Source organism: Sminthopsis crassicaudata, chromosome 2 (genome assembly GCF_048593235.1).
Source record: "Sminthopsis crassicaudata isolate SCR6 chromosome 2, ASM4859323v1, whole genome shotgun sequence".
Taxonomy (NCBI): Eukaryota; Metazoa; Chordata; class Mammalia; order Dasyuromorphia; family Dasyuridae; genus Sminthopsis; species Sminthopsis crassicaudata.
Window position 1 is genome coordinate 656,719,841 of NC_133618.1, and position 118,865 is coordinate 656,838,705.

Genomic DNA, 118,865 nt, shown 5'->3' on the forward strand with positions numbered 1-118,865 from the left:
CATCAGTTCATGCATGTCTCTCCAAGCCTCTCTGTATTCATCCTGCTGGTCATTTCTTACAGAACAACAATATTCCATAACATTCATATACCATAATTTACCCAACCATTCTCCAGTTGATGGACATCTATTCATTTTCCAGTTTCTAGCCACTACAAAAAGAGCTGCCACAAACATTTTGGCACATACAGGTCCCTTTCTGCATCTTTAGTATTTCTTTGGGATGTAAGCCCAGTAGTAGCACTGCTGGGTCAAAGGGTATGCACAATTTGATAACTTTTTGAGCATAATTCCAGATTGCTCTCCAGAATGGTTGGATTCTTTCACAACTCCACCAACAGTGCATCAGTGTCCCAGTTTTCCTTCATTACCTCCAACATTCATCATTATTTGTTCCTGTCATCTTAGCCAATATGACAGGTGTGTAGTGGTATCTCAGAGTTGTCTTAATTTGCATTTCTCTGATCAGCAGTGGTTTGTAACACTCTTTTATATGAGTGGATATAGTTTTAATTTCATCATCTGAAAATTGTCTGTTCATATCCTTTGACCATTTATCAATTGGAGAATGGTTTGATTTCTTATACATTAGAGTCAATTCTCTGGATATTTTGGAAATGAGGCCTTTATCAGAACCTTTAACTGTAAAAATATTTTCTCAATTTGTTACTTCCCTTTTAATCTTGTTTGCATTAGTTTTGTTTGTACAAAAGCCTTTTAATTTGATGTAATCAAAATCTTCTATTTTGTGATCAATAATGATCTCTAGTTCTCCTTTGGTCATAAATTTACGGAGCTAAATATCACAACTTTTTTTTTCCTCCTCTAAAATAATAAACAGATGTTGTATTATCACTCACTTCCATTTTATAGATTGCTCCACAAAGTCATGATATAGCTAGGTCCAAAATGTACTAAGCCAAACAGAGAGGTCCCAAAAGGCAATCCTGGAAATGGGTTGTTAGATTTAGCTACTTACTGCTAGAGCAAGACTTGGCTTGACTTACCAAATAATACACAAACATAAGAAATGACCCACTATCAATTGCACATACCCAAACTACATATTCCTCTGGAAATGGATTGGTGAAGTTGAACAATGAGTTGCTTACATTATTGGTTGTTAGATCAGAGAATTACATGTCCAGGAGTCCCCTGTAAGAAGTCTGCAAAAGGACTTTGTCTCATGGGAACAAATTCAACCAGCAAGGCTAATTTCTTCATATTGAACAGTGGCCATTCCTCACAAAACCATATTCCACAATTTTCTTGAATTCTGTTGTTTTCCAGGAATTCAAAGCTTTTCCTGATTTCCTTTCCCCTAGTTATGAAATCTTTCCCTCTAGAAATCACTTTCTATTTTTTTATACATATTTGCATACTCCTCATCCCAAAATGAACAAAAATTCCTTCAGGGCAAAGATTCTCTCTCTCTCTCTCTCTCTTTTTTTTTTTCTTTGTATTTTCAATGTCTAGTCTAGTCACCTAGTTAGTCAATAGCCAATGAGCATTTATTAAGCACCAACTGTATGCAAAAGCACTTTGCTAATTTGGTGGGAAAGGCAAAACAGTTCCTACTCTAAAGGAGCTCACATTCTAATATGTCTTGAACTCTATAAATATCTCATTTTGAGGGATTTGGATTGGACTTAGTTATTTTTTAAATAGTTTTTTATTTTTCCAAACAGGCAAATATAATTTTCAATATTCATCTTTGCAAAATCTTGTATTCCAGATTTTTCTCCCTCCCTCCCTTCTTTCTCCTCCCCCAGACAGCAAGCAATCCACTATAGGTTAAACTTGTGCAATTCTTCTAAACATATTTCTATATTTGCCATGCTGCACAAGAAAAATCACATCAGAAGGGGTAAAAAGCATGGAAAGAGAAATACTAACAAGCAAACAAACACCATCAACATACACACACACACAGACACACACACACACATACACACAAAGATAAAAATGCTATCTGTGCTTTGATCTACATTCAGTCCCCATAATTCTTTCTCTTGATATGGATGGCTCTTTCCATCACAAGTCTATTGGAATTACCTTAAATCACCTCATTGTTGAAAGATCCAGAACTTAGGTTTTTTTTTTTTTCCCTAGAGACAGCAGTTAATGATAGTAGTAATTTTCAGAACAGATTTGTTTTTTTTTTCCTCCTCTGAAGCAATTGGGGTTAAATGACTTGCCCAGGGCCACACAGTTAGTATTAAGTGTCTCAAGTTGGATTTGAACTCAAGTTCTTCTGACTTCAGAGCTAGTACTATCTCTAATCCACCATCTAGCAGCCCTTCAAACCAGTTTTAAGCATTAGTTATTTGCATTTCTACATTTTAAAGTGAGCAGAGTACTTTTCTCTCAACCACTCTTCTATTTTTATCTCCATTTTATAAATGAGAAAATTGAGGCATTGAAGACTTAAATGATTTACTTGCTCATAATTATGCTGATAGTTAAGTATATGAGCAGAGATTTGAATTGAGGTCTATATTAGCAATGCTGATGCCTGGGACAAGCACCTCAAGAAGCACCTTGGACAAGCAGCACAAAAGGTACCCCAAAATCTTTTTTTTTTTTTTTTGATTTGATGGGAGGAAGACCCTAAGGTGTCATTGAGAAATTTTCTATTTTCACTAATTATTCTTATTAAACAAAAAAAAAATCAGATGTTTTACCTGCAGGAATATGTCAACACTTTTTCTGTTTCAACACCCTGAGGCAAGGCCCAGATTGTTTTCCTGTAGTTACAATTCTGGTTTCTTCTGATTGCAAGTCTAGCTGTTCATTCTGTTATTATTTTATTTTATCCCCACGACTTAACAAGGTGGGTAAAACAGGTAATAGTAATGCTTTTTGACAGCTGAAGAAATTTAGGGATGGAGGGCTTAAATTATTTGCTCAGTGTCACACCTAGTTATCTGAGGGGCTGGGAAAAACATAAGCCTTTGAATCCTCAGTCAGCACTTTTGCCCTTGACTTTGAGCCAAGAGTCAGGAAGGCAAAATACACTATTCTCCATACAGAACACACCATAATTATTCAACTGAACACACTAGGGATTTCTTCAACTCTCTTCTTAACCAAATAAAGCTTGTGTTTCTGGCATTTTCACTTGGCTGTCTGTGCCCTTGGAAAGCTGATTTGGGTGGAAGAATGCCTGGTCTGACTAGGGTTTGCTTTAAACACTCAAATTGGGTGTTCTTTATTTACAAACAGAAGCATTTTTCTGAAATGCAGCTGATGGTTTTTATTAGAGTGGTATATTTTTAAGCATAGCCCATACTTGGATGGATGGTTGCTGAAGATTTCTCAGAATAACTTTTATATTTCCTGAAAATATTGATTGGAGAATTTTATGGCTAATAGTAAGAAATGCCCTAATGAAGAAACATGCTGAAAGAGATTGGATGTGGGGGAAAAGAGCTATTATCTGTCTTTAGATATGTATTGCTTTCTATATATCAACATCTCACTATCTCTTAAATCAATTTATTTGGACTAAATGAGGTCTTCTGTCCAACAGTGCAGATTTATTACTACCTTTTCATTCATGTGGTTCTGGCCTGTGTCATCTTTTTTGTCTTCCATAGAAGATATTTCATTGGTTTATTGGAAAACTAAGTCTTTCAGTATTACATGGATTCTAATACAGGCAACTTACTTTCAAAATCTTTTAAAAAATACATTTAACAGGTTTTCACCATAATTAGGTTTTCTCTTCTAAAGTCCTTCCTTAAGGTCTCATTGTAGCTCAAAAGTGTCAACTGAGCCAGAACTGTAATTAGCACAGAGACGATCAGGATTTTGTCTGCCTGTTCTTTTCAGCCTCATTCCCTGTAGGATGGGTAGAATATTTTTTTCCTACACTAACCACCATGTTGTATCATATTTCCACTGAGATATGGAAAACCTACTCTCTAATTATATTTGCACCCAATGTTGTACTACATTCTCTTGCACTCAGTTGAATTTGCTCAAAGGCACAACTTTTAAGATTTACTCTGGCAGAATGGGCAGATGAGAACAATTTGTTCCAACACGAAGGACAGCTGAAACAAGTGCTGTGAATGCTTAGATCTTGGTCAGACTTTTGTCCTGACACTGGACTTCGATGGAGAAAGAGAAGTTGATGATTTTGTGCAATTCTGCCTCCCTTAAAACAGGTTCACTCTCAAGTCATCCATCATTCACTATTACATCATGATGTCATTGGTCCTCTTAGGAGACTAAGGATGAGCAAAAGCAAGATATACAGGTTTTGTCCAAAGACCATTCCAAGATGGGAGACCATCAACACCAAGAGGCTTGCCATACCAATTAAATGTGAAGAAGTTTAGGGTTTGTGATTGTCTGTGATGGTGGGAACTTCCAGCCATTGAGGTAAAGGGTCCTGGGTGTGAGTTTCAATAACACTTATTCAGTAAGTGGCAGTTCTTTTCTTACACTCTTGTTTTCTTCCTGCCTTTGGGAATCTATTCAGGTCTATTTGTTTCCTGTGATGTGAACAACAGACATAAATGAATGGAATGTAATTGGGTTGGACCACGGCAGGTGGACCTTTTGATAAAACAATCCCCAGTCTTGGCAACTGAATCCAGACGGATATTATGAGATGAATGACTCATTTACTGAGGTTTCAACTCAACATGTATTGAGCATGTACAAGACTGGGAACTGAGAATGTAAAAACAAAAATGAAACTGTCCTTGAGTACAACCTCCAGGACAACTGGGGGAGTAGGGAGGAGGGAGAACTTCATTTATACAGACAATTATGAACAAGATTGATTGATAAAAATGAAATCAAAGTAGTTTGAGAAAGGAGCCATTTCTAACCAGGAGAGCCAGATTTCTATAGAAGGGGAAGAGGAAATCTTAAAGGTTATCAAGTCCAGTCTTCTCACTGTATGTAGGAATCAAAGCTGAGGATTAAAGTAATCAAGTGACTTGTCTAATGTCAAAGGATTTGTAAGAAAGCAGAGTTCAAATCCTGAAAATGACTCTGCTTTTTCCTAGTCTTCCAAAAACCTGCAGATTTATGGAATAATGGTCAGAGTTGCTGGTTCAAATCTCCCCTTTGGCACTTCTTTAACCACTTAAATTCCTATAAATGTTCCTATGCAAACAGCTTTAGATTTATAATGCTACAGTAATTCTGACCAAAAAGAGAATAAACATATTTTTGAGCACCTATTATGAGCTAAGCTGTTTAAAAAATATTGTCCTATTTGATCCTCAAAATAACTATGGGAGATAGGAGTTATTATTATCCTCATTTTATCGTGGCTGTGTTTCTATTAATCCTGTTCGATTCTTTGTGATCCCATTAGGGGTTTTTTTTGGCAGAGAACTGGAGTGGTTTGGCTTTTTTTTCTCCAGTTCGTTTTACAGGTGAGGTAACCGAGGCAAACAGGGTGGAGTGACTCGACAAGGATCACAGAACTGGTATTTAAGCCCAGATTTGAACTCAGAAAGATGCCCATTTTATAGATGGGGAAACTGAGGAACGCTGGAGTTAAGACTTGCCCTTCTTACAATGAGGAGATGCAACAAGTTATCTGATAAAAATACTAACAATAACATTTGTATTGCCAGGCACCGTCCTGTTATTTCATTTGATCTTCACAACAATCCTTGGGGGTTAAGAGTTAATATTATCTGCATTTTACATTTGGGGAAACTGAGGACGGAGATGAGATCCTTCAGCTAGGGACTGCCACAGATTTCTAATAATAGCTAACACTGGCCCGACTTTACAATTAATATCTCATTTGAACCTCACAACAACCTGTCAAGGGTGGTGCTATGATTATCCCCATTTTGCATTTGGGGAAACTGAGGCAGGCAGCGGGGAAGCGTCTCACTGATGTGACATATTCCGAGATGAGCGGGCAGGAGCGACCCTGAAATCCGTGGGGGAGGGGCTTGCACGCCTCCTCCCCAATCCTGCCTCTCTTCTCCCAAGCATCCTTTCTCTCCAGCTCTTTTCTTCCTATCTCTTCCGTAAAGGGCACCGGCAGGCGTGGCCCGAGGCGGTCAGTGGACCTTCCACTAAGGAAAACCTCGGGCGCTTAAATTGGAAGTAAAGGCGGGGACTTGGGCGAGCCCGAAAATTCAGCCTAACCCACAGGATAGCGGCGGGAGCCGGCGCACGCGCACTTACCTCCTACTCGGGCTCCAGCCCCGCCTCCCTCCTAAAGAGTCTCCTATTCTCCTCCCACTCTCCTCGGTCGGCGGTCTGGGATGGGCCAGCTGGCCACGGCGCCTGCGCACCAAGTTGCTGGTGTGATCTGGCTCACGTAGAGCGGGTCCAGCTTGGAAGCAGGAGTGCGAGTCCCCGCCCCCGCCCTCGCAGGGAAGGGGCGGGGAGGACTCGCGCGCCGCCGGAGGCTATAAAAGGACTTACGGGCTCCCTCTATCGCTCAGTCGAGCCGCTGCCAGCTGGAGAGGAGAGTCCTCTAGTTTACGGGCAAAGCGGGGTGTGCGCAAGAGGTGGGGGCGGGCGGACGGCTTCTACCCCACTGCCTACCCAGGTGAGAGGCGCCTCGCTGAAAGCAGTCTCCAGGGCCTTGTGGAAGCCCGGCACCCCCTCTTCTCTTCGACTCAGCTGGGCTGGGGGTGGGATGTGCAAGTTGGAGGGGGGTCGCCCCTGTTTGTACCATCTCCTCTCTTGTTCCTCCATCCGCAGCCGCTCAGGGGGATTTCGCCCTCTTGGAACCCCTGCTGCTTCCATGGACTCTTCTTGTTCCCTTTTCTTCCTCCTCATATCCACTTTTCTCCTCTCTCCACTTCATCTTTTACTTTTTTCCTTCTCTTCCCTCCCTCTCCCCCTGCATAGCTTAAAGGCTGAATCGCCCCCTCCCTCTTAACAGCTTGGTCCCTCCCCCCTTGCAGCTTGGTCCCTCCCCCATATCTCCCCCACTTCCACTTGAGTAGTGGAGCAGCCTGAATTCTTAAGAGACCTGGACCCACCTTCTTGAATTTTCTTTCTGAGCTTTCAATTTACCAGCCCCTTTTCGTGAGCCCCCTCACATACCTGTCCTGCCCCCTCCCCTGGAGTCTCCCCTACTGAGGCGGGGGTGGGAGCATGGGAAAGGGGGGGTAGGGGGAACTGGGCGTGGAATTCTTGGCCTGCCAAGCAGATGGCAAGCATGAGATGATGGAGTGAAGCTGTCCCAAAGTTCTGAATCGCACTTTCCCCCATCCCCCGCCGAAAGCTGGACGCCCTGCCGCAGGTATGCAATTTCAGGGCTCCTGCCCGGGCATCAGGTCTCTGGAAGTAGAAGTACCAAGTCTGAACGCGAACTCCTCTCTGGCGCGCAGGGGCTGTAGTGAAAATCTCAGCTGCGGAGTTTAAGTTCAGGGCCCAAGGTCTGGGCACTTCGTGCGCACAGAGGAAATAGCCACAAGTTGATACAAGTTAGCCAGAGGAAATCTTCCTCTTTTAAAATGTCCTTTCCTCTTAGTCATCTTCTCTAGAGTGAACTCGATTTGCATTAAGTAAAGCGTTCGGGTAGGATGAAGTGTTGTGTGCATTTTAAAGATTCCCTCAGTTAATTTCAGCCTTTGTTTGGAATATACCTGAAATGGATCATGTGGGCTAAAATGCTGTTGAAGGGAGTACGTTAATAATTGGACCTTGTATTCCTTCTCAAAAAAGTGACTAATTCATTTGTGGAATAGGTAGCCACAGTAATTCATATTTCAAAGAAATCTGGTAACAATGTAATTTTTAAAAAACCACTTTAGCATGTTTAGGTTAGACTTGAGAATATTGTGGTCATTCCAAGTTTGTACTTTTCTTTTTTTAAAGAATGGATTGTGAAATGGAGAATGTACTCTTGAAATTGATTTAAAAAGCCAAAGATGGTGTGCTTTAACTTAACTGTTTCTTGTTTAAGATCCCTGCTTCTTGGAGGAGGAATGAGTGGGGGAAGGGGAAATACGTGGCAGTAACATTCTTTCTACAACCTTATTTGCTTACTTCACAAGAGAAAATCACTTATTTCTCTTTTATTTACATTTATAGTATGGGGCTATGGAATAGGCATTATTAAGATAGCTAGTTAAAAATTCCTCTTAGTAAGCAGGAATGGAAGTAGTTAATGCTTTTTTTGGAGGGATTTTCTAGCCTTAGATTTCTAAAGGCAAAATGGAATTAAAAAAAAACCCATTAATTTACGTTCATAAATATGGAAAGTTTTGAATAATTGCTTTAATTTTTTATGTCTAGATTAATGCTTTTTATGAGCTTTTTAAAGGCATAGGTCCATAAATAGGAATTTTACATTTTAAGATGCATAATAGTCAATCTGAGAAATGTGGATTACAAACTTTTGAAAGAATATTATCAGGTTGGGGTTTGCTGAAGCATGTACTTTTTTTGTGCTTCGTATTTTGTAGGCATTATAAATCACTGAAGTCAAATGCCTGCTATAGATTTGAGACTGGAAATAGACTTTTTAAGTGGTACAGATTTCATGCAGGTGATCTTTTGAACTGAATTGAATCCTTAAAGTTCTGAAAACCAAGGCTTAAGTATTCAAAACAAACTTTTTTGTGTGTTTGTAAGTGGATTATTTCAATAGCTAGGCTGTGTTGTTGGAACTGAAAAGAAAAATTATGAAAATAAATTCTAAATTTTTGAATGCACAAATTATATTGACAAAGCTGAAACAGCAAAGCTTCCCCCCAGCCCCATTGGCTAGAAGAAATAAGAATGTTAGGTTAGCTTTAATATTTGTAACAGCAAGAATCTTTAAAATTCATTTTTTTTAAATTGAAAGCTAACAAAAACCCAGGGACAAGTACCCCACAGTGCAACACCTATCATAAGAGAATTAAATTAACTTCCTGTTATTTTAATCCAGTCCTTTTACCTAAACTAGAAATTCTTATTCAATAAGCATCACCAGACACTGTGCTAACAAGCACTGGGGTTAAAAGGAAAGGAAAAAAAGTTTCTTCTCTCAAGAACTCACTTTTAATGTCATCCATCATGCAAACAACTATTCATACATAAAATATTCATGGTAGAAGATAATCTCACTGGGAAGATACTAGAATCTAGGTAGTTGGGAAAAGGTTCTTGCGGAAAGTTGGATTTAGGAAGTACTAAGGTGGCAGAGGTGAGGAATAAGAGCATTCCAGGCTGTGGGGATGCAACCAGAACTTAGGAGATAAAACTTTAAGTGAAACTTGCTGAGGTGACTATCTTATTGGAGTGAGTGAATGGAAGAGGAAGTTAGGTCTGAGAAGACTGAAAGGTGGACTGTGTTAGGTTTTAAAAGGTTTTAAAATCCCAACAGAGGATTGTGCATTTTATCCTGTTGGTAATAGTGATCCATTGAAGTTGTTTGAGAGAGTGGGGTAGAAGGTAACATGATTTGAAATGAGTATGGAAATTTGAAATGAGGATGAAATGGAGTGTGGAGAGTCTTGAGACAGGGACACCAACTTTTATGAGAGGCTCATTTTATTTAAGAAACAACAACAAAAAAACCCACAGTTAATTATTCATTGGAATGGAAATATGGTTCTGTTATTAAAACAATGCCTTGGGGGATAGAACACTTAGAAAATATTAGAATATTCTTTTGGAATTTCTGTGTATCACATAATTTTCCTTTCTTGAAAACTGAATTGAGTAACTAGTCACCTGTACCATAGTCTGTTTAGAACTTGACGGACAGGGTGAACAAACTTTTAGAAAAAGGACAGAGTCTCAGAATTGGAGGAGACCTAAGAGACCAGCTAATCCAACTCATATTGGAACAGAAATTCTAAGTATACATTTTCAGTAAATTGATCATCTGGACTTTGCTTTAAGGGTATGAACCCAGTAAATACAAGTGCATTTTGTTTCACTTTTGGATGGCTCTAGTGGATGGCAATCATAGTTTTGGATGGCTATTGCAGACTTAAGTTGCTTTTCCAAAACTTCCATGCTAGCTAATATGATCTCCCTAAATCTTTCCTTCTCTGGACCATCTAGCTTCATTTTCATCAATGATCCCACTTAAGAACTCTTACTCTAAGGCTTTTTTCTGTTTTCCAGGCTAAACATTCCTAGTTCCTTTAAATAGGCTTTTATCTTTTCCCTATCTTGTGAGGCTCTTTTATATAAGAATTCAGTCCAACAAACATTTATTAAATGTCTGCTGTATTCCTGGTATTATACCTAGTTTTAGGAATACAAAGATACAAATGAAAACTATTCCTTTCCTGCCAAATAGCTTATGTCCACTTGAGGAAGGAGAAAGAAAGAAAATGTCCACAGATAAAAGTTAGTTCAGCAGAGAAGAGTTTTTGCACTCAAGGAACTGGTAAGAACCTAATTCAGAAGATGATCTTGAAGCTATCTCTAGAAAGCTTTCTAGGCAGAGGTTTCTAGGCAAGAGGGAAAGCCCATGCAGAGACATTAAAGCAGTATATGGAGCATGGACTGTGAGGAGTATCACATTGATTAGCTTGACTGGAACATAGTGGGTGAGATGGGATGTTTCATCATAAGGCACACACATGTAATCTGGAGCTGGGTAGTAAAAATACCAGAGAAGTTTATTGTGTATACTATAGTCAATAGGAAGCCATTGGAACTTCTTGAGTTGGGAAGTGATCTGTGTTTTAGGAATGGTTGTATATATTGGAGAGGGGAGAGGCTAGATGCAGAAAAATGAGTTAGTTTATTGTAGTAGTCCAAATGAGAAGTGCTAAGGGCTTGAATTAGACTGGTGATAAGTGAGAAGGAAATGAATAGGAGGGATAGCATCTTGCCTAAGTAGAATTGATAAGATTTGGCTTTTGATTGAATATAGCATATGTATAAAGAGCTTAGATGACTCCTAGATTAGGAACGTAGATAAAGAATGGTGGGGCTCTTGAGAGAAACAGAGAAATAAGGGTGTTTGTGTATATGTATATGTGTATGGTATTAAACAGAACATAATTTGAGGTAATCTATGGGGTGGGCGGATCTGTCTACCAGCCAAGTTAATGACTTGGAGTTGAAAAGAAAAATGAAGACTAGATAGGTAGATTTGGGAGTTAACTATAGAGAGATGTAGTTGAATCTATGGGAGGTGGTAAGATTACTCAATATAGAGAGAAGAGGACTTAGAACTGTGGTAGGATAGGAGTACAGATAAGGGGTGGAACACTGATGATCCTGAGGAAGAGTTTGAGAAGGATCACTTAGGACATGAATCAGCCAAGAGGGAGAGAGTATTTGGAACATAGTCAACAGTATCAAATGCTACAGAGAAGTCCCAAAAGATGGCTGGGAAAAGATTGTTGGATTTATTGATGAAGAGATCATTAGTGAACTTGGAGAGAGAATTTAATCAGTGGTGGGGTCCCAAGCCAAATAGCAAGGATTGAAAAGTCAGGGGGAGAAGGGAAAGAAGTTTTTCTAGGCAGGGAGAAAAGACATTACTTCAAATGAAGATTTTTAAGGATGGGAGAGATCAGGGTGTGTTTATAGATTATAGGGGAGAAACTGATAGAATAAGGAGAGATTGAAAATTAGGAAGAGAGAGAGGATAAGTAAAGGGTCAAATTTCAAAGAAGAGAAGGGAATGTAAATCAAAATAAATAGAAAAGTTGGCTTTGGCAAGGGAATTTGAGGTGTAAAATTGGAGAGAATTGGGAACTTGTAATAATTGACTTCAGTGTTGTTTTGTTTTCAGGAAAGTGTCAGTCAAGATCCTCTGCTGAGAAGAACATTGTGTATTTAATTTGAAGAGAGATTTGGAGTAGTGAAGGGAGGCAAGGGAATGTGCGTTTATTAAGTGTGAAGAATTTTTCAAATATCTCATTTGCTCCTTACAACAATCCCTGGAATAGGTGCTATTATTCTTTCATTTTATAGTTGACCCAGCTATGCCATTTCAAGGCTTATACCCTCAAAGAAGATATAGAAGGAAGAAAAGGATGTACGAAAGTATTTAAAACAGTTCCTTTTGAAGTAGTTCCAAACTGAAGGCAAAATTTGTGCCTAAGGTCACAAAGCTAGGAAGTGTCTAAGATTGAATTGGAACTTGGGTCTTCCTGAGTCTGGGCCCAGCACTCTACTCTACTCAGCATCTAGCTGCCTTGCTAGAATGGATACTGAGGAATCCACAAAGAAACAAAATAAATGAAGAACAACAACAGGACAGGCAAAGTAGATAACTAGTTTAGCAGACTTAGTCAGCATGCTTTTGTGGCATTTATTAGTGATATTTAGCAGCAGTCAAGTAAAACCAAGTCAGTTCAGGAAAACTTCATCACCAAATAAGGGAAAGAGATTACAGAAGATAGGATGGATAATTTTCATTTTATAAAGCCAAAAAAGCTTTTGTACAAACAAAACTAATGCAACTAAATTTTGTAGAGAAAAGATAACTTGAAAAAATCTTTGCAGCAAATTTTTCTGATAAAAGTTTCATATCCCAGGGCAGCTAGTAATCACAGAGAAATGTAAATTAAAGTAACTCTGAGGGTCCACTGCATATTTGACAGGTTAGTAATTTTAGATGACAAATATTGAGGTCCACAGGAACATGAACTACGAATTGGCCCAACTATTCTGGAAATAAATTTGGTGCTTTTCCTTCCCAAACTCATGTCCTGTGATCCAGCGGTGCCTATACCCTCAAAAGGGTCAAAGAAAAAAGACTATATATATATATATATATATATATATATATATATATATATATATATATATATATATATATATATATATATATATATATATATATAAAACAGTTCTTTTTGAAGTAGCCCCAAATTGAAAATTGATGAATGAATAAAAAGATTATGGCGAATGAATATAATGGAATATTCTATAAGAAATGAAGAAATAATTTGTAGAAGAAACTGGGACATGTGTGAAATGACTAGAATGTGAGCAATTTATAAAATGACAGCAACATTGTCAAGAAAAACAACTTTGAAAGACTTCAGGACTTTGATCAGTACAACGGATGATAAACTATCTTAAGTCCAGAGGAATGAAGATGAAACACAGTGCTCATCTCCTATCAGAAGAGTGATGGACTTAAATTGCATAATGATACATATGTTTTTGGATGTGGTCAGAATGGGAATTTGTTTTGCTAGAATATGCATGTTTTTATGAGGGTTTTCTTTTTTTTTCAGTGGGGATATGTGGGAGGGAGAGAGAATACATGTTTGGAAAAACTTTTTTTTTTTTTTTTTTTTTTTTTTTTAAAGAAAGAGATGAGCTTAAGTAGGATAAGGGACAAATATTCAAGGGACAGTATAAGGTAGAACTAGTTGGAAAATGAATTCAGAGCAAGGGGTGTTGATGTGGGAAAGCCAGGAAGGCTGAAGTGACTGATAGTGTATTCTTTCTTTGTTGTGTAGGAACCCCCTGCAGAGGTACATCACAACTCCCCTTAAAAATAGAGTTACCTGAATTTTAGAGAAGTTGTGGCTTGTACACAGTCATCCAGCCAGTAAGTATCAAAGTTGGGATTTGAACTCTGTTCTTCTTGGCTATTAAGTCTGGGACTCCATCCACTTACTCTCCTGCCTCTTATACTGAATAAATGGTAATTTTGATATGAGTAGTACTGGGAATGAGGTCAGAGATTTGGTTGAATATAGAAATCTATTTTGGGTTGCTGGAAAATTGTATCAAGAGGTGAATTCATTGGAACATGTTAAATTATACTGCCTTTCAATCCAGATTACAGTTTGGCCTCCTCTTTAACAATGCTTTGTAGAAAGAATATTACATCTGGCTTGAGTGGATATGGGATATTGTTTTAATTGTGCTGTGTGACCTTGTAGAAATCACTCAATTTTTCTGATGTTCAGTTTTCTCTTAAGATAGGAATGCTACTTTGAATTGCCTGATAGACATTATGAAGGATAAATAGATAATGCATGTAAAATACATTTAAAATTAACCAAGGGCTACATAAATATGAACTAAATGAATTAAGTTTAATCTTCCCCTCTGCATTGCCCCATACCCTTTAAAGATTACCCCTAGCTCAAGCTTCTCATCTCTTTTCTACTTCATCACCAATACTGGTGATCTTCATTTTTCTTCCCCTGTCCCAATTCATAGTATTTTATTTTTTCCAATTACATATAAAGATACTTTTCAACATCTATTTTTTAAAATAATAATAATAGCTTTTTATTTTTCAAAATACATACAAAGATAGTTTCAATATTCATCCTTGCAAAACCTTGTGGTCCAAATATTTCTTCTTCTCTCTCCACCTCCTCCCTCCCCTAGATAGCAAATAATCCAATATAGATTAAATATGTGCAATTCTTATAAACATATTTCCATATTTGTTATGCTGCACAAGAAAAATCAGATCAAAAAGGGAAAAAATGAGAAAAAATGAGGAAAAAAGATGAAAATACTATGTTGTGATGTACATTCAGTCCCCACAGTCCTCTCTCTAGATGCAGATGGCTCTCTTCATCACAAGTTTATTGGAATTTCCCTGAATCACTTCATTTAATATTCACTTTTGTAAAATTTTGAGTTTCAATTTTTTTTCTCCTTCCCTCTCTTCTCCCCTTCCTAAAGAAGCAAGTAATATGACATAGGTTGTATATGAACAATCATATTAAACATATTTGATCTCCATCTTTCTTCATCTTTGCCAATTTACATAAAGTAAAATTATACTTTCTACTCTTAATTTCAATTTTATTGTTTGAAAACAAGGCATATGCTACATAGTAAGATTCCCCCCCCCACATTGTTACCCTAAAGTTCCTGTTGGTTGTTATTTTACTCTGAAACAATATTGTTTTTATTTGTTTTTGTCTCATCTTTTTTATGTATGGATGGATAGGTGTTTTTTAAGGCTACTTTTATTACTTAGTCAGAAATCGCTGGCAAACTTTTAGCAAATCTTAACAACTTGGGGAAAGGGGGAAGTTACCTAAAATTTAAGGTTCTCTCTCTTTGGGAAAATTAAATGAAATGTGTTAAATCCAATGAAGATTTTGTGAAGATCTTAGATGTAAGGTGTACAGTCGGACCTTGCCTAATAAAAGTATTGGCACATTTTTCTTTTATTGTAGTGAATAAATAGAATCATTTTCTCCTTTTTTAAACTTCCTCTCCACTCTACATTTATTTGGAAATATTACCTGGGTTAGGGGGATCTGATCTCTTTGTTCCTAGTTAAAAAACAGATTTTAAACACTGAGTACAAACAGCTGTTTTATTCCAAATGTGAACCAAAATTCCATCGTGAGTTCTTTTTGAAATAGTTTAACACTATTTTATAAATCCTTTTTGTTGGTTAAAACTAAACATTTGTTAGACCTTTTAGCCGATTAGTTTGAAGTATTTTGAAACAACATTAAAAAAAAAACAACAACACTATTGTGATTTGGAGCTTGGCAGGAGGGAGAACAAAACTGGAATTTGTGCAGTTAATTTTGTTAAAATGTAATAACTTTTTAGTTGTGAGTTTAAAGTCATGGTTCTTCCACAAGGTTGAAAGTGGCAAGGATGGTGGGAAACATTTGCCTAGTGTTGTTGCTTTTTTCCCCTCTTGAGACATTTTCTTTTTTATATATATATATATATATATATATATATATATATATATATGTATGTGTATACATATATATATATGTATATGTATACATATATATATATATATATGTATGTGTATATATATATATATGTATGTGTATACATATATATGTATATGTATACATATATATATATATATGTATACATACATATATATATATATATATATGTATGTTTTTTTTTTTTGCTATCTTTTGTTTGATTTCACCTCAGTGTTCCCTTCTGTCCCCTTCCCTCTCCCAGCTCATTTGGCAGAAAAACTTTTTTAAGAAAAAAAATGAAGCGAACTCTTCCCCCCATAACAAAATCAACAGATTGGAGGGAAAATCTGGCAATCTCTCTCTGTTCTCTCTTCCTCCTCTTCTTCCCTCCCTCCTTCTCTCTCTCCTTCTCTCTGACTCTGCTCTATTTCTCTGTCTATCTGTCTGTCTGTCTCTCTCTCTCTCTCTGTTTCATACCTATAGACGCCTTCCCTTCAACCTTTTTGAGGAAGTTGGAGTAGGGGAGTGTTATCTCATATTTTTTCCTTGTGGCTAAGTTAGTTCTTTTGTAACATTAATTTTCAGTTTTTCTTTCCATTTACTTGTCATAGTCACTGAAACTTTCAAGAGTAAAGACACAGCTTCTGGAGAGTCCTCAAGACATGGACCATTGGGACTTTTGGGATTCCCAAATCTGTTCTTTGGACTCTTGACTAACTGACATTTACAAATGTTATTTGGTGGGATCTACATTCTGTATTTATTGCTTAATAAGAACTTTTACCTCTCTGGTATTTTAGGGTTATAAAGTACTTTCATGTACATGATTTCATTTGATCTTCAAATCAACCCTGTAAGGTACATAGTAGAAGTAGTCATCCTTCTGTAAATAATGAAGTTTGGATCAAAGATGGCAGGTGACTAACCCAAGTTAATAAGAAGCCTAGGTCTTCTGAATCTAATGCTAGTGCTTTTTCAGTGATAGCAAAGCAGTTAGGAAGGAGAAATAAGAAAAAATTGAGTATTTTAAAGTTCAGTGAGAATTTTATTAAATGCCTTTATAGAAAAATAAGTGTAATAGCAAATCTGTTTTCAAGATGTTGGCCATTTAGGGGAGAGGATGTTGGCCCCCTCAAAGTTAGGGAAAATGGCTTTCCCTAGTTGCTGTAGAGAAAAAACCATCTCTCTTAGTTTTGCCTTGGACTTATACCTTGTATTTTTGAAGGAAAGTAAAAAAGCAGGGAACTTGACTAAACAAGAGGGTATTACCAGCTCCATTAGTGTTAATTTCACATTTTGACTTAGAATATGCTTGGATTGTTCTTTGGATTTTTGGAAGATCTCAGAATTCAAGGCTTACGGTGGAGGATAAGATGAGGATATGAAAATCAAATTTAGAAATAGCTATCTAGAAGGTGACTGTTAATGGTGTATTGGGTGAGTAAGAGAGGATAATCTAGAAATTATAGATAATAACTTAATAATAATAAAGATTAATGACTGTCAGAATTTATCATTCCTCATAATTCATATTTACTTTAATTTTGAAGGAGTGGCTGTGGGAGACAATTTAAAATTTTTTTTCTTGTAAGAAATTTATTTTTAAAACAGATTAATATTTACCAAATTCTGTGTTCTAGTAATTCAGTGAATTATCTTGTACGTCTAATTCAATGAATCCTGATAATTCAAAGTTGTAAATATTTACAGTATAGTAGAACTGTTTTGAAATCCATGCGCAGGCTTTATTGATCCTGCTGAACATGTGGAGCAGTGCTTTCCTGGAATATGTGTGGTAGTGAAGCTTTGTGTTTGCATCAATAGTCCTCTTCTCCCCAAGCAGTCCTCTTTTACCTAAGCTTCCCAGAGAGGAAGGGAAATACTGTTGGACTTCCTAAGAATCTTTACTACGATTTAAAGCCAACATTTGGAACTTTAATATCCTAATAGTATTTGTGTGGTCATAATTTACTTATTCCAATATTGATATTTGTTACTTTTTAAGTAAGGCATGGCATTGGGTATGACTTGAGAGACACATCCATATTTTCCATCTTAATATAAAAGCTTGTTTCAATTCTATTTTAATAGTTTAATGGGAATATGGAAGAGACAATATTTGTGCAACAACTGCCCTCTTAAGGATCTGGGGTGCTTGAATCTTAGGTTTTTATAACAAATTATCTGATATAAAATCATTAGTAGAGTGAAACTGAAGACAAATTGAAGTGAAGGATTGTTGGTGATGGTGGTCCTAATAAGAGTTTGCATTGATACAGCAAGCTTTTGAGGAAAGTAATGCTCATTATTATTTTTATAAAATTTTATGTGGTGCTCTAGAGTTTATTAAGTATTTTATATCTTCCTTTGAGCTTCTCAGCCATATGAGGTGTAGGTATTAACTACAGGTGGTGTAATGCCCAGTGTACACATGAGGAATTTAAGGCTCAGATATTGTTATTTTCACATGGTGACAACAGCTTGTGCTGGAACAGAACATGAACTTAAATCAGGTCTTCCTGACTCCACATCTGGCATTCTGATCACAGTGCCCCACTCACAGTAAGTTTCATCCTCAGTTCAGGGATGAGCTCTTTGCCCTTGATCAGCTAGCTAGTGAATGTCAGGTGGGATTTGAATTAATGCTTTAAGCAGGCAACAGGACAAAGATGATAGGGTTGACTAGTCAGTAAACATTAATTTAACAAGTGATAGAATCTCTTAGGCATTCAAAATATTGAAGGAGGACACTTGAAATAAGCTTGTTGTAGGTATTTTTATAGGCTAAATAATTCAGGATTTCATGGGTGTATCAGAGAGGACAGAAAACATGGAAACCTTACATTAACCAATAAATTCTATCTGCATCTCTCAGAACTATGGCTAAAGGAGAATTCAACTAGAAGAGACTACAAAATAGATAATTTCATTTATATCATATCAAAAAGTTTTGCATAAACTGTGACAGCTAGGATGAGGGAAACTGCCAATTTTAAAGTCTTTGGAACTCTGATAAGGGTCTCTAGCTTGTATATAAGAAATTATTACAGCTATATGTCTAAGAGTCATTTCCTAGTGAATAAAAGGTAAAATACACATACACACACAGTCACAAATAGTCTTACAAACTTTTGATCACTTTTGTTCTAAATATGAGAGAAATGCAAATCAGCTCTGGGATTTCACCTTACATTCAGCAAATTGGCAAAAATGACAGAAGGTAGAAATATTATATGTGAGAGGAACTGTGAAAAGATATCGACTATTGGTCCAATGATTTGGGAAAGCAATTTGGAATTATACTGGAAAAAATAGCTTCAATGTTTATAGCCTTTGACCTAGAGATGACTTCTAACCATATGCACCGGGGAGGTAGAAGGGTTCCCCCTATGAATATTTTGAATGCCAATATATTAAATAGAAGCACTTTTTGTTGGAGCAAATACTTAGAAACTAGAGAGGATGCTTATTGATGGCTAAACAAATTTTGGTGCTATGAATACTGTATCACAAGAAACAACAAATATGAAGAATTCAGAAAAACTATGGAAGATTTATGAGCTATTACAGAGCAAAGTAGATTTGGGAACAATAATAAATACAACTAAAACAATGTATATAGAAAAACAATGAAATGAAATTGAATGTTGTATGGTTTAAATTACTAGACTGGGCCTTGTAGAGTTGAGAAAAACTTGCCTCTTCTCCTTTATTGGAAAGGTGGGGCATGATGAATATAGAAAATTTTTTATTATTGCTAGTTATAGTAGTAGATGATTAGTTTGGCAGAATTTTTTTTCTTTCATGATTTTTATCTTTTTTATAAAGAAAGGCTGGGGGGGTTGAGAGGAATGGCTGGAGATATATTGGGAAAAGAATATAATATGAAGACAAAAGATATCAATAAAAAATTTAAGAGCCAAAAGAAAAATTATGGAAGTAAATGTGTGGGATCTTTAAACTTTCTCCTAAAATAATAAAAAAAAGACTTTACTAAATTTTTATAATTAGATTTATTAGAAGGGAAAATTGTTCCTTTATAAATATTATTAAATTAAAAGCAAATAATTGAAGAAGTCCTATTTGAACAATACCAAGAAAATTCTAGACTCTGCAGTCAGTCCAAGACATGAGAAGCCGTGCACTTTGGCAGGATCCCAGGAGAGGAAGTCTGTTCATCTGTTATGTTCTAGAAGTTTTTCCCAAAGAGGCTCTGTTGTCACACAGCCAATAGAACAGTTTTTATTTCACTACTCTGTGTTTTTGGAAATGTGCAGTATACAGTTGGGTGGAGACTTGAATCTTTTTTGGAATATTTAATTATGATTCAAAGGATTGAAGATTTAGAGAAGGAAGAGACCTTCATAATAACTTAGTTTAATACTGTCATTTCACACATGAGGAATCTGAAGCCAAGAGAGATTGTCATTTGCCAAATGTCACATTAGACAGTTAATGACAGAATCAGGGTTTATCCCCAACTCCAAACCCAACATTCTGTCTATTGTGCCAAGTGGTTTATTTTGTTTGAGAGTCATCGTTTTTAAGATATAGTTTGCACATTTTCCTTTGATTTCATTTTTGTAGATGATTTCTTTGGTTATAATAAAGTTATGATGATCTAGTAGAAAGATTATTAGGATTTTATAGCTCCCTTTCAGACTGGGTATGTGTGGCTTTGGGGAAGCTTGTTTCTCCTCTGTAAAAGGAGAGTTTGGATTAGATAGACCCTCAAATTCAAATCTGTCCTATGAGTATGAAAATCCATGCCTTAAAAGATTAGAATTGAAAATTTTTATCTGTTTACCACTTCAATGTATGTTTGGTAGTTGTTGTTTTCATTCTAAATAATGCAAAAAATAGCCTTAATGTTTTTATTCACATTGTTTGACTATTTGATAACTTTTATATTTATTGATTATGTGCTATTATTTCTAATAACTAGTAAATGAATAGATTATATGTTTAAATCTTGTTTAAACAACTTTAAATGTGGACTAAAAAAATGAATCTTTCTTTGGCTTTAAAATCCTGTGATCCTTAAAGACTACTAAAATTGATAAACTCTTAGTTAATTACAAGAAGGAACACATTTCCAAAATGAAAGATAACAATGAATTTAAAATTAAAGAAATTTTTTAGGAAGTGTTATATTTGCATAACTATGTGATGGTAATAGTTTTGTTTACACATTTATGTCATAACAATAGTTGAAAGTGGCAAAAATGATAACACCTAAATTGACTTATAAATTAATTAATTATCAATCAATCAATAGTAGAAGGCTGGTTTATAGAAATAGATAAAATAATAACTGGCTTTATATTGAGGAACAGATGCTTTAGAATATCAAGGAGTGTTTTGATAAAAGTAGATCTAGTACTTGAACTACTAAACTTGGAAATTAATCAAGCAGTGATTATCATTAACTACAGGCACACCTTGGAGAATATTGTAAGTTCATTTAGAGACCAATAAAGTGAATAAATTTAATCACATGAATAAAAAAGAATTCTATGATCCTATGAAAAACCCTATTTAAATGTTAAGAATTCTTCTGAGATGAGTAAGTTTCTTGGGAAAGTTAGGTAGTTGCAAAAGAGAAAGGGAATCTTAAGTGCTGAAGAGCAATAGAAATCACTCTGTGCAGAGTTAAGTTATATATCTTTTGAGTAAGAATAAGAGACAAGTTCTTTATCCTACAGAAAAATTGTGATTGGGAGCCTATTTTTTGTAATAATCTTTGAAATCTTATTTGCCCTAACCTTTTAGTTAGTTGTGAGCAGGCACGAGAAGTGTCTTGTTTGTTCTGTGTTAGAGATGATGCCTTAAGCTTTGGAGAGATCAGTGACTCTGTACTTTGACCATTACCAGATCAAATGTATTTTTTTTCCTTGAAAAGTTCACAAATAATAGAATTTCAGTGAGGGCCCAAAAGTACAAGCTATCATAAAAATGAATCTTTTCTATGCCAGACCCAACAAATGGCTTTCAAGCTATAAGGAACTCATTCTACTTTCAGAATACTCTAATTATTAGGAGTATTTTTCTTTTTCCTTTTTACAGTTTTTACCCATTGCTTTTAATTTTGTCCTCTAAGGTCCAAACAGGACAAAATTAATCCTTCTTTAATAGCTCTTTAAATGTTTGAAACTGCTGTCCTGTTCTCTTGAATTATTCTCTTTGCCTTTTTAAACATCTCCTGATCTTTCAAGTGATCGTATGGCATGGACTTGGGACTTTCCACAATTTGGTTGGCCTTCTCTGGACATACTTTGGTTTATTGGTGCTCTTCTTGAAATGGAATGCCTGGAGTTGAGCACTTTATTCCCTTATTTCTGAGCCTTCTGATAAAGATGGTGCTTGAGTATAATTTTTTAAAAAAGGCTTTATATACAAAGTTTTTAGCATTCATCTTGGCAAAATCTTGTTCCTAATTTTTCTCCTTAACTTTTCTCCTCCCCGCTAGACAGCAAGCAATCCAATATATGTTAAACATGTGTAATTCTTCTACAGAATTATCATGCTACACAAGAAAAATCAGATCAAAAAGGAAAAAAAATGAGAAAGAAACAAAAAGCAAGCCAACAACAACAAAAAAAGGTGAAAATACTGTTATGGTACACACTCAGTCCCCATAGTACTCTCTGGATGCAGTTTGGGAATTGGCCTGAATCACCTCATTGTTGAAAAAATCTACTCTGTCAGAGTTAATTATCACATAATCTTGCTGCTGTGTACTAAGTTCTTTTGGTTCTACTCACTTCTCATAGCATCAGTTCCTGTAAATCTCTCCAGGCCTTTCTGAAATCCTCCTGCTGATTGTTTCATACAGAACAATAATATTCCATAACATTCATATACCATAATTATTTAGCCATTCCCCAATTGATGGGCATCCATTCAGTTTCTAGTTCCTTGCCACTACAAAAAGGGCTGCCACAAACATTTTTGCAAATGTGGGTCCTTTTCCCTTTTTAAGATTTCTTTGGGATACAGACCCAGTAGAAACACTGCTGGATCAAATGTATACCCAGTTTTATAGGCTTTTGGGCATAGTTCCAAATTGCTCTTCAGAATGGTTAGATCAGTTCACAACTCCACCAACAATGTATTGGTATCCCAGTTTTTTGGGTGTAATTCTTAAAGATATAATTTCATTGTGCAGCTATTCACTTGAATTAATTGTAAACCTCATCACCTTTGGTGGGTAGTTTGTATTCTCTCCCAGCTCCTTCGTACCTCTGACCCCCAATTGTCCTTGGTCATGTAAACTTACAATGATAAATCTCTCCATTTAGTTAGACTGGCTCTCGGATAGTGTTAGGTAGGGGCCCCATATTCTTGGGTTTTACAGCCTGATGGGACCTATCAGAAAGTATGCTGTTTTGGCAGCGTTCTCTGTAAGAGCTCTTGGATCACCTCTATGCCCGATACAGCAGTAGAAGAAAAAAAAGTGGTCTACATATTGTTCCTGCTTTCTTGCCTTCTACTTGTCCCTCCCTGAAGAAATATTTCCAAGATTACTTTGGATTCTCAATTGCTAAAGTCCTAGTATACTTTTCTTAATCCACGTCCTTCCTGATTTCTCTGTCATGTGACACTCTTGATGACTCTTTTCCTGCCTGTTTTCACCTCTCAGATGACAGTATTCTAATAATAACTAAAATTTATATAGCACTCCCTTATATGCCAGGCACTGCTTTATAGGTATCATGTCATTTGATCCTCACATTCCTGGGAGGTAGGCACTATTATCATCCCTGTTTTGAAGATAAGGAAACTGAGTCAGAGAGGGTAAGTGACCTGTCACATGGATACCAAATGCCTGAAACTTGATTTAAGTTCAGGTCTTTTTCATTTTGTACTCTGTGGAACTATCTAGTGTTCTATCTTTGTTCTTCCTCTTCCCCTCCTGTTTCCTCCCGAAAAAATAATTCAATGTTCTTCACTCTAACTGCAGCCTGTCTTTCCAGACTGCTCACACATTCCTTGAACTCCACATTTTAGCCAATCTGGCTAACTTGCTGTTCCTATTACTTGGTGTTTTATCTCTCAGTCCATCCTTGGCATGCTCTCCTTCCTTGATTCAGCTTTCTGAGCTACAGAATGGAAGATTTAGACATGGGAGGGACCTCAGAGGCCAAAACCCAACCCTTCTTTTAGATGAGGAGCCCAAGTAATGGAGATATTAAGTAACTTGCTTCCTAACTTGTTTACTGCCCTATCTATTATGAATACCTGCCTTCTTTCAACCTTATGTGCTACTTCCCACAATACTCTTTGAAGGAATTAGACCAGCATAGCAAACTGCAAATTTATAAAGGGATAAGGGATGGTGACAGACTTGTAGTTTCCTTGAATAGCTGAAATAATAATTCAGGGCACTGATTTTGAGAGAGCCGTCAAGAGGCTGTTTTTGTTGATAGATAGGACTTCATCTTATTTAATCTTTCCTAGATTCTCAGCTCTAGAACTAAGAGGGACCTCAGGCCATTTAGTCCAAACTCCTATTGCAGTTAAGGCCCAGGGAAGACAAGGGACTTGCCTAATAGCACACATAGAAAGGAGGGAAGAGACTTTAAAATCAAGGTCCTCTGACTCCAGAGTTAGTGCTCTATCCAGTGAACTTTGCCTAGAAAGATCATGAAGAATAGCAGAGGATTCATACTCAGGATTTCCTGATTCCAAGTCTCTTACTTAGTCTGCTTCATCATCTAGCTCTTTACGATGGCATCAGAACCAGGCTATGACAAACCACCCTCATTGTCTTTTATTGGACAGTTGCTTGTGGACTGTGTTGGGTGGATTTGAGTCAGGAAAGCCTCTTCTGACATTTGCTAGCTTTGAAAGTCTGGCACAAACACTCACTTCACTTCAGTTTTCTCATCTGTAAAAAAGGGGAAGGATAGTGATGATAATAAGACTTCCCGTTTCACAGGTTTTTTTTTTTGGGGGGGGTTTTGTGGTGCTTAAATAACAATATATAGAGAGCCCTTGGCAAACATTGAAGGCTATATAAGTGTTAGATATTATTATGAAGGGAAACACCAAAGATAAAATTTACCTAGATTTTATCATGGTGTTGGGTATGCTATTCTTATAGAAAAGATGATTAGATGCTATTTTATCATAGCATTGGATATCTTGCTATTTTAATGGAAAATATGGTGAGATATAGGCTAGAAATACCATGCAATTAGATGTATTTAGAATTAGTTGAATGGCCCAGAAGTAATTAGTGGTCTAATGTCACCTTGAAAAACTTGTACTGGAAGCCCCAAGGATCTGTGTTTGGTCCTGTACTTTTGGCCTGGAAATCAGGAAGATTCAGTTCAAGGCCTGCATTTGCACTTATTCTCTGTGTGACTCTGGGCATGTCACTTACTGTCTAATTGCTGTTGTGAATTTACTAAGACTGTAAGTGGCAGAGAAGGTGGCTGCCCACATTGATAGAGCTTTCTCACACATAAATATCACTGTAAATAAGCCTAGTGCCTATTCCTTTCACTGGCATGAATAAAGAAGGCATATTTATTAAATGGGTGTGACATAAACCAGGGTGGAAATTACAAGTAGCTGACTAGAAGACAGTCCAATTAGAATTAAGATCTTTCAGGTTAGGGCCGAAGTCTCACTTTTGCATTTATACTCTCAGTGCACATCTAGGTACTTAATGCTTGTTGATTCAGAAAATTCTTGACAGACCATCTCATTGAGCCACATCTGATAAGATTTTTCACATGGACAATTACAGTTGACATTATATATATATATCTCCAAAGTTCACAAAGTGCTTTACTTATATTGTAAATTATCAGGTATGAGCCTCAGCAATTCTGTGAGGTACATGCTGTTCACCCTGTTTTATGAATGAGATAATTGAGGCTTAGGGTATTTGTCCAAATTTATACAGTTAATAAGGGCTTGAAAACTATTTCCAAATCCAAGTATTCTTTATACCAAACCCAGGGTTATGGCCATTATTCTGTACTTGCACTTGAGTTAAGACAGCAATAACAAAAAAGTTTCATAAATATAAGCCGGCTACTGGACACTTGGTGAGCACTTGATAAATGCTTGTTGATTGACTAGATTTGAGGGAAGGTGTGGCTAGTTGTGGCTTCAGAAAGATTTGGGAGGTTTTAGTATGTCAGCCAAGGAAAATAATACAATCTGAAAGAGGCACATTATTGAATAATGAAGTGAAAGTCTTGATGTGCTCAACTCTGAAAAGATCAAGCTGGAAGATTTTAGTTCTGGACACCATGGTTTTGGAAAGACACTGAACTGGACAATGTCCAGAGGAGAGCATCCTGAATCAATTGAAGGAATTTGGGCTTATCTGAGCTTATCTGCTTTCTGGTATCTAAAGAACTGTCACAGAGGTCCCAGGGGAAAATTAGGAAGTCTGGATGGAGTCAAAGAGGTGTTTTGGGGCTTGATATAAGAAAATTGTCTTGAGAGAATTATCTACAAGTTCAATGGGTTACTTTAGGATAAATCTGTTCTCCTTAAGGCTGCTGTTACTTGTTCTTCATTCAAGAGGATCATGATATCTCAGGGTTTTGATGTTATGACTTACAAATGAGTTGGGTCTAAGTGAGGTGCAGTCACCAGCCTCATTTTCTCCTTCAGAGCCATCTAGGCCTAGTGGCCAGATATAGGTCAGGATAATTGGAGATGGCCCTGGATGTCTTTAAGGATAGGTTAGCTGAAAGAAGAAAGGGCATATGTATCATTAAATACCTGCTATGTGCCAGGAACTATGCTAAGTACTTTATAAAAATTTCATTTGAAACACTGAAAGGTAGGTTCTATTGTTATCTCCATTTTCTAGTTGAAGAAACAGAGGCAGACCAAAGTTAGGTAACTTGCCTTGGGTCACAGACCTAGAAATTGTATAAGGTTAGATTTGAATTCAAATCTTTCTGATTCTAGGCCCATTGCTCTGTCTACTGCACTAATCTCTTAAGAGTTCTGTTGTAGAGGGAATTATTTTTCAAGTATAGATTAGATTAGATCACCATTAAAGTTCCTTCCAGCTCAGAAATTCTGATTCTATTCAGAGTAATTGGCACTGATATTCAATTAAGTTGTTGTTACAGGGAATAGATGTCTGAATATTTGATTCTATGTGCATAGAAATTATGCTTTTCAGCAATGTAAAACGCCTATCAAAACATCTTCACTGAGAAACAAGTTGGTTTCTAAAACTGTCACTGTCTCTCAAATATAATATGTGACAGGAACATTTAAGAATTTCATTCACCAAGAAAAGAAAAAAGAAATTCTTCAGAAAGTTAAAACACCAGTTGTGATTTTGTCCTTTTCTAGGTCTTGTGACTTTCTATAAAATTACGCCTTCCAGGATGTTCTGGTGCATATTAATCATAGGACTCCTGCTCCACCATTCTGTGGCCCATACTGACTTCTTCACATCAATTGGTAAGAACTTGTTCTATTTCTATGTAAACAAGTTTGATTGGTGTCTATGTTACCTACTGCTTCTCCCCACCAGCTTCCCTTCCTTACCATCACAGCACTAATTTGGTTCTTTCCTTTCTATCCTAAAAGTTCCTTCTAATATTTAAAAAAATTTAGGTGACTAAATTAGTTATAGATCATCATTGTTTTACATAAAATTTGGCTTTATTGGCTGCCATAATTGCATAACCCAGTAGCTGAAACTTTAACTTGGATAGTACATATTTCTCTGGCCCTCTTCATCATTTGAAGACATGTAATTCTTTTAAAAATGCAATTTTAATTTTTTTGTTATTCCGAATTAATAAATGCCAGTAAACATGATCATTTCCATAGTCAAAGAAAAATAGAAAAAGTGGATTTTATAAGAAACCACAAATCTCCATTAGATACAGCTTGCCTAGTTTGTTTTTTAAACTATGTAATACATTGAGAACATTAGTTCTAAGGTTGCTCTGTTTGTCTCTTTGACCCTGGACCTCCTGCTCTGTGCATTTGCTCATTTTTTTGCAACACTATTGTTCCACTTTGTCCACCCTTATCCTTTGCTTAAAAAAGAAAAAAACCCCAGCTTCTTCCTTTTAAGAGGGAGGGAAGGGAACAAGCCTTTATTGAGGACTAGTCATGTGGCAGGCACTGTGGTAAGTGCTTTATAAATATTACTTAATAGTAACCAGTAAGCATAGTTAATCATACACCAGAGACCTCCCCATCATAACAATTAATTTGGAAAACTATGGAGAGGATGGTTTAATGAAAGGACCAATGACCTTGGAGTTCAGATCTCACCTAAGACCCTTATTGGTTTTATGTCCATTGGCAAGTTACTTGCATCTCTAAGTCTCAGTGTCCTCAGGTGTAAGATGGAAATAATGCCTGAAATATTATCTGATATAGTTGTAAAGAAAGTGCTCTCCAAAACTCAGAATGCTTTACAAATATTTATTTTCATTATTATCCAATGTGAACATTTCTTGAGTAAATCTCTATTATGAAGTATGTAAGTGTATTCTCTTTTGGATTAAAAGATTCAAACCAAAATAAACGTATATTTTTAAAGTTTGAAATTTTGATTCTGAGCAGTGAAATGTGTGAATGTGTTTTTTTTCTTTTAAATTTTCCAGCTGTAAAGACCATTTACTAACACAACTGGAGCTCGGAAAATTGAGTAGCTTAAAAATTAGAAGTTAAACACATGTTCAAGAAAAATTTTGGCTACATCTTTTTGTTTACCAAAAAAACATCTGGTAAAAGAAGATTCTTTCCAGTTCTCAACTCTTTTCCAATTAAATTCTATAATAAATTTTTTCATATGTTGTATTTTTTAAAATTTAAGAGATTAGAGAAAATTGATTATATCACTTTAAAAAATTTCTCTTGTTTAGGTCATATGACAGATCTAATCCACACTGAGAAAGACCTGGTAACATCCCTGAAAGATTATATTAAAGCTGAGGAGCTCAAATTGGAACAAGTGAAAAAGTAAGCATTGGGTTTCATAAATGCTGCTGCTAGGCTGTGTGAGGGATGCAATGAGGATACCTCGATTTTAGGTACTCCTTTGGTAAGGGAAGCCATGTGATAGCCTTCTGAAGGGATAATTTCTAACCAGAGCTGGGGGAAAAGGGGCAACACATAAGGCCACGTTATTTCATGTCTCAATATCCAAAACATCTCTTGAAGAAGTTACAAATGAGTTGCATGAAGGGAATTTTCCCTTAAGTTCCTCTCACAAAAAATCATAAACCTGGACCAAATCAAAAAATGCTATTTATGTAACATCTTCCCAGAATCTCATTTGAACCTGAGAACTCTGTGAAGAACTGTACTACTAAGGTATTCCCATTTTACAGAGGAAAAAAACTAAGGCTCAGAAATAAAGTGGGGTTCAAATCTAGATCTTGACTCCAAGTCAGCCATACTGTATGCTATAGGCTACATTTATAACAAGTCATAAAGTTTAAATTCCAAGTGACTAAGTCATTCTTTTACCTAGTCCTCCTTGGAACCTTTGATAAATTGAGTAAATACAATTTAAGTGTAGCTAAGTGAGTTACAAAGTAAATTTATTGAGCTTAAGCACAAATAATAAAATTTATTTTTAGACACATATTTACATGGATCCTTTCAGAGCAAACTTTTTTTTGAAATAGTATTTTATTTTTTCAGATACATGCAAAGATAGTTTTCACCATTTGCATTTGAAAAACTTTATGTTCCAAAATTTTCTCCCTCTCCCTCTATTCTCCCCTCCCAAACATAGCAAGCAATCCAATATAGATTACACATGTACCGTTCTTCTAAACATATTTCCATATCCACCATAAACTTTGTGAGATACTAAGTCACATTGTATCCACATTGGATCACCCAAACAAAGGATCATAATAGGCAGCTGCATTCTCTCAGAGTTTAGCCATATAGACAAGTTAGGAGATCACATCTACCACTAAATTTTGGGTGATTGAAATCATTAAAACTTGTGTGTGTGTGTGTGTGTAATATTATTGCTAATCCAGTAATTAACATGCTAAGGAATAGATAACTCATAATTTTGCATTTTAAAAGATTTTCCTTTTAATTGATAATATTCCACTCATTTGTTTGGAATATTCAGATGGGCAGAGAAGTTGGATCAGCTGACCAGCACAGCAACAAAGGATCCAGAGGGGTTCCTTGGGCACCCTGTAAATGCATTCAAGCTAATGAAACGGTTGAATACTGAATGGGGTGAACTGGAGAATCTGGTCCTTAAGGACATGTCAGATGGTAAGTCTGAAGAGGTTGTAAGGAAAGCCTCATTCTGTATTGATTGCTAAGAGTAAGGTTGCAGTTATTCCTGAGGCACAGAGTGTTTGTAAGTAACTGAAGTCATATCCAGGTAGGCTTCACCAGTGATCTCCCTTTTTTTTTCTGCTAATAAAACCCTAAAACTTGGCTAACCATGCTGGTGCCATGATCTTGCTGACATAATACTTGAACCGAGATGCTGTCCCCAAAGTTAGATTGTGAGAGGAAGGACTCAACTACTTTTTGGTTGGTTTGATCGGTTAGTTGGTTTCTTTTTTGCTTTGCTCTCTGGAAAAAGAGAGCTTCTTAGCTTTTTTTAAATTTAGAAATTGTATAGGAAAATATATCAGAAAATTAGAACAAATAATAAATCTGAAAATGGAAATAGTTATAAGTTTTAAGTCTTATTTAACTAATCCTAGTTTTGCATGTGAGTTATTAGCAATCTAGACTTTCTTCTTTTTATATTCTCTTTTACCTAACTGGCATTCTTCACAATCTTGTCTAGTTTCAGCTAGCTTGGTCTTGTCTCACTCAGTTGGATGATAATTAATTTTAACTCCAGTCTCTAAGCAGTGAATTTGGTTTGGTAATGCTATCATGTCTCTAGCTCTTGAATCTGCTTCCCTAACCATGACTCTGGGTGGGAGGGAGTCCATTTATAAAATTTCCTTCTTTTTTCCCCATTTGACAGACTAGTTTTCCTGGACTTAAGACCTTGAAGGAACTTAGCTGTCATATTATGGGAGAAGTTTCACCTGAGCATTTAAGTTCTTCTCTGTCTAGACTCCTAAGTGTTTTCCCTTTTCCATAAAATGTTTTGGAGTTGCCTCCATCACCTTGAAGTCAGACTTTGGAAGTATTCTCTTCTCCCCCACTCCCGTCCTGGTTGGTTTGCCTGAAATAAATCCCCTGTTGTTTTGGTGGGTCCTGATTTAGGCTGTGTATGTGTGTGGGTTTTTGTTAGATTTTTTTTTGTGTGTGTGGTGAAGTTGTCTTTTCCAATTTATTTCTCTAGTCTGTCATTTGAATCCATTCTTCATTTGAGGTCATGTGTTGTGTCCTGGGATCATGATACTATACTTCAGTGATTTCTCTCCTTTAGCTTGGTGTCTTCATGCTACTCTCAGACTGGCTTCCTTTTTCACTTTCCCCTTTAGGGTTAATTCTGTACTTTCCAGTGTATCTTCCCTGACTTTTAGTCCTTTAGCAAATCTGAGGTGACAGTCATATATGTAGGGGTAATGAATACTAATAGGTAACTGTCTTGAGTTCAGGAACTCTCCCTTTGAATTGCTGTATTTTTGCTCACTTCTAGAAGAGAGGTTTGCTTGGATTTAGGTTCAAAGTTAAAGAAATTCTTTAACCACTTAACAGTAACAAAACATTTTTTCTTCTGTACCCATTCTCCCCCTCAAAATAGAATTTTGACACATTTGACACAGCTGAGTTTTTTGGTTAAAAAAATACAGTGATTTTTTTTTCTTTGGAAATTTTTTACTCAAAATTAGAAGCAACAACAAAAAAGTTAAGGCCTTGAAAGCTATCCAGTTCCTGTCTTGATTACTTGACAAATAATAATTTGATGGTGATATTTCTAATTAGGTTGCTCTAATTAGGTTAAAGATTAAGGTATTTTATTTTAAATGCAAACATTCTGGCAATGACTTTCTAACCAACTCTTCGACTGGCATAGAGTTGCTAAGCAAATGCTTTGTGAATAAATTAATTTAGATGTTCTTGAATTTATTTTATTATTATGACTTTTCCCTTCTCAAATAATTTTCAAAAAAGTGAGTAACAAAATATTAAAGAACAAAAACAATTAAAGAGAGAATAAAACTGGGAAAAAGTAGCAAATATATTTATAAATTTGAGTTGCCTTGAATGTATTTTGAGTATCAGCTTTCTAAAATATGATGTGCTGTCCTGACTCACTGAGGTACAATGCACTTTTTTCCCTCAATAGTATTTTATTTTTCCAAAGATATAAAATATATTTTTCAACTTTCATTTTTTTAAGACTTTGTGTTTTAAATTTTTCTTCTTCTCTACTTTATCTCTCCCCTCCCAAAGATAGCAAGCAATCTGATATAGAATAAATATGAATGCAATTTTTAATAAGAGCTCCCTACCTCTCCTCTCCCCTAGACAGCAAGTAATCCAATATAAGTTAAACAAATACAATTCTTCTAGACATATTTCTAAATTTGTCACTATTACACAAGAAAAATCAGAACAAAAAGGAAAAAAATGAGAGAAAAACAATCAAGCAAGCAATAACAACAAATGTGAAAGTACTATGTTGTGATCCACATTTAGTCCCCATAGTCCTCTTGTTGGATGCAGATGGCTCTCCATCAGAAGAAGGAATTGTCTTGAATCATTTCATTGTTGAAAAGAGTCAGGTCCATTAGAGTTGATTATCACATAATCTTGTTGCTGTGTACAATATTCTCTTGGTTCTCCTCACTTCACTTAGCATCAGTTATTGTAAGTTCTCTCCAGGCCTCTCTGAAATCATTTTGCCAACTGTTTCTTATGAAGAATAATATTCCATTACATTCACATAACATAATTTATTCAGCCATTCTCCAGCTGATGGGCATCCACTCAGTTTCCAGTTCCTTGCCACTACAAAAGGGCTGCTACAAACATGTGAGTCCTTTTCCCTTTTTTACAATCTCTTTGGGATACAGACTCAGTAGACACACTGCTTGATCAAAGAGCATTATTCCCAGTTTGATAGGCCTTTGGGTGTAATTCCAAATTGCTCTCCAGAATGGTTGGATCAATTCACAACTCTACCAACAATGCATTACTGTCCCAGTTTTCCCACATCCCCTCCCTAATATTTATCATTATCTTTTCCTATCATTTTAGCCAATCTGAGAGGTGTATGGCGGTACCTCAGAATTGTCTTAATTTGCATTTTTTTTAATCAATAGTGATTAGAGCATTTTTTCCTATGACTAGGAAATGGCTTTAATTTCTTTATCTGAAATTTGTCTGTTCATATCCTTTGACCATTTATCAATTGGAGAGTGGCTTATATTCTTTTTTATTGAGTCAGTTTTCTATTTATTTTAGAATTGATATCTTTATCAGAAACCTTGTATGTAAATTCCTCCCCCTCTCCTCCCCAGTTTTCTGTTTTCTTTCTAATCTTGGCTGCATTTCTTTTGTTTGCACAAAACCTTTTTAATTTAATGTAAATAAAATTATCTATTTTGCATTTTGTAATATTCTCTGGTTCTTTTTTAGTCCTAAATTCCTTCTTTTGGGTATACAGATCTTCGAGGTAAACTATCCTTTGTTCTCCTAATTTGTTTATAGTATCACTCTTTATGTTTAAATCATGAATTCATTGGACCTTATTTTGGTATGGGTGTTATCATCACCTAGTTTCTACCATACTATTTTCCAATTTTCCCAGCAATTTTTGTCAAATAGTGAGTTCTTATCCCAAAAGTTGGAGTCTTTGGATTTATTAAGAACTATATTACTATAGTCATTGATTATAGTCTTGGAATGCACCCTTTTTTTTAATTATTGAAATGTTATCACAAGAAATCAAAACGTTGCAAGAAATCAAAACATCACATTTGAAGTTATGCTTTTGTTTCTGTTATAAGCCTCTAAAGAGTTTAGGGTATAATTTTATCAGAAAATAAACTAACCTTTAAAATTAATGTATTCTATCAGTTTGATAGAATCCCCCCCCCCAATTTTTTTTAAAGTATTGTTAGCATCAATCTTCTTAGACTAAAAAAGGGCCAGGATAGAAAATGTAGAAACAAAATTATCTATATGGATAAAAAATGACAAGGACTTAAGTGTTTAACCCCTCAGACACCCCTCCTTGCATTTGCAAGCAGACTCATCATCTTTTGATCATATATTTCTTTGATGAATTCCTTTACTGCTTGCACTGTGACCCCATGATGGAACTGAAGCTTCCCTCTCTAAAGTTACCAATGATCTCTTAACTGCCAAGTTCAGGGGTCTTTTATCAGTTCTCATTTTCTCAGCAGCATCTGAGATTGTGGACCCTCTTTTTCTGAGTTTTTGTGCTTATTCTTTGTTCTCTTTTGAGCTTCTTGATTGCTTATCTTCATCTTTTTTTGTTGTGTCATCAACTAAAATTACATCTCAAATTAGTCTCATTTTTCTTCTCTTTATCTATACTCAGTGACTTCTTTAGTTCCAATGGGTTCAATTATCTCTACATAATAGAGACACCTCTCAGATTATTTATGTAACCTAGTCTGTTTCTGAGTTTTTGTTTTTTCATTATCAAATGCATATTGGATATTTTGAACATGGATGTCCCAAAGGCATTTTTTCTATAGTATTGTTCAGAAAAACTTTTCTTGGGACCTCTTCTCTTTGGGGCATTCAGCTTCCTCTGCAGCCTTCTCACCTGGGAGCATCATTCTCCCTTCTCCCTTCTTCCTTCTCCCTTCTCCCTTCCAGGCCCTTCATTTTAGGGAGAGACCCAGGATAGCTAATTTTAACATTCTCCTTCTTATTCTTTTAACATGTTCCTTCTTGTTTTCTGGCTTTTATCACCAATCTTTAGCTGCTGTCTCTCCTGGTAGGTTTCCTCAGAGGGACCTTCTCACCCTGTAATATTTATGCTGCCATTCTTCTCTCTCTGTGAATTCCTCTGGGGGAAGTCAGCTAATTTACATTTTCCATCTGGCTCTGCATTGAGCTCTTGGGGTGAATCAAGGCTGAAGCTTGATGGGGCACAATTGGAAAAATGGTGAGGGAGCTCAGGATTCAAGAGAGGAGAAGACAGTATAGAGCTGAATTAATTCACCAAAGAGTCAAGATGAGGAGGTGACCTGGGAGAGAATTGAAAAACAAAGGGATTAGAGTGTGAATGAAAAGTTGGATTTGGGAAAAGAAGATAGCAGGACATGTGGAATCTAATAGATAATGGTCAAACCAGAAGATTTCAGAATGCTCAAATGTGGAGATGGTACTTTTGTAAGTGGTAAGATTAACGGTCTGTTTGAGTTACTTAATACCAGAATCATCTAGAAAATGGAGATCAATTCATGATTTAGGAAGGTAAAGACTGAAAAGAGAGCTAAACTTTCTATGAAGTGCTGGTCAGATAATTATAAATGTTTCACGAATAATAAAGAAAACTGTGGAGTATACACTAAGACATTTTTTAAAAGGAAAGGTATCAACATGAAATGATCTATTCCCAAGTTTAAGTAGTTATTTGTGAGATTATTTGATATTGATCTAGAGGAAGTAATACTTAAAATGCTGATAGAAATTTATTTTGGCTTAAGGAATAAGGCTGAATGATTTAGAAGTCCTTTATAATGTTAGTCTTAATGCTTTAAAGTGTAGTCATGCTCTGTAATGCTAATATAAATATACAGCTCATTTCCTTTTTTTTTTTTCCTTAAAGATTGCAGTTCTCATTCTTTGTTATGGAAAAACACATTTTGAGGATTTTTTTCCCTACCTTCCACATGGAAATTTACATGTTTGGGAGTTGGTGTTTCAAAGTGAACATATTTCAATTGACTTTGGACCTCTGAACTACTTACTAGATACTTGCTTTTCATATATTAGAAGAAAACCATTAGAAAGTCCATTAGAAGAAAACCGTCTGTCCCTCTGCTGGCCAAATAAGATTTTTGAAATTTCCCATAGTTTCAAGCAATTTTTGGGAAAAAAATACTATTGTGATCAAATAATATTATCTCAGTATTTATCCTAATACCACTGCCATCACCACCATCTCTCTCTCCTCTTCCTCCTCTCCCTCTTCCTTTTTCTTCTCTTCCACATCCTCCCTCTTCCTTTTTCTATCTGCCACCATCCATCGATGAGTTAGGGGGATGTCTACCTCAAGCATCTAAAGACTTCCCTTGGTGAATTAGGTGGATGAGAACAATTTATTCCAATGTCCATGAAGGCTACTGAAGCAGACACTTAGAGCTTGGTCAGACACTGAAGATGCTGTGGTCAGACACCGCATCCTGGGACATTGCCAGTCTTCTTGACTTTGATAACATTGGAAGAGAGAGTGAGACTGATGACTTTGTGCAACTTTACATCACTTTAACCTAATTCATGAGCAAGTCAAGACATCATTAATGTCATTGGTCCTCTTCAAATGAAAGACAATAATAAGAAGTCATTGCCATATTGAGGAGCATCTACTTTTTCCCCAATTATTTGTTCCCACAAAAAGTGGTACTCTAAATTTTTTGGTGAACTTGAGGTCTGTCTTTTTGTTACTGATCTTTTTGAGATAGGTACTCTATAGTGGAGTCTCCGGGTTGAAAAATGGAAAGGCTTGGCTGTGGGAGCCAAGCTCAGATTCCTTGAGTCCTCCACTGGAGATCTTCAGTCATCTTGACAGAGAACCCTTCATGACTTTTCTTTGAATCTGGCAATTTAAGTCAGTTCTGAATTTCTCAAATTATATTATCATTTGGTCCAAAGTTCTCCATTTTCTTCATAAGAAAATAGTTTCAGATACTTTAATCAAATGCTTTTCTATAGTCTAGGTAAACTATATATTATTTTTCTGATGTTTGAGATTTAATAACTGCTAAAAAAAAGGAAACTAGATTTCCTTGTCTACCTAATTTTTTAGTGTGATATATTTTTGATGACATTGACTTGATGATTTATAATTACTGCTTCCCGTTGTAAATATCCATCTCTTTAACATTCTATTTTAGAATTTTTCCAGGATTAAAAAACAGGCTTATTGTCCTATAGTTTCTATACTCCATTCTTTTCTCATTTTTTTAAAAAATCAGGACAAGAATTGTCCTTTTATAGTCTTGTAGTTCTTCCCATTTCCATGCTGTTTCAGATGTTATTGAAAGTTAGCAGTCATATCTGCCAGTTGTTTCAGGTTATAATTCATCTCGGACATCTGACTTGAATTCATCAAGGACAACCAGGTGCTTGCTTTTTATTGCTTTCCTTATCTTGGGTGTTAATTTCTTGGTAGTAATTTTTGTTCTCTTATTTCCGGTGCAAAGGTCTTCTTGACAGAGAAAAATCAGTTATTAGAGTCCATTTCTTCTCTGGTCTCTGCAAAGGCTCTAACCATCTTCTTTGATATTCTTTTTTCTCCTAATATTTAAAACAAAACAATAAATCAGCAACCTATTGTTTTTGTTGCTGTTAGCTTTAGAGGATTGTACCTTTTTCCTATACCAGCCTTTCTAACTTGTCTTTGCTTCCATTTTCTTTCATTTCTTTTTAAGGTATTAATTAGTTGGTTAAGTTTCCTGTGAATCCATGGTAGTCTCTTCAGTCATTTCTAATTTTTCTTCCTCATTCAAATTGTTTCTGTGACTTCAAAATTTCATTCTTGAGAATTTTTTTATACCTTCTGGACTGACTTTCTCCTGTTGAATTTTAATTTGTGATTCTAATAGTCTTTCCTTTGAAAATCTTTGAAATCTACCTTTTCCAAATCTAGGATAATTGTCAGATAATGACAAGATTTCCTTTCCTCTGTCATTCTCCTTCTTTTCTTTTCTCTCCTCTGTTCTCATCTCATCACTTCTACTTCAGCAATTTTCCCTTATTGGGAAGAATTAGATCCAGAGTAGGATTGTTCCTTGTTGCTTCTCTGCACATTTTGGAGGATGAAAATTGTTATTAAGTCAAGTTAAGAAATCATTAGCTTACTTAAAGAAAGAGCGAGAAGAGCATATGTCTGAATAACTGAATGAGTCTCCAGTCACTACTATTTCATGCCTGTAGGATCTGTTTATGATCTGTTTGTCCAGATGTCTCATTTTTCTTAATTTTTTTTGTCTCTGTGATCTGTAGTCTTGTTTTTTATTCAGTTTTCATTTGTGCCCAGCTCTTTATGGCTTGTTTGGGGTTTTCTTCATAGATAGGAGAGTGGTTTGTCATTTTCTTTTTCAACTCATTTTACAGATGAGGAACTAAGGCATTATATACCTTAATTAAGGCTTGCCCAGAGTTAGGCAGCTTAGTAAGTTGTCTCTGAGACCGGATTTAAATTCAGAAAGATCAGTCTTTGTGACTTCAGTCCTGGCACTATATCCACTCTGGTCTTCTCCGTGACAAAATCATTTCTACGTTTCCTTCTTACCTTCATCCTCTCTACATATATTTTTTCTCCTGTGGTTCCTGGATTTCCTTACATAAACTAAATATACTATCCTAATATATAATTGTATCTTCCATCTCCTACTCCCACAATCCTATTTCTACCCCTTTGCTGTCTTGTTTCTTTTGAATAAAGAATATCTATCTAGGGACAGAGAGGTGGCACAGTGGATAGGGCACCAGCCCTGAAGTCAGGAGGACCTGGGTTCAAATCTGGTCTCAGACACTTAACACTTCCTAGCTGTGTGACTCTGGGCAAGTCACTTAACCCCAATTGTCTCAGAAAAAAAAAAGTAGAATACCTATGTAGAGCCATATTTAATCATGTTTTTCATCCTATGATTAAAGCCTCAGTGATATCATGAGGTCAAATTTTTCAACTTGATTTGATCTTCTATTTCCATTTCTTTATAAATGTTTGAGGTCAAGTATATTACCGCTGTCTTGAATTTTTTTCTTCTTCTTGTGAACCTATAGATATCACAGAATTACTTTTCTTCTCTAAAGCTATATAGGACATAAATAGACAGTTCTCTCCCTCAGTACTTCTTTTTATCTTAAAGTCCTTTCATTTATCAAAATTCATAAATAGGCCAGAGTTTTTAACCTGAAAAATCACAAATTTGTTTATCCTTTGTAAATCCTCTGTTTTGCTTCCTGTTTTATTGCCAAGCAATATAATCATCAATTCTCCAATGCTGAATTTTGAACCTACTTTTATCTCAGTGTAGATGTTGATAGGAAAGAGAGAGACTCAGATTTACATCTACTTTCTATGTTAAACATACTCTAGAGTTTTGATCAGATTGAAATCAACTGCATCATTTTCAGTAACTGAATTTTTAACAAATACAAATCTTTTTTACTCTCTTATTTCCATATACATTAGTTTTGATGGTTTTCGCAAATCTATGTGCAAACTTTGAATTGATGGCCTAAGTAGAATCTGGAGGCTTGATGTCTCTCTTCTGTCTTTTTCCAGGATTCATTTCCAACCTGACCATTCAGAGACAATATTTCCCTAATGATGAAGATCAAACAGGAGCAGCCAAAGCCTTGTTGCGTCTTCAGGACACTTACAATTTGGATACAGACACCATCTCAAAGGGCAATCTGCCAGGTAAGAGGAGCCCATGCGTCTGCCAAACATCTGTCACCTGACTGATCTGCCGAGTCCATTAGGACTCTGACAATGTGAAGAGCTTTTGTACTTTCAGATTTGTAATTGATAGGATGACTGGTAGTCTTGAGGCATGAAACAACCTTCCTTTTTCTATCACTTGATAGGTTGGCTGCATGTTAGAATCTGATCTTGGGAGACAAAATTGGTTTAAAGAAATAAGGGAAAAACCTTTTTCAGAATTTTTTTTCTTCTTAAGAAAACCTATTAGTTTTCCTGCTTTGTATAGAAAAATTCTAGAATGTTGGCTATTACAGTACGTATATACCATGTTTCAAGATAGGGCATGTGGCGGATATACACAATCAGATTTTTTTAAAGTGTTCTGCATTGTGCAGGATATCCTGCTTTTTAATTTATTTCTGGCAAGGACCTCTCTTCCCTTTAGCTGCCAGCTGAGCCTGGGATATGAAGTCTTACTTTGCCACCACTCTGTGCTCAGATTTCCTTGGTTCTATTGCTTAGAGAAATGGGAAATTATATCTGTTGCTGCCTAGATTAATGCTAACGTGACTTTTTGAATTGGTTGATTTTATTTTTTTTATTATAGCTTTTTATTTACAAAACATATACATGGGTAGTTTTTCAACACTGACCCTTGCAAAACCTTATGTTCCAACTTTTCCCCTCCTTTCCCCCCTCCCCTAGATGTCAGGTAGTCCAATATATGTTAAAGTATATGTTAACTAACTACCATACACACACACACACACACACACACACACACACATTTATACAGTTATCTTGCTGCTCAAGAAAGATCGGATCTAGAAAGAAGGTAAAAAAGCTGAGAAGGAAAACAAAAATGCAAGCAAACAATAAAAGAAAGAGTGGAAATGCTATGTTGTGGTCCCAACTCATTTCCCTACTCTCTGGGTGTAGCTGATTCTCTTCATTACTGAACAGTTGGAACTGGTTTGGATCATCTCATTGTTGAAGAGAGCCAGAATTGATCATTGTATAATCTTGTTGTTGAAGTATATAATGATCACCTGGTTCTGCTCAATTCACTTTGCATCATTTCATGTAAGTCTCCCCAGGTCTCTCTGAAATCATCCTGCTGGTCATTTCTTATAGAACAATAATATTCCATAATATTCATATACCACAATTTATTCAGCCATTCTCCAATTGATGGGCATCCATTCACTTTCCAGTTTCTAGCCACTACAAAAAAGGCTGCCACAAACATCTTTGTACAGGTGGGTCTCTTTCCCTCCTTTAAGATCTCTTTGGGTTATAAGTCCAGTAGAAACACTGCTGGATCAAAAGTTTGATAATTTTTTGGCCATACTTCCAAATTGCTCTCCAGAATGGTTGAATCCATTCACAACTCCACCAACCTTGACCTTTTGTTCTTCCAGGTGAATTTTGTTGTTATTTTTTCTAGGTTAGTAAAATAGTTTCTTGGGAGTTTAATTGGTATAGTACTAAATAAATTAATTAGTTTAGGTAGTATTGTCCTCTTTATTATATTCTCTTGACCTATTCAAGAGCACTTAATATTTTTCCAGTTATTTAGATATGTCTTTATTTGTGTGGAAAATGTTTTGTAGTTTTGCTTGTGTAGTTCTTGATTTTTCCTTGGCAAATAGATTCCCAAATATTTTATACTATTGGCAGTTATTTTAAATGGAATTTATCTTTTTATCTCTTGCATTGGATTTTGTTAGTGATGTATAAAAATTCTGATGATTTATGTGGATTTATTTTGTATACAAAATATTGTATTTTGTATTAGCAACTTTGCTAAAGTTGTGGATTATTTCTAATAGGTTTTCAGTTGATTCTCTAAGGTTCTCTAATTATACCATCATATTATCTGCAAAGAGTGATAATTTGCTTTCCTTATTATCTACTCCAATTTCTTTAATCTCTTTTTCATCTCTTATTGCGAAAGCTAGCATTTCTAATACAATATTGAATAGTAATGGTGATAGTGGGCAACCTTGTTTCACTCCTGATCTTACTGGGAATGGTCCCAGTTTATCCCCATATATATGATGCTTACTGATGGTTTTAAATAGATGCTACTATTTTAAGGAAAAGTCCATTTATTCCTATATTCTCTGGTATTATTAGTAGGAATGGGTATTGGATTTTATCGAATGCTTTTTCTGCATCTATTGAGATGATCATATGATTTTTGTTAATTTGGTTATTGATATAGTCAATTATGCTAATAGTTTTCCTAATATTGAACCAATCCTGCATTCCTGGTATAAATCCTACTTCATCATGGTGTATTATCCTAGGTATAATTTTCTGTAATCTTTTTGCTAATATTTTATTTAAGATTTTTGCATCAAGTCCATTAGGGAGATTGGTCTATAGTTTTCTTTCTCTGTTTTTGTCCTATCTGGTTTAGGTTCATTCTCTATTTTTTCAAATAGTTTATATAGCATTGGAGTTAATTGTTCTTTAAATGTTTGGTAGAATTCACATATATAATTTTACATTTTGAAAAGAACAATGGAATAGATTTTCTCCCAGATGAAAAAATTGAGGCCAATTGCTGTGAATTTCCTTTTCTCTATTCTTCCTCATTGCCTATCATTCAAATGACTTTTGCCACTCTCCCCTCTTTCACCCCTGTTTCATGTGATGAAGTGGACTTACTCCCTAACAAGGCTAGCCCTTCTAATTGGTCAAGGGATCCCATTCTATCCCATCTCTTCCAACAGATTCCTTCTAACCCCTGCCCTTTTCTCCCATTCTTTCACTTATTTTCAGTCTCTGTTTCTCTACTGGCTCCTTTCCTACTGCCTACAAACATGTTCATTTCTCCCCACGCAGAAAAACCTCACTTACTCCTTCCATTTCTGCTAATTCTTTTCCTCTATCTCTTCTGTCCTTTGTAGCTAAACTCCTGAATATTATCTACAATGACTGCTTCCACTTTTCCTCCTCTTATTCTCTTCTTAACCCTTTGTATTCTGGCTTCTGACCTTATCATTCTATCAAAATTGTTCTCTCAAGTTACTCTTTTAATTACAAATCCAATGGCCTTTCCCAGTCCTCATTCTCCTCGACTTCTCTGCAACCTGTGAGAATGCTGATCACACTGTTCTCTCTGGGTTTTCAGGACACCACTTTCTCCTGGTTCTCCTTCTCCCTCTTCGATTGTCCCTTCTCTGTCACCCCTGCTGGATCCTCCTGCAGATCATGTTCTGTCCTGTGCCCTCTTCTCTTGTTCCCTTTGGTGGTGTTATCAGCTTCCATGGATATAATGACCATCTCTGTGCTAAAGATTCTTAAATCTATCTTTTCTATCCCAATCTCTGGTGACCTCAAATTTTGCATCTTTATCTACTTTTTAGGCTTCAAGCTGGATGTTCTAAACTCAACCTGTACAAAATGAAACCCATTATATTTCCTCCTAAAATCTCCTTCCCCTGCCTCCTCATCTGTCAGTTCCCTCAGGACCTGAAAAATCATCCTGAATTCCTCTCCATCGCTCTCCTTCCCCTTCCCTGGTATCCAAACTTCTACCAAGGCTTGTTGATTTTACCTTGCAGCATCTTTCACTGTCTCCATCCTGGTACAGGCCCTTATCCCTTCACACCTGGACCACTGCCATGGCCTGCTCATAGGTCTGCCTGCCAAAGTCTCCCCATGCCAGCCTTTTCTCCATCCAGCCATGTTCTCTACTCAGTGACTTTCCTAAGTGCAACTCCCTGCTCAGTAAACTTCAGGGGCTTCTCCTTGCATCCAGGAGCAAGACCAAAATGCTCCTCTTGTCCTTCAGAGGCCTTTTACCTTTCTAGGCTTCTTATATTTTATTTCTCTCCCCATACTCTTTGATCCAATGATACTGCCTCAAGGGTGTTCCACGTATACTCTCTCTCAGCTCTGGGCATTTTCTCTAACTGTTCCATGTATCTGGAATGCTCTCCCTCCTCCATTCTGATTACTGACTTCCCTGGCTTCCTTTAAGTCATAACTAATTCACACCTCCTACAGGAAATCTCTCCTCCCCTCCCCCTTGGTCCCAGTGGCTTCCCTCTGTTAATTATTTCCCCTATCCTGTATATAGATTGCTTTGTATATTTGTTTATATATTGTCCTTCACATTAAATTGTAAACTCTTTGAGAGTTTGCCACTTTTTATATCCCCACTGTGTGGTATGATGTCTGGTACATAATAGCTTATTGTTTATTGAACTAAATTGAATTGAATAAAGGTTACATTTTCTGCTTATCTTCTCATTTCAGAGGAGTGCCAGGTGAAAACATTAAATCCTAGTGTAGTCTGTAAGTTTTCAAAGGTTTGTGACCTTTTAGCAATGAATTTTGCTTCTTTGCTCTGTTAATGTACTGTCATTTTTCTGATGAGAAGAACAACTGCTTGATATAAAAATTAACTTTTGGTTCCTTTGTTTCCTATGAATTTTCTAAGTTTCTTATAGTGAATAACTAAGTTGTGGCATGTGATTTGATGGAATACCACTGTGATATAAAAAATGACGAGTTGTTTGACTTGGGAAAAACATGGAAAGACTTACATGAAACAATGTAGGGTGAAAAGAGCAGACCTCAAGAGAACATTGTATACAGTAACATCAATAATATTTAGAAAAAGAAGGATAAGTAGCAACTCAAAATGTAATAATCTCCACTCCCCTTACAAAAGAAAGAAACATTTGTTATCCATCCAGCTAGGACAAAATCTTGTCCTTATCCACTGATAGCTCACTACGTTATCTTAGTGATATATAACTGGCTTTTTTGACTTAAAGAATTTTGAATCTTATTTTAATTCATGTTGAGAAAGTTGTTTTAATTTGAGAAACATTTTTGAAAAATTTGTACTCAGGATACTTAATTTTCTCTACATTTTTGCATTATAAACTTAATGTACAAAAGAAATATTATTAAGCAGAATGAAATTTCTAAAATTAAAACAATTTAAATTTATACTGAGGGAAAAATATAAATTTGAGCATTGCAACAATAACATTCATCTGCTCTTTGTCCTGTTATGAATTCAATTGTGTACTAGAAAATCTATTGTCTTTCTTTTTAATATGATTACAGACAATAAGTTTTGATTCATTTGACTCTGATTTTGTATCACTTTATATGTTTAATTTATTATGTTTTTATGTTCTTTGTTTCAACTTTTTTTGAATGATACCATTACTATATTTCACTAGATCTGTGATCTTAAAAATATGGGTGCATATTGATATTCAGACTGTTTTGTCTTTGTGGGTGACTCATGTTCATGTATTTTTCCCAGAGATCTGCTCAACATGCTGGGAGCTTCTAGATTTCTTGACATTGAATGGACATGGAGCACATGGGCTGCCCATCAGTTATCCATTGTTTTTGCTATGTCTGGCTATATTCCTTTTCAGGTCATGCATCTCTGCTATTCTTTATGCTCCTTCTTCTGCTTATTTCTTGATTAGTAAGAGGTAGCAAATTTTTTTTGCATCTACCAGTCACCTCTTTACTTACTGTTCTTTGGATGGCTTGTAGTTTCAGAGACAAGTATTCCATATTTTTCAATTGTATAGCCCCATTGAAAAGATTATTCAAATAGATTTAGATCATCTCCACCCACAGTTATTCATCCTGGGTGTCTCTAGTTCATGTCGTTTCAAAAGTTTGCCATAAGGCCTTCCTTGATTTCTCTTGCTATTGAGGGAAAGGGAAGGGACCACCCTGCTTGTCCACCTGTCATCCTTCAGTCCTGCCACATGAGCAACCCATTTTTTTCTAATCTGATGATGTCTTTTCCCATTCTTTGTAGAAATTCATTGTTGATTCTGTGTTTTATTATTCACACCCATCACTTGCTTCTTCCTTGTTTTCTTTGTAATTTTCACTTTTAATTTTTCAGAGGCATTTGTAATCTTTGTCTCATTGCTGTATCACAGAATATTAGCATTGAAAAGGTGGGCCTTCATGGGAAGCTTTGCCCATTTCCTAGGACAACTCAAACTGCTTTCTTTCTATCTATTCTTGGGCCCAATTCATTGTCCAACATCAGAGTCTGTCAGGAATAAAGGTACGGATGAACCAGATCTATGGGTTTATACAATTGAATATATCTGTACAATAGGCTTGCTTTATGCACTTGTTTTTTTTTTTCCTTTGTGAATAGTTAGACAACTTGTGAGAATATAGATCTCATTTAGTTTATTATGTAATGTTCTGGGGCTTCATTTAGTTAATATCATATTAACCACAAATAAGTATCTCTGAAGGAATTCTCCACCCAATATGGAGTCTCTGCTGAGCATTCTACATGATGTCAGACAATTCTGGCAGACAAATGTCTTTTTTTTCCCCCTCCTTTTTTATGCCTTGCTGTGTTTTAATATTCAGAATGTCGTTGAATGATTTTTTCTGCTACCTTTTAAGCAATCTTGACATGTATGGGAGACTAGCTTGTTAGAAGAAGAGAGCTTGTAAAGATGGTAGCATTTGTTGCAGCGAGGCAAATGCTTGTTTATATTCAGCATATATTAAGCATAATGCATACTTGTGTTTTCCATATTTTTCAGTCTGTTGTGTGACTATGAAGTTCTGGTCTGCTATAATAAGCTATCATGAAAGTTTGCCTTTTCCTGCTTCATACCTTATGAAAGATTCACCTAATGTTGTGCAGATTATTATTTTTAAAATTTTATATAAGGTAGTAAAGCCGGCAAATGGATTGATAGCTTTGGTATTTTCTCAGATGCCCTTTTTTGATAACAAGGTCCATGACTTTTTTAAAAAGCCTTTGATATATTCTGCTCTTTGTTTTATTTTGAGAAATAATTTATTAGTGTCCTTAATTTGTGAGCCTCTAGAATGAGTTCCCCCCTCTTTCTTGCCTATTCCAGACCAGCTATTTTTTCCCATCTTTGTTTTCTTTAGAGCTGTTTTTACTTCTCCTGCAATATATCAGGGATGTTAGGATCTGTACGTGGTGTTTCCACTGTTATTGATAGAGAAGTTTGTTGTAGAACTCTCTTGATAGAGTATTCAGTTTATTCTGTGCATCGCTCTTTTCTTTGTTTCGTATTTAAATATCCTTGGGATATATTGTCTTAATTGGGTTTCTTGTCAAGCTTTTGTAGACTTGTTTTTTCTTCCAGATTTAATTTTGAAGTACTAGTGTTCATAATATCTTAGCATTCTATTCTGTAATATTTCACAAACGAATCTCTCTCTTGGTAAGGAGAGAAAGTATATGGCAGGTGATGAATTTTCTAAGCTATTTCTGGTTCACTGTGACAATTGGTATACATCCATTAAACTTCCTTAGGAAATTATGATAGTCCATTTTGATGTCTGTTCTTTTATCCATTTCTTTAAATGGACCAGATTTAGAATTGTCTCAATTGTAAATCATTATTTTATTTATGTTCTTTTAAGTCGGTATTGATATTGAGCTTTTTCTAATTCAGTAATCTATATGAAACTTATTTAGATGATTCCTACAGTTTCCCATTTGCCAAAATAGAATTAAGTTAATTTCCTCATTTGTGATGTTTTATTTGGTACTTATCATGCTCATTGCTCCCTGATAGTCTTCCAGAAGAATGTACTCGTGATATGTGTGTCACATTTCTCGTAGTTTAATCTAATAATCTTATAAGCTTTTTACCTCTTTTGTTTCTTACTCTTGAATTGTGTTTTGAACATTTTGCATAGTTTTCCATTTCATACCTCTTTTGCATGTAAGTCACCAAATTGAAGTTTATGTTGATTTAATTTGGGAAGTCTCAGGGCTTTTTTTTTCCTTTGATACCTTTTGTTTTTATGCCACTTTCATTCTCCAGTATGTTCTTAGTGGGTTTTTTTGAAGAATTTCTCCACCTGCTGATTTCTTTGCAATAGGGATTATAATTAATTTGTAGTGGTCATTTTGCAAATGTATGATGGGGTACAGCAAGATGAGATGACCACATGTCCCATGAAAAGTATCTTCTTGTTTTCAATTGTTTGAAAAAAATAATTTACCCAATTCCTTTATTTTTTCTAAATAAGAAAATGTGAAACATTCTTGTGTTTAACTGCAACTTTCTTTAATCTTCTCATTTTATAGTAGGCATATAAAGACTGATATGAATGAGTTCCTTAATTAGGGAGTTTATGGGGCACTTTCTTATACTTTCCATAATGATTGGATGTGCAGATTGTTTTTCTCCCTACCCCACCTTCATACAGATTAAGTGGCTATTAACTTTTTTTTTTTTATCAGATCCTTTTTCTCTTTCAATAATGTCTTTGGGATCTAATTCTAATAATAGTTGAGTCAGTTTTGTATTATTTTTCGAAATGTTTGTCTGTAGTCTCTGCCTGTTGTAACATCAAAGTGAATTTTCATTATGTTCATATTTTGCTAATTTTATCATTAAAAGGTAGTATAATGTTTCAATTAAAATTTTTTCATCATAATGTAATTACTAGACTATTGAATTCATATGTTGTAGGTAAAGCCTAAATAAATTAAAAAGGCATCACATGAAGGAGCACAGCTTTTCTTTAGAAACCAATAATGTATAGTTAAAAAGCTATTTATAGCTAAAAGATGATAGCTACATTGTAGTTCTTTATTGCCTCTCTGAGGAACATTGATCTATTATGTATCCTCAGGTAACCACCATCAACAATTTACCATTTTAGCCAAATAAGGTTTACCTTTATATCTCATCTTCCCCAATAAGTGCAAATCAGTTTTGCAGTATTTATCTTCAGAAGATACAGAGTTGGGATACTTGAGTTTGTGTCGTATTTGTGACTGATGAAGCTGAGGGGCTGACTGGGGATGTCCAATGGCAGGAATGGGTGAAGTGGGCTGTGCCCCTCTGGTGCATTGCTAAGGAAAGGGCTGAGATGGGTGCTGCATGTGTTGCATTTGCTGCTGCTGCATTTGTTGCAGCTGGATGTGCTGTAGCTCCTGCTGCATTTGACATTGACAGTTTTTCTGGCTATATTGGTGCTGATGCAAATGCTGTTGTACAGTGAGGCTGAAAATGGTGCTGTTGCATTTGTTGTTGGGTTTGCTGATCCAGTCAGTGCTGGTGCATCTGTTGTAGCTGCTGCTGTTGCTACTGTATCTGATGCTTCTGGGTTTGCTCTGTGATGGTGTGGCAACCATGGCTGTTCCCATCTAGCCAGTTAATGAGGCTGAAAAGTTTGTTGGCATGTTGGCTGCCATGGTAACAGTAGCTACAATCTGATTCATTGGGAGTCTCATTAATTAGGGGTTTAGGAACAATTACCCTGGGAAGTGACTGTGGATGAATCTGACACTAGTGCATGTTGAGAAAGAGGAGAAGGGAGAATGAAAAATTAGGAGATGCCCGTGTCTGCTGTACAGAATGAATTGTTTGAGCTTCTGCCATTCTGCAGCAGTCTTGGAAACGAGACTTGCTTAATAAGCAGCAAATGCCTTTAGGTATTCTTTCTTGGCAGCCTCAGTTTTCCTTTCATATCCCTGCTTTTGTCCTTCACCCAGGCTATCCCACATTGTTGCTACTGTTTTTGAAACTTTTCCAAAGGTTGCATTGAGATTTTGACCTTTAATTGCAGCTTGTGTATCTCTGGAGAATAGGGCATATTCTGACACTGGTTTCTGTGCTCATTGGACTATTTCTTTTTCTTTGGAATTTTGGGCTTCTTGCCAGAATCTGGAGTAACTCTTCTTTCTCCAATGGCTCTTTCTCATCTGCATCATCTTCACTGATGAGCTTGATGGAGAAGGAGTTGCCGGTTTGCTTACAGGACGTGAAGGAAATACGTGATGGTACCCCCTAAATTTAATCCCATTTGGTCCGTGAGCTGAGATTGGTTGATGGTTATGAGCTTGGGTCATCTGGACAATATACTTCATGATTAAGAAATTTGATGATATGGCAACTTCTGTGTATGATCATGTTCCATGTGCAATCCGATGCCATGGATTATACCATTCTGTACCACATGGTTTCTTGATATTATAATAGAAAGATCCAAGGTTAGAAAAAAAACTGGTGTAAATCCATTCACTTATGCAGAAAGTGAATTACTGAGGTCTTGAAAGGATAACAGTACATTTGATATTCTTAAGTTGTAGAGGCAGAACAGTTGGTGGGATTTTAAACTCTGTCCCCAAGACTTAGAGTATGGAATATTTCATAGGCAGTAAGAAAGGCATCATTTGTTTTGGCCATATTCAGATTGTTGTTATTGTTTCCAAAATCACGAGTCAGTCAGGACCAAGGTTATGTTTTAAGAGAGAGTTTTGATGTCTTTCATTTAGTGCTCCTTTTTGTCTGATGAGTGTGTATGTGTGTGTGTGTGTGTGAGCCCATAACATTTATTTTAAAAAATCCATCTCTTTCCTATTTTGAGTCAGTTCTTAATGCTGGATTTTTAGATTTCTCACTTGCCATTCAATTTAATAAGCTTTTGTTACCAGCTCTATATTTAGACATTGTGCTAGATTCTGGGGATAAGAAAACAAAAACAAAATCCGTGCCCTCAAGAAGCTTACATTTCATGATACATGGAAACTTGTATACACATAAGTAAATAGAATGTAGGGAAGTGGTGATGTGAACTCAAGAAGACCTTCCTTAGGAGAGGGCCCTTCCCCTTCTCTCTACTCAATTTGGCTCAGGCCTTCATCACCTCTCTCATCCATGACTGCAGAAGTTTCTTGATGAGTCATCTTTCATACAGCCATCCAAGTGATCGTTTTTAAAGTTCTCTTCAGATGAGGTCACTTCCCTACTTAAGAAACTTCAGTGACTGCCTATTGTCACCAGGATAAAATGCATACTCTCCTCTTGGTCCTAGAAAATCTTTCACCATCTGGCTCCAGCTCCCCTTTGTCCAATAGTTGCCTTTGGCTTTCTGTCATGTACTCTTCCACAGTGTGCCTTCCCTCTTACCTGGAATGTACCCATTACTCACCACTGTTTCTTAGCTTCCTTAAGTGCCCAGGTCAAGTGGCAACCTATCCTTATTCCCTTCCACTTTCCAGTGGCCTTTTATGCATAGCTTTTTATTGCAATCATTTTATGCATAGCTTTTGATTGCATATATATGATTCCTCCCAGTAGAAGGGAAGCTGCCTGAGATTTGGTCCCAGGGTTGTTGTTTTTCTTTGTATTCCTAGAGCTGAGCCCAGTGCTTGGCATCTGGGTATTTAATAAAAACTTACTGAATGGATGAAAGAGGCTAGGTATTGTGTGGTGGGGTAGGAGAGGAAGAAAGAGGAGAAAAGAGAAGGGAGAGCATTGCAGGCATGGGAGAACCACCAGTGCAAAGATCTAGAAGTGGAAGGTAGTTAAGAGTTCAGCTAGAATGCCAGGTGACTGGAGTATAGAGAATATGGAGCTTTAGGAAAGACATCTGAAATGGTCAGTGAGAACTACCTTATCGTGCTTTCAGTTCTGTGATGAGGAATTTGCACCTAACTCAGAGATCTCAGGGAGTCGCTGAAGAGTTTAATAGAATGTAAGCTTCTTGAGGTAGCTGGGTGGCACAGTGTATACAGCACTACCCTTGGAGTCAGAGGATCTGACATTTACTAGCTGTGATCCTCGGCAAGTCGTTTAACCATCTTTCTCATCGGTAAAATGAAATAGAGAAGGAAATGGAAAAGCCCTCCATTATTTTTGCCAAGAAAACTTGATGGAGAGGCTTAAATGTGATGAATATAAGCTTCTTGAAGGTAGGGAGCAAGGACCAAGGACCATTTTATCTTTTGTCTTATATATAGTAAGTGCTTACTGGGTTGAACTGAAATTTTCATATCTTTTCTTGGATGAAAGTGACCCATCTTAAAACTAGATGTTTGATAGTTAATATTTTGTTACCATGTTCACTTCAATATCCTATAACCGAAAGATTTTTTTAAAAAGATTTTTAAAATGAGCATAAAAGAAACTATTTTTAGGCTCAGAATACACAATCATTTTCTTAATTTTCTTTTAGAAAAGCCTGAGTTCCCTGTCAGCTCCGGGAGTAGAGAATGATAAATGATAAAAAATTAGCTAAATGAGTTTGGTTCCACTGTAAGATTCCTGCTGGTTCTTGATTTGTTTCTTCCCTGGAAACTGATAATGTAATTGAACTTTATTTCTAGGTTTAAATAAACATGAAAAACTACTGAATAAGTATTTCTTTATAGTATTTTGATAACATTTTCTGAAGGCTTTGTTGAGAGAATTAATTTCTTCCTAGTTCAGTTTCTGTCCCTAACTGGGTAAAGATGAAAATAAAATATACCATCCTCTAGAAATCATGTATTGCTAAATTACAATTCTGAACCAACTCAAAAAGCTTTCTACCTTTTTTTCTCCAAAACAAAATAATAGTAAATCTAGATATAGTAAGTTTCTGATGTATTTTATTTAATCTCAGGTGCTGACTCTTTTTTTTTTTTTTTTTTTTTTTTTAAATTTTTTTTATTATATATATATATATTTTATAATATTATCCCTTGTATTCATTTTTCCAAATTACCCCCCCTTCCTTATTCCCTCCCCCCGACGACAGGCAATACCATACATTTTACATGTGTTACAATATAGTCTAAGTACAATACATGTGTGTGAATATCATTTTCTTGTTGCACAATAAACATTAGAATCCGAAGGTACATGCAACCTGGGCAGACAGATATTAGTGCTAACAATTTACATTCCCCTCCCAGTGTTTCTTCTCTGGGTGTATCTACCTCTGTCCATCATTGATCAACTGGAAGTGAGTTGGATCTTCTTTATGTTGAAGATTTCCACTTCCATCAGAGTACATCCTCATACAGTATTGTTGTTGAAGTGTACAGTGATCTTCTGGTTCTGCTCATTTCACTCAGCATTAGTTGATTTAAGTCTCTCCAACCCTCTCTGTATTCCTCCTGCTGGTCATTTCTTACTGAGCAATAATATTCCATAACCTTCATATACCACAATTTACCCAACCATTCTCCAACTGATGGACATCCATTCATCTTCCAGTTTCTAGCTACAACAAAAAGAGCTGCCACAAACATTTTGGCACATATATGTCTCTTTCCGCTCTTTAGTATTTCTTTGGGATATAATCCCAGTAGTAGCGCTGCTGGGTCAAAGGGTATGCACAGTTTGATAACACAGGTGCTGACTCTTAAACAGATTTTTAAAATAAGTCACAAATTCCTTTTTCTTCTACCTACTTTGTAAAAGTCAGCTTATTTAATAGACACATAATTGCCTATCTTCTCGAGTGATGATTTTTTTTTTTTACTTTCTCTTAGTACAGATATACTTCCCCCCTAAAGTTAGCTGATTCTCAGAATTTCTCTTAGGATAAGATGGTGATGGGGGATACATTATGGTGAATACTTCTCTGTTAAGGCAAAGTACAGACACAGGTTTTGTTTTATTGTTTTCTTTTCCATGTCAGATGTACTTTCTTTGTCAAGATTTTATGCATCTCATTTCTCTCCCAATGGACACCAAATCATAGTAACTGAAAGCAAAAAAAATATAATTTTCTCTGCAGGCCTTTTATTGAGCATTCAGAAATAACTGAACTGTCTTGGTATGTCGAGCCTATTCTCTAGGAGAGGCAGCAGTGGAGAAAATACTGGCAATTAGTCAAAGCATCTGGATTAGACTTTTGGTTTTGTTTTTTGCTACCTGCTTTTCCCTGGAAGAGCCTATGTAGTGTAGTGAGAAGAGGTCTGATCTTGGAATTAATCTCTCTGAGTTTCAGTTTGCTAATCTATGAAACTGGGGTACGAATAGATACCTTTAACATCTAATTCATGGGTTGAGAAGGTGATGTACATAAAGCACTTAGGTGACTTGAAAACATTATTAAATGCTAGCTTTCTTTGTGACTTTGAGCAATTTACATAACTCTTCTGGTCCTCAGTTTCCCCCTTTATGAAGTTTCTCATTTTCTTTCTTTCTTTCTTTTTTTTAAGTTTTTCATTTTTAAAAACTATGTTTTCTTCTGCCTTCAATCTGCTTTGAGCCAACAAGAACTACATAGCTAGTGAATATAACATTTTACATTAATATAAGAACTTCCTATATGAATTAAGAGGAACAAAATGATAGTGGTATGCTAGATAAACAATACATTTTAATTCTTGATATGTCAGTAGCATATTAATTCTGGGAAATCTGTTAAACATCTCAGGAACTTTAGAAAAAATGTTACTTGTACTACCTACTTAATGGATTCTATTTTGAAATTATAAGGACAGACACTTGTGGTAGAAGACTCTTTGTATCTCAAAATGTGATTTGTTATCAAACTATCACTCTTTGCAGATGATATGATGGTATACTTAGAGAACCCCAAAGACTCTGCTAAAAAGCTATTAGAAATAATTCAGAATTTTAGCAAAGTGGCAGGATACAAAATAAATCCATATAAATCCTCAGCATTTTTATATATCACCAACAAAATGCAACAGGAAGAGATACAAAGAGAAATTCCATTCCAAACAAATGTTGAGAGTATAAAGTATTTGGGAATCCATCTACCAAAGAAAAGTCAGGAATTATATGAGAAAAATTACAAAACACTTGCCACAAAAATAAAGTCAGATTTAAATAATTGGAAAGACATTCAGTGCTCTTGGATAGGCCGAGCGAATATAATAAAGATGACAATACTCCCCAAACTAATCTATTTCTTTAGTGCTATACCAATCAGACTCCCAAGAAACTATTTTAATGACCTAGAAAAAAATAACAACAAAATTCATATGGAAGAATAAAAGGTCGAGAATTGCAAGGGAACTAATGAAAAAAAAGTCAGAGGAAGGTGGTCTAAGTGTACCTGATCTAAAGCTATATTATATAGCAGCAGTCACCAAAACCATTTGGTATTGGCTAAGAAATAGACCGGTAGATCAGTGGAACAGATTAGATCCAAAGGACAAAAAAGGGTACATCTATAGCAATCTAATCTTTGACAAACCCAAAAATACCAACATTAGTGATAAAAATTCATTATTTGGAAAAAACTGTTGGGAAAACTGGAAATTAGTATGGCAGAAATTAGATATGGATCCACACTTAACACCATATACCAAGATAAGATCAAAATGGGTCCATGATTTAGGCATAAAGAATGAGATAATAAATAGATTAGAGAAACAGAAAATAGTCTACCTCTCAGACCTGTGGAGGAGGAAGGAATTTATGACCAGAGGAGAACTAGAGATCATTATTGATCACAAAATAAAAGATTTTGATTACATCAAACTAAAAAGTTTCTGTACAAACAATACTAATGCAAACAAGATTAGAAGGGAAGTAACAAATTGGGAAAATATTTTTAAAAGTAAAGGTTCTGACAAAGGTCTCATTTCCAAAATATATAGACAACTGACCCTGATTTATAAGAAATCAAACCATTCTCCAATTGATAAATGGTCAAAGGATATGAACAGACAATTCTCAGATGACGAAATTGAAACTATATCCACTCATATGAAAGAGTGTTCCACATCACTATTGATCAGAGAAATGCAAATTAAGACAACTCTGAGATACCACTACACACCTGTCAGATTGGCTAAGATGACAGGAACAAATAATGATGAATGTTGGAGGGGATGTGGGAAAACTGGGACACTGATACATTGTTGGTGGAGTTGTGAAAGAATCCAGCCATTCTGGAGAGCAATTTGGAACTATGCCCAAAAAGTTATCAAACTGTGCATACCCTTTGACCCAGTATTGCTGTTATTGGGCTTATCTCCCAAAGAAATACTAAAGAGCAGAAAGGGACCTGTATGTGCCAAAATGTTTGTGGCAGCTCTTTTTGTTGTAGCTAGAAACTGGAAGATGAATGGATGCCCATCAATTGGAGAATGGTTGGGTATATGAAGGTTATGGAATATTATTGCTCTGTAAGAAATGACCAGCAGGAGGAATACAGAGAGGCTTGGAGAGACTTACATCAACGGATGCTGAGTGAAATGAGCAGAACCAGAAGATGTATTCTGATGGAAGTGGATATCTTCAACATAAAGAAGATGCAACTCACTTCCAGTTGATCAATGATGGACAGAAATAACTACACCCAGAGAAGGAACACTGGGAAGTGAATGTAAATTGTTAGCACTACTGTCTATCTACTCAGGTTACTTATACCTTCGGAATCTAATACTTAATGTGCAACAAGAAAATGGTATTTACACACATATATTGTATCTAGGTTATATTGTAACACATGTAAAATGTATGGGATTGCCTGTCATCAAGGGGAGGGATTAGAGGGGGGGTAATTTGGAAAAATGAATACAAGGGATAATATTATAAAAAAATTACTCATGCATATATACTGTGGAAAAAAATTCTAAATAAAATTAAAAAAATTAAAAATTAAAAAAAATGTGATTTGTTCTTTTTGTAGGAGTAAAACACAAGTCTTCTCTGACAGCCGAGGATTGCTTTGAATTGGGTAAAATAGCATACACTGAGGCTGATTACTACCATACTGAGCTATGGATGGAACAAGCCTTAAAGCAGCTAGAGGAAGGCGAAGTGTCCACACTTGACAAAGTCTCGGTTCTAGACTATTGGAGTTATGCTGTGTATCAACAAGGGCACTTGGAGAAAGCTCTCCTGCTCACCAAGAAGCTTCTTGAACTGGGTAAGTTAGAACTGATCCTTTCTTGAAGTTATTCCTGAGCTGGCCTATTGAGTTAGGAGAGCTTCTTGCCTTCCCCATTCTTCTCTCTCATATTCTCAAAAATTTCTAGGGATCAGTTTTGACCAGACTAGACAGTGTCACTTTGTTAAAGATGGCCTGAGTTCCTCTACCTATTTCTTAAGGAATTTCATTAATCACATTGTAAAATGGCTTACTCAATCTAAAACTAACGCTCTATTAAATTATAGCCTGCTTCCTAATTTTTATGGGCATAGAGCTTGATATGGGGTTTTTGTTTTATATATTGTACTTTTCTTCAAATTATATTGGCTTAAAATAAATTTTCCTTCTTGTAGATACTTTGAATGTAAAAATAATGATAATAGTGCTAATGATATGGGAGAGAGATAAAATGATTTGATCCTTATGCATTTATCACAATTATTAACATGTCATAATGTACATTATATATGACAATTATACAACTTATGTAATATAAATGCTTAATTCTTGAACATTTTATTAGTTTAAAAATAGGGTTTATACCCTATAGTTTAGCTAAGGTTGTCGGATTTATTTTTACTATCTTTATAAAAGAAGTTTACTTCTCAGAGAACCAGAACTGTAGGATTCTCTTGAAGTTTGTCTTGATGAAAATCTGGTTCACATTTCCTTCCTAATATGTTTGTTATGCGATGCATAACTCTTTCTTGGCAGGGCACATGGCATAATGTAAAAGTAACCCTTGAAATTCAGAAAGTATTTTCACTTTGAACTCTTTCTTAACAGAATAAATTGGAGTCACAAGTATCATGGGTAATATCTGAATGATCAGAAGTCATTTTATAGTCTATATGATAGATAAAGATTTCTAGACTAATTTTTATTTATATGATCTCTTTTTCCCTTCAAAAGTTTCATCCCCCTCAGCCTTGAGAGCAGGCAGCTGTGACTAGCAATTCTGTGGTAGCTCTTGGTTTCTAGTGTAACTGGAAATTATGAATTTAATTTATTTTTCTCTTCCTTCTCAGAATATTAGAATTAAAAGGTCCTAGACTTCAGAGGTAGCCTGATTCTGAGATTACTTTTGTGTCATTGCTTTATTTAATTTAATTTAGCAGTCATTGCTTTTGACCTCTGCCTATTATTTTCTTTATACTTAAATATGATTTCTGATTTTTATATGTATGACACTCCTTTTGTCAATGCAGATTGCAAACCCTCTGTGGCTTAGTTGATTGTCTTTTAAGAATTAGTGGGAAAAAAAAGAATTAGTGAAAAAAATTCATCCCATTATAGCTATTCTGATGATTAGTCTCTCTGAATTTCGCTATGGAGGCATTATGGCATGATAGTAAATATAGTAATGGAAAGTGTGGGAGTGAAGTCAGAAGATCCAACTTTGGCTTGCCTGCCTATGTGACTTTGGACAAGTCACTTTGTAGGATTCACTTTCATCATTTGTAAAATGAGATGGTTGGACTAGATGATCTCTAAGACCCTCTTGACCTCTAAACCTAATAGGCATTGGTGGACCTAAACTTGAAGTTGTATTTCAGTGCAGGACCTACAAAAATCTGTATTCGATTAGCAATGCCTTTTGGGAATCCAGGGTGTGACATAATAAATAATCAGAATGAGATATTAGTAGATATTATTCCACATACTGATAATTTTTTTGGGGGGGTGTCTCAGAAAAATCTCCTTTGTTCTGGGTACAAGTAAAATGAGTAAGACTTTCTTTGCTGATAATCAAAGAAATTGTGGTTGAGTAAATTTCCAAAATGTAAGTATAGTATTTGTTAGCCTGAACTAAATGATTCTCCTTCAGGACTTCTGTGCTATTACTATGGACTGATCCTTAAATATCTATGGTCTGTCTTTCTTACTGTGTCACTAGATCCTGAACATCAAAGAGCCAATGGTAACTTAAAATATTTTGAATATATAATGGCTAAAGAAAAAGATACCAATAAATCTACCACAAAATCTGCTGCTGACCAATCTGAGCAGGAAAGTGCTCCAAAGAGAAAGGGACGTGCCAAGGATTACCTGTCCGAAAGGCGGAAGTATGAAATGCTGTGCCGTGGGAGAGAGAGAGAGAGAGAGAGAGAGAGAGAGAGAGAGAGAGAGAACAGAGAGAGAGAGAAAGAAAAAGAGAAAGAGAGATTTGGAATTCAAAGAAGAGGCACCTGAAAATGCTAGAAATTAACACTCAACATAGGGAAGGTTAAAAGTGCCTTTACACCCAGAGAATAGATACTGAAGTAGTTGTATAGATAGAAATTTTTCTTATGATGATGAACATAACCTCCACAAATTTGTAAACATAATATTTGCATTTTCCCAATCATCCTTACATGACAAAGAGTTTTTAAAGCCATTTCTAGTGTAGGCACACAGAGATTTTAGGCTCCTCTTTATTTCATTTGAGGGCTGTCAGTGAGCATTTGTTGATTATCTACTTGTTGTGGACATGATGGTAGGTGCTGGAATGTAGAGAAAAGTAATATGCCCTTAAGGACCACCTTACTTTCTATTTCAAATACAGATTCAAGTAAGGTTATTTAGGAATGGCAGTCATCATACTATGTAGCATTACTCTTAGTAGCACCATCAATAGAAAGCTCAAATTATGATGTTGGAAGGGATCTTGCTGGTCTTGCCTTTGAGACCTTACCAAATCCTGTCTTACAGTATCCTGGACTGGTAGGGACTTAGGGAGGGAGCCCATTCTGTTTTGGGATAGCTATCATTTCACTGATTCTTGTTCTGCTCTTACCCTCTGGGGGCAGCAGAAGACAAATCCTCAGTTCAATCAATAAGCATCTTTTTTTGGGAAGGTGCTATCTGTACCAAGTAAAGGATGAGAGACGTAGGTTCAAGAAGCTTGCCTTCTACAGGGATGTGATATATGCTTGGATAAGCAATGTGGTGAATTATATAAAGTCATCGGAGAAGAGAGAGCTTTAACTGTGGGTAAAGGGAGAGAGAAAGTAGCAAGGTCTTCCCACAGAGCCGAAATTTGAAGGAAGTTGGGGGATTCTCATGATCAGAGAGGTGAACAGAGAGTACTTTTCAGTCATGAGGCACAGCCTTTGCAAAAGCACAGAATGGAATCCCACAGAAGGGGCCAGTAGAATAAAGAATGTGTGAAGGAGAGTGGTATAAGAAAAAGACTAAAGATAAGTGGGAGCAAGATTGTGGATAACTTTTAAATGCCCAATTGAGAATTTTGTATTTTATCTTAGAGGCAATAGGAAGCTAGTAAAAAGTATTATTATTATTATTTTTTAAAAGCTATATTTTAGGAATAGCATTTTGGTGGCTATATTTTGGAATAGTAGAAGACTTGAGTAAGAAGGTCAATTATGAGGTTGTTGCAGGAAGAAAATAATGAGAGCCTAAACAGGGATGATGGCCATTCCCAGGGTTAGTCTCCTCTTCCTGCTCCAGTCTTTGTGCTATAGAGCTGGATCTTCAGACCCTCCGTGGCAATTCAGAACAGAGTGCTGGTAACCTTGGTGTCCCCTGGACATTGAGAATGTCCCATTCTGAGCTCTGTGCCCCTTTTCTTATTGGTAGCCCTTTGCATCTTCCAATTTCCCCATTGTGGGCTTTCCATTCTTGCTGCCTCCAGACACAGAGCTTTGCAGACCACAGCTGTTTCTGACCCATCAGACTAAGAGGTGGGATTATTTGCCCTGCTGGCTTTGCAGATGGTTTCTTTTTCTATTGCCTAGAAGCTTCTAGATTACTTTTTTGGGTGCTTTTCTGAGGTGGAAGAATCACTGTAGATTCTCATTGGACTTCATGGTCATTATGTAGTTAGAAATGAATGTCAGGTTTTTACTGCAATAGGTATGTAGAAGTTGAGCGGTCTGCTTCCCTTCAGGCAACAACAGTCTTAGCCAGAATGTGGTGCATAGATTTTAAGTGTTAAAAAGAGGTTTTTGAGATTGCTCCCAGAGGTAATAGACACTGGAGTTTATTGAGCAGAGAAGAGATTTGGTTGCGTTTGTGCTTTAGGACTGTCATTTTGGATACTATATGGAGAGAAGATTATAGAGGGGAAAGACATGAGGCAGAAAAACCATTAGGAGACTATTACAATAATCTAGATAAGAGGTAATGAGGGTGTGAAACAGGGGAATGGTTGCATGATTGGAGAATAGGAAAAATATAGGAAAGGTGAAAGTCTTTTTGAAAAACTTGATTCTGCTATTCAGTATGTTAGCTCACCTTTCCAGCTTTGTGACACTTGCAAATTTGAAAACTATTCCATTTATGTCTTATCCAAGTCGCTGATGTTTTGTACTGATCCATGGAGGCAATGCATAAATCTTCTCAGCCTGACATTGAATCATTTAAATGATCATTCTTGGGCCCCAGCCAGTTTTGAGTTGATTTAACTCCACACTTATGAGAGCTCACTTCGAATTATCTTTTTCACAAGAATAGCATGAAAGACTTTATCAGCTGCTTTGCTAAAATCCAAGTGAAAATGTAACTTCAGCATCACAGTGATATACCAGCTTAGTGACCCTATAAAGAAAAACAAACTAAAAAAGGAAATGAGATTAGTTTGACTTGTCTCTTCCTTTTATATTTTGCATAAAACATAACTGTTATGTACAAAATTCTGTGTAGATTCTGTTGCCCTCACTTAAATCTATATCACTTTCTCCATGTTTCAATAAATTTCCTATATTTGAATTTTCTTCAAGCAACATAACATAATATTCTATTCATATGTAATTTTTCCTCCCAGCCATCTTCAATTTTGTTTTTGTTTTTGTTTTTGTTTTCTTTTCTTTTCTTTTTTTCCTTTTTTTTTTTTTTTTGCTTCATAAAAAAAGTGCTGCTATAAATATTTTGACACATGGGAACTTTCTGCCTTGGACTTCCTTGGAGTTGATACCTATGAGGAGAATTTCTAAGACAAATAAGAAGAGAGGTTTTTTTTTTTTTTTGAGTTTTCCAAATTGAAACAACCCTTTCTTGATGTGACCCTTGATGATTCTCTGTAATCATCCCTTCTTTCTCTAAGTCATTCTTTCCCTAATGTAATAGAATTTTGCCAGAAATTAAATAAAACTCAGAAGCTTAGAGTTAGTATGTTTTTTTTTTTAAAAGGAAATGAAGACATTTGGCTTTTTCCATCCCTCCAGCATCTTCCCTGTTCTCTATGATACCTTGAGGATATCTAGAAATTGTTTAGGAGAGTGGGTTGAAAAGGAGTCTTTTTAACCAAAAGAAAGCACTTCTTTATAATAAGGAGGCTGCCCAATTATTATGAAGAATATGGAGAAATCTTTGACTCCTGGATTTTTATTTTGATGAAAAAACATCTATTTCTTCCTTTATTGTCTAGACACAAACACACACACACACACACACACACACACACACACACACACCACCCACCCACCACCACCACCTCCAACAACAACAACAAAATTCATTTTTCATTCTGAAAGTTGGCTTGTTTTTAATGTCAAGAAGAGTATCTGTCAAAGATCTTTGAGATAGTTTTATTATATGAGAAGTAACCTTCTTGCCCATCAAAATAGATTAAATTTACCTGGTTAATTTCTTACTTAGCTCTGTATCCTTTCTAGTGATTGAGTAATTACTGCTAATCACAATACAAAGACTATAGTATTTTCCTGTGACTGCATAGACCAAGCAAATACATTGCAGCTTCTGCTTTTAAGGTACCCAGTTCATTTAAGGATCTGGGGTTTGCCTACAAAGTACTTGGAGAATTTTGAACTATTTTCCCATATCCACAATATTTTCTTATGTTTTCCTGTTTCTTTCCATTTTATTCTCAGACTCCTCAGAGACAGAAGAAACTCTTCTGCCGCTACCACGATGGCAATCGGAACCCCAAGTTTATCTTGGCTCCAGCCAAACAAGAGGATGAGTGGGACAAACCTCGCATTGTTCGTTTTCATGAAATAATTTCTGATGCTGAGATTGAAATTGTTAAAGACCTAGCAAAACCCAGGGTAAAAATTTCATTTTAATTTTTTGGAGTTTTATAGATAATGCCATGTGGAGGAACTTGGTTTGGTTTTTTTGAAGTCTGACATGATTTTATAGTGTTTTTTCCCCTTTTGTAAGACTTTAAGAATGGATTGTACTAGATTGTGACATATCTATCTTAATTTTTCTTGGGTTTATGGCTTACCCTAAGTAGAATGTGTGGCTTTTAATATAAATGTGGCGATCAAATTCTGTTTGTGCCATTTTTTTCCCCATTTACATTCTAACTGTGTTTGAACTAATCTTGGAGAAAAACATATATTTTTTTAAAAAATAATTCTCTTTTGAGCATTATGCTCAGGAACTTTTTATGTTCTGGAGTTTTGTAATCTATTAATCTGGGAAGGTTTCTGCTTTTTCACACCTTCAATAGAAAATGCATTCAGAAAATACAGTTGAAGTATTTAGTTTATTTTAGGTTCCTTGTTACTATATTTTAATTCTTGCTTATATGCTTGTAGTCCCAACAGTATCATGCACCATTGTAGGGGAAAGCATAACCCATCAAATTTTTTTTTGTACAAAAGCTTTTTAATTTGATGTTATAAAAATCCTCTATTTTGCGATCAATAATGATCTCTAGTTCTCCTTTATAACCCATCATTTTGACTGCTACTGTCCGTGACTCTCCTTCCATCCCCTTTTACCTCCTTCTAAGAGCTTAATAGCAAAACATGAGCATGCAAGTGATGAGAAATGAATTTTTATTTTATGAGAGTGTGACAGGAACTAGACTAAAATGTTAGTTCATGGTCCAGGCCCTCTTTTTTCCTCATTAGCTCATTTTAAAAGATGTTTTGTAATTGTAGAATTAAATAATTGCTTTTGATTGTGTTGGAAAGGGAACAAACTGGCACTATTTGAATACAGAATAAACAGTAGAGGAGATTGTTAATTTAATGTGAATAGCTTCCTTCAAAAATGAAAGGTTAAAGTGTCTTGAGCCTCTTAAATGAATTTTTAAAAAATCTGAATTAAGCCGTAACAGCTGTTCAAATTGGTATTCTGTATTTTTTTTTTTAATCAACAGAGGAGTACTTTGTAAATTGAGGAAAAGTGGCTTACCATGTAATGATTCTCTGCTTTAGTCTTCAGTAATGGAACCCTAAACTTGAAGTCTTATAATTTATAATCGTGTGCAAAAAACTCTATTTATATGTGCTATCAATTCTTCTCTGAATTTCTGTCTCAGTGATTCATGTCCTATAACAATCCCTACTAGATAATAATAAATTTTAAATGGTGTAGTATGTATTTCCTTGAGGATATTGAATGCAGAGTACTCAATTAAATCTGTGTCTAGTCATCTGTCCTTGAAGATGAGATCTCATAAAGATGTTGTAGTTAACAAGTCCCTGATTTTAGCAACAAAATTTACTAACCTTATTTGGATCAGCTAGATCCTTCCATTTTGAACTCAAAATTGCTTCATCCAATAATCTTTAGAATTTAAGATGGAATATTTTTTTTATCTGCTTTTTTCCTTCAGCTGAGAGGAAAATAACTCCAAATGTTGCTGATCTATTTTAAATTGCCTCCTTAATGTATTATTTGCTAGATGATCCACAATTTTAGGAGGAGAATTAAAGAAGAAATGTGTTTGAAATATCCATTCTTAAGAGATGTAATTTCCTTGTTTTTAATATATTCTAGCTTAAAAAAAAAAGCTGTTTAGCATGGGATGGAGAACTGATCTTAGAGTCAAGAAGACTGATCAAGTCCTATCCTAATACTTACCAGACCCAGTCAGCTCTCCAAGATCATAAGCTGTAAAATGTTTGTTGATCTGCTTTGAAGAGGTGTTCCTTATATCAATGAACTCACAAGTCTAGATGTTTAAAAAATATCTTTATAATTACATACACACAGAAATTATAACTATTTTCCTACTCCTTACCATAATCCCTTCTTCTCATCTCCCTCCCCCATCCCTCAAAACCTATAGGGGAAAAAGTCAAAAAACTTAAAACTATCTGCTTTGAAAAGCATTATATCTTAATGAGTTTTTCCTTCCCTGCCCCTTCCCCCAACCCTTACCTCGGGATTCTGATTGGTCGGATAAATGTGATGCAAGTTTTGTTTTATAATACAACTATTTTGATGGTTGGCTTCACAGCTGAGGCGAGCCACCATTTCAAATCCAATAACAGGAGTCTTGGAGACGGCCCATTACAGAATTAGCAAAAGGTAAGAGAGACAAACGCGGAATATTTTGCCCTGTAATGAGTGTTGTGTACTTCCCACAGGTATTGTGCTCATTCAGGGAAAGAAGCTTGTTTACTAAACCAATATTTTCATTTTTGAGTCTCCAGCTCAAGTCACCACCATTGTAATACATGTAGAGAAGCCGCTCTTGTGTTTCACAGGTGGAGCCCCTCAGCTAGAAGTGAGGGCTTTAGTTTTTAATTAGTTTCATTCTCATTTTCAGGGAATTAATGTGACATTTTGTAGCTTTCCTCTTGAGATATAAAATATCCCTGGAAGTGGTCTGATGTCTGTTTTTTTTTTCTTTGTCCCTGCCAAGAAAACTAGGCCTGGATGAGTCTGGCAGCCTGAGATGCTTATTAATGTCCATCACATCCAGTGCTACAGAGAATACATATTCTCCCCTGTCACTCTAGGATCAGCCTTCAGAAACATTTGTTCATCAGTTACATAAAATCACTTTGTCCAGAGTTTTAATCTGTTTTTGTCCCATTAAGATTATTTTTTAATTTTACAAATTTGCTAAGATGTGGCATTAAGAAAGAATAGTACTTTTTTCCATCTCTCAAGGCATTTTTCCAAATCCTATAACTTGAACTCAATTGCCTCACTGTTTTCTCCAGGAAAGTGCCAAAAACAAACAACACAACCAAACTTATTTCAATGTATTTTTTTAAAGATGACTTTCTACCAGCTATTAATTAGTGATGATTTTTTTCATGAAAGTCATAACTTGTTATTCTCTCTGTAGATGAAACTTAGATAAAAACAAACTGCATTCACCTTCTAGAGTTTGGGGACAATCCTGTGAAACACAGTGCTAAAAGTTATTTGTAGGAAGCTTCAAATGACTTTTTTTTAAAAAAGTGAAAGGACAACCAATTTGCAATGAAACATGTTTATCCAATTCTCCTTGATTTGGAAGTGGCTCCCTTTGCTGCCACCTTTCTAACTATTTTTGCCAATTGAGAGCATTACATACCATCCAGACCAATCGGAACCTTTCTGATCAGCTATGGCTTGGCAAAACTAAACTAAACCAATCAAACAAACAAAAAACAAAGCCTCCTACAAGAGTAAGTTCTTGTCCTTTCTCTTTTTTATAGCTGAGCCGGGCTACAGTACATGACCCAGAGACTGGAAAATTGACCACAGCACAGTACAGAGTATCTAAGAGGTAAGGGGAAAACAGCCAGTGAAATATGGGTGAAATGAGGAATTCTCCAGCTGATCCCATCTGATTTAATCTTCTGGCTTTTTCTTCCCTTTGTTTTAACTGGGGAGCAAAAAGGAGAATTTAGCTGTGCTTATGCTTACTGCTTTTTGGAGAATGTAAAGGAGATGGAATGTAATGAAGTAGCATCTTAATAAGATGGTACTAATAAAAGTTACTTGCATACCTGCATGAGGTTTCTTAAATGTCCAACATGTCAGAGCTGGTTACTATTAACTCACTTTTTAGACAAAGTCTAGAGAAATATGATTAAGATTTAAACCTATCTAGTAATGATTGTAATCTTTTGAGCTACCTAAAAAAATCCACAGTGGGAATACCAGATCCTAAAGAAGAAAAAAATTCATCCTGCATATAAGTGAAGTAGAGTTTTCACTGCAGAATAAATTAATTTCCCAAACTTGATGTCATATGCTTTGCTATCTTTTTTTTTCTGGAAGGAGAGGGGTCAACAATGAAGTTGTATGTTCCCAAAAGGTCATTAATACTTCAAAATAGGAGCTTTGGAAGTGAAAGTAAAACATACCTACTTGGAAATGAGTAGGCAGATTCAGCCTGTGAAGGAGAGGAAATACAACAGAAATAACCATTTTGTAGCATCTGTAATTCATCACCTTAGTGGTGCTAAGGCTGGAGAGAGGGTCTTAATTTAGCATTTCCTTGCTTTGACATGATTCCACGTCTCCTTTTGTATTAGCTTAGTTTTCAGTCTCTGTGTGTGTGGTTCTTTTCATAACCAAAATAATCCAGTGGCACTCAATTTGTATTTGCTACAATGTGCTTTTAGTTTGGGCCATATGAGGAGAATTCCATTGAAGGAACCTTCTAAAGGCTGCTTGTTCACAAAATCTGCTCTGTCTGGAGACAGTCTTTCCTTCGATAACATAACCTCTTTCTTCTTTAAAGCTCCCATTTTAAGGGAAGTCTATCTTTTTTTTTTTTTTTTCACAGGAATTAGACTGTTATTTATTCTGGAGACTTCTGTGCAAAATGATCGCCTGTGATACTTAACTGCTAAATGTTCAGATTAAGCTAGTTATTTCAGGGAGCTATCTAGAGAATAAATAAAAAGTGCAAATTTAGTATATTGGTAAATTCTTTCAAGGCATGTAGATAGGCTTTTTGAATATATTGCCCTTAGGGTTATGGGGCTTTTTGCCAACACTTTAAAAGAAAAACTTTGTTGATAAATTTTTTCAAGGCATATAGATGATATAATAGGCTTTTTGAATAAATATTTTTTCTTAGGGCTATGGGGCCTTTTGCCAGCCATTTAAAATAAATCACTCCTAGGAGAGCAGCCTAGAAACATAACTTTTTTCTCAATGACCAAATATTTCTAAACATTCCAGGTTTCTTTAAAAAGAAACCAAACCTCACATATTATAATGAGACCACTCTTCTGAAAGACAGAATTCCTGGATTTCTGGGAAGGGCACAGTTATAGTTGATGTAGAACGTGGCAAAGGAAGGCAGTTTAGCCAGTAGCATCCGAAGTCATGACAAATTATGAGTAACGCCAGAATAAATTTAGTGTTGGCAAAGACCAGATATATGTGTGTGTGTTTTTACAGCAGCCTGGTTAAAAAAGTTTCCATGGCACAGTGAAATTTAGAGAATCTGTCTTAGGAATATTGGACCTACCGCTTTTTCTTTTCCTTTTAAAACATTCTTCTTGCCTATAAAGCAAGAACTATGAAAGTGATTCTATATAAACTTTAGCTATGATTTCAAGTCTTGTCAATATTTTTTAAATTAATTTTTTAATACTCTTCTTTCTGAGCTATTGAAACTAGTATAGTGATGGAGTTTTATTGAATGAAATAGCATAGTCTTTTGACTAGTGAATTATTTACTTTTTTGATGATTTAATAAATATTTCAAGATACATTTGAACTTTTTTTTCTTCATTGCAAATCTCATTTAAAAATATGGTACTACAATTTGGTACTGTGTTTAAGTGGACATTTTATGTTCCTTTCATGAATTATACTTTGAAGACAGGATGGGGAGAGAACCTCTTTCTGCAACACAACATGAGAAAAAATTTGTGTGCTGATGTCGGTAAACAGTAATTTAATTTTTGCTTTGGGACTATCTGTATTTTGAAAGGGTCAGTGGAGAACTTCAAAGTATTATTTTTTTAAATTTATAAAAGATGACATCATCTTCAGCTGAAATAAGAATTTGCTTGTTCCTCCAAAAAAGGGTTTCTTAGGCAAAGTATGTGTATAGATCCCTTTCTGTTAGAAAAGAGGACTTTTGTTTCTTCCACTGACCATCTGCAAGTTGCTGGCAAGTCACCTATGTCTTTTCAAACCAAAATTTTGAAATACTTTTTGTTTAAGGTTCCTTTCAAGATGAAGCTAACTATGGCTCAGTATACAAGTTTATAAACAGGATTTAGTGTCTGATAAATGATACTCTGTAGTAGATTAAAAGAACGAGCTAAAATTGAAAAATAAGTTATAATAGTATGCTTTAAGTTTCTGAAGAAAAAAGATTATATTTGATGCTACTGATATATTTCTGATGGTGAGTTTTGCCAAACAGTATACTTTGAATATAGACACAACAGTTAGTGACAACAAAAAAACTCTCAAGACTTTGCTTTATTTTAGCAAAGAAAGAGGTGATCCTCCTCATATGAGACAGGGATGAAGGAAGGAAGCAGTGGAAGAAGGCATCTGAGTGATGTGAGATGAAAGGTTGGGAAAGAGAGAGCTCACAGGCAAACCTTCAGCTTTTTCAGTGAAAGATGGAGCAGGATTGAGGGTGAGAGAAGGGAAAGCTGTGGGAGACTTGGGGAGGGATGAAAGGGTTTAGGAGAACCGTGGTTTGGGCTAGAATAGTGGGTTGATAAGGGAGGTGTCGTAGCACTGTCCAGAGTCAGTGAGGGTCCAATGTGTGACATAAATTTGTACGTGGATCCAGTCGGCGTAGTTTAACGATTTTCTCCAGGTTATTCATATTAGACCTAGAGAGATAGAGGCAATATTTTGACTGAAAGAGGCCAAAAATCATCCAAGAACTGGCAGAGCCTAGAACTTATTGAAGCTTATAGTCTGTAACTCCAAACTAGGGCTTTTTTTTTTCCCCTGAGGCTGGGGTTAAGTGACTTGCCTAGGGTCACACAGCTAGGAAGTGTTAAGTGTCTGAGACCACATTTGAACTCGGGTCCTCCTGAATTCAGGGCTGGTACTCTATCCACTGCACCACCTAGCCTGCCCCCCCCTTTTTTTTTAAATAGTGCAGCTGAGAAGTAAAACCATTCCAGAAATAAGGATAGTAGGTAGAATCTGGTTCTTTTGATTAATAAATAAATGAAAAGGCTAAGTAAGGAATATGTAGTTTTTCATAAACTCTACAGGGACCGAGACATGCATTTACTTTTCAGTATAGAGGAGATGACAAGAAATGTAAATGTAAATTTACCTTTGTACTCTCATCCCAATAACCATTCTTTTTTTTCTATTTAAAAGAGGATTCACATGAAGTTTATAATGAACAAAGGAGAGAAAGACAAGAGAGATTATATAAATGTATAGTTTTTCCCTCTGAACAATTATTCTCAAGAGAAAGTAAGTTTTTTGACTGCTTGTAGTACCTTCAGGCCTTGAAGGGCTGTCTATGTTGGCAATTAATTTTGTTTACTTTTTGCTGTTCTGAGAGAGATTATAGTGTTTGCACACCTAGCAATGTGAGTGCCTTATTAGTTTTACTGTGTTGGCATTTGCTAATATAGACATTGCAGAAGAGACTTGTGATAGCCAGGAAATTGAACGTTAGGGGACAGCTTCTGTTGTCAGACAACCACTGAAAAGTCAGAGGTGGTTCTTGGTTTATGTAAGCAGGCTGTTTTGAAGTTCTCTTTGTATGGTGATTTTTTGTGTCATGAATTTGTCTATGGATGTGGAGAAGAGGGAGGAGGGTGGAGGGAGAGGGGCCAGCAGACAAATCAAGGTCAGGTTGGGGCCTGGCTAGAACCAAGAGGAAAAACATGGAAAATTGAACATGTGAGGGTCAGTTGGCCATGGACACAGACAAGAGGGGAAGGGTTACTAGAAGGGCTGGGACAGACATATCTCTCTCAGGGTCTGTGTGTATGTGTAGGGATGGTGGATTCAGAGTCCTGGAATAGGGGCACCGAGAGAAAGCACAATACTGTAACTATCATTAACATGGGTATTTTTTAGAATGCAGGTTTTTTTTTTCAGAATTCTATATGTAATAAAGTCAAATTTGCATAATATAAATTTGCATAAAGGTAAGAACTGTATTTTAAACAATTGGCTTTGAATCCCTTGCTAGAACATGTGAACTCTTTGCAGACAAGTAAAATAATGGAACTGATACTTAGGATTTTAGTTTTGCTTCAGTCTTGTTTAGGAAATCAGAAGAACCAATGCTGATTTCAGATAATGTTTTTATCTTAGAAAATAGCTGGGTGAAAATTTTATGACCATTTTTCTGTCCTTTTCATATTGCTTGATATTTAATTAGAAATATGCTAGTATATTTAAAATATTAACCTATGGAGTTTTTTTAAAAGAATTTTAAATGATGTAAATTAGGAAAAGAAGGGAGTCTTATGGCACCTTTTTTACTTAAAGATTCAGAGGAATTCTACCTCTCTTCTCATTATCCCATCTTATAAATATGATGAAACTTTGCTGTTCTGTAGAGTGAATTAATGAGAAAGTATTTATTTAGTACTTACTGTGATGGCCAGCCCCATAGTAACTTTGGCCAGAGATACATACAGAAAGACAAAGTTCTCTTCTTTTTAGGTATGTTGGCATTTTTAATAACAAATCCACTGCCAACCCTAAATGCCCGTCTGTAAGTTAGTAGAGGTTTTTTGAGAAGGGTGTGATGGAAAAATCAGTGACCAGCTTGCTGAGGAACCTCTCTCCCAACTTAACCAGGCTGGGCTTTTGGATAGCCCTGTGTTTGAAGCTTGGTTCAGCACCTGCTGGACCTTTCACAACATCTAGAGCCCTTCATGCTGTGGGGATGCCTCAGAATCAAACTATGGAGGAAGAATACTCATAGCTAAATGGGGGAGCTGGGGGTGGGAATCAAGCAACTTAACTGGCTATCTTTGGTTAGAAGGCTAATTAGAAGGTTGTTATCTTGGAGTTTATTTTCTAAATGACAAACATCATCCGCATGTTATATTGGAATCTTGTTGATGCAAGTGATGTTTTCTTGGTTTTAGCGCCTGGTTGTCTGGTTATGAAGACCCTGTGGTATCTCGAATTAACATGAGAATACAGGACCTCACTGGATTAGACGTCTCCACAGCCGAGGAGCTCCAGGTAGGTTCCCCAATGAAAAATGAATACACTGCTCCAGCCACATTGCTTCCCTTAAAGGACCTTTCATCTTGGCCATTCCCAAAAGAGCTCTCTCTTAATGTATTTACCAATACCACATTTAAAAACAGATCCAACTTGTTTTAAAATCACTTGTTGCTCAACCTCCAGTCAACAGGTGAAAAGAGCTCCTCTGTAGGAGAATTCTTTGACATTCATTGGATCAAAGTAGTATCTTTCTAAGGGATTCTTAAAGACTTGTTCTGCATATATATATATGAATATATAAATATTTATATATTTATGTGTGTGTATATATACATAAAATAAAGGACTATGAGTGGAAAGGGATGGTAATATCTACAGGGTAAAAGAGAAGCTTAACTTTAGAATATCTATTATATATTAATTATCTACATTATATATAGATAGATATCCTTGAGAATGTCTAGAAGGTCTATTGGCCTTATGTTCAATTATATTCCTTCATTCTTTTTTCTTTGCTCTAGTTTTCATAGGGACCACTAGCTATCCTACCTTTGGTTTTTGTAGCCTGGAAGGAAAGTTATCACTGCCTGATTGGGGGTATCAGGTAGAAAGGCAGGGGAGAGAGAGAGTGAGTGTGTGTGTGTGTGTGTGTGTGTGTGTGTGTGTGTGTGTGTGTGTGTGTGTGTGTGTTTAATTCTTCCCTGTTTTTAGCTATTCAGTTGTTTTTCAGTTGTGTTCAACTCCCACTGACTCCATTTGGGGTTTTCTTGGCAAAGGTGCTGGAGGAGTTTAGCATTTCCTTTTTTAGATAGTTTTATAGATGAGGAAGGGAAACAGGATTAGGTGACTTGCCCACGGTCACACAACTGCTAAGTGTCTCAGTCAGGATTTGAACTTGAGAAGACAAGTCTTCCTGATTCTAGGTGCTCATCCACTACATTAAATGGGGAAAAACAAAAACCTATCAGGACAAGGACCTAGTTTGAGTAGAAAACAACAACAGTAAGGGATTTGCCAACATTCTGGACTTTGGAAAAAGCCTTGATCTTCACTGAATGTTTCCTTTGAGATTTTACTGTTGAATTGGGTTATTGCACTTGCACTGATTTTTGAGTGAGGACATTAAGGCTTTTCCAAAATTTTGCTGAAATGATCATGAAAAGTTTAAAGGTTGCACATAGTAAATGACTTCCCTTCTCTCCCCTAACTTTCCAGGAACTATAACTGTTTTTAGCTATGTTGCTTTTCATTTCACTGTAGGTAGCCAACTACGGCGTAGGGGGCCAGTACGAGCCTCACTTTGATTTTGGAAGGGTAAGTGTAGCTATTCTTATATTTTGTTCTTTATGTGCATTGTTTCTCTCTTTCAGGTGGCAAATTATGGAGTGGGAGGACAGTATGAACCCCACTTTGACTTTGCACGGGCAAGTAAAAAGATGAAGGGGTGAAAATAATCCATTAAAGCATAGGCAACACAGTGTTTCCACACTCTTGCTTTATTATTATTTTTAAAAAATTCCTTGGCTTACCACTTCTTTTAAATTATTTAGTGAAGCTCACTAAACCACCAGGGGAACAGATGAATGAAGGGGGTTACTATTTAACTTGTCAATTGCATTAAATCAAAAATGTTGTGGTGAAAATAATGAACTTTATATTTTAAAAAGTCCAGAATTAGTTATATGTGCTATTCCCTTCTAAGTTACAAATCCTTTGTTTTGTATATTACTGGTAAATTGGACCTAACTTGATTGGAATAAAGTTAAATTGAAAATATGAATGTCATTTTCAATTAGGAAAAAAGTACCTGAAAAGAGGTCCTTTGTTTTCCAGTTGTTTGGCTTTCCTGGAGCTTATTGTGTTTTTGATTAAACTCTATTTTTGTGATTTACACATGTAGCTATTATTCAAATACCACTACTAAATTCTGGTGAAACTTTGGGTGTCTGTGCATTAATATAAAGTGGACACTGATATGATCTATTAGCTAGCTGTGTACTAACTGTTATGTAAATGTTTTGTTCAGAATCAGTAGGATCAAAAACACTGTTGTTTCTTGATTAGGATAGAAACTAATACGCATACGTGTTAATTGCATGAATCAGCTTTTGAAATGGTCTAAATCCATATAATTCAAATAATTTCATATGTGAATAAATAACTGGATCATATCCTTTAATCCTGGAGAAACAAAAGTAACTTTTAACTTAAACCAGTAGAGATTAGCTTTGTTCTTATAGTCCCAGCTATGAAATTGGTACTATTTAGTATATAGCACATGGTTTTATCATTGACTCAGTCCAGTTAAGGAAGGGAGGGAGAAATTATTTACAGTATTATTGTGAAATGGTAATTCCTCCATTCTTCAGACAATTTATGCTTAGGTTTATTACACAAATATTCTCCTCTTTTATCTTTCAGAATGAAAACCACATTTTAATCACCAGCATTATTACCCCGTTACCCAAATCAGGGGCCATAGAATCTTTGAGGTTGGCAGGCAATTATCTAATTATGTTCTTCCCTGCTATGTGAATCTATTTTACAAATAGAAACCTGTCAGGATCAGCCAACCCTTTTGTAGAGACAACTCTAATTATTAGGAAGTCCTTTCTTTTAAGCCTAAGTCTGTCAATCTTCTTAATATCTAATTTTAATTTAGTAAGTCTATTTTTATTCCAAGTGAGAGATCAATGCTTGAAGATAAAGATTGTGGGTCCTCTAAATTTTTCTCTAGGGTAAATATCCCCAGTTATTCTGACTGGTCTTCCCATGTTATAATTTTGATCAAATGGCTTATTTCTTACCTTCTGGACATGATTCAGTTTGGGAAGGTGACAAGCTGAACATATGAGTTTTAGGTAATAGGATAATAGGACAATCACCTCCCTTATTGCAGTAATACAATTTAAGATTCCTTTACAGGCTGCTATACTGTTGTCTTGCTGCTAAGTCTCTGATTAATTACACAGAATTATGAGGCTATTTCTCATGTGCCAAATATTTCAATTAATACTTTTATGTTAAAAACATCAACCTTTGTGCTGTCCAATCCTTCAGGTGTTTCAGCAAAATTCCTAGGTCCCAAATGGGTCTATGCCAACAAAAATACATTTCTCAGTCCTCATATCTTAATAGGCTAAAAATGATTCATTTTGTGTCATTTAAGCAGTAGCAATTTATGCTACTGCTTAAATTGACACCATTCTGTAAAAGTAGCTTTAAATCATATTTTCCTGCAGAGAGTTTAAAATGCTAGCTACCCCAAGTGAAAGATAATACCAAGTAACTTAATTTTTCTAAAAATTTGTTCTTGGGTAGGCCTCATGGTGGAAAATGCTTTGAACTTTTTAGTCTATTAAAAAACAATGTGTGACCTTTTTGTACTTCCCCTGAAATGTCTTTTGGTAACTGCCAAAGGAAGGTTCCTTTCTTCAGTTGTGGAAGTTACTTCTGGCCTTTAGAATTTCAAAGGACTTTATAATCAAAGATCAATTGTATGATTAGCATAAATCTCTAGTCGGCTTAAAAAATAGGTGATAGGCTTCACATATGAGCACTGTTAAGAAAAAAAGCTTCCTTTTACTAATCAGAAATACTTGGGAAATTGGATTTTCTGTTACTATTTTGGTAAAAAAAAATTAGCATACATATATATTGAAATTGTATGACTTTTCAAATGTCAGTCAGATATTATATGGAAAGCACCAAATATGCAAAGGAAACTCTGGTCTTTTCGTGTGAGCTTCAGCCTACTATCGATCAGGTGCCATTATATTGATTATTTGGTTTATAAAGGTTGACATCTATTTAATCTTCACTGCCTTATCCACAGAAAGATGAACCAGATGCTTTCAAAGAGCTGGGCACAGGCAATAGAATCGCTACGTGGTTGTTCTATGTAAGTTCTCCTTGAGCATTTCTGTTTTAATTGAGAAAGTTGTTATGGGACAAATTCTGTTAGAACAAAAACAATCTGCACAACATGAGTGCAAATCTCTATTTTTTCAGGGGCTATTTGATGTGATTTTGATATCCAGAGAATGGACAATATCACAGAATTTGTTTAATACTTATATTGTAATAATATTATTTGTACCTCTTTTGTTAATAATTGATAATAATAGTATTAGCTTTTACATAGTACTTTTAGGTTCGCAAAAAAGCACTTTGAATATATTATGTTATTTGATCCTCACAACAGTCCTAGCACTATCTGCATTTTATAGAGGAGGAAATTAAGGCTGAGAGACGAAATGACTTGCCTAGGATCATACAGCTAAGTGTGTGCCTGAGGCAGCATTTGAACTCAGGTCTTCCTGATTACAAGACCAGTATCTATCTACTGTACCACCTAGCTGCCTATAAATTGGCTACATCAGTCTTTTCTAAAACAATTTGACTTTTAACATCCTAAATTAAGATTTTCACAAGAGTTGACACAGATGCTTTATTTCATATCATTTGAATTATAATAGCATCTTCAGTGAAGTTATACTCTGAATGTAACACAAGTGTCACAAATTCCAGATATTAAAAATCCATGTATAAAATTTGGTAGTCTCAGTATTTGATTAACCAGATGCTCTCTTGTGTTTATCACTCTTTTCTCTGAGGATAGAAGCTAGAGGGGTGAAATTGGTCCCCATTTTCTTACTCCTCTTCCCAAGCTGGCACCGATGGCTCTGGGTGAAGCCTCCTTTAGATGCCTGTGGCTTTTCAGTGTCTGCAGAATCCTTGAAGAGTCCATCATCCCCCTTTTTTTGTGTGTTTTTTGTAGATGAGTGATGTGTCAGCAGGGGGAGCTACTGTCTTTCCTGAAGTAGGAGCCAGTGTTTGGCCCAAGAAGGTAAATTTGCCTTTAAACCTAGAAGGACCATTCTCAAATTTGTGATCCAGTTAAAGAGCTGTGCTTTTAAAATTCAGTTGCAATTGTGTATTTTTGTAAGGCTTGCCTGCTGAAGTGTGCAGTTGTATGTATATGTCTGATGTGGAGTGGGGAGAGAGAAGACTGAGAGTCTGTGTTTTAAGTTTTCAGACCCCCACAGAGGCTCGTTTGGGACTCACAGGGTGGTGGGTGACCCTCACCCCCTACAAAAGAAGAAAGCTGAAGGTTTTTGGGTCATTGTATTCCCGCTGTGACTTCATCTCTCTTGGTGTAGATTGTAATCCTGCCATATCGTTTTATCTTTTTCAGTTCTTAAAAGTTTAGGATTTTCAAATCCCAAGGATTTACTCTCAGAGACATGGATATGGCATGGGGAGTGAGGAAGACAGATATGGCTTTACTTGAGAAGAATCCTCCTTTATAGAAATGTGAGGGATGTTAAGGGAAGGGAGAGTCTGGTTTATGTGCAATTTGAAGATGAGCTGGTTTTTTTTCCCTCCCATTTCTCAGGGAACAGCAGTGTTCTGGTACAATCTATTTGCAAGTGGAGAAGGCGACTACAGTACAAGACATGCAGCCTGTCCAGTGCTAGTTGGAAACAAATGGGGTAGGCATCTTATCGCCTGGGTTCCTTTGAAAATTTGGAGTTTTATCCCACACAATAAAGTACAATTGGAAGTAACTTGGAAACTTCCTCCTGCCAAAAGTAATTTGATACCTGTTCTGCCTCTTGGGAGGGGGGGAGAAGGAAGGCTGTGGACAAGAGACATGACCAACTGGACCGGGCTCCCAGAACCGAAGCTGTGTCCAAAACAGGAGTTAGCTTAGGCCAGGCCTCCGTATTAGACCACCTTAAAGATAGCTTGTCTTTAAAAAGTGATGGTGTGCAGGAAGAAAAGAGAACAATTGTTAAAAAACTTCATAGAAATTGAATTGGGGAAATTAGATATTTATGTGGCACTTAATCTCTGTCCCTTCTGGATTCATTAGTAGTGTTTTTAGGCTTGGAACCTTAGTCTTGCTTAGTCTTCACAGCTTAAAATATAATGGTGGGTAATGGGTACTATAGAATCAATCGGAAACTTGTATTGTCTATAAACAAATAGGCAGATAGATAAATAGATCGGTTAAGTAGATGGATGAATAAAAAAGTAGATAGCTAAAGATGAGTTCTGAAGATTTTTCTTCTCATACAGGGAGACTTTTGACTCTAATCCTATAATCTCCTTTTTCTGAACATGTAACATAGATTCATTTGTGTTTCATAGGAATCCTAGGGAGATGCCTTTAATGCTTCATTTTAAAAAGCAGCCAAAACCAGAAAATGAAAAATTAAAATATCTAGCAACTTCTTCCCTCCCCTGCCTGTTTTCTTTTGTATTCTTAGCAGCAGATCAGATTTTTAAAATTCTTAGCCAGGTTTTGATTTCTTAAATTTTAGCTCACATTGGGTTTTTATTGATAATTTACCTCTTCTAAGTCAAATAAATAGGAAGAATTCATAAAAAATAAGAAGTTTTGTCACTTAGAAGAACCTCAGAAATAATCCCTCCTTCAGAGGCTCTTAACCTGGGGGACATCAGCTTTTCTTTTTTTTTCTTTTTTTTTTTTTTTTTTTTTTTTTTTGACTAGTTTGATCATTGAATTTCAATGTAATTTTTTTGGGTAAACTTAGTTTATGTATTTAAAAACTTGATTCTTAGAAGAGGGTTACTCGTAGCCCTCACCAGCTACTGCACACAAAAATTATAAACTTTGCTCTAGTCCAGTTTTTCAGAGAACTCGTGCTTCATCCCAAGTGATCAAGGACAATCTGTGTGTCTATGGGAATAATACCTAAAGCCTCCAAATCTGGTATTCTTACCACCATCCCCTGCTGTTTTTCATAGAAACATGAGGCATGTGGAATCTGGGAAGGCTTGAGAGAGATGAAGAAGAAATAACCTCTTTTTTTTTTCTCTCCTAGTATCCAATAAATGGATTCACGAACGTGGACAGGAATTCCGAAGACCATGCACCTTGTCAGAGTTGGAATGATGCAGACTACCCCATTCCCTCCCTTCTTCCTGTCCTTTAAATATGTGTATTGCATAGTACACTTTCCAAATTTAGCAGTTTACAATCGACTAACAACACTCCACTACAGATTCAGTCTCGAACCTCATCCCGTGTTTCATCTGTGGACAATCTCCCTTTTTTTCCCTTTTAAACAAAACCAAACTAAACCTGTTTTTGTATGTAAAACCTTAGGGTATCATGAGATGGGTCTCACCAAATCAGAGTCTCATGTAAGAAGGCAATAAGTAATAGGATATATCCTGAGGAATTTCTTGATTTTCAGAGAAATCTAGTGTGTGGATCTCCAAGTATAAAAGGACTATCCCAATCTGTGAATAGTGGGTTAAGCATGGGCAAGCTGATTTTCAAGAGCAGCTTCCTTGGGCATGGAGATCATCTTTACCTAAGTAATCCCACCCCCTTCATCCTTGCATGCTGAGAGTCTGCCTGAAAGCTGGCGGTGTGACATGGTTGTACTCTACACTTGGTACACTGTGCAGTTTGGACCCATAGATATGCCAGTCTATGGTGAGCTTTTCTGCCTTTTCTGGCATATCATTAATCTCCATCTTGTATCATCCACCTCAGAAGTGCATTTGACTTAAAGACTCAGATCAGATTGGTACCCAAAGTATGTTAGCAGGTTTGCCAAATAACCTCCTAGATATTGGCTTTCCCCAAAATCCCAAGACGTCGTCGTTTCTCCTCTCTTCTTGAATAATTGTGACCATACAATTGCTGCTTTTCTCACATCTTAGTGTTAATGCTTTGCCAGTTATTCCTGCCAGAGCAGGATGGTGACATTAGCATTTTGAATCAACAAGTGTGCCTTAGGAGACTGGAAAGTTAATGTACAAGACCTTTAAGTAATGAGGTAAAATTACAAGCATTGAAAGCTTTTTATTCCTGAAAAGCCAAATTGTTTGCTTTTTCAATTCTGAAATGTTTTGTGACAATGACCTATTATTTATAATCTTAAATCTTTTTTTTAAATATTGCTGGTTCTGTGTGTTTCTTTTGTTTGAATACATTTCATTTGTTTGAATACCTCTCTTTTAGTGGTAGCTATTCCATGGTTTGGGATATGGGGTGACTTCTGCATGCTCTTGCCTTCCCTTCACATTGATCCTGCTGAGTTATCAAACAGAGATTTCATCTTAAAAAATACACGGTCATGCCTTTAGGAAGTTTTCAAAGGCTTAGTAACATTTTAACTTGAATGAGTTTTCAGAAAGATTTCTCACTTTAATGTGGTTATAGGCACAATAATAGTAACGGTACTCAAATGCTTTTTCCTCCCTATTTTTAAAAATATGGTGGTGTATGATCCTGGGCTGTGCCAGATTATTTTCTACAATTATAGGTTACAGAAAAGGTGCCAGTGTGTACTGGTAGAGAGACTTTCCATACTTGGAAGTTTCTTTAACTAGTGAAATCTGTGATTTCACTATCCTTGTCCAGTGTTGTAAAACTGTAGGAACCTAATGAAGTATATTAATTGGGTCTTAACCTAATTTTCCAACAAAACATACAAATATTCTTCTAGCTAATCTATTTCATGCAAAGACTTTGTGGCATTGGTAATCTTTTAGAAGCAAGCTTAATCTAATACCACTTTTGGAACTTTTTATCTTCAACAAATCTTTGAACAAATAATTAAATATTCAGAGAAGAACATGGTTGATTTTTCTGGAAAAAGTAGCTATCATTTTTTGTTCTTCCTCTATCAGTTTAATAAATTCCCTCCCTCCTTCCTTTTCTCCCTCCTTCCCTTCCTCCCATCCTTCCTCTCTTCCTACCTCCTTCACTTCCTACCACCCCCCATCCTTCCTCTCCTCCCTTCCTCCCTTTTCCATTCTTCCTTTTATTTTAATAGAAACAAAATGAGAATTAAGTATAACATTTCATTTAGTGAGTAAATTCTGAACAAGTCACATAAATTACAGGGACTTTGATTCCCCCACATTTTCAGGAAATATTATAAATGTCAAGTTTTAGAAGTAAAATTTGGGTATAAGCCAATTGTATTTCTGCTCAGTATATCTTGTTGGGCTCAAGAATTTATAATTGAAATATCCAAATAGAATTTACCATCGTAAAAAATCACATTTCTCAATTTTATAAATCTTAATATAGCAAGGGCAATTGGTAAAATATGTTCTAAAATCATTCTCGGACTGAAAATTTTGTTCTACCACTTTCAACTTAGGTCACTATATTTGTTTATCAAATAATAGACAAAATATTTTTGTTAAAAAATGTTTAAGACTGTGGAAACTCTATATTGTCCAGACTAGAGGCTACTCAGGAACTTGATCTCAGCATTAACAGAGAGGAAGCTTTATCCTGTTCTGTGTCTGTCTCTTGGACAATTTAATTTATCCCCTAGGCAAAGTGGTAGCTTCCTCCCTCCTCCAAACTCCTACTCTAAGGCTCACCATAATGTCCACTACTACTTCATAACAACAGGAATTCAAATAAATATTAAAAATAAAAGACAACTTTTATTTTGACCAAAACACTGTGCTGGAGTTGAAGGGAAATTCAGAAATAAAAAGGGGAACCTTCCCTGAGAGAACTTGTAATCTAGATGAAATCATTTAAACAGAGAAACTTTAGAAACAAAGTGATGTAAGTATGAAATAAATACAAATCTTAATTTTATAAATTCAGAATAGGCAGCAACATAATGAAGCATCTTGTTTCCTTTTTTTATATTGATTTACTTTGTATAGATAAGAATAACTACTCTAAGGGGATAGCATAGAAAAGTAGAATAATCAGAAGCCAAATAAGACGAACAATTATTCAAAGAACTAGCTTTCGAAATAGGTCCTTCATATTGTTCATATCCATGCATCTCATCCTATTTCTTCCATAGCCACCTGCCTTAGAGAAGCAGTTTTCTTGTTGCCTTTTAGCTATTTTAAGGACTGCAGAATTTAGAGCTCTGTGTCTGTGAATGGCCTCTTCTGTAAAATATGACTGGTAGGTCATTGACTTCACTGTTTGATTTCTTTCTTAATTTTTCAAGAAATAAAAGTAGAGCAAAAATAAAAATAAGTCCTCCACATTCTACTGTAGTTAAACATTGCACTGTGGGGCTTTATTAATAGAGTAATTAAATTTCAAATACATTGATGTGAGAATTTCTTGATAGCATATGATCAATATATATTTTAGGGGTTTTGTTCCTAAAATCATATTACAATTTCAATTAGGTTGAAATATAATTGCTGAATTCTTTTAAAAAATTATAATTGTTGGTTAAATTTGGGAATGAAACTTCTATCTAATGAGAAACAACAAAATAACCAGAAAGGTCTATGTACTGCCCACTGCCAGCACTGTTCTTTCAGCCTTCTGATTCTGGGAGGAAGTGATAGAGTGGTTATCACATCCCCTCTGTAAGGGTGAATGGCAACAGCCATGTGTTCACGTTCTGATATCAAGGCTACCTGTGGCTACCCTTATTTGTATGAAACATGCTTTAAAGACATTAGTCAAAAGGATTTCTGGATACTTTAGGTTCATTTGGAATCTCAGTTATATTTATTTTCATCATATCTATCATATGTTAGCTTGTATATCTGTTCCAAGGCTGAATGTATTAGTGTGTGTGTGTGTGTGTGTGTGTGTGTGTGTGTGTGTGTGTGTGTGTGAGAGAGAGAGAGAGAGAGAGAGAGAGAGAGAGAGAGAGAGAGAGAGAGTGCTTTTTTTCTCCTAAAAACTTATGCAAGGGAAAATATTTTTTCCTTCTTTATTGATGAAAACCATTTCTCAACCCTCTGTGTCCAGCCCTTTCCCCCTCCCACTCTAGCTCCCTCCATCTCCACAGATCCCACCTTAAATTTCTATACCAAAGCTAGTGCTTTATTTACATAACGTTCCTTTTTAATCCTTTTCCCATTTTATGAATGAGGAAACCCAGTATTGATTGGGAAAAATTAACGACCTGTCCAAGGTTTAGGCAAAGTAAGGCTGGTCATCAGTACTCAAATGCAATGTTTCTTAAACTATGCTGGGCTGCCTTTAAAAAAAAATAAAAATTTATTGTGTACCACCTCCCCTACAGTCCCAACAAGTCACTGTCAAAAGTACATAAAGGGGGATTTATGTTGGTATCAGAGGTCCACCCATCTTCTTTGACCAGGCAGAAAACAATGTGTTTAATCACATCTCTGTTTTAGAAGCAATCCTAAATCAGATGGCAAGATAAATTGTTCCTTAAAATACCTTCTTGAAAAGTGAAACATTTATTCATTAACTTAAGGAACTAGACTTGCAAATTCAACTGATATTTAGAAAATGTCCCCTGTGCAAGGCAGTATAACAGGTGGTAGAAGAGGAGATCAAGAGCTCAACACATGGTCTCTGCACTCAAGGAACATTGACAGTCATCACATATTCACATTCTAAAAATGACTTTCATTTTAAATTTGTCGTGCTGCTTCTTTGTTCTTGCTTGTTGTGCTAACAAATAAGAGTTTATCTCATTCTCAAGACATCACTAAAATTGTATCTTTCTCACCGTTTGAGGAATTTTTTGAACTTTCATCTTTTGCATTAATCTAATACAAAATGACAACCCTTCAAATTTTATCACTCCTAAGTAGTTCCCAGTCATCTCACTTATTCAGAGAAGAAATAGTACATCTAAAGTTGTCACCTTCTGTCTTTTCAATATGCTCAAACTATTCATAGTTTAAGCCATATTGCTCAGGTTTGCCGTAGGATTGCACCTCATAAAAGAGATATTTCAGCCTTTGACTAGCTCCTGAAAGATGTAACTAATTTGGATGCTTTGTGCTCTGTGGCTCTGATGGCTAATTCATTTGTTTCTATACATTAGTTATAGTTTTATTAATTTCTGTTTTCTGGGTAGCTGGATATTAGGAAATCTTGACCACAGAAATACTTCTTAATTAGGATAATGAGTTTTAAAGAATTAAGTATAACCCTGATATTAGGATTTTGATGTAAATGCAGGGAAGGGAGGCTTAAAACTTAGTAAGGAAAAATCTGTGATATGACATGTGTGACCACAAGGTTGAGCTACTCAAGTATTGGGAATAAGAGACAACAGATGGTCAGCTGTAATAATAAAATAACTTCCCTGAGTTATTAAGAAAACTAGAGGAAGACTTTCAGCGCCTGAGGTGGCTCTTATGGAGCATAATGGGAAAGACCCAAACAAGACTGAAAAAGTTTAAAGGGGCGATGGGATTGTCTGTGAATAAAATTACGGATCTCTCAAAGTATCGGGCGAAGTCCCTCTGCCTCCTTATCCCCCACTCCACTGCGGCCAAAAGGACCTCACCTCGTGAACAGAACATGCCCCAACCGTAAAACTAACCAAAACTTGTAATTTCCAAGTCCCTTGTCGGGATTTCTCCCGGGGGTCTCCAGCCCCGATCCTGTGACCATTACTATCCATTGTGTCCTCCCTGTAAGAGCTCATACTCGATATTTGTTGGCTTTAAAGAATTCTTGCCACCATTACCCCCAATGGGTCTTAGGGTCTAGACTGGGAGTGTTGAGGTAAATAGAGCAGAGGACACCAAACTGTAGGCAAAAGTGCCGATGGAACATACTGGCTTAGAAAGGCACGTGTTAATACCAAATTTTGTTTTTTGGTTAAACATTTCCTCATGACATTTTACTGTGGTTCCAGCAGCAACCAGGGAGATTTGTAGGGGTGATGAGCCCCACTGTGCATGTTGGATGCCTCTGATTGTGAGAACTCCCTTCTGGAAGTGAAGCAGAAGTTCATTTAAATTTGAATTTCAATTGTTCTTTTTTCCTTAAAGTGTGTGTGTGTGTGTGTGTGTGTGTGTGTGCTCATGCTTTAACCATATTTCCTCAGGAATTCTCAGACCCAGGAGAATCTTCCAACAAGGAGAGTGTTTAACGGTAGAATAAGTTACCAGTGAGGTAATGAGCTCTTCCACAGAAAGGTTCCAATAGCATGTGTTGAGGGTGAAGAAGAGTCTTTTGCATCAAGTGGAAAGGCAAAAAAGGGGCCTTTTCAAGGAGCCCCCATTCTAATGGACAGGAATACGTGTTAAAAACATATATATAATGTAAATGAGGAAGGCACTGGCCATGTGGAGACTGAAAGAACTTTTGCAAGGAAGGTAGAACTTCAGTTGGGTCTTGAAGGAAGCTAAGAGATAGAGATGAGGAGAGAGAGCAAGCATTTCCCGCATGGAGAAGAAGGGAGCCAGCTCCCTGAGTTAGATAATGAAATGCTGTGTTCAAAGAACTGCAGATAGAATTGTAGTGTACAAGTAGGGGGTAAAGACTCCCACTCAAGAGGTGGAAAGAAGTCAGATTGTGAAGGAAGGGTTTGTTGATTGATTCCTTATCCAGCTCATTTTATTTTTTTAAATACATTTCCTTATGAATGATGTTGGGAGAGAAAAAATGAGACCAAAAGGGAAAAACCATGAGAGAGAAAAAAAAAGTGAACATAGCATGTGCTAATTTACATTCAGCCACCATATTTCTCTCTCTGGATGCAGATGGTATTTTTTCATCCAAAATTTATTGGGATTGCCTTGGATCACTGAACCTCTGAGAAAAACCAAGTCTTTCATAGTTGATCATTGCACATTCTTGCTGTAATTATGTACAATGTATTCTTGGTTCTGCTGGTTTACTCAGCATCAGTTTGTGTAAAACTTTCCAGGCTTTCTAAAATCAGCTTGTTCATTATTTTTTATAGAACAATAATATCCTGTTACTTTCATGTGCCATAATTTATTCAGCCATTCCACAATCGATGGGCACCTACTCATTTTCCAGTTCTTTGCCACCACGAAAAGAGGCGCTACAAACAATTTTTGTCAGTCCTTTCCCCTCCTTTATGGTTTTCTGGGATACAGACCCAGTGTGGCACTGCTGGATCAAAGGGCATGCAGTTTTATAAAACTCTGGACATAGTTCCAAATTGCTTTCCAGAATGCTTGGATCATTTTGTGAAAGATTTCAAAAGCCAAATGGAGAATTTTACATTTGATCTTGGGAGAATAGAAAGCCCCTGGAATTGCTGAAGTCAGGAGATGACACAGTCAGACCTGAGCATTAGGAAAATTAATTTGATGAGTGAGTAGAGAATTGACTGGAGCTAGGAGTGATTTGAGGCAGGGAGAAAAGCCAAGGCCATTGCAGACATGGGGTGATGAAGGCAGGCACTCGGGTGGCAGCTGTGTTGGAGGAGACACCTCTACTCACTTGTCAAGTGATCTAAGATGATAGCTGTCAGGGATGATTGAATCATGTGAAATATTTATAAGGATGAGGGGACTGAGCATCCTTGTAGGCAGAAGAGAAAAAGAAGCAAGGGAGAGACTGAAAATTAATGAGACAGTGGGGATTACAGTAAGGATGAGTAGTTGGAGTAGATGGGATGGGGTAGTATTGGATGGTTAGAGGATTTGTCTGATTGTGGGGACGGCATCTGAATGATGTAACATGAGATGTAGGGGAGAATAGAAGAGGGAGTAATTGGTGAAAAGCCTTCATTTTTTTCTTGGGGAGACATGAGCCTAGATTTTCAGCTTAAGAGAGAGGAAGAGAGGGAAACCATGGTCACTCACAGGTACCTAGTGTAATATCTTCTTGAACACAAAAATGACCTTAGTGATGTCAAGTAGCTTCTTGCAATCTGAATCTCCTAGGGTGCTGAATTACAATCAGTTGAATAAAGCCTCCTGGAGCTCTTTTATATAAGACCTGTTCATCAAATCAGCCAAGGGTGACATAGGAACAAGAGGGCACCTTGTCTGTGCCTGTCTGAGAGTGTGGCTCGATTACTGTCTGAGAGTGGAGCTCTACAAGCAGCCTGCCAGCCAGGGCTCTCAAAGCTCATTAAATAAATCTAGGCTCTAATGCTGTATTTTAAAATTCAGTGGCATTTGGAAGGACCACAAATAAAAGTGATAGCATCACAGGATTTTAACTTTGAAGAGATATTAGAAACTACCCAGTCCCATCTCACTAAAAAATTTCTCCTTTCCTCCTCTAATTTTCAAATTCTGAACTTAAATACCAGTAAAAAATAGTCAATGAAAATACTAATAAGATTTACACTCACAGAGAAAAACATATGAAGACAATTGCATCAATTTTTGTATCATATCATTTGCTTTATAATAAATTGTGGAAAAGTATAAGAAATATAAAAATAAAAATGACTTTTACTTTCAAAATAGTTTTGATTATATGTTTCCAGTCCTTCTTAGTCTGTTTGATGAATTTATCTGATACCTGCTCACCCCACCTCTTCCTTCATGTTTGTGCATTCTTTTCAAGTACCTCACTTTTTAATTTTTATTAAAGTTTTTTATTTTTAAAATATATGCATAGATAATTTTCAATACTCACCCTTACAAAACCTTATGTTCCAATTTTTTCCCTTCCTGCCACCACCTCTTCCTCTAGATGGCAAGTAATCCAATATCTGTTAAACATGTACAGTCCTTCTATTTATATTTTCACAATTATCTTGCTTCACAAGAAAAATCTGATCAAAAAGGAAAAAAAGAGAGAAACAAAACAAAATGCAAGCAACAACAAAAAGAGTTAAAATGCTATGTTGTGGTCCACACTCAGTCCCCACAGTCTCTCTCTGGGTGTAGATGGCTCTCCTTACCACAAGATGATTGGAACTGTCATCAATCATCTCATTGTTGGAAAAAGCCTTGATCATCAAATAGTCTTGTTGTTGCTGTGTACAATGTTCGCTTGATTCTGCTCACTTCACTCAGCATCAGTTCATGTAAGTCTCTTCAGGCCTTTCTGAAATCATCCAGCTGGTCATTTCTTACAGAATAATAATATTCCATATTTATTCAGCTGATGGGCACCCACTCAGTTTCCAGTTCCTTGTCACTACAAAAAGGGCTGCCACAAACATTGTGGGTCCCTTTCCTTCCTTTGAGATCTCTTTGGGATACAGGCCCAGTAAAAACACTGTTGGATCAAAGGGTATGCACAGTGTGATAGCTCTTTGGGCAGAGTTCTAAGTTTCATTTCAGAATGATTGGATCAGTCCACAACTCCACCAATGTATTAGTGTCCAAGTTTTCACACATTCCTTTCAATATTTATTATCTTTTCCTGTCATTTTAGCCAATGACCTTATCTGAGCATAGGGTGTTTGATGTGAGTCAATTATTATTTAGTCATTGACTATTATGTCTTGTAAACCTAATCTATTCCTCCAATCGGCAACTCTGTTTCTTAGCCAGAAGTACCTCACTTTTAAAGGTACAATTCCACATCTGTTTTTGTACTGCTGAATTTCCTTTTTCTTCCCTTAAGATACTCAGAACAGGACCAATCTCTGCTCCTCTGTTTTTCTTATTAAAATCCCTCAATAGTCTTTGAATCCATTAAGGTTCTGAAAGGACACATCACCTCATTAGAATATTATCATGCTGCCCCTTCCAGTTGCTCAAATAAATTTGCCTTTCTAGGTATCGGGATCTTTTGTGTATATCTTAAAAGTTCCTTCCCACCTGTTTTTCTAATCAGAAATATTTGAAAGTCCTCTACTTTAATAGGAGCAGCTAGATAGTACCATAGTGCACAGAGTTCCAGGCCTGGAGTCAAGGGGACTTGTCTTCCTGAGCTCAAATCCAGCCTCAGACACTGATTAGCTATGTAACCCTGGAAAAATCACTTAACCCTGTTTCTCTCAGTTTCCTCATCTGTAAAATGAGCTAGAGAAGGAAATGGCAGATTGTGTCAGTATTTCTGCCAAGAAAACTCCGAATGGAATCATAAAGAGTTGGACATGACTGAAAAATGAATGAACAACTTTTCCATGAATAGCCTTTTTCCTCTCTGTAAGATTACATCTAGTTTTGCAGGATAAGTTATTCTTGATTGTAAGCCTATTTCTTTTGCCTTTGGAGTATGGTATTTCTGGATCTTCTCTGTTTTATGGTAGAAATTGCCAGCCCTAATGAGCTCCTGATTGTAGCTCCTCTATGTTTGAATTGCTGCTTTCTGAATACTTGCATTATATTTTCTTTGACAGGGAAGGTCTGGATTTAGACTATGAAATTTCTGGACCTTTTCCTTTTGTTTTTATATTATCTTTTCATGAGATAGATTCCTTCCTTATCTTCTTCACTGGGTTCTAATATATAGAGGCAGATTTTTTTATTAACGAGTTCTTAAAATATAGTATTCAAGATATTTTTAAGATTTTTAGAAAACCCAATAACTCTTAAGTTATCTCTGTGACATATTTTTTAGATCAGTTGTTTCATTTCCTTCTTTTGTTTTTCATATTTCTTGCCTTCTCATAGAGTTAATGATTTCTATTTCATCTGTTTGGTTTTTCAGGGAATCCATTTATTAAGATGAAGTTTACTATTTTTTCTTGTAAAGTATTTATTCCAATTCTTTCCTATGGATTTTTTTATTTTTTTAAACTCTTGTTTTATTTATTTAGGTATTTATGTTGTCCTTGTAGAAAATCTATTTTTCCCCTTTGAGTTGTTGCAGTTGTTATGGAGTTAGATATACAATAATTCTTGATAATGGTTGAAGTCTTCTTTGATTTACTATTTCTCTAGCTTTAGTTCCCAAACTGGGGCTTTGTTACATGGCCATGTTCTGCTGTGCTTTGGAGGGGCACTCATTCTGGCTTAATCTCACTCTTGGACCTGTAAGTATCTGTCTCTGACCTTTGTGATATGGAGTTAGGACCCTTGGAGATCAGAGGTCTTGGAGTTCAGGTGATGGATTTTCTAAACTTTCTGTGGCATGTTAGGACAGAGCACTAATGACCTCAGGAGCTCCTAGGTGCCTGGGGTTCCTTGACCTAGATTCCTCCTTGCTCTTTTGATTACTGCCCCTCCTTCAGTCTTCTAAGACCTTCATCTTAGAGCTTTCGGGTTGTGGCTTTAAAAAAAAAAAACAAAAAACTTCCTGGGAGCTTTCCTGGGAAAGAGTGAATTTTCATGTCCTAGTTTATACAGAATTCCACAGGTTTTTTTTTTTAATTATTATCTTTTTATTTTCAAAATACATCAAAGATAGTTTTCAACATTCATCCTTGCAAAACCTTGTTTCAATTTTTCTCCCTCCCTTCCCTCACTCCCTCCCCTAGACAGCAATCTGTGTTAAACATGTACAATTCTTCTATACATATTTCCACATTTATTATGCTTCATAAGAAAAATCAGATCAAAAAAGGAAAAAAAATGAGAAAACAACAAAAAGCAACAACAAAAAGTGAAAATATTATGTCGTGATCCACATTCAATCCTCAATCCTCTCTCTGAGTGGGATGGCTCTCTATATCACAGGATCATTGGAATTGACCTGAATCATGTCATTGTTGAAAAGAGCCAAGTACATCAGAATTGATCATCACATAATCTTCTTGTTACTGTGTACACTGTTCTCCTTGTTCTGCTCACTTCACTCAGCATCAGTTCGTGTTAAGTCTCTCCAGGACTCTCTGAAATCATCCTGCTGATCGTGTCTTACAGAACAATAATATTCCATAACACTTAAATATCATATTCCGCCATTCCCCATTTCCATCCATTCAATTTCCTGTTTCTGGCCACTACAAAGAGGGCTGCCACAAAAATTTTTGCACCTACAGGTCCCTTTCTCTCCTTTAAGATCTCTTTGGATTACAGACCTAGTAGAGACACTGCTGGATCAAAGGGTGTGCCCTGTTTGATAGCTCTTTGGGCATAGCTCCAAATTGCTCTCCAGAATGGTTGTATCAATTCACAACTCCACTAACAATGCATTAGTGTCCCAGTTTTTCCACATCCTTTTCAACATTTATTATCTTTTCCTGTCATCTTAGCCAAGAGGTGTGTAATGTTACCTCAGAGTTGTCTTAATTTGCAATTCTTTGATCAATAGTGATTTAGAGCACCTTTTCATATGACTAGAAATGGTTTTAATTTCTTCATCTGAAAATTGTCTGTTCATATTCTTTGATCATTTATTAATTGGAGAATGGCTTTAATTCTTATAAATTTGAGTCAATTCTCTATATATTTTAGAATTGAGGCCTTTATCAGAACCTTTGAATGTAAACAATTTCCCCCAGTTTTTGGCTTCCCTTCTAATCTTGTATACATTGGTTTTATTTGTACAAAACCTTTTTAATTTGTTGGTACAACAACTTTTTAACTTAATGTAATAAAACTTTTCTATTTTGTGATCAATAATGATCTCTAGTTCTTCTTTGGTCACAAATTCCTTCCTGCTTCACAGGTCTGAGAGGTACATTATCTTTTTAACTCCCAATTTGCTTATGCTACCATCCTTTATGTCTAAATCATGAACCCATTTTGATCTTATCTTGGTATAGGGTGTTAAATGTTGGTCAATGCCTAGTTGCCTAGTTTCTGCCATACTATTTTCCAATTTTTCCAGCAATTTTTGTTAAATAGTAAATTCTTATCTCAGAAGCTGGAATCTTTGGGTTTATCAAACACTACATTACCATAGCCATTGACTATTGTGTCTTGTAAACCTAACTGATTATACTGATAGACTACTCTATTTCTTAGCCAGTACCTAATGGTTTTGGTGACTGTTGTTTTATAATATAGTTTTAGATCTAGTACAACTAGGCTGCCTTCATTTGCATTTTTTTCATTAATTCCATTGACATTTTTGATGTTTTGTTCTTCCTGATGAATTTTGTTATTATTTTTTTCTAGCTCTGTAAAGTGATTTCTTGACAGTTTGATTGGTATGACACTGAATAAATAGATTAATTTAGGTAGAATTGTCATTTTTATTATATTAGCTCAGTTTACCCATGAGCACTTGATATTCTTCCAATATTTTAGATCTGACTTTATTTGTGTGAAAAGTGTTTTGTAATTGTGTTCATATAGTTCCTGATTTGTCTTAACAGGTAAATTCCCAAATATTTTATATAATCTATTTTATGTTTATCTATTTTAAATGGAATTTCTCTTTCTGTCTCTTGTTGCTGAACTTTGTTGGTGACATATAGAAATGCTGATGATTTATGTGGATTTATTTTGTATCCTTCAGTTTTGATAAAGTTGCGAATTGTTTCTAGTAGTTTCTTAGTTGATTCTCTAGGAATCTCTAAGTATACCATCATATCATCTACAAAAAGTGATAATTTAGTTTCCTCATTACCTATTCTAATTCCTTTAATTTCTTTTTCTTCTCTTATTGCTAAAGCTAACATTTCTAATACAATATTGAATAGTAATGGTGATAGTGATTCACCCCTGGTTTTACTGGGAATGCTTCTAGTTTATCCCCATTATGTATGACACTTGTTGATGGTTTTAGATAGATAATGATCATTTTAAGAAAAACTCCCACTTATTCCTTCTCTAGTGTTTTTAATAGGAATAGATATTAGATTTTGTCAAATGATTTTTTGCATCTATTGAGATAATTATATGATTTCTGTTAGTTTGTTTATTGATATAGACAATTATGCTAATAGTTTTCCTAATATTGAACCAGCCCTGTATTCCTGGTATAAATCCTACTTGGTCAATCCTTTCTGTAATATATTTTATTTAAGATTTTTGCTTCAATATTCATTAGGGAAATTGGTCAATAATTTTCTTTCTCTGTTTTGACCCTCCCTGGTTTAGCTATCAGTATTAGATTTGTGTCATAAAAAGAATTTGGTAGGACTCCTTCTTTCCCTATTTTTCCAAATAGCTTGCTATTTGGAAATACTATAATTTAAAAAATACTAATTTTCATAATAGTGGGGCTGGACTGCACCCACAAAGAGAAAAATGCCTCACTATCTCTTGATTTAAAACAAATCTGCCAAGTATCATTTTTAATTTATGCAACAATTTGATAAAGGTTATATGAAATTTGATAGTTCAAAGAAGTCTTTTCAAAGTGTATTGATAGTGTTGCTACTAGCCAGTTTTCCTTTTAATAATGCCAAGAAGTGAAATCATTTCCTTTAAGAAAGAAATTGTTTATTGGGTTTAGAGATATTTACCTAGGAGTAAACAAACATCCTTGCTTCTCAGGATGTTTGCCTGGATAGAATGATGTTAGTGCTGATATCCAAATAAAAAGTAAAAAAGAAGAATCAAGGTACTTCTTCCATATCCAAAGAACAAACTTGGGATTCAAAGGACCTAAATAGAGCTCCAAGAACTATCCACTAGGGAAAATTTTGAGTTGCATAGGTAGCTTAGGATGAAACAAGAGCACATCTGCCCAAGATGCCAGTGGGGGAAAATCACCTAACAGGTGATGAATTTTTCACTATAATTGAACTTAACTAAACAAACCTCACCGAGGGTCTTAGATCAAGGCTAGATGGCCATTTTTTCAAAGAAAATTTTGATTCAGGTGAGGGCTAGACTAGGTGTTATCAACAGTCCTTTAGTCAATGTTGCTGTGAGTGTACTCCCAATGATTGCCATGGTACCTGGTGCAGAGTAAACTCTTTGTAAATGTAAATAGGTGATGGAACACACAGGCCTGAGAGTTTAAATCCAGGAGGTCTTAGGAGCCACTGAGTCCAACCAATTCATTTTACACATGAAGAAACTGAGGCACAGTGAACTGAGCAATCCATTGTACAACACAGTCCCCTTAGCTAAAGTCATAGGTTGTGCTGCTAAATATCCTCAGAGAGACTGGGGTCCCAGGAGCTTAACTGAATGTGTATGTATTTGGTTTCCTGGGCTTTTAAGTTAAGCATGGAGCTAGAAAAAAATAGCAAAGTTCACTTGGGTTCTCATTGTGTTTTGAATTTCATTAATGAAATTTCTCTATTACTCTAATTTTAACTGTTTTATCAAGTACCATTACAAAAGTAAAATCTTTAGCTTAAGGAATCAGTATTTCTTTTTCATAATCTAATGTCCCCCATGAATGTCTCATGGCAGGAAAGTTGTGCTCTGCATCCAGCCAGCCTCGTTAACATTTCTGAATCCTTTTATTGCATTTGGGTCGCCAAGCCAACAAATTGCCTAGTTTTCTAAGCAGGTAAATGGATTTCCACATTCAAGTCCAAACTCTAAGTTCCTCCTCTATAAAGGATGCATTTTATATCATAGCATGAGTTTCCAATGATTTTTGCAGAGTTAAATGATCATCCAGTTTTCCAATTTCCATGCTTCAGACGTGGAAGCTGGCTGTGAGGAAAGATTTTGGATTGGATTGTTAAGAATTAAGGCCAGGAAGAAAAACAAGGGGTATTTCCAGAAGACTATCTCAGGGCAACAACCTTCCTTTTCTTTATCTGTGGCTGTGGAGATATTGCTGATAACTTACAATAGGCAAATATGTATTTCAGATATTCATCTAAAATGGACATTAATCATGATTGGATAGATAAATACCTGATTATAAAAAGCAGGAACTCTGGAGGGCCTTCTGGCTCTCTACACCTGACCTCAATACCAGCCTGATACTAGAGGTAGTATCAGCCTTATATAGGTTCCCAGAGTTGAAAAAGTGAAGAGTAAAAAATGGAAGTTTTAAAGAAATTAGGTTCAAAAATAGATAAAGAGCTAGTATAGAGAACAGTATTGGGACATCTAGATGGCACAGTGGATAGAGCACTGGAGAAGAGCATCGATTGATAGAAGGTATATGTGCTGGAAGAATCAGTCAATTAGAAATGCTCAACTAACAAGTACAAGTAGCTCAGGGGAATGGGCTGGAATTGGTACCCAGAATTAATAATAATAACAAAGCAGTAATAACAATAATGGCTAATGATTATTTAATGCTTTACTATTTATAGGAAACTCCATCTATGACACTATTTGGTCCTCACAAAAAAATAATGTGAGGCTTTTATAAATTTTGCTTTTTGTTTTTCATGGTTTTTGTTCTTATTTTTTTTAATAACAAGGCTAATATGGAAATATGTTTAACCTGATTGCTTGCTGTCTTGGGAAAGATTAAGGAAAGGAAGGGAGGGAGGAAAATTTGGAACTTAAAGTCTTACAATGATGAATGTTGAAAACTATCTTTACATGTAATTGGAAAAAATACCATTAAGTGCAAAAAATGGGAATCAAAATAAAAATACTGGTCCCTTAGTCAATATTGCTATAAGTTTGTTCCCATTATCTGATGTAGAGTAGGTACTTTATAAATGCTATTGTGAGGTAGGTGATGCTAATATTAACATCCTCATTTTACAGATGAAGAAAGAGGGTCAGGAAAGTTTAATCAAGTGGAGCTTTAAATCTAAATCCTACTTATTCCAGATCCAAATGTTCTTTGAAAAATATCTTTTATTTATGCTTCTTAGAAGCATAACTGTCACTTACCATTAATTCCCAACCCAATTCAAGAGTACTCTCTTGAAACAAATGTAACTAAGCCAAACAAATTAACTCCTTGTGTCTGAAAATGGATGGCTCATGTTGCATTAGAAATGTCACAGCTTAGAATCAGTCTATCACCTCAGACTGAAAGGCAGGTAGCACCCTATATCCCCATCATCTAAAGTCATAATTGTTCACTTCATCAATCAATCCAGGAATCTTTTGTTGTTATTTTCCTTTAATTATGGGGTCATGGAATATGCTGAATCTTCTTCTCGACTGTACATCAGTTCATGTAAGTCTCCTCACAGATTTTTTTCTGAATCCAATAATCTTTCCACATACATACACACACATATGCAACCCCCCTTTTTCTAAAGTTTCTGTTTCCAAGGAGCTTATTCTGGCGGAGAGGGGACAACATGTAAACATATTTAAGAAAGAGGGAGAGGAAGCGAATACTAACATCTAAGGGTATTAAGAAAGATTTCCCAGAAGGGAAAGATGAGCTTTGAAGAAAGCTAGAGAGAGATTAAAAGACAGGAAATAAAAAGGGGGACATTCCAAACATGGGGGACAGTTTATGCAAGAGCATAGTGTCTAGGGATGGAATTCCAAGTTTGGGGGAAATCAAATATTTTAGTGTTGTTAGAACAAAAAAATCTGTACCCAGATTACGCCAAGATATTTTATTCTAGAAGCAATAGGAAGCCATTGAAGTTTTTTTGAGCAAGAATCTTTTATTTTAGGGGAATGATTTTGGCAACTGTGCAGAGGACAAGTTGGAGATGGGAGAGTGTGAAAGTTTAAGTCCAAATAGAATATTTGCAATAGAACATCTGAAAGGCAATCAAGGCTTAAACTAGGGTGGTAGACATATGAGTGGAGAAAAAGTGGCAGACACAAGAAATATTGTGAAGATAGAATTGATAAGACTCAGCAACTGATCAGACATTAGCAGGTGGAGTTGAGAGGAAGGAGTCAAGGATGACTTGGATTGATTGTAAAGATCAAGAACCCGAGGAACTAGAAGATTGTGATGACTTCTGCAGAAATAAGGAATAGGTTTAGGATTCTGAAGATAAATTGTCTTTTGCATATGCTGAATTTGAAATGTCTATAGGACATTCAAATAGAGATTCTGACACCAAGAGTTAATAATGTGTGACTGGAGCTTAAGAGAAAGATTAGGATTGGATCTATAGATCTGGGAGTCATCTGCCCAGAGATGATCAATGAACTCAGGGGTATTGTTAAGATCACTGAGAGAATGATGAACATAAAGAGAAAAGAAAGCTCCAAACAGATTACATTTTGGGAGCAGAACAAACATGGAGAGAGATCCAGCAAAGGAGACTGAGAAACCTTGGCCAGGGAAGAAGATGACCAAGATAAGAGCACAGTGAAGAGGAAATGATGGAGAAAGAGATGGTCAGTACTGCCAAATGCTGAAAAGAGGTCAAGAAGGATTGCAATGAGCACCTAGGAGATCATTGGTAGCCTTGGAGAGAGCAGCTTCAGTTGAATGGTAAACTTCAAAGAAGGCTATGTCAGAGAGGTAGCATTTGACCAGAGCTTTGAATGAAATTTGAATAATATGAAAACTAAATGAATAAAATGTCAACTGGTGGATAGAGTTCTGGACTTGCAGTCAGGAAAACCTGAGTTCAGATATGGGCTCAGATGAATTTGCTAATTAGTAATCTTGGCCAGGTCACTTACCTCTACTGCTCTCAGTCACTTCATTAATTAAACAGAAATAATCGTAGCACCTTGCTCCTAGGCTTGTTATAAGTATCAAATAAGATAACCTATGTAATTTACTTTGAAAATATTGAGAGATATAAATGTTAAATATTAGAGGGAAGATATTATAGGAACAAGCCACCCAATGAACAAAGGCCTGGTAACAGGATAGACTATTGCCAACAGAGAACTAGTGTGTGAGAGATGGGCTAGTGGGGAGAATTTGTAGCAATAAAGGGGATTGCCAGAAGACCCTATTTGCCAAAGAAAGGAGTTTGATCTTTACTGAGGAGGCAATGGGGAGCCATGGAAGCCCAGGAGCAGGGACAACCCATGATTGTCAATTAACTAAGCATTTATTAAATGGACAGGTAGGGGATATAGTGGATAGGTCACTGGGTCTGGAATCAGGAAGCCTCATCTTCCTGAGTTCAAATCCAGTTTTAGACTTTTACTAGCTGTGTGACCGTGGGCAAGTCACTTCACCCTGTAAGATGAACTGGAGAAGGAAAAGCCAAAGCACTCAGTATCTTTGCCAAGAAAATGTTAACTAGGGTCATGAGAGACAAATACCAGGTACTTTGTTAGGTCTGGGGTTACAAAAACAAAAATAGTAGTCCCCTCCCTCAAGGGGCCTACATACTATATTAAAGTTTTTTATTTTCAAGACCTGAATATTTTTTCAACAATGACCCTTGCAAAACCTTGTGTTCCAATTTCCCCCTCTTTCTCCCCATTCCCACCCCTCAATGGCAAGTAATCCAATATATTAATATGTATTTTTGATATGTTTAACATATATTGGATTACTTGCCATTTAGGGGAAGGGGTGGGGGAAGAGGAGAGGAAATTTGGACCACAAGGTTTTGCAAGGGTCAATGTTGAAAAATTATACTTACACATATATGTTTTGAAAATAAAAAACTTCAATAAAAATAAAAATATATGTTATATATGATATATGCACATATATTTATACAATTTAAAGGAGAACTTCTTAACCTGGGGTTATAAACTTTTAAGAAATCTTTATTACTGTATTTCAACAAAATTAGCTTCCTTGGTAATCTTATGTATTTTATTTGATGTGTTTAAAAACATTTTTAGGAGGGTCCATAGTTTTCACCAGATCACCAAAGAGTTCTAAGCCATGAAATAATTTAAGAATCCTTGCATTAGATAGATTTGATTAGGAAGATTAGTCTTCTGTCAGTATTTAGGATACCTCAGAAGGCAGAAAAACTGACAAAGAGTCCATCGAATGAGGGTATTTTAACGTCCTGACCCAAAGATGGAATTGTGTGGCCGTGGAGACCTTAGAGAAGAGGAGGCAGATGATCATTATGGTTGAGGCACAATTCAGACTGAAGTATGCTTCTCTCTGAGAGGAGATGATGAGACTATGCAGAGAAATAGGCCCCAATTGACTCAGGGGCCCCGCTGGAGCCAAAGGTGGAGACGGGCTTGACACATGTTGAAAGCACCTGGACTGTAGCCCTGCCCTTAGCAGTCCAACCATTCCTGAACTGGGCTCACATTCCCGGGGCCAGATGCCAGACAATGCAGCCTCTGTGGCCCAAGGTGTACGTGCGAGAGTGTCTGCTGACAACAGTAGGACCTTTTTTTAGTAGAGGAGTTATTGGAAAACCAAAACTAACCAGGGAAAACAGTCCAGATGCAGCTCTGGGCTTGGGAATAAATGCCTGAAATGAGAGTGCATAAAGATTAATGAGATGACAAATTCCTCATTCCCTTTGCCCCACCTCACATATACATACACTTTTCCATGGCCAATAGCTCTCTTTATTTGAACTAGCCCCTTAGGAATTGATCTTCAACAAAGAAGGCAAAGACCAGTTTGCCATGAAGGGCTAAGAGCGGGAGAGAAAGCAAGTTTTGAGGCAGAGGGAGCAGTCTGCTCACACCCGAGCCACGTCACCAAGGCCGGGATGCTTAGCTTTGGGAGAGATGTGTGAGAATGGCCAGCTGGCCACTTCAAGTATGCAAAGGGACGTTAACAACAGAGCTGCTCTGCATTTTTTCCACAGAGGATGATGTGAAAAGGTTGACCTCAAAATAGGAAAGTCACTAGAAGAAATTTTGTGTGATAATTAAGAGACATGGGGGCTTATTCTCAGAATCAGGTTTCTGAGAATGGACAAAGCAACTAAAGGTGACAGGGGGATGGACCATATATCTTCTAAAAGCACTAGAAAATATTAAAAAAAAAACAACCAGTATGACTAAAAAGCTTAGCATCAGGGCAATTTCCTACAACATATAGTAATAGGAGAGAGTAAACTTTAGACTGACAATACAATTGTGCTTTTAAAATACAAATGGATATGGACATGTCATAGACAAGGCATTGTCTCAGATATTTGGAGACATAAGATAAAAAGTGAAATAACACCTGCCCTCAAGAAGCTTACATTCCACTGACATGATACAAACAAATAAATAGAGAAGTATACAGATTGCATTTTGCATTTTTGTGATGCTTTAAAATTTGCAAAAAAATACTATCTCATTCAATCTTCACAACAACCTTGGGAAGTAAGTACTATTTTTATATCAATATTGCAAATAAGAAAACCGAGGCAAGTTAAGTGATTTACCTAGAATCACACAACTATTTAGATTGTGAAGCAGGATTTGCACATGGGCCTTCCCAAGTCCAGCTCTTTCCTGAGCCACCTAGATGCTCACATGATACTTGGAAGATGATTTTTAAAAAAAATGATAGCTTTATTAATAATTAAAATATTTAAATTAATTAATTAAAAATAATAAATTTAAAAAATTTAATTAATAATTAAAATAATTAAAAATAATATTTTTCCAAATGCAAAGATAGTTTTCAACATTCACCTTTCCAAATTTTTCTCCATCTCTACCTCCATCCCCTTTTCCCTAGACAATAAGCAATCCAATATAGCTTAAACAATTTTCCTAAACATATTTCCATATTCATCATGTTGTATAAGAAAAATCGGATCAAAAGAGAAAAACACAAGAAAGAAAAAACCAAGCAAGCAAACAAACAACAGAAACAAAAGATAAAAACATTATTCTTTGATCCACATTGAATTTCATCAATATTTAGCCATAGTTCCCTCTCTGGATGCAGATGGCTCTCTCCATCACCAGTCTATTGGAATTGCCTTGAATCACTGCATTATTGAAAAGAGACAGTCCATCAGAGTTGATTATCATGTAATCTTCTTGTTATTGTGTACAATGTTCTCTTGGTTCTACTCACTTCACTTAGCATCAGTTCATATAAGTCTCTTCATAACATCCATATACCATAACTTATTCAGCCATTCCCCAGCTGATGAGCATCCACTCGATTTCCAGTTTCTTGCCACTACAAAAATGGCTGCTACAAACATTTTTGCACACGTGGGCCCCTTTCTTTCCTTTATGATCTCTTTGGGATACAGGGCCAGTAGAGACACTGAGGGATCAAAGTGTGTATGGTTTTTGTAGCCCTTTGGGCATAGTTTGTAGAAGGATTTGAATTCTACCAACTAATGATCAGAAAGGCTTCCCATAGCAAGGCTACTAGTAAGAAGCCAATGCAAGGAGGGAGGCCAACAGTCATAAGGTTCTGAAGTCTTTTTTAAAATCAAGTAAGTCAGTTTGGCTTGAATGGAATGGGAGTAAAGGGGAGAATAAGAGGGGCATAAGGCATTCTCTGATTAGTCCTTCCACCTGGGTCGAACAAAGCAAGCCCCCCACAGATATATTAGCTGCACGCTTATATATGGGGGTCTCTTCAGGCTGTGCTTTTGTTATTTGTCCTTCATTTTTGAAGAGGACCAATGACATTTCAGATGATACCTTGCCTAGCTGATAAATTGGAGGTAAGTGAAGGAGAGCTATCAATTATGAGAGACCTTGGCATTTGGAACCGTTAAAGGAAGAGGCAGTTTCTGGCTGGTACTCTCATGGCTACAGCTCTCCCAGTGCTGGGCTATGACTTCAGTGAGAGACTAGAGAGAAGGGTCTTTATCCAGGTGTCATGATGATCCCAGCCAAGTGCAGCCAGCTGTAATTTCTCTGCTAGAAAGATCTGGAAGTGATGATGGAGGGTGGAAGCAGTTGGTGGAATTGTAGTAGCAATAAGAGCAGGCTGCTGGCAGTGGCAAGGGAAGCATGGGCATCCCAGAAGGTGGCCGTCTCTTAACAGAGGCAGCAGCAGCTTTGCTGGGATGAACAAGAGTATCTACTCAGGCTCTCTCCATCCTATTTAAAAATCTATATCTTTTTGGGAGTTGGTCACCATGTGTTTGGAAGCAAATCTCTCATCTGGTTGGAGGCAGAAGGGAAACATCACCATATTTTTTGTTCAGTCCATGAGGAAGGGCAAATCTGAGTGCCTTCCATATCCCTGTTAAAGGAGTAATGGGAAATGAGATGGAGACAGATTGTAGAGGATTTTCAATGATTATGAATCTTCCAAGCTGAAGAGTTTGAAAAAGTTTTGATTAAAGGTAAGAATGGGTGTGCCTTTAAATTCTAGGCTCCAAAATAAGAATTAAAATTTTAAAAAACTAATAATTTTATTGATACATTTTACTGAAAATTTATCTATTTTTATTTATACATCAGTCACATCCTAGCAGATAAGTCCCATAAATTGCATCATCCCCTTCCCCCCAAATTAAGTAAAATTGTCCGAAGGAGTAATTGTCATTTCACGTCCCAGTTTGGTCCTTCACTTTTTGTTCATAGAAAGGAAGGTTGAGTGCTCTAATGTAAATTACTCACTATCATCATTATCTATTACATTTGACCTGGAGTTTTCTCTTTTAATGCTGTCTTCATTTATCTTATTTCAATCCCTGGAGATAGAATTATCTTGTTTCTGCTCATTTCACTCTGTATTAGTTCATAAAAATCTTCTGGGTTTCTCTGAATTTTTTGTATCATTTTTAAAAATTAAATTTTATTTTATTTTCAGTTCCAAGTTCTCTTCCTCCCCTCACTCCCTTTTCTACCCATTGGTGTAGATATGTAAAACAAATTTCTGTATTAGCCGTGTTCCATGATGAAAGGAGAAAAAATTAGAAAAAATGCTTCAGTCTGCTCTTTGAGTCTAGTATATCATTTTTTATAACACAATAAGATGCCATCACATCCATATAATGTGATTTGTTTGGCTAACCGTCCCCTCCTTTGTTGGGTACAAAGTTTATTGTTAGACACATAGCTTCATGATAATTTTGAATGAGAGTAGCTGACATTTATGTAGGATTTAATATGTCTAAATGGCTTCACATAACTTCTCATTTGAATCTCAACAGACTCACTACATACCACTGAGTTAGTTGTAATTGTTATCCCTATTTATTAGTTGAAGAAACTCAGTCTGAAAGAAGTTAAATGACTTGGCCAGGATCAGATAACTAGTACAGTAGGCCGAGCTGGAAGGGACCTTGGAATTTGGCCTAAGCAAACTTGAAAGTATCCTTATTCTATCTCCCACTCCCAATGATGAGTATGGCTATCTCTCCTTCTTAGGATCCTAGGGGTACACAAGATGGGACAGAGGTGATGCTTTAATGCTATCAGCTCAAGCCCCCACCAGTGTCCTTTTCCTCTAAGATTACCAGTGGACATGAGATGTATTCTTAACCAAATAAGATATAGAGAAATTACAAAAGAAAACTTTTGGTTAGCAAACCTTTACAAATAAAATAGTGCAACTGGGATTAGAATGGAGATGGTATAATGGGAATTATATATCTAATTATTCAGATAAAGTTTTGGTATTCAAGATTAGAGACAACTAAAAGATGCATATGTGTTTTCTTTCTATATACATGTATATATACACATATGTATATATCTAAAAGTCATCCTCCCATTACTTGTTTTTTCATTAATTAATAATAGCTTTTTAATTTTCAAAATATATTCAGGGATAATTTTCAACATTCACTCTTGCAAAACGTTGTGTTTCAAAGTTCTCTCTCTTCCTTCCCCTCATTCTCTCTTCTAGAAGCAAGCGATCCAATATATGTTAAAGGTGTGCAATTCTTCTATGCGTATTTCCACATTTATCATACTGCACAAGAAAAAGCAGATCAAAAAGGAAAAAAAATGAAAAAACACAAACAACATAAAGAGTGAAAATGCTCTGTTGTGATTCACACTTAGTTCCCACAGCCCTTTCTCCTGATATGGATCGCTCTCTCCATCATAAAACCATTAGAACTGGCCCAAATCATCTCATTATTGAAAAGATGTACATCCATCAGAATTGATTATTGTATAATCTTACTGCTTCTGTGTACAATATTCTCTTGGTTCACTTCACTTAGCATCAGTTCCTATAAGTATCTCTAGGTCTTTCTGAAATCTTGCTGATCATTTCTTATAGCACAACTTATTCATAACTTATTCAGCCATTCTCTGACTGATGGTTATCCGCTCAGTTTCCAGTTCCTTGCCATTACAAAAAAGGCTGCTACAAACATTTTTGCATATGTGGGACCTTCCCCTTTTTGTGATTTCTTTGGGAGACAGGCCCAGTAGAGACACTGCTGGCTCAAAAGGTATGCACAAATCCTTCTATTACTTGTAATCAAGCCATATGAACAAAGAATTCTCAAAAGAAAAATTGCATACTAGTAATGATCAAAGGAAATTGTGCTCTAAATCACAAAAATAAGAGAAATGCATATCAAAACAACTCTAAGGTTTTGCCATACATTCAGAAAATTAGCAAAAATGACAAAAGATGAGAATAGGTTGAGTTTGATGGCTTATAGAGCTATTAATCTGTATGACTATTTTGGAAGTTGTGTGTTTTATGGTTATTCTAATGGGATTTCTCTGTTATTGCCTCTTGGGTTCTGATATTATTTATATGAAAACGCTGTTGATTTTTGTGGCATATTGTAAAGCTTGTGATTTTCCTGAAGTTATAAATTATTATCAATTAGTATCTTTGCTGTTTCCCTAGGATTTTAAAATAAATCATCAGGTCATCAACAAATACAGATAGCTTTATCTCCTCTTTGCCTTTCTTAATACCTTTAATTGTTTTCTCGTTTCTTATTGCTAAATTCTAAAATTATATGAAACTCTAGTACAGAGAGTGGTTAACTTTATATTTTTTGAAAAGCTTTTTAGTACATCCCTATCATGTGTTAAAATTTCATCTTGTTTTAGTCTCCCTATCTATCTCACCACTCAACCTCCACCTCTTAGTCAGTATAATATGGTTTATAAGTAGCCAGTATAAAGTATCAATAGCAGGAAGTAAAGCTGAAAGGAGAATCTCGAAGCCATGTCTAAATTGTCTCAAAGATCAAAAGAGCATAATTTACAAATTGAATCGTATATTAACCAAAAATCACATCTTAGTAAAATATTCTAAATCAGAGAAAGCCATTCAGTATATGCTGCTGGGATTTTTGGTCCTATAACATGTAAATCTCACATAAATTTCAGACATTTGCAATAAGATCAGCAGAACACAAAATGGTGTTGATATGATGTGGATATGTTAACTTTAAAGTTTTATTGACAACTTTGAAATGCTTTGAATATATTAATGAACAAAGTCCAAGGTGACAAAGAAGTCTATTGCCTTCCCACACAGACACACACAAATCCTACAAAAATAAAATCTGTCTCTTGAGTACTCTTCCATATCCTATGGCTCCATGCTACTTGAGTACTTTCAATACTAATCTACGGTTATTTTTTTATTCATCCCCTCCCCATCCTTTTCCTGATGTTGCCTGCCTTCCTTCACTATTCCAGATCCTCTCTGCACACTGTCTGCCTCTGCCTTTTCATTTGTTTCTGTACTTCTTTGACATTTTCCCATACACCCTCTGTGTCTTATTAAAAATGTGATTGCAGTATTAATTCCCACTGCCATCACAGTCTTTCCTATTAAGTACCTAAAAAACCAGGAAGGGATGCTCCATTTAATAATTTCATAAATTAATTATAAATTTATTGTATCTATTGTATGTAATTTGCATATGATATTTGATTTAGCTTTTATAGTGATATTTTAAATGATATTAAAAAGATCTTCTATTCCTATACTTTGCAAGGTTTTTTTTGAGCACAAATGAGTATTGTACTTTGTCAAAGACTTTTTTTTTTGTTTCTATTGAAATAATCAAGTAGTTTAGATAGTTTTGCTTTCAATACGATTAATTATGTTGAACCATCTTTGGATTCCTGATATAAATTTAACTTGGTCACGATGAGTGATTTCTAAGAAGAATTGCTTTAGTTTGTTCAACAGATTTTATTAAAAGTTTTGAGCTGATACTCATCATAGCTCTCCTTTTTATCTTTCCCTGGTTTAGGAATTAGGATCACATTTATCTCATAAAAGAAGTCTAGAGTGCTTTCTTTCTTATTTTTTGATAATAAATTTATATTATTTGTTCATTAAAATTTTGATAGAAATCTCCTGTGAATTCATCAGGTTCCAGAAGGTTTTTTTTCTCCCTTTCCCATTTGGTGATTTCATTATAGCTAATTCTAATTCCTTTTGTGAGGCTAGACTATTTAAGATCTCTATTTGAGCTTCCATTAACTTGTGTATTTTATATTTTAAAAGACATTCCTGTTTCTTTTGTGTTCTCAGTTTTATTAACATAGATTGTGCATAATAGGTTCTGATAATTCTTTTTATTTCTATTTTATTTTTGTTATGATTTTACCTTAGCCGTTTGCTATTTTGTTCATTTGACTTTCTAATCAGATTGTCTAAAGGTTTATCATTGTTTCCAGTTTATTTCCTTTTGAATATCACTTCTTTTCTGCTTATTTTGGGCTGATTTTTTGGTTTTCTCTTTTAAGAAAGTGTATTCAGTTCATTAATCCTCTTCTTTTCTATTTTGTTAATATATGTTTAAGGGAGAGAAATAGATTTTGCCTCTGAGAAGTATGTTAGATGCATCACAGAAATTTTAGTATGTGACTTAATCATTATCATTTTATTTCACATAATTACATAGTGTTTATTTTGCTCTTTGGTCCAGTCATTATTTAGGACTTTATTATTAAATTTCCATTTGAGTATGTTTCTTTTGTTCATGCTTTTCAATCATGTTTGCTATTACTATTATGGTCTTCAATGGACATTTATTAGTGCTGCCTTTTTTTACATTTATTTGTAATACCCTTATGCCATAATGTATGGTCAATTTGTGTAAATGCTATGAAATGCACGTATTATTTAGGAGAGCTATTTAGAAGATGTCTCAAGCCTTAACTCTAGTTTCTCCAGCAATTTGTTCAACTCTTTATGTCTCTTTTGCTTATTATTCTGTTATATTTATCTATATCTGAGAGACACTAAAGTCTACTATTATTATTGTGTTGCTCTCTTTCTCTTCTTTTATTTCAGCTCATTTTTCCTTTATGAACTTAAATGCCATGGGATTTGGAAGATGTAAATTTGATATTTATATTGGTGTGCTGTCTTATAGTTTCTTTCAGCATAATGTAATTTCCTCATTTATCTTTATGTTGCGAATTTTTATTTTTGCTTTGTTTGATAGCATACTTGCAATTCTTACTTTTTTTGGATTCACCTAATGCATAATGAATCTTGTTCCAGTCTTCATTTTTATTCTGCATACATCATTACTTTTTTCATAAGCAACAGATTTTGGGGTTTTGTTTTCTTATCCAATCTGTCCCTCTATTTCCATGTTATTGGGTTAAACCATTAACATTTAAAATTATGAGCCAGGCTTATATTCTTCTCCATTTGCCTCTAATATAGCTTTTTGTCTAAATTATGATATTTTTGTTCTTTAAAAACAGTACTTTGTCTCTTTGTTATTTTTATTTAGTCTGCTTTAAGGAAACCCTATTCCCACAGGCTCTTTTCCCTTCACCCTTCACCTTCCTTCCTATTTGCCACTCTTTTCTCTCATTTTGGAGTTTTACTTAAAGATTTCTTTTCTCCTTTTTTATTTTATCTAGCTATCACTTCCTTCCTCTTCTTACCCTTATTATTTAAGTAGTTCATTAGAATTTTCTTGTCCCATTTTGACTTTTTTTGTTTGTTGTTTTTTCTTTTATTTTATGTACTTTTTCTAAAAAAAAAAAAGATTTCTTTACCTTGTTTTCTTCATTATTTTCTTATTTTTCTGTCTATTCTAAATTTTTATTCTTTGATTTATTGTCCTTATACTTTCTTATTTTCTTTATATTTCTTTTATATTTTCTTATTTTCTTTAGTCTTAATGTTTTTCGTGGTAATTAAACTTCAAAAATATCTATTTTGAGTTCCCTCCTCTCTACAATTTCTATATTCTTGCCTTGTAAATATTTCTCTCCCCCTTTTCTGTTGTGCCTCATAATTAAATGAAGCAGTTCGGGAGATAGAGAGAGCAAAAATATTTCTCCAATATAAAAATTTTCCTACCTTCCTAATTGTGTGGTGCATTTCTAACTCTACTCACAAATAGTCTATTTTTCATTAGCCTTGCGATCCATGGTCCATGCCTTCTCAAGCATTGGCAGCTCCCAGGAACTCTGATTTCTCTTCTTTTAAGGCTGGATGCTGTCCATGAAGGTATATCATTCTCTTAGAGGTAGCAGTCTCTCTGAGCACCAAATAGCTAGTTGCTATAATAGCTTAACATTTTATCATATTTATTCTATATCAGGCACTGTGCTAAACACTTAATAATTATTGAGCCTCACAGTAACTCATACATATTATCACTCCCATTTTACCGATAAGAAAACAGGAAAACAAGGTTAAATGATTAGCTTAGGGTCCCATACTAGTTTTTGCAGCTAGATTGGAATACAGAACTTCATGATTCCAGGTCTATGGGAGATAGATACTTCAATAAGTATAATCTGCTGGCAGCTGAGAGGCAGCTAGGTGCAATGGACAGAGTGCTGGACCAAGGGTCAGGAAGCCCTGATTTTTGAGGATCAAATGAGAATACTTAAATTTTACTTTCATCTCTTATCTCCTTAAGTATTTTTGGAAAGAAATCTCTTACTGACTCTTTTGTTGTTCTTTGTTTGTTTTTGTTTTCAACCTCATAGGTAACTTTTTTTTTTTCAATTTTTTTTAATCATCTCTGGAGATGGGATAATTTATTTAATTACATGTGCTTTTCTTGGCAGCTGTATTTGTTTATCTTTCTGGTATTTCTATTGCTTAGGGGTTTTGTGTTAGGATTACTAGGTGAGAACTCAGGTTGTCTGGACAGTGACAAGGTGAGAATTCAGTTTGTCTGGACAATTACAAGGTGAGAACTCAGGTTGACTTGACAGTTCTCTGGCTCAGACTTGTAAAGGGAGTTTACACCTTAGGAATCCTAGAAGGAGCAAGCTCATTGGTTGAAGTGGTTCTTCCCAGAAGCCCTTGCATTATCCCATGCCCATTCTCTGTGAGGATAAAAGAGGCAACATTGGGCCTGGAGAGCAATCTACCTGGGGAAGGATAAGAGCTGGAGGAGATTCAGAGCCAGGATTCAAGGAGAAGTCTCTGCATTACATCAGGCCTGACGGGGCTCTCTGCAGGAAGGGAAGTCACTTCTCTGGACAAGAGTTAACAACAACTGCCTGGAGACAACGGTTCACTACAGGAAGAAGAATCTGTCTGAGAGATTTGAGTAGACACAGCAGATCTCCCAGAGAGCGATCTGGCAGCTTCTGGAGACGACAGCTCGCTACAGTTTTGCAAATTTAATGATCTATTTTCATCTTTTCTTTTTTGGTAGGATGGTTTCAAATGCCTCTTTTTTCATTGGCAGGTTCAAGGTTGCAAAATATTTTGGTTTGTTTCTGGAGTTCTTTTACTTTTGAAAAAATTTTTTGATATATATTTCTCATGTATATTTACATGTATGTTGCTATATAACACACACAGACACATATGTGTATACATATATACATATACACATACATATATGTGTATATGAGAAACATTCTCCCTTCTGTAGTTTCTGGTGGAAAGAACTAACTGACCAAATGAAGGGGCCATAAGAGTGGCAGGGAGTCCAACATCTGCCTAAATGTTAGGAATTTTCCATATTGGAAATTCCTAACTTCTAACAGAGTAATTAGGATTCAACACATTATGTTTTGTCTAAAATAAACTACCTAAAGAAGCTTGAGTCCCTCAGACTTTAGGAGTCATCATACTGCTCCATAACCTTAAGTGAGCTGATTAGTGTAACAGGGTATTATACTGGTTAAGCCCTTCATTTTTTTTTTTTTTTTACTATACATATTTTATTTTATTTTTAAATTTTCAATTGTACTTTATTTTCCAAATACATGTAAAGATATTTTTTGTTTTTTTAAAATTAATTTTATAATGATAACATTTTTTGACAGTGCATATGCATAGGTAATTTTTTTTACAACATTATCCCTTGTACTCCTTTCTTTTCCGAATTTTTCCTCTCCTTCCCTCCACCCCCTTTCCTAGATGGCAGGCATTCTCATACATATTAAATATGTTATAGTATATCCTAGGTACAATATATATGTGCAGAACCGAATTTTGTTGTTGTTGTTGTTGCAAAGGAAGAATTGGATTCGGAAGGTATAAATAACTTGGGGAGAAAAACAAAAGATGCTAACAGTTTACACTCATTTCCCAGTGTTCCTTTTCTGGGTGTAGCTGATTCTGTCCATCATTGATCATTTGGATTTGGATTAGCTCTTCTCTATGTTGAAGAAATCCACTTCCATCAGAATACATCCTCATACAGTGTCATTGCTGAAGTGTATAATGATCTCCTAGTGCTGCTCATTTCACTCAGCATCAGTTGATGTAAGTCTCTCCAAGCCTCTCTGTATTCATCCTGTTGGTCATTGTAAAGACAGTTTTTAATATTCATTTTTGTAAGACTTTGTGTTCCAAATTTTTCTCCCTTTTTCTTCCCCTCCCCTTCCCCAAGACAGAAAATAATCTAATATAGATCAAATATATGCAATCCTTTAAAATATATTTCCATATTGGGCATGTTGTATGAGAAGATCCAAAGGGGAAAAACCCCATGAAAAATAAACAAACAAAAAGTGCTTCTTTCCATACTGAGTCTCCATAGTTTTCTCTTGATTGGCATTTTCCATCCCAAGTCTATTGTAATTGCCTTCAATCACTTCATTGTTGAGAAGAGCCACATCCATCCCAGTTGATCATCACATCATCTTGTTACTATGTACAATGTTTTCCTGGTTCTGCTCACTTCAGTATCAGTTCTAGTTAGTTTTTCCTGGCCTTTCTGAAATCAGCCTGCTCATCATTTCTTATAGAACAATAATATTCCTTTACATTTATATACCATAACTTATTCAGCTTTTACCCAACTGATCCACTCAGTTTCCAGATCCTTGCCACTACAAAAAGGTCAAGCTCCTCATTTTGCACAAGAGTGATTTGTCTAACATCTGGGTGACACAGGTCCTGACTCTAAATTTAAAGTTCTGTGCCTTGCTCTCACTTGTGACTTATGTAGCTTTGTATCATTCACTTCATCTCTCTGTTTCTTTGTTTCCTCATCTATAAAATGGGGAAGCTGACAAGGTCTCTTCTAGCTCCAGGCTGATGATCTTGAAATGTCTGAGGCAGGACTCAAAGTCCAGGACTCTATTTACTGTACCAGTAGCTTCTAACCCCCTTGAGCCCATTGTCCTTGGAAACACTTTTGTTATCTGTGCTTTCAGGGAATGTGTAATAAACATGGCAATTTTGTTTTCTTATTTTGTATTTAAGTTTAAAATAATTTAAAAAAGGAAAAAGATGAACATAAACATTTCATTAATAACTTTAAAAAATCAAATGAAACTTATTTTCATTCCAATTAATAGCTTCCTGATACATAATATTCAAATGTAATTAACAGGTAGTTAATGGTACAAAACAGGTTAGAAACACTGTTAATAGAAGACACATATCTTTTGTCAATGAGCTGAACAGGAAGATGAGCCTCTAGAGGAAATGTCTGCTGAGACACAATATTCACTTTTAACTCTGTGATTCCAGGGGGGATTTTAGGGACATTTTTTTGGTGCCTGCAGATTATAGTCTGGAAATTTTGTAGCAGCAGCAGTTGAAGTAGTAGTAACAAGTTGTAGTAGTAGCAGTTGCAGCAGTAACGGTAATAGCAGCAGCAGTAATAGTACTAGTAGCAGTAGTAGGAATAATAGCAGCAGCAGTAACAGTAGTAATAGCAGTAACAAGAGTAGCAGCAGCAGTAGTAGGAATAATAGCAGCAGCAGTAACAGTAGTAAGAGCAGTAACAAGAGTAGCAGCAGTAATAGTAGTAATAACAGTAACAAGAGTAGCAGCAGCAGTAGTAAGAATAATAGCAGCAGCCGTAACAGTAGTAAAAGCAGCAGTAACAAGAGTAGCAGCAGTAATAGTAGTAATAACAGTAACAAGAGTAGCAGCAGCAGTAGTAGGAATAATAGCAGCAGCAGTAACAGTAGTAATAGCAGTAACAAGAGTAGCAGCAGCAGTAGTAGGAATAATAGCAGCAGCAGTAACAGTAGTAAGAGCAGCAGTAACAAGAGTAGCAGCAGCAGTAGTAGGAATAATAGCAGCAGCAGTAACAGTAGTAAGAGCAGCAGTAACAAGAGTAGCAGCAGTAATAGTAGTAATAACAGTAACAAGAGTAGCAGCAGCAGTAGTAGGAATAATAGCAGCAGCCGTAACAGTAGTAAAAGCAGCAGTAACAAGAGTAGCAGCAATAATAGTAGGAGCAGCAGTAGTAGGAATAATAGCAGCAGCAGCAGTAGTAACTGTAGTACAAGAAGTAGCAATAGAAATAGCACTAGCAGCAGCAACAATAGCAGTTACTCATATTTATAATAGCAATTTAAGTTTTGTAAAGTATTTTATATACATTGTCTCATTAGATGCTCAAAAAGACCCTGATATTTAGGTTCACTTATTATCCCTATTTTACAGATGAAGAAATTAAATTCTAGAAGGCCAAGTGCTTTGCCCCAGATCCCATAGGTTAATCAATGTGTTTGGGTGGGGTGGGAGAAAGTGGAGTATTTGGACCTCCATGTTTCCACCAAATTCAGTGAGCCAGGCTTCTTTTCTGTGTACCTTCTTTTAAAGTATCAACAAATTGGATTCAGGCCATGTTTCCTGTCAGTAGAGTCTCGGTTTGAAAGACAGCCTCAGCCTTGATATTCAGCACATGCAGAGATCACCAATTCAGATGTCAACATCTCAGAAATAGGAGGAGAGAAAAGGGCTCATCTGGGGGCCGTCTCCTGGGTTCTTCCAGAGCTACGAGTAGTGGGGGAGGGACTGCTCCGAAGAACTGAAGCCTGGCCTATTACAGTTCCAAGGGGAGAATAAATGCTTGATGACAGGTAACTGAGTTGCTTCAGTGCTGCTACTCCTTTTCCCCATGGTGCTGTCGCAGAGAAAGGCCAGCTCCATTTCCTCTTCAGAATTCCAGGGTTCCTTGACAGGCTTGGGGGTGTATTTTCTCAAATGCTATTGTCTTGGGTCCTACTGGCTGTTTCCCTCACTGTTGTATGTGACTACCGCCCAGTTTACATAACCATTTGATATCAATTTACTTTTATGAAGGGATATTTACTTTGAAGATGTAGGAAGAACTATGTACAAACATTTCTCCTTAACCCTTCAGGCCCACTCTTCGCCTTTGGGGAGAGTCGGTTTACTATGAGTGTCATTCCTGCATAGCAGTCATGGTCCCTCCATGTTCTCATCCAGATGTGGCATCTGGGAAGTCCTCAACCTGGGCAGGGCTCCAATGATTACTCCCTGGTTCCATTCCACATTATCTCAACTCTCTTAGAAACACACTTCTGAGTTTCTTCATTAATCAATATTAATTAAAGACCTGCTATGTGCCAGACACTGTGCTAAGTGCTAGGGATACAAAAAGAAGCAAAGGGCAGTCCCTATTCTCAAGGAACTTATAATCTAAAGAGGAGTGGGATGGGAAGAGACATTATATGCTAATATATATATATATATATATATTGTATATATATATATATACACATACACACATATAAAAGACAAACTAGATATAGACTAAATAGGAAATGACTAATGGAGAGAAAGTACTAGAACCATCCAAAGTCTTTTGAGAATGTACTAGAGCCCAATTATTCTTTACATGATGATGAGAAAAGAGCCATTAGACTTTTTCTGTTCCTCCAGCTTTAGGCTAGACATAAGAAAATTTCTTCACAAGTAAGAGTCTTTGGAAACTAGATGGACTCCCTTAGCAGATGGTGATCAATTAATTGGCAATTTGATTAATTGAGGCCTAGGGAATGAAGGCATAGTTCAATGCAAAGCTGGAGGCATTTATTGGGGGAGTACAGATCATGCCCACTGGAGAACAACAGAACCTAGTCTAGTGCTCTAAAGACTGGAGGTTTAGAGACTTGGTTTATATGGTTTTGAACAAAGGGAGACAGCAGAATAGGAGGAATACAGAGTACCAAGAATCAGGATCTTTGTGCAAGCTCTGTCCTTTTGGGGCCAGTATGAACCAGTTTGAACCAGTCCTGTGGTCTCTGGTATAGAAGAGGTGTTCCACTTTCATCCAGTGGACATGGCAAAGAATCACTGTCATGCCAAACTCAGGCAACATTCATTCTGCCTCCTAATTGGTTGGTTTTGATTCCCAGATTATTTCAGTCTCTCCTGGGTAATAAGGCAGCTCAAGCAAATCAAGGTGATTAGTAAACTCATATTTCATTTCTATATGAGTTAAATAACCCCTTTTTAGATATCCTATAAATAGGGTTCCTTTCTTTATAACTTGGAGATAGTTTCCAACTCCGATTTTGTGATTCTCTGGTTCTGTGTAACTTGGAGAAGACAGCTATTTTATGTATTATGAACTCATGTATATAAGTATCTAATTATTTGGTTTTTCACTTGAGGGAAGGAGAGAGTGAGATCTGAAAGAACTGGTAAGTTTATGGAAGGGCGACTAAGTGGTGCAATGGATAGAGTGCTGGATCTAGAGTCAGAAAGACTCTTCTTCCTTAGTTCAAATCTAGCTTTAGATACTTACCAGCTGCCTCAGGTTTCTCTGAGCTGGAAAAAAAGAAATGCCAAACAATTCTAGCATCTTTACCAAGAAAACCCCAAATGGGGTCACACAAATAAAATGACTGAATAACTACAACAACAAAGTTCATGGACTTTGGGGCCAATTACTAGCTCAATACAAATATGAAAAACCATCAGAAATAACTTCTTTACTTGGGAATTTAATACTAATCTAAAGATAGGAGAAAGATGAATGTTCAAACATTCTCTACAAAAAAGATGGGATTAAAAGAGCTCTCCTTAGCTTACTTTGCACAGGGTCATGAAGATAAGAGATAGAAGAGGGAGAGGGAAGAGAGAGAGAGACAGAGGGAGAAGATGGAGACAGAAAGAGGCAAAAGAAACAGACAGGAGACAAGGAGGAGGAGGAGGAGGAGAAGGAGAAGGGAAAGAAGAAAAGGGAAGGAGAAGGGAAGGGGAAAGGGAAAAAGGAAGGAAGGAGGAAGAGAGAGAACAAGAGCAATCAAAAGAATCTTTGCTCTTGATTAACATGTATAAAACATACACCCAACTGAAGTCAAATTACATGACTTAGAGCACAACACAGGATAGATATGGGTCTTCCCTTGCTCCTCAGCCTTCTGATAAGTGCACAATCTGACAGACACAGAATTCCACCGATTACCCTCCTTTACTGTATCAGTTTTACTTTTAGTGGAGGAGGTAGAGAGTTGGGACATTATCATAATAAGGAGCCTCAGGACTTCCAGGGCTGCCTTCTCCATAGAGTGTCTCAGGGAGTTTGCCCTATAATCTGAAAAAAGATGGTGCTGGTTTCATTCTGTGAAATGTTGGGTAGCTAGCTATTATAGCATTTGCATTCTTATTCTTCAGCGCAAATCCTGCCTCCTACATTTATTGTTCACTTGATTCTGGGCAAGCCACTTGTCCTCTCTAAGCCTCAGTTTTCCTATGTATAAAATGGGAATAACTGACCTGCCTCAGAGGGATATTGGAAGGGCCAATGAATGCTAAGCTCTTACAAGTGTTAAAGTGTTCTGTGAATTAGTTTGTAGTTCTGTTAGTTTGTATAGCCCAGAAATTCATGTCCAGTGAGGAGGGAAAGGTCATTGCTTTGAAAAAGGGATCAGATTTAGATTTGATTGGGCCTCAGGATGGGGGTGAGGAGAGGAGGCAGAGGAAGGCAGAGGGCTTGGCTGAAGTAATGAGATCGTGCAGAATGAGATGAACATTTCAGTTGTAAGTGTGCTCTGCTTGGTTTCAGAATTTAGGTGGATGACTTTGATTCAATTATTTCCATTCAATTCAATTTCATAAGCATTTATTAAGGATGTGCGATGTGGAGAGGGGGCTTCAGATGGGGAGATCTGAGTTCCAGTCCTGCTTTTGGCCCAGTGTGACCCAGAGGGAGACATTTAACCCCTCAATGTTCCCTGAAGCTCTTTCAGGGGAGGAGATGCTGCTGCCTGACCCTGGATTCCATAGGCTAATGAAGTCACAGGTCCAGACTCTCGTGTTAGTACCATGTTAGCCTCTGGGGATACAAAAATGAAACAAAAACCAGTCCCTGTCCATTTGAGGCAGGACAAAGATCAGAAATCTAGGGGAATAAAGAAGGGGAGCACCTAAGCGGAAAGAAGGCAGGAAAGGAGGGAAAAGGTAGAAAGAAAAGGAGGAAGAAATGAAGGGAGATAGGAAAAGGAGAGGAAGTAATGGAACAAGGGAGGGAAGGAGGAAGGAAAGAGGGAGGAAGAAAGGGAAGAAAGGAGAGAGGGAGGAAAAGAGGAAGGATTTATTAAACACCTACTATGGCCTAAGTGCTTTACAAAGGCAGAATTTGGAACAATGGGCAGACGCTTCAGAAGTGCGTTTGGCTAAATGTTAGGAAAACTTTTGTACATTTAGAACAGTCCAAAAACCGAGTTCCCCACAGTGGAGGACCAGAGCAGTAGAACTCTATCAGGACCGCGAAGACACCCTTGAACTGGCTGATCGTGACATTCTACGCTTCGGAGGTTATTTATTTATGTCCCTGAGGTAAAGTATTAAGGTTCCGAGGGCAGATGTGAAGTAAAGTGTTAAGAGTCGGAGGGCAGATTTGAACTCAGGTCCTCCTGACTCCGGGGCTGGTGCTGTATCCACTGCGCCACCTAGTGCCCTAGCTCCCGAGGTTAGAGGGAGGAAGAAGGGACATTCAATTCCATAAGGATCCTGGATTAGGTGGCCAGCCCTGTGCTGCCTGCCGGGGCAATACAAGTTCTTGGGGACTTTCAGTCCAGAGATGGGAATTTAGGGAAGGTCCCATGGAAGAGATCCACCTCCACCTGGGGGCGGATGCTCTCCCCACACATCAACTACTTTCTAAATGCCTGAGGAGTTGAATTCAGGTCATTCCATTATGAGCAAAGGATTCACGAAAGTATTCTGGTATGATGGTAAGGGCTCAATTTCCAGGTGTCCTGCTCGAGTCTGGCATTTATTAATAAGCCAGTAAGCTCTCTGAGCCTTAGTTTATTAAGCAATTAAATGGGCGTATTCATATTTGTCCTATCTCCCTCGTAAGATGAAAAAAAGTATCAATCCATGAGGTACTGGAGAAGCTTAAATTATTTTTTATTATTGTCACTAATAACTGCTGCTTTAGCCATTGTCTCTACACGCTCTTCTCTCCCTATCTAAATTCTTTTCTTCCTGCTCAAGTATCTCATTCTCCGGTCCTCCAGTCCTCTGTGATTGTTTCCTCCCTAACATTCCTGTGTAGAATATTGTTTCCCTTGGCACTCGGTGCATCTTTGTAGTGGATAGAGTCCTGGGCTCTGAGTCAAGAGGACCTGGACTCAACTCTTGCTGCTGATGTTAACTGGCTGTTGTGACTCCACACAGGTCTTTAACCCTTCTGAGGGGCAGTTTTTTCATCTCTAAAATAATAATAATAATAATTGCTATTAGTTATTAACTCCATTTTAGTTAATGACTCCATAGACCACAGGACACCAAAAATATCTATGGGGTTTTCTAGGTAAAGATACTTGCCATTTCCTTCTCTGGTGGATTAAGGCAAACAGAGGTTTTCCCCAAAGTCACACAGCCAATAAGGCTGTATTTGAACTCAGGTCTTTCTGACTCCAGGCCCAAGTTCTGTTCACTGAGTCACCTAGCTGTCACCAATAATAATAATTCCCAAATAATTATGGCACTGTATTCTTTGGATGCTCAAACTATTACTTTACAACATCAGTTATTATTGTCATTATTTTCTACTGCTCTGTCCATGTGTATCTCCAATGAGAGTGTAACTGCTCAAGGACAGGAGCCAAGTTTAATTAGTGAGGGAGTTGTATCTTCTGCCCCATTCCTAAACTGCTGATTCCAAAACATAATAAACAATAGAATGTAAACTTCTGGAGGGCAAGTTTTCCTTTTTTATGCTCCCAGTGCCTAGCAGAGTGACTTAGTAAGTGCTAAGTATAATGTTTGCTTCATAAATTGAAGTAAATCATCAGAACCAAAATCTCATTTTGGATATTGGGTGACTTTGCAATTTGCTCTTTGGGATCCAAATGGAAGAGGAAGATAATGGGGTTGAGGTTGGAAAATTAGAATAAGGACTCATCCCCCATCTATGTTTCATTTTAACATTGGCTTCTAATGCTAAGTCTGAGATATTAGCACAAACTGACACCCAGTACTATTTCAGGGACTCAGATCATCCCATTTAACAGAGAAATCATTTATCACCTGTACTTCCAAGGTAGCAAAGAGAAACCATAAAGGAGTTCACTATAGGTTAGGTTTAGATATTGAAAGGATTTCTGAAGTCTTGCAGTCTAGTTTTTTTGTTTGTTTGTTTTTATTTTTGTTTTTGTTTTTGTTTTGTTTTGTTTTGTTTTTTTAACAAGTGAAACTGAGGTTCAGGGAATTTAAATGACTTAATGGAAGTGGTGCAGGTGGGATCTGACACTGGAGCCAGTACTCCTGAATCCCACAATTTGGGCTCTTTTGGAATTGGATAGAAAGCTATCAGGTTTTTCCTGTTATAGAATCAGAGACACGGGAGGCAGGAAGAGGGGCATTTCAGTCATTTAATGTCTGATCAAGAAAATGAATGTAGTTGAATATTCTGAGACTGGACTCCTAATTCACACTGATAAGAGGTGTTAGCTTAAGGCAGTGGGACCCAAAGGGCAGTTAGGTGGCACTATAGTGGATAGAGCATCAGAACTGGATTCAGGGAGACTCACCTTCCTGAGTTCAAATCAGACATTCCTAACTAGGTGTGAACCTAGGCAAGTCATTTAACCCTATTTGCCTTAGTTTCCTCATCTGTAAAATGAGTTGGAGAAGGAAATGGCTCTAGTATCTTTGCCAAGAACATCCCAAATGGGGTCAGGAAGAGTCAGACAAGATTGAACAATAGTGTGGCCCAAGCGAAAACACAAGGAGCTGGGAGTTAGGAAACCTGGGCTAATCAAATAGTTATGAAATCTTAGACAAATTCATCTATAAAGGCCTATTCAATATCTTGGGCCATCTTACAGCTTATAATGAAATAACCCTGGTATTTATTTGAAAACCATTCTCAAGTTACTGTTTTGTCACTGTACTAGTTTCTAGGGCAGCCCCAGCCCACAAGGAGATTATAGTCAATTGTGGCATTCTACTCTTCTTTTTTTTCCCTGAGGTAATTGGGGTTAAGTGACTTGCCCAGGGTCACACAGCTAGGAAGTTAAGTGTCTGAGGTCACATTTGAACTCAGGTCCTCCTGACTTCAAGGCTGATGCTCTATCCACTGCACCACCTAGCTACCCCACATTCTATTATAGGAATAGGGACTGTCTCCATGATTTCATTGACATAGGAACTTGAAGATGAGGACGTGTCCTCTCCCATGCAGGTCAGAATCTTCTCTTCAATTTAATTGCCATAAAGAATTGCTCTTCTTTTATGACACAGACATGCTACTGATACCTAAACCAGGTAGGATGAAAACAGAAACAAAATGATAGACCAATTTCCCAATGCATATTGAGGCAAAAATCTTAAATAAAATATTAGCAAAGAGATTACAAAAATTATCCCCAGGATAATACACCATGAACAAGTGGGATTTATACCAGGAATACAGGGCTAGTTCAATATTAGGAAAACTATTAGTATAATTGACTATATCAATAACCAAATTAACAAAAAACATATGATTATCTCAATAGGTGCAGAAAAGGCATTTGATAAAATCCAACATCCATTCCTACTAAAAACACTAGAGAGTATAGGAATAAATGGATTTTTCCATAAAGAATTGCTCTAGGAACGGGTAGGTGGCACAGTGAATAGAGCCCAGCCCTGAAGTCAGGAGGACCCAAGTTCAAATCTAGTCTCAGACATGTAATACTTCCTAGCTGTGTGATCCTGGGCAAGTCACTTAATCCTAATTGCCTCAGTAAAAGAAAAAAAAAAAAAGGAAAAATGAATTGCTCTAATGCACTGACTGGTAAAGGACCTTGTCCAGAGAAACACAACTGGGATTGTGTCAGAGGCAGCATTTGAACCCAGGTCTTCTTGGCCAACTCTATCTAATACACCATGGTGACTTTTAGCCTTGTGATTATAATAGCTGATATATGGAATATATAATTACATAATATGTAATAATATATATGTGTGATGACCATGTTAGCACCTGGATACCTTAGAATCAGCTGGAGTCAGGATAAGCAAAAGTCCTTGGTCTTTATTCTTGGACTTTAGCAGTAGAAGTGAAGGGAATGGACACAGGATCTCTGCAACCTCACCTCTTCATCTCCTACCCAGAAGTGACCCTAGCTAGTCTTACTTCACCTCCTAGTCCCTCCCACAATTCTCTGTATACACCAAACTATTGGGCCAGCACAAGATAGTGGGAAAGGCCATTTTCCAAGCATAATCTTATAGAGTATTGTCCAATCGGTAATTAGCCTCAAGTGCTCCATTGTCCAACCTCAGTGCATTAACTCAAGTTTCATCCCTTTACATATGTATGTATAATGTATAATAGATAATGTACACAATATATGTGTATATATCTTTCAAAATGCTTTTCACATAATTTGATCTTCCAACTGTGACAGATGCTATTAACACCAAGTTCAGAGCTGTGACTTCCCTAGCTGGCACACAGATAATAAAGGTCTGGCTTAGGAATTGAACTCAAACACTCAAGCCCCAGGGGCCAAGTCCATCTCTCTCTCAGCTCTAGTCTCACAAATCTCTG

General features: G+C 36.2%; 1 protein-coding gene and 1 pseudogene across 1 annotated transcript; one reads left to right on the forward strand and one right to left on the reverse strand.

Moving 5' to 3' along the window:
- The first annotated feature begins 6,407 nt into the window (after positions 1 to 6,407).
- On the forward strand, positions 6,408 to 78,502 carry P4HA1 (prolyl 4-hydroxylase subunit alpha 1). Its single transcript, XM_074296862.1, has 17 exons — positions 6,408 to 6,541; positions 13,380 to 13,471; positions 26,913 to 27,023; positions 28,448 to 28,544; positions 29,680 to 29,831; positions 38,974 to 39,111; positions 55,528 to 55,767; positions 57,668 to 57,857; positions 58,411 to 58,426; positions 61,605 to 61,781; positions 65,130 to 65,200; positions 70,479 to 70,578; positions 71,824 to 71,877; positions 74,399 to 74,464; positions 75,344 to 75,412; positions 75,962 to 76,058; positions 77,418 to 78,502. Exons 3-17 carry the CDS (start codon positions 26,948 to 26,950, stop codon positions 77,486 to 77,488), a joined length of 1,614 nt encoding a protein of 537 aa, XP_074152963.1. The 5' UTR covers positions 6,408 to 6,541; positions 13,380 to 13,471; positions 26,913 to 26,947; the 3' UTR covers positions 77,489 to 78,502.
- Positions 47,868 to 49,364, reverse strand: LOC141557369 (TOX high mobility group box family member 3 pseudogene; annotated as a pseudogene).
- Positions 78,503 to 118,865: the final 40,363 nt, after the last annotated feature.

What these genes read in the sequence shown, in the direction of transcription:
- P4HA1 (XM_074296862.1), top strand. Translation starts at nt 26,948, where the DNA reads ATGTTCTGGTGCATATTAATCATAGGACTCCTGCTCCACCATTCTGTG. An exon ending in TGACTTCTTCACATCAATTG is followed by an intron (nt 27,024 to 28,447) that starts GTAAGAACTTGT and finishes TCTCTTGTTTAG; the next exon opens with GTCATATGACAGATCTAATC. An exon ending in AAATTGGAACAAGTGAAAAA is followed by an intron (nt 28,545 to 29,679) that starts GTAAGCATTGGG and finishes TGGAATATTCAG; the next exon opens with ATGGGCAGAGAAGTTGGATC.